This window comes from Canis lupus, chromosome 9 (assembly GCF_048164855.1).
Source record: "Canis lupus baileyi chromosome 9, mCanLup2.hap1, whole genome shotgun sequence".
Lineage (NCBI taxonomy): Eukaryota > Metazoa > Chordata > Mammalia > Carnivora > Canidae > Canis > Canis lupus.
The window spans coordinates 31,235,469-31,379,647 of record NC_132846.1 but is presented as its reverse complement, the minus strand read 5'-3'; the positions used below and the strand labels follow the sequence as shown (position 1 = coordinate 31,379,647).

The window sequence follows — 144,179 nt, the reverse complement described above, 5'->3', positions numbered from 1 at the left end:
CCATTAAATGTAGGGCCTGGAGAGTAGCCATGGAGCAGAGGCACTGGTGGCTTGCACATATATATTTTTTTGACTACATGGCATTGAACATGAGAAAAATCAGAATGCCTTTATATGGGGCCTGTCCTCCTCAGAATCTCCTTGCCTCTGAAGGCACTTGGTCCTCCACTCCCAGAGAGGGTCGCAGATTTAATATGCAATGGTCTATTGCTTCCTTGTTTTAAAATCATGAAATATGAACTTGTTCATAAAAGTTGGTCCTTAAGAGAATAAGCAGGCTTGTTTCAAAATCAAAATAAAGATTACCCTTATTTTCCTGACTTGCTAGAAGGCACCAACGAAAAAGTACCTAACAGAGTGAGTGCAGTGCATGCCTCAAGAAATAATTTTTGCATGAACAGAAGAGTAATGTGATACAGTTGATGATTTATTTTAGGGCTGTTTTCTCTGATTCCTCCCATCCCTGTCCCCTTCTAAATGGCAGCTTTCCCCTCCACAAAATGGCAGAGGTGGATTTCTACGATCTGGATCCTTCATTCACCTGTTTTGGGTGGAGACAGGTGCAGCCCAGATTTTTCACCATCTTTGTTTCAAATTCTCCATGGAATAAAGGCATAGCTCTTAGGTCAGTCTGAGAGGCCTTTCTATACCGTTCATTCTTGAGTGTTTTCACACAAGCATTTTAATTTGTGGCAAATCTGTTTGTTTGTTGTGTTTGTCAAGTGAATGTAAACTGTGGTCCATTAGGCCTTGAGATGAGTCTACTAAATATTTTCAGATGTTTTTTATTTCCTCAGCTAAGAGCTGGATTTGAACCAGAACTCAGAGGTGAAAGGGCAGCACGTAATATACTGACATGAAGTTCGACATATGAAATAAAATAATGTAATGTTTTTAATATTTAAGATGAAAAAAGCAGCAATAAAACATTGTGGAAGGAGGAAAACATGAATACCTGTATATTTTAATTTTAAATGCCTGCAGATGTTGAATTTTAATCAGAGCATGTCAGATTCTGACTCTGACAAAGGCAAAAATGTGAGATCTGTTTTCTTGAATTGCTTCCACATTTCATGCTTCAGATTTTTATTACATATAGCACTGCATCATCATATATTTATGTAAAATGCCAGCATCCATTGACTTAGCATGTGTGTGATGGTTAACATATAAAACAGTACGCGGTGAAGGAAAGACCCCTTCTCTCTCTCCCAGCATAGATTCTCCCTGTGACCTTGTGGTAAGGAAGGCATTTAACCCTTCTCTGCTTTGCTTTCCTAATCTCAAAATAGGAACCACCACTCTTGTTTCTTCTTAAGCCCCATGGATATAGTGAGGCTTATTTGAAATAGTAATTGATCTATACAGTTGTTATATAACATAGCAACATCGTATGTGTATGTAATGTGTGTATATATATTTACTTAGATTGAAAAAAAAGAAAATGAGTGGAAATTAGACCAATATGTATTCAAATCTAAAGTTAGAGTACTTTCTGTTTTTATGAACATTCGTAAGATAGTTTCTATTTCCCTGTATTTTTGCATATTTGCTAAAGCAGTATGAAAACCAATGGCCTTAAATTTCCACACTGTAATTCTATTACTGAAAACAATGGATCTATATATACGTAGCAAAGGCCAAAGAAATACCTGTAAGTGTCCATTATATATATTTTTTCTGAACAGTTTGAATGTTATAGGATAAGGAGAGGACAAGTTGTCCATATGGTTAAAGATCTTCAATATAATGTCTGTCCTAATTCTGCTTTCTACTTTAGGGTCTTTTAGGCTAACTTGACTTTACATTCTTGGTCCTTCTAAATCTTTCCCCTTCCAGTCTTTTTTCACTTCAGGGTCTTTCTGCCTTCCTGGGGGCTTTGTGTTGAGTTGTAGGAAATAGCCAGGGGACTTTTGAGAACAATGAAGAGGAGGAGTAAATGTTTAATTCTCTGTGATGTAGCTCCTTCTTGTCATTTGTCAATGTTCAGAGGAGTCTGCAGTACACTCGAATGTCTAGGAAGAAGGACAAAGGGTGGCATTTTCACACCCAGAATGGTGTGGTATAGGACACATAAAAACACATTCAGAATAAGACAATTTGGGATGCCTGGGTGGCTCAGTGGTTGAGCATCTGCCTTTGGCTCAGGGAGTGATCCTGGGATCATGGATCAAGTCCCACATCAGGCTCCCTTCAAGGAGCCTGCTTCTCCCTCTGCCTATGTCTCTGCCTCTCTCTGTGTGTCTCTCATGAATAAATAAATAAATTAAAAAAAAAAAGAATAAGACAATTCATCAGCTGAACTAAGTCGGTCGAAACAGGGCTCACAGCCAGGAGTGAAGGCAAAAATTACAGGGTCTCTATCCAACCATACCCTCTGCCAAATTATCAATAGATTGTGTATGTTTTTATATACAATATATATTTCATTTTAGTTTTAAGCAACTGCATTTATTTGACCCTTCAAAGGGCTTGTTTTATATTGCAACAGAGAGGGTGGGTTTTTTTTTTTTCCACTCTTCTCAAGAATATTTCAGGAGAAAAGTGGTCAGAGTGAGAAATGAATCCCATGTCCCAGAGTTCTGTGTGCAACCCCTGTGGGGGAAAGAGAGAACCAGGCAAGGTCTTTGGGCCTCTGTGGGTTCGTAGAGGGACCTGGGCAGCTGCAGGGTAGGGGCGAAGTCATGTTGGTCCTCTCTGCCAAGGACAGGGCTGGGGAGGGATGGCCTGTTGTGAGGAGTATACTGATGGCTGTAGCTGTTGGCAAGATGTAGTGCAAGATTTAGAAGAGAAAATTGCCTGTCTGAACAGGAGTTTCAGAAAGTTACCTGCAAAGAACGTGTGAAACCTCCAGCCACACCATCTAAGAAAACCTACACTAAAGACACATGCCACTCTTCAAGAGTTGGTTATCATGCTTCTGAGATTATTTTTTGATTGTCGATTGTGATACACACAATCAGACTAGAATGAGCATCGAGTGGCATATGCACATTGAAGCTCAGTTCCTATCTTCATCAAGCCTCCTTGGTTCTTCTGATGTAAATTAATTTTTTCTTTATCTCTGTTCCCTTAAGTCTTTGTACCTTCATTCTTGTGAAGGAAGATAGAATTTCTGGGTCAAAAGGTACTTTAGAGGTAATGAGTCCAAGCTGTCAACCCCCATCTAATGATCTCTTCTTCATTCATTTACCTAATATTGGCTCTCTGGTCCCTAAAACATAGTAGAGATGACATATAAGAAAAATATTTGCTGAGAGCTATTGCTTTCTCCATTGCAGAAAAACCACATTTTCCTGAAAGCAGGGACCAAAGAATCCTGCTCTCAGCCGACTCCTATGTAACCCAGGTAGGTCCTTTCACATATCCTTGGTCAACTCACTGTCCCTTTCTCTGCAAGGGCTAAATCTAGACTTCATCACTTTCTTTAAAATTTCTGTTCCCATCCCTGCTGCCATATTGCTCTTTCAGAAGTTTGAACAAATAACTTTTGATTTTATGAGTATCATTAATGTTATGTAGCCTCATCATTTACACGTGAAAAACTCTGAGGTTTAAAGGAGTTACATGGCTTGCAGGTCACATGCCTGGTTTAGGGGTAGACTCTGCAGCAGGTTCTACATGAGTAGAATCTCCTCCCAATCTTCTATGCGTTAAGCCGTCCTGATTGAATAAATGTGCCCCACTTTAAAACACTGACATAGAAAACATCAATTTTATGTTATAGATTAAAGCCTGTTACTGATTTAGAGTTCACACACTCACAAAGGACTGCTTCTGTTTATGTTGCCCTGCCTTTCCCAATGGAATTCATTATAAAGGCAAATTTCAAATGTTTAGGATGGTCTTAGGCTTAAAAGCAGAAAACAACGATACAGAAGTTAATCATAAAGAAAGACTCTTAAGAAATATATTTTCTTAAGAAAATATCTCTTACCTGAAGGACTGATTTTCATATCTTATTTCTGAATTTCATATCACAAGTCCTGATATTCTACTAAAGTTCCTATTACATGAATTAATATGTTTAAAAGCAAATATCTGGGGACATTCTCTTCCAGCCAAGATGGAATATCAGGGACTAGATTTACTGTCCTTCCTCAAGCAACCAAAAAAATGGACACAAATAAAGGATGAGAACACAGCATCATATGCCTGTGTTCCTTTCTAAATCACTCATAGCTTTCACCATATTTGTTCCATTGCCAGTGATAATTACAGGCTCTTCTTCTCAACTGATTATTTCAGTCTATAAATATTTCTTCAATCAGATTCACTAAGTTTGCTGTGTGACACCCAGAAATCTCTTGGCAGTCAAGCAGAGCAGAAGCAAAGTAGAGTTCATCATTAATCTCTGGGGCTGTCAAACTTAAAAGAGACTTCTGGTACTGTCTGCCTGTCCTAGAGCTGATGTACAAACATATACAGAAGCGTCACATTGAATAATATCACTAACCTTTTTGTGATCAGTGGAAGTATAGTACAGAACCCCTTTATCCTCAATAAATTGCTTTTCAGAAATAACCTTATTCCTTAGGATATATGACTTGGGCAAATCTCCACATTCTGTTACCTTCAACTATTAAAAAATGTCAGTAGAGCACAGAGCAGTTGTGTTATTCCTCAGAGGAACTTCTTGCTTTTGCTGCGTGGCTGCAGCTCTGCATCTGGCAGCAAAAAGTGGCCCAAGACTTTGGCAGCAGGTGAAAGAAATGGCCCGAGGTAAGCCAACTGCGTGAGAAAGTGCCCCGCAAAGAGCTGCCCCTTAACGCTGGGGTGGGGAGGAAGCGCTCTCTCTACTGGCAGGGTGGAAAAACCTCATCACTGCAGGCCAGGAATTGGAGCTTCCAAAGACATGTGGTTACTGGAAATCTGCAGATCTTCTGATCCATAAGCTGCCTTTCCAGAGTTTGGTGAGGAAGATAGCCCAGGATTTCAAAACTAGAGGTTTCAGAGGGTCGCCAGTGGTGTGCCTCAGGAGGATAGGGAAGTGTACCTGGCAGGTTTATACGAAAATCCGAATCTGTGTGCATCATGCTGAGTCACCACACCTACTCACACCCAGTTGGCTCACCCGATGTGAGGAGAGAGCTTAAGTGGAGGCCATTTTATGGTGTTTGTAGGAAATTCTGTAAAATACTTTGGTTTACTTTGTGACTTTTTTTGGTAAGAAAATGTTTATGTTTATTGCGTTTGTACTCGTCATTGCATCTTCCACTCAAGATGAATACAAAAAAGTGACCATTCACAGATCTCAGTGACGTGATCACTGTTGCTCAGGGGTTACAAGTCGCTAATGTGCAGAAGGAATGGGTGATATTTCTTGCTATTCATGATGCATGTGTCTGTATGTTAATGACCTGTTGGGTAGCTCTTAAGGTATTAGAATTGATAAATGTGCACAGGGTCCTTTTGCAATAAAACTGGTTATGAATTGAAAAAAAAATCAGAAAAAAATGGTAGTAGATATTTCAAAAGTATTTTACTTAAAAAGGTAGTATCCGTAAAGTTGAAAAATAAGTAATTACATTTTTAAGGCATTCTTTAAAAAAATTTGCCAGTGGAAAAAAATATGCATTTGGGTAACTCATTTCTCACTAACATATACTTCTTTGTTTCATATTGTCTAGACTCTTCTTAGATCTGGGATCTAAGCTGATTTACAATTTGTAGGGTTGTTATTTTAGAGTTTATCCTCATGAAAAATTTTAGAACTTTTTAAGTAATCATAGAGTCAAGAAATTGCAAAGATAGTACAGAGAAGTCTCATGTACCCTTCACCCAGTTTCCCTCAGAGGCCCCATTTAATGTAAGTAGAGCCCAATATAAAAACTGGGAATTTAGTATTGAGTGTGAGTGTAGTTCTGGGTATTTTATCATTTGTGTAACCACCACCACAATCAAGATACAAAACCATTGCATCATGATAATGATTTCCTCATGACATCCACTTTCCTCCTCTCCCTCTACCACCTTACTCTGGGCATCACTAATTTTTTTCCACCTCTATAATTCTATCATTGTAAATGTTATATAAATAGAAACATATAATAGGTAACCATTTTAAAATTGTCTTTTCTCCCACTCAGTGTACTGACCTTGAGCTCCATCAAGGTAATGTATGTTGTATGTATCAAGAGTTTGCGCCTTTTTATTGCTGAATAGTATTCCATGATATAGATGTATAACCTAAGTTTGCTGTGTGACAGCACAGTAACTAACACACACTGAGTGTTAAAAGCCACAGAGCTTTTAACCATCCCTCTACCGAAGAAGGGTATTTTGACCATTACAAATAAATATGCTATGAATAGTCATATGTAGACTTTTGTGCAGACATGCTTTTATTTCTTTGGGATAAATGCTCAGGAGTACAATATCAAGTTTATATGGTAAGCATATGTTCAGTTTTTAAAGAAAATTCCAAACTCTTTCTGACCAGAAATGTATGAGAGATCCACTTTCTCCACATCCTTGCCAGCATTTGGCATTGTCAATATTTTTAATTTTGGCTGTTCCAATAGATGTGTGGTGATATTTCATCACATTCTTAATTTACATTTCCCTAATGGCCAATAATAAACATCGTTTTATGTGTGTTTTCACCATTCATATATCCTCTTTAGTGAAATGTCTCTTTGTCTTTGCCCATTTTCTAATTGGATTGTTTGTCTTTATATTGTTGAGTTTAGGAGTTCTTTATATAATCCAGTCCTTTATCAGATGTTATTTCCAAATATTTTTTCCTAATCTGCAACTTGTCTCTTTAACCCCTTAATGGGGTCCTTTGCAGAACAAGAGACTTTAATTTTGATATAGTTCAATTTACTGATGTTTTTTTCTTTAATGGATCATGCTTTTGGTGATTTGTCTAAGAACTCTTCATCAAGTGCTCAGTCTGAATGATCTCCTATGTTATCTTTAAAAAGCTTTATAGTTTTATGACTTTATTTAAATGTACAGTCCATTTTGAGTTAATTTTCAGGTAATGTGTAAGGTTTAGGTTGGCAATATATGTGGAACTCTACCCTAGCAAACTGAGGATACTACTTGCCTTTAAACATGTAAAACTTTTACAAAGGTCTTAAACCATTGAAAAGCATCAATAAATCAATATCATGTAGACATATTCGTTAAATATACTGCAGTACAATTAGAAATTAGCAGCAAAAAACTAGCTTAAAACCCCTTCTAGTGGGATCCCTGGGTGGCGCAGCGGTTTGGCGCCTGCCTTTGGCCCAGGCCGCGATCCTGGAGACCCGGGATCGAATCCCACGTCGGGCTCCCGGTGCATGGAGCCTGCTTCTCCCTCTGCCTGTGTCTCTGCCTCTCTCTCTCTCACTGTGTGCCTATCATAAATAAAAAAATTAAAAAAAAAAAAACCCTTTTAGTTTCAAAACTAAGTAACAGACAGCTGAGTAACTCTTGGAAATGGGGAATATGGTCCTTTCCTTTCTTCTTTTTCATAGTTTATCCCTTTCTTCTAAGATTTCCGATCCCTTTGTGGTCTGGCCAATGGCGTATGGGCATGATCTTAAATAGTGAGAGCTGCTGTCGTTGGTAGGCTACCTGAGTGACAAAAAAAATTCAGATAACCATTCTTTGCAGTTTGTTTGGAACAGTGCTAGTTTATGTTTATTGTTCCAGAATAATTTTTAGTAGCTTCCATTTTCACGTGCAAAAATGCTCTAGTTAAAGCTAACTACTTCTTTTGATCCTCTCGCTAGTTATTCAGAGATTCCCATCACTGAGGACTATATACAATTCTATTTGGGATGGTTATTTGCAACTACCTGAGCAGCTTCTAGGAAAGGTCTTCCACCCAAGACCATCCTTTGTTAGCCTGCCTTCACGTGTGACTCACCTCTGGTCCATGAGAAATACACATCTTTTTCCCCCAACAAACTCTAGGACAATAGACTAATTCCAAGGCAGCTATCTCTACCTCACTGCTCTGTGGCTTTTAACACTCAGTGTGTGTTAGTTACTAGTTCTCTGTGTGCCTAAAGACAAAGAGTATACTCAGAGCTCTCTCAGTAATCCAATGGAAATCCATACTCACAAGACTGGAAGTGAAGAAGGTGGCACTCCCTAGCTCCTGCCTTGGGGGAGGGGAACTTGGAATACTGTGACAGTTCTCTACAGTTATTTTCCTGAAAACCCCCTTCACTGCCATGACCCCTTTATAGTCTCAATGTAAGTGAAAGGTCCTTTGGCAAGTGACCTAGAACTGTAAAACTCATACTTGACCATTTCATTTCTGAAGTCAGAAATTATGGAGGCCTGTCTCCTACTCATTCTGAATCTGTCCTATTGACATCTCAATCAAAACCAACACATCAAGACTATCACTTTAGCAGCCCATGACCTATGATACATTTTTCATGGAAAAAAAGGTTACTTATTTTAACAAAATGGGATTATCCTATGCACATTTCCTTATGATCTACTTTTTACAGTTAATATTTTCTCCAAATGTTATCTAGAGCTATACATACTTCTTTCATCCACAAACCAATCAATTGGTTCTAAACCATCAGTTTGAGTAACCCAATCAATTCAAAGGTAATAAAACCTCCCTTTTTTTTTCCCCCCTCTTTAGCCTCAATGAAGTCACACAGGGGAACTACAAATGGGTCTGTGTCTGTGGCACATTTCACACAGAGGGTGCTTTGAAAAATATCATCTCATTTCCATTACTGAAATGGTGGTGGTAGTGGTTGTTTTTTTCTTTAGCACCCAGAGGAGCCAGCTGCTATGCTCTGATTGCCCCAGCTGCTGGTTTGGTGCTATCTGAAATATTCAGAGGTGGGACAGGGAAGAGGTTTTTGGGAAAGAAAGAGCAATGAGAATCAACAAACAACAGTATATAACATTGTCACTGTTAGAAGATTATTTGACATTTTTACTTTGAATAAAACCACACCTGTTTCTATTAAGAAGAAAACTGAGACTTAATTAACAAAATTCTGACCTGATAAACAATGTATGGAATTTTGTATTATTTTCTTGCTGAATTGTTCTCTTTCACCACCATCATTCATCGTGTGGATACTGGGTTTTACAAGAATGTTATCAGGTTTCATATTCAAAAACCAAGTTAGAAAGGTGTGCTTTGGAAATTTCAAAATAAAGACTTAAAATTAATGCCAAATCAGCCACAGACAAGCAATGTATTTAGTTACATTTAGTTATGTTAGATCATCTTGCGCACCCCACCCTATCTTGCACACACCCCAAATATCACTTACACTCTGTCCTCATTCTGTCATATTTCCTAGCAACCATTTGCTCCAAAACCATGTGTAAAAGCTACCTCCATGATAAAAAGCCCAACTTTTAAACAGTCTGTTCGCTTATTTTATAGTACCAAATATGACTGCCACTCAGTAACAACTTGTGAAGTTCTCTTTCTCCTGGTTCATTAAGTCTAGAAATAAAATTTGTATATTCTTTTTTTTTTTTTTAAAGATTTTATTTATTTATTCATGAGAGACACAGAGAGAGAGAGAGAGGCAGAGACGCAGGAAGAGGGAGAAGCAGGCTCTATGCAGGGAGCCTGATGTGGGACTCGGTCCCGGGTCTCCAGGATCAGGCGCTGGGCTGAGGGTGGTGCTAAACTACTGAGCAACCCGGACTGCCCAAACTTGTATATTCTTAACTTGTTAGCTTTCCAATTCCCCTCATGAGAGATTTGTCTCTCATCCTGTGTTCCTTTTTTAAAATATATTTATTTATTTATTTTAGAGAGTGAAAGAGTGTGTGTGCACTAGTGGTGAGAGGGGCAGAGGGAGAGTATCCTCAAGCAGACTCCGCTGAGCCTGACTCGGGGTTTGCTCTCACCATCCATGAGATCATGACCTGAGCAAAACAAGAGCTAGATGCTTAACCAACTGAGCCACCCAGGCACTCCTTGTGTTCCTTTCTAAAACCAGATTTGCCCCACCTTCCAGGGATCTCTGAAGGCCTTTCCATCAAGCTAGCTTTGCTTATGTAACCTATGTGTATGAGCTGGTGAATTATAAAATTATGAATCAACCCAATGTTTTCACCAACAGCTGATTTAATCTACTTCCAGTCATCCTCCTTGTGTGCTGGCTCCACTAAGGATCTGAGACAGACTGCAAAGTGAAGGGACAGGGACCTTATAGGACCTGATTCCACCCTATACTTCAACCCAATGGGCAGCAGGGCATCCTGAGCACGAGAAGACGCTCATCCAAGTTAATCTTGTACCAGTGACTTTCTTTTCAGGGTGAGTTTAGCATTAAATTTGCTTCTGTAGGCCAGCCAGAAGTAATATTCCCTGTCTGATATGCCCATGAGCTGTGTTTAGCTCAAATTTCTCAGAAAGCAGGATTTTTTTTTAATGAATCAAAAATAATTTAGTTTGATCTTCATCTAAGGTAGTTTAGGAACATAGAGTATGGAAAATACTGAATGCCTGTTTGTGCTTTTAACATAGGCCTGTTTTGTTGCTGGGTTTTATAATTATAATTTTGCAAATCACTGGCTTTGCCTCTTTCTAAGAAATGTGAAGATGTGATTGATTGGTGACCAGTTATTTTCTTTATACAAAGTTTTAGTGCTTTTTAAAAGTGAGTTTCTTGTAATACTAGTTCCTCATTACACTCATAGGTGTTATACTAAAGATTGGCTCTGTGGTCACATAAATTTGGAAAATAATTTTAAAAATAGATTAAGTAGGTTTAAAAAAATGTCTTAAATACTGATATTTGTTGAATCATAGTGGTTGGTGTATGTGTGGGGATGCTGGGAAAAATGTGTAGCAGTCCTCAATCTCCTTTAACTTTTTTCCCAAAGAGCCCTCTGGAGGATTAGTATGCCATGGAGCATACTTTGGGAAACACCATCTTGCACTGTGGTCAAGTACCAAAAACATGGGAATAAATATGCTTGGGTACGCAAGAATCATTATACCTTAATGATAGTAGATTAGAGCATTTGTGAAAGTGCTTGATGTTAACTTGTTTATATTGTATACTGTTTTTCTAAGAATTCAAATGTCAAGATCTTTATCACTGGTTCCTTCTGCATGTTTGGGTGTGCGTTGGATATTTTCTCTTTAAAACACAGAACAGGCGAACAGTTTCATTTCCCAGAGACAGGCTCTACGTTCCTCTAAAGGGAATGCAAGACACTCCCAATGTCTCAGGAGCCCTTCAGTAGGAGTGGGCCTCAGTAGCCCCTATGATTTAGCCAGAAATTCTGCTACAGTAGGTCTGGGGTGCAGCCTGGGCACATGCACTTGGCAGAATGCCTCTAGGTTTTTTTTTTTTTTAATGTGAACTCCTATATGTCTAGATATTTGACAAATCATTAGGTTACATTAACTGAGTATTCTTTATCCCGTGAAAGGTATGGTTTACATTTTTTTTGATGTGGCAAATAAATTTTTATGAAAATGCAATAGGAGAGCATTTATTTAGAAGTAGACATTTTCCTTTAGATAATGGCAGGAGGGAGGTGATTTTCCTTGTATTAATATTTCTTTTTCCTTCCCAATGTGTCTCTGCCCTTTCCTGGATCAGTTTGCCTCTATTCATTTCCCCGTGTATGTGTGTGTGTATGTGTGTGCACACGCATGCATGCGCGCCTACCCTTGTCTCTGTGTGACTTTGCCTCCTACAGCCTGTGCATGTGGTGTCTCCATCAGCTCAGCTGGGCTCCTCTCAGCTTCCTGCAGTTTACACAGGTGTCTGGCTCTTGGGGCCAGCGTGGTCTGTTTCCTCCAATCCTCATGGGCTTCCCTGGCATGCATCGCCTCCTCCAGCCCATGCATTCTGTCTGTCTTTCCTCTGTCCCACAAGGACAGGAATACCAAAGGCTGGGGCCAGACAGAAGGTTTGAAGCCCTGATAATGGGTGTGTCCATGGGGAGCAATCTCCCTCAGAGAATCCATGGTACTTCCTACAGTATGGACAGGCAAAGGGTTTGCATTGCTTTAAAAAGTCTTCTCATCACTTGTCTTTTTCGATCACTCCCTTGCTTCCTTTCCTCATTCTTTCCTCATTTCCAAACAACTTCCTCCTTCATTTTGTTGCATTTGGGCTTTTTCTCTACTTCCTCCTCCTTCTTATTTATCCCTCTCTTCTTTTTAATCCAAGTGTTTTTCCTCTGCCCTGAAACCATCCAACTGGAAATGTATTACCGGGACAGACCCAATGATACAAAATTTACACTGGGATGATTTCTGTCACTTCCCCCCAAGGAGTCTAGAGGCAGCCAGATTTGTAGAGGTCTTTCCCATGTCAAATGCAACATTTGTATACAAATAACACAAATCTCAGCAAGGTTGTTTTTAAAAATTTACTCCAGACAAAGCACAAACATGAATTTTGCTGTGAAGGATTAAATTTCACACTAGGAAACTGAATGCCCAGGGAAGAGAAAAAAAAATCTCTAAAAATATTTCTAGGCAAGGATGTTATTGGAACTCCAAAAAGACTTTTATTTGGGGGGACTCGCTATGTAAAAGAGTTGACCTAACTTATGGAAGGATTGATCCTGGAATACTGAGCTGGGTTTGCTTTACACATACAAACTGTCTCCCAGACAAATTTAATGCACTGCCCTCTCATATCTCTACATGTTAAAAACCTGCCTATTCCTCAAAGATCAGCTTAGATAGCCCCTCTTCCTCAAAACCTTTTCTGACCCCCACACCCTTCACTTAGCTCTCCTTGAATATTACATCTGCCTTTCTTGCCACGATTATCCCTGTCACCTCTGTCTCATCAGAGTAAATGTAGGCAACCTCTTTGTTCAACCAGGACAAATATGAGACCCTTTGGGGCAAAATCTGTCAGGCACACCTTTCTCTTCCTCCAAGGAATTGAATATGGTATGTTATACCAAAAGGGCATAACAGTAACGGGCACATTACAGTCTCTTGTTGAATAAACTTGGATAAATTGAATGAACAAGGCAGGAGGGGCTTTGGAAGCCTTGTGAAGTTCTTGGTTTAAAAACAATGGAGACTTCTAGACCCTGAGCAAAGATAACTATAAAAAGAGAGGGTAAAATATCAGCATATCAATGCTGACACGTTCAGAGAAGCCTGACATTGTTTTGGGAAGGAAAATCTCTCACTGGAAATGCTAAATACCTAAGAAAGACACAAGAAAAATGGCTCTGTAACCACAGCCCATCTAAAGAAGTGTTTCAGGGTCCCCCCACCAAGGTCAATTCTCTTCTTTCCCTCTTTTCTACAGATTATTCCCCTGCCCTCCAGGATTTTGGCATGCATGACTTTCGTGCCTATTACCCTGAGTTAAAGAACTGTGCTTGAGATCTTTTTCCAGGTAAAATCTTCACCTTTGGGGGGTATTTCGTTGTCAAAATTGCAGTTTTGTGGAATTCCAACTCTTAGTTCAATAATATCTTCAAGGTTGCAAAATGTTGCTACTTGCCAATTCTAAAATTTAATGTTCCACTTTCCTCATTTGACTTCTATTTGCTTAGAATTTCAGATGAAGCCTTCCTTTGTGCGTGCTCATGTCTGGAGGGCGGCTCAAGGAGGACTTCCTAATTCTACCAGGATACTGTCAAGCACCCTATTAGGACCCCAGGCCCTCAAAGACTTCTCCACCTCATGGGATTCTATCTGGTGCAGTGCATGCCTCAGATTATCATGAAAGGCATATTCTCAGCAATTACAGATAATATTTTTATTTAAACACTTACCTCTTTTACTGACTAGAAACAGTATTGAGGGTGGCTCCCAGATATCTGCTTATGCTCCAAGGGTTTTCACCTGCATAATCTGCAATTCCAATGAATCATTTCAGAACTAAAACTTCCAACTTCAACTAACATGACCGATGATGCATGAACGTCTAGGAGGAACCTTTAATGTCAAATGTTTTGAAAGTTTTTTCCACGAGTATTTATCTGAGAACAGTGGACCCAACTAGTGAGTTTTCGAAGAGCAATGTAGAAGGACAAACCACAGGAAGTTGAAAAGTTTAGAGTAGGTCACACACTTGGTTTTACCATCTGAAGCCTAGCCAGTTGGACAGAGGTCAGAGCTTGGCTGGTCGACAGCCGAGAACAGTGATTCAAAATTGAGAACACTGAATCAGGATATCTGGAGTTGGGACCCAGCAATCGGTGTTTTAACAAGCCCTTCAGGTGATTCTGATGCAGACTCAAATTAGACAACCACGGTGTAGAAGACAAGAGCGCCTACTACCACATATTTTGAAGATTCTTGGAATAGCGCTGTGCAGGGACTATTTCAATGAACTTGGAAAGCCTGACCCAGAGCTGCAGGCCACCTCACTGTAGTCTTTCCCTATGATTTCCCACTTTGCTGGAGTTGCAAAAGTTAGGAGTTTACATTCCAAGCACATAATGGTGGAAAATGCCTATGTCCGCTCATGACAGAATGAGAGTAAAACACCATTAGGAAGATGGTTTTGATTTTGAGGACCTCCTGAAATGTGAGTCTCCAGGTTTTCCTGAAGCACACTTAGAGCATTGTCATTCTGTATGAAGGGCTATTTGTATCCAGCTCTAGTCACTGCTCATTCAAGCAGAATCATTTAGACAATTATTCCCAATGTAATTTCAATCATTTCATATGCATTAGTCTTCTACTTTAGATTATAAACTACTGTTATGTGTATGTATATTGTTCACACTGTCTGATTTTAGGGCACTTATAGATACAGAAGTGCAGAAACAGTATCTTAGTGATCATGGTTGGATTGATACTTCTTTTTTTTTTTCTTTAAATATTTTATTTATTTGTTCATGAGAGAGACAGAGAGAGAGAGGTAGAGACATAGGCAGAGGGAGAAGCAGGCTTCCCACTGGGAGCCCAATGTGGGACTCTATCCTAGGACCCTGGGATCACGCCCTGAGCCGAAGGCAGATGCTCAGCCGCTGAGCCACCCAGGCGCCCCTTGCTATTTCTGAAGTATTTAACTTTATAAGAATGAGGGAAGGAACGTTGGGTCATTTTCTGGTCGTGCTACAGAACAGAAGGCCAGTTAGTAGAAATTTTTGAAACAAAAATTTTTATTTTGTTTACAAAATAGAATTTTAAAAATAAATGTTTTTATACTATATTTATTCAGATTTTAAAAATATTTAATCATTTAATAGTCTGGATTTCACCAGATGATATTTCTTTAGCTTAGCAGTCAACACTTCTGCTTCTAGTACCAAGATACTTGGGTTTGAATCCCGACTCCCCTACTAATTGGCTGTGTGGATTTGGACAGGTTTTTATACTCTGTGTTTGGTTTCTTTATTCATAACATATGGAAAATAACAATACCTCTTTCATAGGATTGTTGAGATGTTGGAACAAAATAATGCTTCATAAGACTGTTGGGATGTTAGAACAAAATAACGCTCTAAAGGAACTCAGTACAGCCTCTGCTGGACACACAATTGTTGAAAGAACTCCCATTAAAACAGCATTCATCTTATTGATTGCTCTTTTTAAGTGTGATTAACACTGACTATATTACGAAATCAGGCTTGGAAGACTGGTTCTGTATCTTTTTTCTATTTAACCATCTACTGTTACATTTGCTTCAGTTACTTTTTTATACTTTCCTAAGTGTTTCACATCTGGGCCTCGGAATGTGTGTATGATGTGTTTTTCAGGTAAAAACATCAATTATCAGAGCAATGTGTGCACCACCCTATGCTCCCCGCACTTATATTCTATTCTGAGTCCCCAAATTAAGTAAACATATTGTGATATTATTACAGCTTCCTCTGACTTATTGCTTTCTTATATTAATAATAATCTTTTGGGGATTGTGACCCAGGCTTTTCACAAAGCACCCATTTTGGAGATGTTTTAGGTACTAAGTTTGCCTTAAAATTTTTCCAGTCTGTGTCTTCGCTTTAAAAATGAAAATTAGCTAACAGACTGTCATGAGACCTTTCCCTCTTCTACAACTGTTCTCACTCTCTCCACACCTGACGTTAGGCACATGTGCCTGAGAATGACCCTTGGTTTCTTCTATGACTCATTGTTAATCATTATAAGGAATAGCTCCATCAGTTCATAAATTTGAAGTAAACTCAATTTCCCACACAGTCTGTCAAATGATCATCAGCAAGCTGTTCAGGTTGATTCATAAGCTCTTAAACTACTATTATTTGGAAGAGGTTAGGGGTATATTGACAAACAAATTTGCACATCTAGGTTTGTTCAAACAACCTCTATCCTCCAGAATATATGTCACATTCTTCAGGCATCTAGTCCACAAATAAAATATTTAAAATCCAAGTCCATCAAGTAAATGCGGTTTATCTACATCTCATGTTGTAATGAGAGCGTGAAATAGGAAGACTCTCGCTCACTATAAAGTCAGTATAACCTCCTAGAAATCTATTGTAAACCAAGATCACTTTGCTAGGGATTGCTATAAAACATACACAAATCTACCAAACAAAGGCATGTTAAATCACAGGGAGTTGAATAATTTAAAAAATACATAGCCTCATTTCCCCGTGACGCAGAAACATTTACTCAGGCAACTCTTGCCTATTCCTATATATTTGTTTTTTCCAGAAGAACTGTTAAGATTATATTATAAATTTTTTTAACTGTGATTTTGTTGTAACTGCACATCTCGATATTTGTCCTGTCTTGCCTCATGGGTGCTCAGAAAGTTTTGCATATAGGTTGTTTTTGCCGATATGGATGGGACTTTTACATTATGCTTTTGTCGGGTGTTTAGTAATATCTTAAGTTTATTTACTTTATTCCTGAAACACAATCATATTGACCACATTAAGATGCAGTTCAAGTCAATCTGGTAAAAGTTCAATCTTCTTTCCCCTTAAAATTTTTTTTAAAATATTTATTTATTTATTTATTTGAGAGAGAAAGAGGGAGAGAGCATGAGGGTAGGGGCAGAGGGAGAGAAGTAGACTCTGCTGAGTGTGGAGCCCAACTCAGAGCTTGATCTCAGGACCGTGAGATCATGACCTGAGCCAAAATCAAGAATTGGACACTTAACCTACTGAGCCAACCAGCATCCCTCACCTAAATTTTTTTTAACCAACGTCATATATGCCCATGGAAATAAAAGTATAGAAGTTCAAGCAATAAGAAACAATGTTCTATGACTCTCAGGTTTGCTTCTGGAGACATTAACTTTTATTCTTTAGAATCTATTTTAAGGCATAGTTTACGTATAATAAAATTCACCAGTTTTAAGTATAATTTGATCAGTTTCAACAAATGCTCACAGTCATACAACTGTCAGTGCAATCAGGATATAGAACATTTCCATCACTCCAAACAGTTCCCTTGTGCCCTTTTGCAATCATTTCCCTCCTCCATATCCATCCCTGGCAATCACCCATCTGCTATCACTCCTCTTTGTTCTGTTCCAAAATTTCATATAAAAGGATCTATATAGTATGTATAGTATGTAGTCTTTTGTGTCTGGCTTCTTTTGCTCTGCATAAAGATTTCAAGAATTATTCATGCTGTGTGTAGCAGTAGTTACTGATTTTTATTGCTGAGTAGTATCCCAGCATGTAGATATGCCGTGATTTGTTTATCCACTCAGTGGTTGATGGACATTTACATTGTTTCTTGTGTTTATTATGAATAAACCTCCTATGAATATTTTTGTACAAATCTTTTTGTGGACGTGTTCTACATTCTCTTGGATAGACAACTACACATTGGATTTCTGGGTCAGTTGGTAAATGAATGTTGAATCTTAAAAGAAATTGCCAAAACTTTTCCAAAGCAGCTATACACTTGACACTCCAATCAGAAATATGTGGGAATGTCAGTTGTTTCCACATCTGCTAACACTTGGCCTGGTTGACATTAATTTTACACCTACTAGGGTATGTAATAGTACCTGATGGGTTTTAATTTGCATTTCTTAATGACCAGTGGTGTTGAATATCTTTTCATGTGCCTATTTGTCACTCATATATCCTTTTCAATGAAGTGTCTATTCACACTTTTTTATCAGGCCTTTTGTTATTGAGTTGTCTTCTTCTTATTGAATCATAGGAGCTATTCATATATTCTGGGTATAAATCTGATACACATTTTGCCAACATTTTTTCTTAGTCTATGATTTGTCTTTTCATTTCCTTGACATCTTCTTTCAAAAAAGAGAAATCTTTCATGTTGATTACTATTCCCGATTTTTTCTTTTATGGATTGCACTTTTCTCTGTTGTATCAAAAAAATCTTTGCCTGTTGTAGGATCACAAAAGTTTTTCTCCTTTTTTTCTTGAAAGTTGTTAATTTTAGCTCTTACCTTTAGTTTATGATTCATTTAAGTTACTTTTTGTGTATGCTGGTAGTAGGCATCAAAGTTTTTTTTCCATATATGGTTTCAGTACTATTTATGAAATGATTCTCTATTGCCCATTGAATAATCTGAAAATCTTTGTTGAAAATCAGTTGACTTGATATGTGAACATCTATGTATCTGGGCTCTCCTCTGCTTCATCTATCTATATGTTTATCTTTATGTCAAAACCACAATGTCTTCATTACTGTAATTTTTATTTCCAGAAGTTCTAATTTTACTTTTTTCTGTATTTCCTGTTTTCCTTCACAATAGCTCAAGCTTTCCTCTACCTTCTTGAACAAATGGAGCATATTCTTAACAGCTCCTCAAAGAAAATTTCTGTCCTTCCTGGGTCTTTTTTGATTAATTGCTTTTTCTCCTGGTTTTGAGTTACATTTAACTCATTTTTTTGCATGCATGGTAATTTTTTTATTGGATGCCCAACGTACTGAACTTTTCATTATTGGTTGCTGCATTTTGTGGTATTTCTTTAATTAATGCTTGATTTTGTTTATGCACATAGCTAAATTACTTAGAATTCATTGGATTATTATGAGCCTTCTGAGGATTTGCTATTTGGGTTCAGAGAAGGCTTTAGTGTAGGGCTCATTGAGCCCATTATGCCTTCTGAGGTTTCCACCTGATGATTGTGTATTACAAGGTCTATCTTTTCTAGCTGGTAGAACTGGAATCGTTCTCATTTCTGTGTGAACCCCAGGAATTGTGCTGCTTATTTCCTTTCTATAGTTCTTTCCTTTGTCTTAACACCTGGCAAATAAGCAGTCAGCCTGTACTTTTAAGTATTTCCATAAACCTAAATAATTATCATGCAACTTTTCCTTAATATATCAAGATAGAATATTATCTGTTGGTTTAAAAAAAAGTTTAAATGAGCCACAGTGCTCTGTAGAGCACTTTGTCCTGCTCTACAGAAGCAACTATTTTAATTATTTAAATTTATTTAGTGGTTCCTTCTATTCCTCTAAACAATATGTCTCTGTTTCTTGACTTATTAATGTTAGACATGCACTGTTGACTACCTGCTATGATAGATATGGATTTGGTTCTTTTATACCAACCCTGTCTTCCCCTTTTTCTCCTGATAATAGACTTACATCACAATATTTAATTCCTTTATTTTATTTCAGTTTGTGTTTTTATTTATTTATTTGAGAAAGAGAGAGAGATTGAGCTGGAGCAGGGGGAGAGAGAGAAAAAATCTGAAGCAGATTCCGTGCTGAGCATGGAGACCCATGGGGGCTTGATCCCACCACCGTGAGATCATGACCTGAACTGAGGCCAAGAGTTGGCCACATAACTGACTGAGCCACCCAGGTGCCCCTCACTCCATCTCTTACTGACAATGATGCTTGACTCCCTCATTTTTAGGAATGGGATGTTATCACCCTTACCCTTCCCACAAACCCTTCCATATTTCATCTCCAGTTTCTCTCCACCATACTTTGGAATTGTCAAGACTAATAATTACACTCTGCTTTGTAAGCCTGTTTCATTGAAATCCCAGAATTTCAGATAAGTTATTTATGTATAAGTTTTGTTCACCACGGAGCCACTATAATGGGATGATTGTATTTTTCTTTCTTGGATGTTTTTCAGTGTCATGGCCCCTGCTTCTTAAAGAAGAATATTCCTACCATCAGATATCTTGTTTCTTTTGTAGACAGTCTTTATTTCTCTTTGGAAGTTTCCTGGATATTGTCTTTGATGTTGGTATTTTGAAAATGCCAGGTGGTAAACCTAGGTGTAGATTTTTTTCTTCTTTTATCTTACTCAGAACTTGATGAATCATCTTACTTTGATGACATGCCTTTTAACTCTGAGAAATTTAGTAATATTATTCCTTTTATGAATTCCTCTTCTTTCAGTTTCTTGTTCTTTTTTTTTTTTTTTTTCTGGTTTCCTGTATGTCTGGATTGGACTTGAATGTTATCTCCCTGCTCTTTCCATATTTCTTTCTTTTTTATCCTTTAGTTCTGCTTTCTGGAGATATATTCAACTTTATCTTATAACTTGAAATTATTTTATTTCAGCATTCACCTTGTTAAACTTTAAAATATCTTCTGGTGCCTGGATGGCTCAGTCAGTTAAGCATTTGGCTCAAGTCATGATCTCAGGGTCCTGAGATCAAATCCTAAGTGAGCATCTGCACTCAAGCATGGAGTCTGCTTGAGTTTCTCTCCCTTTCTCTCTCCCTCCCTCACTGCCAATCTTCCTGCTCATATATCTGAGCCCATGTGCTCTTTGTCTCTAAAATAAATAAATAAAATCTTTAAAACTTTAAAAGGTCTTAATTTTTCTATGGTGTTACTTGCATACATTTTCAATTTTCTAAGAATGCTAATTAAAGTTAGATTATTCTAACTTATCTGCATTTCCCTATTTCTCCAGAGTTCATATCTATTTTTAACTCTTGGTCATTCTCTTTGATGTTACAGATTCTCCTCAAATGTCTGGTGATATTTGGTTATCCATGCTGGAAGCTCTGTGGCTATGGATGGTTATCAATCAGCAGGCTTTACTTTAATATCAGTGAGGGTCACTGGTCATCATGCTAGAGAACTTGTATGTGGGACTGAGGACTTTATGCTAATTTTTGATAGTTCTTTTTATCAGTTTGCATTACACCTTTAAACATTATACTTAAAAGTATGCTTCTTGGCTCCTATTTGGAATAGTAATAACCCTTCCTCTTCTTTCCTTTTTTTAAAAAAAAAGTTTAAGATTTTATTTATTTATTCATGAGAAACACAGAGAGGGAGAGAAAGAGAGAGAGGCAGAGACACAGGCAGAGGGAGAAGCATGCCCCATGCAGGGAGCCCAACGTAGGACTCCATCCCGGGTCTCCAGGATCAGGCCCTGGGCCGAAGGAGGCTCTAAACCACTGAGCCACCCGGGCTGCCCGCTTCCTCTTCTTTCCATTCCTTGTACTTATCAATGATTTTTAAAATTTTACATTGTAGAATTTTATCTGCAACTCCACTTAAAGAATTATTCCTTATCAGCTTATTCTATAATTTGAATCTAAAATTTATGTTGTTTATATATAATATTACAAGCACATAAATGTTTTCCATGTAGCCAGGGAGCATGCTAGTATTCAATTTCCCTTTCTGTGGGTCCAAAGTTATGTCCATTTCACAAAATTTTAAATATCCAAGTCCAAAGTGTAACCTTTTCTTGGCATTCCACTGAATGTTCACAATTAGTTCAATTATTTTAGTTTGTTTCATAATTGGACCAGGACTTTCTTTTACAGTTGTATTTTTCCCCTTGAATTTGTACTTGCCATTCTTTTTCTTTTGGGAGAAGAATCATATGTTTTCTTCACCATGTGCTAATATTAACCAGGCCCTTAGTTATTGTTTCTTTTGCTTGGAACCCATTTCTCCTTTCTTCTTGACAATAAGTTGTTTGGAACCGTGAAAGGTTTTGTTTTGTATTTTAAGAATGAATTTGCTATAAAATCTATCTTATTGGCAAAATGTCTTCTAAGAAAATCTTAAAAGGTGTTTCCTAATTTTCAAGAAATTCAGCAGTTTATATACTAGTTAGATGAATTAGAACAAGATCCATGAGGACACATATGGTGGGTAAATTATCACAAGGTTGGTAAAAAAAAAATTCAATTTTTAAGGACAATTATTCTAACAAGTGTTGTTTTCAATAACCAATATGTCCTAAGGTCATAGATTAGTCCATGAGAGAGGATTATTTGGAAATCATTGGAAATTCTTTTTCTCTCCTGGTAAACAGACTAAATAAAAACTAAATTCCTTGATGACAAGATACAATTAAGCATAAATTAAATTATATAGAAAGTTCACCCATTTAGATCTGGCTCTTTGTTCCTCTGTCAGTTTTTCAACCTCCTCCTTCATCTTTAAAACAGGGTTGTGTCAATAATCTTTTTTGCTTTCATGGTTCTAGTTTAAATACCATTTTGCCTTATGACATACGATTTTACCGGTAATTTTAAACAAGGCTGAATCAAAATATTTGGGGTTTATAATTTCCTGTTTATTTGGAGCCAACTGTTTTAATTTAGAATAATTGCTTTCAAGGCCTGTTGTCCAACGGTCATTTTGGATTTCTCTTTTTTGGTCTCCTTGGATTTCAAGCTATCTTTTTTCTTATTATTAACTCTCAGTTTACTGGACAGTGTTCTTAGGTAACCACTGCAATTATCCTTGTATCCTTAAACATCTGAAAATATCTTTATTTTGCCCTCATTCATGACTTATAGTCAGACCTGGTGTAGAATATTAGGTTAAAAATAAGAGTTTAGACATTTTTATTTTTTTATGCATTGTTAATAATTTTGGTTCCATTTCATTGTGGTCAGAGAATATAATATGTAATTTCTCCTTTTATGAATTAAGGTTTTCTTTTTTTACATACTGTAGGGTTGATTTTTTGTTAACTGGACACATGAAAAGGAAGCATATTTTCTGTTAAAAGGATATTGAGCGTGGTAAATATTTATTATAGAATCCTTTAAAATTATATAATTCAATTGTTTACATTCTTATTCATTTTGCCTATTTGGTCCATCAAGAAGTATTTTAATTAGACAGATGTATTATTTTTTTCTTATGTATTTTTTAGCATATTAATACTAATAACATAGTCTAATTGAGAACTGTATTCTTTGTTAATACAAAATGACCTAATTTGCCCTTTTAAAAATGTTTTGACTTGAATTGTGATTCATCTGATGTAAATATTGAGATCTGTTATATTTTAGTTTGCAGTAGCTGTGTATATCTTTACTCATCAAATTACCTTACAGATTTCTCAAACTGCCATGTATATTTGTCTTTAGACTTTATAAATTATAATTTGGCATTTTGTCCCATTCTGGGTGTGACTTTTTTAAAAGATAGTTTAACCATGTTATCACAACTGTATTTGTTCTTACTTCTGTTTCCTTATTTTATACTTCTGTTTGCTATATCTTGATTTTCCCTTGTCATCAGTATTTTCCATACCAACTTTATTTATTTTTAATGATATAAAGTTTTAGGTAGGTCCTATTTTGGTTCACCAGAATTGAACTTTAACAATAAAGAATCAAATGACATACACGATTGTATATATATATGTGTATATATATATATATATATATATATATATATATATATAATGGGGAAAGTATATACTTTTGTTTAAACCTCTTCTATCTCATCTAAGTTCAATTAAATTTATGATTGAAACCATTTGTTCATGCTAATTAGTTAAAATATTGCTTTTAGTATGACATATATCACTTATTTTAGTTTTATACATAAGTGCTTTCAATGTCACCAGAAGTCATTTAATATCTATTTTTATATTTTCTGATTCTTGGTTCATTTTTTGGTATAAATTTAAAAGGAAAATATACCATGTGAATGGTATTAAAATATAGCATGTAAATGAAAAGTATCTTTATGCTGCTAAATGATCTTGGGTCAGAACCCTTTTTTCCAAATGTTGCTACTCCATAGTCTTCTAGCATTTAATGTCAAGAAAAACATCTAATTTTTTTATAGATAAGTTTTTTTTTCTATCTTTGTGATGTTAGGATTATTTACTTTTCCTTAAAATATATAATTTTTACCAACATCTAAGTTTGTTTTCTTTTCATTAAATTTATCTCATGGTGAGATATTTTAATTTGGATGATTGGACCTTTCTCATTTCAGTAAAATTTTCTTCTTTTACATTTTTGATTACTGAATCTGTTCCATTTGTCTTATCATGCACTAATTAGATCTCCTTTGTCAGTTTTCTGTCCATAATCTTCAAACCTGTTGATTTAACTCCTTATCCTTTTCTTTCCATTCAGAGTTTCTTAATCCTGCCTTGTCTATCACAGATTTTACTTTTATAGGGTTAATTCTGATTTTTGCTGTTTCTGTGTTCATTTTAATGCTAATACTAAATTTATTTCTATTTATTTAAGTCATATTTCTCATGCAGCTTTAAAAGTATTTTTCATGCCTCCTAATGCCCTTCTTTTTCGTTTTGTTTTTTTAAATTTTTATTTATTTATGATAGTCACAGAGAGAGAGAGAGAGAGGCAGAGACACAGGCAGAGGGAGAAGCAGGCTCCATGCACCGGGAGCCGGACGTGGGATTCAATCCCGGGTCTCCAGGATCGCGCCCTGGGCCAAAGGCAGGCGCCAAACCGCCGGCCACCCAGGGATCCCTGCCCTTCTTTTTCATTTCAGTCTGTTGTCTTCTCATCTTTCTGTCATTTTAGAGATTTCACATGTTCCTGGATTTCCTTGAGAATTTAAAGCAGATTCTATTTAAAGCCTACTTGAGTTATTTGTAGTTATTTTCAAATATTAGTTCTTCAAAATATCTTATTTTTATATTATTGTCAATTGTTTTGAGGTTAATATTTCTAGGACTAGATGCTATCCAAAGTTGGAATTTGCCCCCCAAAAAGGATTGATGAGGTCATCTTGATTCCCTTGCTATTACTGGTATGCTTCTTGGGTTTTTCTCTTCTCTCTTAAGCTGAGGTTCTGGTAAATGTAAACTGGTATCATTAGTTCAGTGATTCAATAGACTTAAGGTTGTGAGAAGAAAGTCAGAAGCATAGATTAACCCAGAATGTGTGGTTTCTTCTCTGTATTTGGTGAAATCTGCTGTGCTGGGGATCAACTCTTTTTTTTTTTTTTTTAAACATTTTTATTTATTCATGACAGACACACAGAGAAGCAGAGACATAGGCAGGGGGAGAAGCAGGCTCCTTGTGGGGAACCTGATGCAGGACTCAATCCCAGGACCCAGGATCACACCCTGAGCCAAAGGCAGACGCTCAACCACTGAGCCACCCATGCATATCCTGGGGGTCAACTTTTGATATCGAAGTTTCCCTGTTCTCCATTTCAACTATGGGTGGAACTGTGTTTGCCTTCTTCTGGATACTAATGCTTCTTGGATTGGAGAGAAGTTGAGTTTAGGAGGAGAAACTCTGCTTCTAAGTATGTGTTCTAGACAATCTGCTTTTGCCCTTGGACTGTTTCACAGTGCTGCTTTGGGGAGACTATTGATTAGTAGTGATAAAGGTGGTCTAATTGGTGATTTCTTAATCTGTCCTATAACTAAGTTACCATGGTATTTATCATCCAAATCAGGATATTTATAAGAATGAAAGAGGCTCAATTATAATTAAGGTGGGAAAATGGATGTGAACCCAGACTTAGTCAACGTGGGCATGTGGTCATCCTACCTATAACCTACCACTATCTTTAGCAAGTACCCATTCAAATTAAGATTAATGGGGTTCTGTGAAGTTACTCTCTATAACTTCTATATATCAACCTAATCATTTCTAATAACAATAATAACAGTGGTAGTAATAAATATCCATTTATTCAGTACTTGCTACTATGATAACTATTCTAGGACTCAGGAAAATTCATATCTACATACAGATTTTGAACACTTCTTTTAAAATTCCCATGAAGTTTCCACTATCATTCCCCAGTTTTTGAGATTTATTGACATTCTTGGAGGAGAGAAGACAGAAGTCCCTGATTGTCTCTTCATGGACTCTTTTTTCCTCCCTCCACTTTACCTTCATTCTTCACAAATGTCCTCTGGTCATCTCACCTGTGTATCTTTCATTCTCAAATAGGTCATAAACTATTTGAGAGGAAGAATCTTTTCTAAGTCTTTGGCATTTCTCACAGCTTTCAACTTGATGCCCTCCCCCACACTGCCTCATGCTAGCTTTTTCCTGAATAGTGTCAATAATTCTGTAGGTGGGCATAGATTTTCTCAGAATATTTTTAACCTTCCTCATCTTAGTTGTCATTATAACTTAACTTTTCATCCAAACTTACTGTTATAGTTGGATTTTATTCAAATTTTAATTCCACATTTCATCTCAAGAGGTAGATTAAACAATTGACTTTTTATGTATTTTTCATTTCTTTAACCAAAGTGAAACTCTAAGTATCTTAAGACAAACTGTAAATCTGAACAGAGTATTTGTGATGACATAATTTTATATAATAGGAATTAATCTTGAATAGCTGAATTACAAGCTGAGAAGAGCTACTCAGTTACTATTAAGCCATCTAGACATACTTAGCAATCCATTAATTTGTTGAATGCCTAGGTCTGTCTTCCTTGCTTTCCTTTTTATGTTTGTGTAATTAAAATTTGATTGATGATTAAATTTCATTAAATTGATTAGTTTCTACTTGAAAAGGAAATTTAAAGTTTTTAGCTATTTCTTTATGTGAAGAAGGATGTTCTTATGTTATTTTTATCACCCTAAAGATGGAAATTGGAAAGCAGACTTTTAAAAGACTTAAAAAGTCTTGACCTTTGTAATTGATATTGATCTGGGAACTAGAGAAAGATCCAGTACTCCCAGTTCAGCACACCATTTATTTAGATTTTACCCAATAACATCTCCATTTGTGAACTGATCAGAATTGGTCTAATTATGTGTTATTATGCTTCTTCACTAGAAGGGAGAAGAGAAGCAAAGAGAAGGTGGTCACTTCTCTTACAGATTATAAATTCCTTGAGGACTATAAATGAATCTTAAACTTCTTTGCATTCTTTCTTCCATTTACTTAACACCTAGCACAATTTCCGGGGCATGGACATTACTTACAAAGAATTTATTAAGTTGAATTGAATTTTAATTATTTATTTTAGCAGATTTAGGACATAATGTTTGTAAGAATGCTGAAGCAGCTTCTCATCCCAAGAGCTTTCTTGTTTCAAGTTCAGCTCATGATTAACTTTTTCTTTTTCACAAAATCATCACATTTAATTTTAAGATTTCCTCTGATGGAAGCAGAAAAATGTCAAATTACCTGTTTACTTTCAAGAACATATCTTTTTTCATGTAAGTTATATAACTTTCTGAGTCTAGTTTTCTGAAAAGATATGTTGATAATGGAATATTTTTGTAGGGTTTTGTTCAGTTAGTAGTCCTGTCGGAAATTTCTTACCTAAAACCATTATCTTGCTTGGGCCTTCCTTTTCTCCTTGTGTAAAATGGACTTAATTGTCAATGAAAGAAATGGAAAGATATCACCTGCAAATCCTGCTGTTTGATAGGTTTCATGTTGCGAAGGTCTTAGAATTGCATTCCCATGCTAAGACAACAGCAACATCAATTTTGTTCCTTCTAACATCTGAGACTATAGTTACCACCTAAAAAGGAAAGTCTATGGAGTTTCTAGGGTAAAATTTAACATTTCCAGAGGGACAAAAAAGATACAGATGAGAAGTTTGGGCAGATCATCTGTAGTCTAAGTCTTGCATTGGATTAGGTTTTGGGACTCCAGGGAAGTAAGTTTTGTCTAAACCTGGTGTAGGTTGCACAGTCGCTCAGATATATTCATGTAGGATTCCCTCCTTGAGAAAACATCTTATAATAAAAGTGAAATACTATTTTTCAGATGTTTTAATGCTGTCCTTAGGCAATTTTCACTGTGTGTTTTAAAATTCCTATACAAATCAGGATTAGGAATAATGATGATGGTGATGGTGATGACGGTATTGTTATGGTTATGCAAAAACAATGTAAAAATATTGTTTCTGCATTGAATATCATATTCCTCTGAACTGACATAAGTATTTTACTTTGAAAGTCTCCAAAACCACCTTAAACAATGCACTATAAGGTAAGGACCACAGGTCCTAGAATCAGATACTTGACTTTAAGTGTGGGACCTGTAGAATTTTAGGCAAGATTTGATCTCTATCAGTCTCTTCCTATCTACCAGAAAGAATTAATAATGTCTAGCTCACAAGATTATTGTCAGAAAAAAATGAAATAGTGTATGGTAAAACAACAAAAAACTCTGCATACGGTAGGATGTTCTGCAGATATGAGCATTTATTGTTATGTTTTATTATTATACTCTTCCTTAGGTTCAAAGCCTCCACTTTTTTTCCCTTCTCTATTGTTTTGGACTATAACTATACTCATTGCTATTATGAGTATTCATAATTCAGGAAAAGGTGATCTATTAGACCGATTATAAGATCTTTGAGATTTGAGATTCTCTCATCCCCAAGGTACAAATAGTGACAATTGTATTAATAAAATGTACCCATGATTATACACTTGTCCCAGATCAAATCCATGCTTCTTTGCTTTTCTTGTGTTTTTTTGCAAAGCAAAAAAAATGATCCAAGAGCAAAATTCTCCTCCAAGTCCATCATAAATAGGACACAATGAACATAATTCAGTGTGCCCACTTTACTAGGTTCCCTGTCAACTGCACTAGAAGGAGGTTTTTAAATAAAAGATACAGGGATCTCCGCACATTTTCTGTATAGAACTGACTTCTGAGGGGAAAGCCATCATGTGTTTCAACAGTTGAAGTTGGAAAGAGCTGATTCTAGATGGTATTTCTAAGAGGCTCTGCCTAGGTGGTATCATCAGGATCCAACTTTTTGTCCTTTGTTTATATAATCAGTGCAGGCCCCTCCCATTTCCAGTATATCCAATATTTTAAACAAATATTCTTAGACCACCGCAGAGGCTCTATTGCTACACTGTTAAGTGATACTGACTTTGTTTGGCATGATTATTAAAAATGTGCGATTACTAATAAATTTCAGCTCAGAGTCTCTTGGTCATAAGTGATCCTCTCCCAAATGGTGTATGTATAGCTCATAGTAGGCACTCAATAAATGGCCATAAATGAATACATGGATGAGTAAGTTATGAGTGGAGCTGATTTTTATGTTTTGGGGAGTGACTGCTATTTCATATTTTCCCTCTGCAGAAGCATCTTCCAGCTAATCAGTCTCTGGGTTTTCTTTGCTTGTTTCTACTTCTACAGGAAATATCGTGTCCTGCTCACATACTCATTGCCCCAGTGCCCTATCATATGCAGTTGCCTCAGCAGAAGGGATTGCAGTCCAGCCTCCAGAAGCAATGTCCAAGGAGCACTGTTTGCGTGTGTTCCAAAGATGGAAATGATTATCATAAAAGACGTAAGAAGGATTATGTCAGGAATTCTCTCCAGATCTGCACATGTAGCAAGCCATCCTGTTTTGCATTACAGAATCACATTATGTTCTGCAACTCCTCTGTGGCTGTTTGGTGTTGGTCATGGATTTGTAAGAGATTGGGGTCAAAGTCAGTAATGTTTACAAACACAGGAGAAATGTCAGCAAGAGATGGCCAAATCCAAATATGATCTTTATGATTCTCTAAGTGGCTAGTCATTTGACCTATAAACAGAAAGCATGGTTTCTGGCTATGCAAGGTGTTCCCTACACTCAGAGCTTTAAATAATGTAACCAAATCAAATCATTCATCTGCACTTCAAGTGCTGGCAAGCTGGCCCCTTCCCGATGCCAGGGTTTCTGCCTAATACATGGTATACTTTTCTATGGACTAAATCTTGAAAGGAACCACAGGAGTCTGAAAACATCTATGAGTTCATGATGAATTAAGAGCCTGGAAGTAACTGCAGGCCGTTTGAACTGGGCTAGTGGATTTCATACAGCTTTAGCTTTGAGATACAGTGATCAGTGAAAAACAGACCACGTTATTCAGAAGCAGATAGCAGATCTTGATAATTCAGTTCCTTTGTGAGGGTGTTGTACTCAGGTATATTTCACTGTTGAGTTTCTCTTCCTGTCTTCAGACAAGACATCTCTTATGATTCTCATGTGGAAGTTTTGTGGCAATTACCACTTGCCAATTGGAGGAAGTTTAGAAGGCATGAGATAGAGTGGTGGTCTTGTTGGGAGTGGGGGATGGAGCTGAGTGTCTTCCATCTTACAATTGGCCAAAGAGTAGTTTGAGGATGAGTCTGTGGCTCTGTAGGGATTTATGGGCAGGCTATCAAGCCTCTTCTCAAAGAAGCAGGATGCCCTTTTTATTGAGACCACTTCTGCAGTTTCTGATCTGAGTTTTATTTTAGAATCTGGAAGGGGAGCCCGAGGAGGGATCTCGATTACATTGCCTGCTTCCTGTCTCTCTTCCAAAAAGAAATAAAGTGCAATAGTTTTGGCATTAAAGAATTGAATTTAGAGTAACATGACTGTAATTCAACCTCTGTAGCACCACTAAAAAGTTAAACTAAGATTCCCATTGGGCAGAAAACTGACATAGATGTGACCCTGGGCAAAAAGCTTCTGGAGCAATTCACATCTATAACAGGGTCCCAAGGCCTGTGTCCACCCTGGGGTCTAAGTTTTATGACTTGGGACTTGGGAGTGAATAACTTACAGCTGGATGCATGTGGTTGGATCAACTGGTGCCACCTCAAGATGATTCCTTAAATGTCCAGTTAGTGTCCTGTATTAGCCTTTAAGCCATTTCTGACAGCTTCTGACTACCGCTGCTAATGGGGGAGAGGGGCACAGGGAGAGGAGCAAAGTACGGAGAAGAAAGGACATAGCAGCCGTGTCCTGGATAAGGGTGGATTCAGTCTGAAGACTGTAGCAATTATGTTCCACTCTTTTCCATGTGGACTTCTGTATCATTTTGACTTAAGCCAAAGGGTGAGGGTGAGGGGGACCAACGAATGGAATAAAATTACCGCATGCAAAAGTTTCCGACTTGGGGAAGGAAGAGACCGGATCAACATGTACTTCAGAAAGTCATTCCTGGACAGGCAGAGATGTGATAAAAATCCAAGTCAAAGAGATCATGTAGAGTGCACCAGTGACTTAGGAAACATGATTTTATTTTATGGGGTCTTTGGGAAAGAACCCATAGAGAAATGACTAGTTGAGACCTCAGGAATGGAGAGAAGAGTTAACACAGTGTGATTTAACTCTTACAGTTCAAGTTTCTCTGCCTCTTTTCTCTTGAAAGGTTGCACAACTCCCAGCGATTTCTCTGTTGCAACAGTTTCTCAGCCTCTTGCGGTACAAACAGTAGAGACCCCTGCGGAGCAAGAGACCCGTATGCGGCCTCCCCCCCACTGCCCCCCCCCCCCTTCAGCAGCAAGTGAGGCTGCACACACTGGAGTAAGAAGTGCCTTTAATGTCAACCCCAAAGCCCTCAAGAGGCAACATTTAAATATAAAAATTAATGGAACTCCTAACAAAGTTTTCTCAGGAGACTTCTCGGTGTTGGCAGCAGAGTTTGGAAACTCCACCTAACCGGGGTCATGGCGATGGTCTTGCAGGAGAATCATACATATGCGGCAGGATTCTTGGAGAGAGGCACAAGTAAGAAATAGGAGATGGACAAAGTGGTGCTAAAACCACTGCTGAGTCATACGTTTAGGTTGACATTTCAGCTATTTTTAGTGGTTTGGGGGTTGGAAAAATGTTTGGTATTTGTAAATAATGTTTTTGAATTCTAGCAGTTTTCAAGTCATTTTTATTGTACTCTATACTAGCTCCTGAAAACGTCTATATTATATTTCACTAACTCAAGTACCTGGAAAAACTGCGGTGGGTGAAGCTCGTGCTCTGAAATCCCCAAGAAGCTATATTTGAGAATTCTTCTCTTCCTAGTTATTACAACTAATTTTCCCGTCAAATCCTACAGGACTGCTTTGAACCACTCCAACACTGACGGCAGAAATGTATTTTAACTCCTTCGCACTGGTGCTAATCTCCTCAGTGATTTATGAGGTCTTTAAAGCTTTCATTCTCTGTCTGTTAGAGTCTTCCTTGGTAGTAAGTTGACAGTTTAAATTAGTGTTTAGACATGGCTTTCATAATGTCAGTTTTGTTTTGTCTCAGCTGCGTCTTGGAATTCCTTCCATTGTACCTCAAGTGACTCATGGCAATAAATGACTCCCTTCTCTTTTGTTCTTAATCAAGGAAGAATGGAATGAACCACATAATGTTTGTAAGGGAGCAACTTTAATTAGTTCTCAGCTGTGGCCAGAGATGCTTGTCTTGTCTTTTTAGCATCGAAATGTAGGAGGACATGATGCGTTCAGGTGGATGAATACTGTTTTCCTAAAAAACCTCCTGCAGTTCCCTTCCAATAAATGCAGTTCCCTTTCACAAATGTTACAGTAGCAACATTTTAAAGCTTTCTCTTCACACTGGCAAGGGAGAGGCCCAAGTAGTTTCCAAGAGTTTGGGATAACTTTTTGTAATTGAATGAATAAACCACCAAATGAAAGAAGGTCTCCCGAAAGGGGTTTCCCTGCTTACCCTAAAGCCTTCCTAGCCTTTGGGGAATAGTGCCAAGGTATACCCAAGGCTAGGGATGCCTTTCCTGCCAAGCTGTCAAACTATCCTCCTGAGTTTTGAATATAAGGGTAAACCCCAGATCCTTGGGGGTCCGAGTTTGTTTATTCTCAACGGCGTTTGGCTTCCTAAGAAAAATGGTGAAAGAAAGTATAAAATTCCATTTAAAAAAAAAACCCTCAAGTATTCTTGGACATCAAACAACTCTTACAACACAGTCCTTTGATGAGTTCAGTGTAAATGAATCAGAAACATATGGATAATGTTTATGCTCAAATGCACATGCAGTTAAAAATTCTGAGGGAAATTAGTTTAGTGAGCTATGTTTGGGTTATTTCCAGCATCCAAGAATTTGGAAAATCACTTCTCATGAGTAAAGATGTGGAAGAAATGGTTGAGCACCCCTTGAACTGAAAAATGGGCACGTTCAGCAGCCCATGCTGTGCTGTGTATCATAAACACGGTAGCAAAGGGCACAAATCTTGGGAAAGCTCCAGGCCAGGAAGGATTGGTGCTACTGATGTGGTAACAGTTTCTGTATCTTATTACTGGCTGTCAGTACCTGTGCGAGAAAGTTCCACACTTAACAAACATGGCCTACCAACTTCTTTGGATTAGTACAGCCATTGAATACTGTTTGTAAATCATACTTTGTGCTTAGGCCATTGGAACCCATTGACTCTGTGCCTCCCACCCCCCACCTTGGTACAACCAGTGCTTTCCTTTCACTTTCATGAGAGTGGAAACTACCAATCATGTTATAGATGTGGGGAAATGGTCACATCTATGGTTTTAGGTTATGCCAAAGGAACATATATGAACTGTAAAAATATCTCCTTTTGGATATAATGTGGTCCTAAAGCCATCAACATTTCTCATTCCTAACAGGACCAAAAAAGTACTTAATTTTTGAATTATATTGCTTTAACCCAAATGAGTATCATTGTTTATTGAGCAAGAAGGAGCAAAGTGTAGAGACTACTGTATCTTGATACATGAGATTTCTTTATTTTTGGCGGCCTGTTGCATGAGCCGGGTCTGATTATTGCTTCAGTGGTTCTTATCGTGATAAAGATGCTGGCTATGAGAATTCTAGAAAACTCCTTGGTGTCTCTTAATGTACAACCACAGAGTAGCACTAATGATGTCATTTCATTTTAGTCCACTTGCTAAAGATCCTAAGTATCCTAACTCTACACAAGATGCGGAGGATAATGCAAAAAGTTAAATAACACAAGCCCAGTGACTTTGAAGAACCTAAAATTGGAGTTATCAGATACACTCAATAAAAGAAAAGCACTAGAGATGTCACAATGAAATGATATTTCATTGCTAAACTAGCAACATAAATCATTGTTGAGGGATTGAAGGTGGACTTAGACCACCTTTATAGGTGGTATGCCATAGGTATGGCATAGGGAAAGGTCATGAGATACTTGAACATTGCCGGAAATGTAACCAAACAGAGATCCTTATATTTGATGGATCTCTTCTAAGAAGAGTACTATATGTTGTTGAAATGCTCTGATAAGTCCGTTAGCTTGAGGACATTGGAGGAAAGTTAAAAATCCCAGCTCTACCATGAACTACTTGTGTGACTCTGTCCAAATTACTTGTTCTTTGCTGATATTCTCATCCTTCTAAGACAGGTATTAGTATCTTTCTGTATATCTATCTGTCTACCTATCATTTATTCATTCTGTAGCTCTTTGAGAGATACTGATGTGCCAGGCACTAGGAAAACAAGTGAACTATGGTGCCGGACCTGGTACATGGTAGGTCTGCTGGAGGCAGTGATGTCTCATAGGATTTAAATAGGGGAGAAAAAAAGGTAAGTTGATGTTAAACGGCATAATTTTTACTTTGGTTCATGTAATTATTTACGTAGTTATTGCCTAAAATGTTTTAAAACCAAATGTCAGACAAACACCTTTCTCTCCCATCATGCATTGTAAACTCTAACATTGTTTTTTTTCTCTCTCTCTCTCTGTCTCCTCTCTTCTCTCTCAGACGTTTGTCTGGAATAAGAGAAGGAGGTGGTGCTGCAGTTGTAATAGCTTTGTTTTCACTCACAAGCTTTGTTCTACTCTTCTTAAAACAGCTTTGGTATAAATATAGCTTTATAGGATGTCTGCTTACTCTTCTACATATTGCTCTGCCGTGGACTCAGCATATGACCTTGGGACTACACATCTCTCTATGTGTCAACATCTTCATCTGTAAAGTACACTAATAATACTGACTACTACATAAAGCACTTAGAGAGCCTCATGAAAGATACAAAATCATATTATTATATGCTCATGAAGCTGATTGCTCATGGTCCTATTGCCCTATAGATATTTATGTAATTTTCTTCTCTTAATAACCTTTTATATTTCATTGGTTTGATTGCTGTGAGACATCTTTTGCCTTGCATTATAGAAGGGATTGGGCACAGCCCAAGGAGCAATTACAGCTCTGGGAAGGAAGAGGGAAGTGTGGGAAGCTTGGGGAGGGTTAAAGAAATTGTGAATCTTCTGAAGATACCCTATTTCTAATACTGTAAAAAGAAAATGTCTATCATTTTGTGGGGCCAAAAATGATCTAAGCAGACCAGTCAGACCCTAGCATTTGAATGTCTAGAATGAGCCTGTAGATCAATCATATTCATTGTTTGAGCCAATCAAATAACTTGTCATAAGTGTATGCCAGGTTTCCTTGAGAATCAAAGACCTAGGCCATTTTTAGGTGGCTTCATGCCAGAAAGGTCAAAATCTCAAGACACTTAACTTCTAGAGACATAGAATTCTGTGTAACAGAACAAGAATGGAAATGAGAGAAGGGGAAAGACTAAAGAAGAGAACCCTGTTACAATGTCATCCATCACAGAATTAGACACACCACATGGTCATGACATAGCCTCAGAGAGAGAGCGTCCATCAAAGAAAAGGCCAGATAAAATACAGATGTTAGGTATGGCTCCACCCACACTCTCCTTCCAGCCTTCTCAGTGTAGGAAGTTTCCCCAAAGCTTTTAGCACCACAGAAGCAAGACTGAACAGGGATAGCAGTTTTATTTTTCTTCATTTCTCTTGTACTCAGCTGCTCTTCTAGGTCATGTCTAGAAACTATGGAAAGAGGATCACTTGGAGGGATGCCAAATTACTAACCTCACCTGAACACTCACATGTGGCAGGTGCAACCCCACAGGATTCATTGCTCTGCAGATTGAGACCCTCAGCACTGTGGGAACAAAAGTGTGAGGGGAGGAGGCAAATACTTGCTTCCCTAGCCACCTGATGGAGATCCTTCACGGTGGAGATGGGGTCCATTTATCCTGTAAATCCTTAGCATCTGGCACCAGTTAGGTGCTTAATAAATGGGAATCAAGTGAGTGGAGACTTGACTCAGAGGGAAGGTATAAAACCAGGGCAAATAGAAGAGCAGGTGTAGCCAATCAGCATGCACCTGAAGTGAGAAGCTCCAGGCTTCAAACAGTCAAGATGTAAATTTTCAAGAACTATCATGGTCTCCTACTAGAAAAAAATACCATCTTGATTTATTGTCCCCAGAGGTCATTGTCCCTTATTAAGAGGAAATACAAAGAGAGGAGAGGCATGCCAATGAACAAATGAACTATTTGATTCAATTTTATTTTAATGCCATTAAAAAATACCGATGTATCTGTATAGCTATCGATAGGTGGATATAGATAAAGGTAAATAGGTTTAGATATAGATGTGGACATATCTCCTGATGTGGTGGAAAGCCCAATTCATTGGGCTCCGCCCATAAGCCATACAGCCCTTGGGGTCATTTAGTTTCTCTGGGACTCTTCTCCTTCTTCCATAAAATGAGAGGCAGGATGAATTCCATTTCTCAAATTCTGTTTCTACATGGGTTTAGTTAAAATTTAATAACTTTTTTCCATCATAATATCTACAACTTATTTTCATTAGTAGGTAGAGGGTGGACATCACACTTGATGTGTTTTCTCCTCTTAAAATCCCATATATATTTTTCACATGCACAGGGCTATAATACCAATAGAAGGAACAAGTGTAAAGGATCCCTATTAATATCTGCATTTCTAATTTATACTCTTCTGGGATATGCTATTTCTACACATTTAAACATTAAATTACATGAAAATTACACATGTAAGCCAGGAAAATGCCAATTTTTCAACATCATGTTATGAACATTTTCAAGCATAGAGAGGAGCTGAAAAGAATTCAGATTTAAAAAAAAAAACATTTTCTTTTTGTTTCCAATGACTTATGTCAGCATCTTAAAGGATGAGACTTAAGTACTAAAAGTATGATTAATCTTTATCTTCAAAGGTTTAAAAGTATGTCTGTCTGAGGGCTGATTTAACTAGTTAGATTAAAAATGGTTCAATAAAATGTATATCTTTGTACTTGCAATTGTATGGTTAGCAGAACTAGTGACCACATATGGACAATTAACCTAACTGCTCTCCCTTGTGTATCTCCCTGAATCTTTCACTCTTGAGCTTCTGTGGAGGAACTGATGGAATTATATTGACTTAAAGTTCCAACCACGGGGTTTCTATGTTTCCAGTGAATTAAAAATGATTAGAAGCATATTTCTAAAATGGATGGATTTTTTGCCTACCCATTCTAGATTAAGGTATAAGACTGCCTAGAACAGTGGTTGCGAAATTTTATTCTTAGTTTCAGAATCTTTTCTTTAATTAAATACATGAGATCAAATTTTAGAGAAATATTTAATCATAGTTGCAGGTTAAGACTGCAGAGCATGCTGTGAAAAATGTTTGTGTACATTCCTGATTTGCAATTACATCAATGGTCTCTGAACTTTATTGATCCACCTGTATTAGGAGAACCTTTTCTCACATTTTTGTATGCACAATATAAAAGAGACACAAAGAAGGAATTGAACAAGTGATAAAGGTGAAAAAAGCAACTTTACTTCTGAAATTAATAACATAAAAATATGTCCTCTCACCAAGATTTATAGTAACATGCTCTAGTTTCTTAGTTTATAAATGATTAGCCTATAGTGGTGCTTCTAAACACTATTAGCTAATATTCTAAGTGATTTTATATTATTAGTGCAAGGTTCAACTTTAATAAGAATGACTGTGAATTATGGTCATTTGTCCATAATTCCAAACAACTTCTGGAAAGATTTTTTAAAAGATTTTCCTTGTTTTCAATTCATAACATAAGGAAAGTGGCCAAGCTCTAATTGTACATATTTGCGTTATTGAGAATACTTCAATTTGGGACTTCATTTTAAAAATATGTTTAATCCTCTTGTCAGTTTTGCGAATTAGACAATATAATCTATATATTCACTTAACTGGGACCAGTGGTAAGTCTCAACATACTGAAAACAAACTCACAAGTTCTACTCTGCTGGCAGCCTATCTATGTTTTGCAATTGCTATGTCATCTTCTGTTTATGGCACATGACCTCCTGACACATAGTATATGGGTACCAGTGTCAATCCATATATTTCAAATGATTGGGGATTATATAAATATGCTACAAATACAAATAGAAATTCTAATATATTCTTTTTTTGCCTTGGATCTCTCAGAACTATTCTAGGCTTTGCTTTTAAGACTGTTCACCAAATTTCTTTGTGGTAATTAAGTGTGATTTGTATAAAATACTTCATTTATTCCTTTCCCTTGTCTCCAGATCCTCATGTCCTTGATGATGGACATTCCTAGACTGGCCTAAGATTGGCAAAGATCTGATTTTCATGATCATTCTCTTCATGTCAGACCACATTGGTAGTGATTATAAGGCAATTGTGTGAGGCCTTCTTCACCATGCGTGATGCCCTTTAACCCATATTGGATCTCATGGATCAGACAAAACTGGCATGAAAGAGGGTGGGCAGGTTGTCAGCATGAACAAAACACAGGAGTCTACCTGCTTTGTGGAAGAGATGAAACCAAAGTCTGTGATTAGTGCTGCTATTTAATCAATAATTTACCAAATAAATACAAGATTTTTATTTAGAAACTGGTGCTTGTAACTGGGCCAGAGTCATGCCATAGGTTCTTTCTTTTCCTTGCAACACATGTTTCTTTTCTACAATTTACTCTACATTAGTTGTTGTTGTTTGGCATTAGCTGAAGATGGTTACCTCAGCAACTTTTTAGCATTTGATTTTGTAAACCTTTTTGTTTTAGCCTAGGAACAAAAATGGAGTCATTGGCAGTCATAGAATTTCTTTTGTTCCACACCCCCCAACGTAGTTGGCATGGATGTAATTCCACAATACTCTAACATGAGAAATGGCACATTCAACAAAAATTTTTCCAAATCAAATTAAATATGTTTATAGCTCCCATTCTGCCAGACTAGAATACATAAGCTATCACTGCTGGGGGCTCTATGGATCCTGGGGAAGTTTTAGCAGCTGTATGTAGTCCCAAATATTTGGGAAGGGCCTGCAGATATGCTCATTACCCAAGCCTGTGCAGTTCCATAAAACTGGATGGCTCTGCTGGGGCAACAGGCAAATGTTAGAGCCCCTGGCTTTCTTATGAAGACTGAGTGGGTCTCAAGCTCTTGATATTCTCAGAACTGCAACCACCGCTTCATTGCTTTTCAATGCAAAGTAGAATTAAAGTTCAATTAATGAGTATGCCACCACTGTGGCAGTGAGGCCATATTGAGAGGCTTGCAAAAGGCCTACCATCCCACTGTCCCTGCCAAACAGGTTCTTGGGGACTCCCAGTGCTGGTGCTGCCACCATCAAAAGTTCCCCGCTATGCCACCAAAACTTTAGAGCCACTGTGTGCTAAGCAAGAGTTTCCTACTTCCCAAAATATCACAGGGGCTTGCTTTCACCTTTTCTGGCAGCTTCCTCACAGCCAGTTCTTGAAGAGGACATTAAAGGACAAATCTGGGTGATAAATGTCTGGTTGTTCTTCCCATCCCCATCTCCTCCGATAGCTGAAGCACTATTATTAGAACTAACCTTCCCTCTCCTCAGAGTTCTTTCCCAGGAGCCTCCAGGGTTCCTTACAAAATTCAGGCCCTACCAGGCCTACCCCACAGCAGGCCAGGCCTGTATGGACTTGTTTGCATTCCTGTGGCAAATACAGCTGGTGAGGTACAGGGAGGGACACCTGATCCATACACCTTTAATAGCTAGAATTAATTACTCATGTATTCTTATGTTTGCTAGTATATCTTTACCATTTTCAGATATGTTGTTCCTCTTTCAGATATGTTGGTTTTGTTAGAGTCTGACAAAGAAAGGTAAAATGACAAAAAAAAAATTATAACTCTTATTTTAATTACTCCCAGACCCTTTTTTTGTACAACTGGCTGGCTGGCTGACCAATTCAATGTAAATGTCCAGAAGGGAGGGACCATTTATAACCATAGAAACATATACAGACTTTTACCCTAAGCGATGCTGGACAGATAAACAAACATCAAGACTAGACAATTGATACCTGGAGTCTTTGTATTTCTGTAGGATCCCCTAGACAGAGTTCTGAAGTCCTCACCCAGCTAGCATATTGGCTCCTTTGTCAGGCCATCATATTATTTAGAATTTTTTGAGCATTTTATAGACCATATTAAATAGATGGGTTAATGTCAAAATCAATTATTTTTATAACTCAAGTCTTGAGAAGTGAAACATTATTTATTATAGTAACTATGAAACAGATGTTGTAATATGTGTCCTAATTCAATAAAATATCAGCGCAAGCAGCCATTTTATAGTTTTCCCAAGAACACTAGGTTAAATTTGACATGTTAGGTTCAAAACAAAACTTCACACAAAGCATGTCAGTAAGTTTTGGTTAGCAAATATGAGAGCTAGAGATCCAAATGACAAATGGAAAAAGAAAACATCGGTTTTGGGGGAAATGCCCTTCTTTGTAAGCAGACGTTCCAGAAAGACAAGGAGCCTGGACCGTACGTTCTGGGGGCGGCCGGGAAACCAAACCAGCCATCGGGCAGGGTGAGGCAGTCTGGAGGTGACCGAGCACCAGTGAGTGGGCCTGGCAGGCTCTGGGCCCCTGGAACAGAGACGCGGAGATCTGGCATGAACAGGGAGTTGGTGAGAAACAAGGCCCACTAGGGGAGACTGTCAGCATTGCTTTTGACGTACGGGGAGATGTATTAGGTAGGAAGGTCACTCATTTCTTCTCAACATAGGGAACTCTGCTGTCTTCTCTTCAAATATCTTCATGTCCACTTCCACAAGGCTGACCTTTGGGGGTTGAGGCTGGTACACCATCCATTTGCATTTCAAAAAGTCATCACAATCTCCCTGCGATGTAAGAAACCTTACTTTGTCTCCACTCACATGGAAGAAAAACAGTAAGTATTGTTACAAACGAAATATGCCAGTATTTTAAGGCAGGCCTATTAAAAAAGAAGTTTACAGAAAAGGGGACAAATAGCCAAAAGCTTCTAAAGTCTTCTTTTTTTTGGTTATAACTGCAATCTCCTCGTTTAATTACAGGTGATTCCAGGCTGTTTCAGAAAATAGGTTTCTGAAGAGCTACATATGTATAGACTTATATGTGCTAAGGAGGAATCTATAAAATATCACAAATTCACAATTACACCTGAGCATTTATTTAGAGCTGGTCTTTGATGATGTACTTGCAACATTTCATGACTCTGATCTTTGAACATCTCGAGTCAAATACATTTCGAATTGGAGGTTAATGTGTTCTGGTTTGGATTATCTAATAACTATTTTCTTCGTTTCAATGTTAAGAAGTTTATCACAACTATGCTTCTCATTTCTAGTAGCAACATTATAAAACTATCATGGAAACATTATAAAAATATTTTTTTTTAATCATACCGACTGCTTTGGGGACAAATGAAGTAATGATGCCAATATTAAATTGTTGTCTGGCAGGCAGCTATACAGATGATGGCTTGAAATATTAGATCATTAGCTTCTGCTCTAAAGTCTAAATCTGGTGTGTAAAAATCAGTTGTGGAGTCAGCATATAGTTTTTTAAAGTGCTGATTTTGTGAAAGTAATATTGCCAAATTTGGGGAATGCCTATTCGTTTAGGAAACCTATCCCTTGCACTTTTATCTATCTTTAGAAATCACTGTTCACACAGATGAGAAAATTATAAGGTGACCTCCTCAACCCCCCATGCCTGCCCTCAGCAGCATAGCTGGAGAAATTCCATTTCATAAAGAAATTCTGCTATTTAAATACCAATATTAAGGCACCTAACCTTTAATGATGCCTCTGTTTTCTATTGTGGTTTAACAATGTTGTTCTTACTAATTAAATCCCTAGTTAGAAGATTGAATTGCCATATATGCCACATACCTTACCAACTCCCACCACACCCCCTTTTAAGTTCAACAAATATTTATCGAGTTCCTAATTCTCTAGGCATTGTGTCCATAGTTAATTAGACAGTAACCAAGAACACCCTAGCCTTCCCTCAAGGAGCTTTCCTGGGCTACCAGTTTCGAAGGCTTTGAATGCCACAAGTATGCTCAATATACAAATCACATGGAATCAATGTAGTCTTTGATGATTCAGAAGATACTTCTGGATCTTTCGGTAACCAAGGTCATTATGAGCACCACTCATAATGGCATAATCAAAGCCTTGACATTTTAGTAAAGAGCTTTTGACTTGGTAATCTGTAGCTAAGAGTATATTTGTTGGACACTGCATTTTATTAACTGAGAATATCAGAGCACAATGAGTACTTGAAGACAATGACGTTCATGAGCTGTTTAGGGAAAAAGAAAGATATTCTTCTTCTGGTATAAACAGGAAACAGTCTGTTACCATGAGTTCACTAGAATTTATTGAATGCTTGCTGTACCGAAGCTACCCTTTTTGTTAAGTACCCCCTTGCTTCCGCAGAAACAAATATAGTGTTTGTTTTACACCAGGGTGCCTTCTTCCTTATACTTGAGAAGCTGCTCTAAGGATACCAAATTACCATTAATCGAGCACCTCTTTGCCCAGGCAGCATTCCAGCATCTAACATCAGTTGTCCCTGATCCTTACAACAGCATTACAAAGTAGATTTAGAAATCAGTTCAGAAAGGGTATGTCAAGTTTCCTACAAGTCTCTTCCATATTAAGTGATATAGTGTCAGAACTTGAACCCGGGTTGGTCTGATTCTAAAATTGTTGTTTGCAGTTTAAAAGATAATAAACATATTGTCTCACATAGATTCCACTCTACGCTCAACAGTGCCTCTTTTTCTAGCAAGGTTGTAATGCAGAGAGAGAACATAAGGCTCAGAGGACTGAGGGCTTCCCTCAAAGGACCCTGTGGATATGGAAAGTGACTCTGTCCAGGAAATGTAATGTAACAGGGATGGTCGAAAAGAATACTTCATTCTGATACACAGTGGGTTCCTTTCCCCTTGGCAATAAGAGTATGCTAGAAGGGTGACTGTCTCAATCTTGTAGTTTTTTCAAAGTTAGAACTTGAAAAGATTGGCAGCCTACAGCATCAGAGGTGCAATTAGGACTGGTATAGAGTCCCATTTATGTAGTTAACTGGAAAGAGTAACTGTGAAGTTGCAACTATAGGTAGATGTTTTTGCTGGTTCATACCAAGTTTCTTTTCAAGAACATGGAATTTTCTTTTCTAAATATTATGTTTAAATGTTACAGGAAAGTTAGTTCTTTTAATATATAACATTTGGGATTACTTGAATTTTTAATATGACTTTATGGAAAAGATACTTGCCCCATTTCCCGATATTCCCAGGAGCACTAGGAAAGAGGCAAGACAAGCCACCTAGTGGCATTCCATGATCCAGGCCCATTACACATTACTAAGAAGCCTTTACTATGGATTACTAATTTACTACACATCACTAATTGTTTACTAAATACCAATTGACTATATTTTATTAATTCATATTTGCTAATTACTAAATCATCTCACATTGCTAATTAGATTTGTAAGATGTCATTGGAAGTCTCATGTTCCTTGGAGATTTTGGTACACTTGGACTAAACTGCTAATTTCAAGGCCTATGAAAATCAAGAGCATCACTGCCTTGAACTGCAGGTGCTAGCTATAAATTCCCTGAGAACTTGTTTTTTCATGATCCTCTCTACACTTGGGTCTGTGAAGTCTGTAATCTTGCACAGAAGATTAAAGGCTTGCATAATTTTTGTAGATTTGATAAAAATCAAGGAGACTATCTCTGGGAATATCTTTGATAACTAAATATCTAACAAGCTTATCCTTAACAATATATATCTAAAGTTACAACAATGAGCTGTGGCTAAGAAAGATTTAATGCTTAAGGTATATAAGTTAAGTAATGATAAATGGGAAGAAAATTGCAATACAGCCGGGATAAGAGAAGGAGAAGTTACAAAAAACTTCATTTAGGGTCTTTGTTGGATAGTTTGTATGCCAGTATGTAGAATTAGCAAAGCAGAACCACCTACAGAAATTTAAAGAAATCCAGAAAAAAAGGGTGGGAGGATAGGATATTTCAGGATAAATATATAGCTAGGAGGTAGAAAAAGCCTTTAGACAGAAAATATCTTTATTAATCTGCTCCCAAAAGAAACTTGAGAAAGCAAGGCAGGAAACAAATAGAGAACAACCAAGATAGGATATAATTCATAACTACATTATATGGGATCACACACAATCCAAAACATGTTTTAGAATCCATTGCAGATTATTTTATGGTAGACCATAAGGACCCAACAGGCAGATACTGTTCCACAGATGGTACTGGAAGGCAGAAAGGACAGTAAGCAACTTTTTGGAAAATAACCAGAAATATATGAAACTCAGGATTCTGAGCAAAGGAAGATTAAAAGTCAGTAAATCAGTGAGGTCACAGTTCATTATATATATTTGTTATCATATTCCATGTTCATATTTTCATTGATTTAATTGGAGTTCAGAGTTCTTGGTCAAGACATTTGTCAAAGACCCTTACTTTCCCAGTTGCATCGGAGAATAAGCAAGAGTGGATGGTTTGAAGTCCTGAAATGGGAAGAGAGGCTAAGAATTTTCTAACTTTGAGCGCCAACTTTATTATATATTAAAAGAAATTTAAATACAGTAAGGTTAAAAATCCTAAGCAACAGCCTGATAAATTTGTACATATATACTTAGAGCTAAAGAACTTTATTTATTGTAGTGCAGATATATTGGAAATGAGTTCCAGCTTTTGCTTTTAATTTGTTTTCATTTTTGAAAGATAATTTCTCTGGGTGCTGAATTGCAGGTTGGCAGATTTTTTTCCTTCAACTCTTCCAATATCTGCTCCACATCCATGGTTTTTGAAGTGATCTTTAATTCTTGTTGTTGTCCCTCTGAAGGTAAGGTGGCTCTTTCCTTCAACTACTTTTAAGATTTTTCTCTTTATTCTTTATTCTCAGCAGTTTGCCTACCCTGTGCCTGATTGTGATTTTCTTTGTATTTACCTGGTTGGTGTTCTCTGGATTCTTGAATTTCCATAGGCTGATTCTTGGCCATTGTCTCTTCAAATACTGCTTCTGCCTTGTTCTCTTTCTCCTCACTTATGAAGTTCAAATTACATGTATGCTAAATTGTTTTACTGTATCTCACATCTCTTTCACTCTTTTCTTGGCCATTGTCTCTTCAAATAATGCTTCTGCCTTGTTCTCTTTCTCCTCACTTATGAAGTTCAAATTACATGTATGCTAAATTGTTTTACTGTATCTCACATCTCTTTCACTCTTTTCCATAATTTTCTATCCTTTTTCTCTCTAACCTTAAGTTTGAATGTATAGCTATTGCCCTTTCTCTGCTGCATCCTGACTGCTCTAAACTTCATCCACTAAGTTTTTAACTTCACACGTTGTGTTTTTCAGTTCTGGAAGGTCCACCTGGTTTTATAGATTCCAATTCTCTGCTAAAATTAGTAATTTTCCCATATTTCTCTATATTTTACTTAACATATTTATTACAATTCTTTTAGGCCTTATCAGGTAACTCCAATATTTGAATCATCTATAAATCTATTCCTATTGATTATTTTTTATCTTGATTACCGTTCTTAGGCTTCTTTATACATCCTGTTTTTTGCTTTTTTAATTTTATGTCAGACTTTGTACAGAAACAAATTGTAGAGATTAAAGTTTATATTCTTTTCGCCTCAGAAAAGGCCTTTCCTTTCTAGATCCAATCAAAAAATGAGCTGGAATAGAGCTGGACTGTAGCTTTAATTAAACTCAATCTACTGCTGATTTTAAATGTCTCAAGAAAGAAACCTTCCCAAGTTGTGACTGAGAAGCTGGCAGATCTTTCTGTACCATCTCCTCACCCCAAAAAGCCGAGTGAGTCAATGTTTCTGTGGCAGCTTTGAACTGTTTTCTTCAACCTACTGGTCCATGATCTGGCAAATATTTCAAATGTATCAAGAAGACTAGCCCCATGTTTAATGAAGTCCCTCTTCTTCATGTAGTACTTTATCTACCAAATATTGCTACATGAAAAAGGATTATAATTTGCCTTTTAGACACTATCCAGCCTTCCTCACAGATTTGGATTCAGCAAATAAACTCTGGGGGACAACGGTCACCATGTTTTAGAGCTCCTGAAGTTTCCAGTTTGATACAATAATCTTGCACAAGCATCAAAGGCTTTGTTAGCTTCTCTTCTCCTCTCAAGTCTAATCTTCAGTCCTTACTCACAATTTGCAAATACTCCCAGGTAAGTAAGTAACTGGTAATAGCCTGCTTCCTTGGAAGGGCTTGCTAGTCTGATTTTGTTCATTGTACCTTGTACCACATTGCTCCAATGTCTTAAAATATATATACACATATGTACAAATTATATAAATATACATACAAATAAAAAATATATATGTAAAAATTATACACACACAGTTGATTCTTGTTATTTGAGGTAGTTATAGTCTATAAAATCATACAAACACTGAATTAGCAAAGACTGAATCATTGTCCCTAAAAGAAATGCAGGATTAGATTATTTAATATATGCTGTTATTTCATTAACATTGAATATGCAGCCAACAGTGTTATATAACTCATGCCTGAACAAAGGCAAGAGTGTTACCTAACCCATCTCTTTTCTTATTTAGGTACACCACAGTGTTCTTGAACTTAGCACTTCAGTACCACACTTGGAGGCCATTTTAAAAAAACAAAATCACTAACAAAAACCTAAAAATAGAAAAAAACATGGCACTAAATAGACCATGAAAAGGATGTACAGGATGAAAGCTGAAATAAGAAGCAGAGAGAGCATTGTTGCCTTGTGTGTTCTCAGCTGGGAATATTCTTGTGGGGCCACTGAAATTTTTTGCCATTCTGTGCATATGCATGTCACAGATGACCATAAAAGCACTGTGAACTTTGATTTAGCATTACAAATAAACTTTTGTACACAAGTGAATTCTCAAATAAGGAATCTGAATAATGAGGGTTGACTTATATTAGTATAAATATATATTATACTTTAAATTATATGTATATATAAATATATATGAATTTAAAATATATTAAACTCTGTGTGTAAATATTTATAAATATATATTTTTTTCAATTTTCTGGCCCTCATAGCTATAACAGAGGGAATGGTGTTCTATTGCTTCCTACTCTATCTTACTTAGAAACAGAAGCCCTCAATCACCATTTTAAAATATTTTTTAAAAATTCCTGATAGCATTATTTTCTGCTAAAAACATTTGTTGCTAAAGCCCTTAGGAACTAGCTGTAAGATTTAGGTTTGGTGACAGGCAGAGAACAATTTATGACACTCAGAATGATTTCTTCTGATTAAGAGCATCACCTCACCTGTCCAATTCCATTTTGACTCCGCTAAATTTTGTTTTCACTGGTCCTCTTTTAGCAAGGCTGGTGATCTCTCCGTATCTGTTGGTAGACAGTTATTAAAATGGATAATGTCAGCACGGATCTTCCTGTAATTTGTAGGAACATTCCATGGTGGCTGTTGGGGAGTTTCTTATAAAATACTGATCTCTAAACTAGATTATAAATCATTCTGTGGTGAGAGAGTCCCTCCCCGATGGGAGCAGGGTGAATGTCCTCACATCTGGTTCACTGAAGAGAATGGAGAGCAAGCTCCTGGCCAAATGGGAAACATATGGAAGAAAGAACAATCTGGGAATATGGGGGGACTTGGGGCAAAGAGGCAGGGAGCCAGAGAAGAAACTTTTCAAAGCTTTCTGAATTAGTCTTCATCTTGACTCTACCTCCTTCCTGTATTCCTGGATCTGCATTAGTTTTCAGAGAGCATGGGAATGGGGATGAAGCTAGGGAAACAGACATCCTACCACAAGAGTTGCAGATAAAGTGAATAAAAAAAATTCTCACTGAGAGAAGACACAGAAACAACTCTTGAGAACAGTGCTGTAAATGGGTGGGGGGGTGGGGGGGCACGCAGAGATCTTAGGAAAAAGTTTATTACAAGGCCAAGAGATCTTGGAGGCCTAAGGAGAGAGAGAGGACTTTTTTTCTTCCCTAGTGACATTATGAGTCGCCCTGGGAGAACACTCTTCCAGACACAGAGGCCTACAGAAATCAGGCACCACATACAAGATCTCATAGTAATGCTTTCTGAGCTAGTTTCTTATTAACAAATTCTCCTTATTCAGCTCTAGGGTAAAGTATGAAGGCTTAGCCCATGCAATTGGGTCTGTTTTTCCTTTCTCCTTTTCAGGATTGCTGAGTAGGGACTCATGAAAGTGAAGAGTTAACCATATTCCCTCCCCCTCCATAAAGTTAGTTAGCAGTGCTTTGACCAGGTATCTCTTCTAGCATGAAAAAGGAATCTGGTGCAGCAGTGTAAATGTGCCTTAAAAAAGGCCACATATTATATGATTCCATTTATATGAAATGTCCAGAATAGGCACAAGTATAGGTACAGAAGATAAATTAGTTATTGCCTAAAGCTAGAGTACAGTGGAGAGGGAATGGGGAGTGAATAATGAATATGAGGTCTCTTTTTGGGGTGATGAAAGTGTTCCAAAATTTACCAGGGTCATATTTAGAGAACCCTGTGAATATACTAAAAACTGTTGAATTATATAATTACACCTGGCAAATTGTGTGGTATATGCAAAAAAGTTGTTTCTTTGATCTTCTTTTATTTAAATTCAATTAATTATCAAAAAATTGTGTTTTCTTTTAAAGAAATATTTCATATGCCCAAGAGGAATTAATGACCAGGCATGGAATTGGGGAATCTTAAATTCAGAGAAGACTTTAGAGGCCAACTATTCTGACTGCCAACACATCTGAGGGCTCTGAAAAAGAAAATCACAGGCCCATGTGGACAGATGCTACAAGTTTCATTCTCATTTTGGGTCCTCAATGCTGTCTATCAATTATTTTATCTTTTTTTGACATTGCACACAATTATGCTAGCCCTCTGTGACACTCTCCACAACACACACACACAGCCTTCGTTCCTCTTACTCTGAGCCATTCATCTCTTACCTCACTGAAAAATATGTTGTCACCAACCACATTTATCTCACTGACCAGTTCTTACCCTCTCCACATCCCTATGCATTTCCTATCATCTCTGTGAGAGAAGTCCTTCTGTTTGAGATCAAAGGCCATTCTCTTTCTTGACCTCCCATCTCCTCTGGTCTCCTGCCACTCCCCATCTCCTCACTTCTCCCACCACCTCATGCTCTAGGCACTTCAAACCATTTGCTTCTCTGATAAGCCATGCTCTTCCTACCCCCATGCCTTTTGCATATCCAAGCCCTCTGCACGTCCTCTGTATGGACCATGACTTATTGAACAACAGGATCCACACAATACTCCTACTTATCCCTCAAATCTGCTCAAACATCACCTTCTCCCTAAAATCTTCTTTGGTTCCATTCTGTCTTCTCCTATTCCCAGCACAGCATCCATTTTTCTCTTATTACTAGTTAAACTTGGTGCATGTTCTTTTAATTGCACAGATTATACTAAATTGTCGTTATTGGTTTGTTTACATATCGATCTCCTTAAAAGTGAGCTCAGTGAGGGAGGAAGCCCTTCTTCCTCTCTGTGTCTCCCTGCATCTACATGACTGGTACACAGCAGACGCTTGTTGAAACAGTTGCAGGAATCTTCATGACATCACCCTAATTGATGGTTATTTAGTCCTGACCTGAATGTTTTCAGTTACAGGGCACTCACTCCTTTTTAAGGCAGCCCATTCCGTGTGTGGGACATTGTAATAATTAGGAAAGTCTTCCTTATACTGAGTGCAAATATTCTTCCCTTTGAAGTTCACTCATTGATCCTAGCTCTGTTTTGTAGAACATACAGATCAAGCACAGTTCCCTCTTTAACACAATAGCTCTATCAAATGGTTGCCTATCACTTTCATATGCCTTTCTTCTCCCTCCTCATTCTCTACATACACAAAGACATTTTTGTCTTCTTCAGGCTAAATGTCCCCATTTCCTTAAGGCATTCTTTGTGTAGATCGCCTCTGGTTCTCCCATAGTTGGTCAATGTCCATATTGCAGTGGCTCCCAGAACTGTTCCCTGGAAGTGGCCTGAACAGAGGCAAGGGAGCAGGACTAGAAATTCACTCCATCAGAAACTATGTCCCTTTTCATGTAGACTAGGTCTTTTTGTGAACATGCCACACCAACTGTAGTGGTCTAAGACTTTCAGGCGTCTCCAGATGATATGTGCCATGATCTAACTCTCCCTCCAAACCCAACTTAATTATTCAAGAATTCACCTGGAGTGGTGATAGGTGAGACAAAGGAAGATGCCACAGAACTTTGGATTCCTGACCTAGAGGTTGGAGAGGTACGACTCAGAGGACAAGGCAAAGGAGGAGAAAGAGGATGGGAATGGAAAGCTGATGTTTTTGCCCCATCTTATCATTTCATTAAAACCTCATATGTGGTACATTTCTCTGCGAGCAGTGATTCATGTGACTCATCCCCGTATCCCTGCTACCAGGATAGTGCCTGGCACACAATGGGCTCCTAGTAAATACTTATGAACAAGTGGATACAATCCATGGACTGTTTCATGTACAGGCCACAGGAACACTGAGGCCTGGTCATATATTACTCATAATGGAAAAAAGAGAATCCATTTGTAAGTACGTGTTGTGCTAGGTGTGTGTGGACTCAAAGGCACAGGTGTTTGATTATAGCAATGATTTTTATATGATGCTCTGAGGATAGGTTCTCACGGATTAGGAGGAAGTCAAAGGAGCTGGGTCTTGAGCCCCCATCCCATCGTGGACAAGAACAACTCTACTTTTAGCTGTTTTGTATATGGGGTTTTCACACAAACTGTCTCTTGAAAACATGGCTCTTTGGCTAAAAAAAAATGTTATATTGGTAGGTTTTGATGTTGATTCAAGAAAAGATTAAGATTTAGGTTAAAATTACAGTAAAAAAAAAATCACAGTGTGTACCTCTGCCACGTGTGAGCATAAAGGTTTCTGGCTGTTGACCATACACTTCTAGGGACAGGGGCTCAATGCTTTGCTAAACAGTTTGCTGATTCAGCTCCCCTTCCCAAGGAAGCTACAAGGGGACAGAAAGTAAAGCAGGTTGTTTTTTTTGTTTTTTGTTTTGTTTTGTTTTGTTTTTTTCCTGAGCTCTGCTGTAAGACTTTTGGGCAGAGCCGAGCTAGATGAGACCCTCTTCTGGAAAGATGAAATCTCATCTCCACAGGACATTCTCACTCCTCAGGCTCAGAACCACCTGCTCCCCACATAGATATTCCCAGACTCCTCCCCAACCTTGCTCTGCTTTGCTGACATCAGCGGGCTATCTTGCCTAAATCTTTGTCTTTCTCAAACCCACTTCTTCCCTAACTGCATCAAGAGTGGGAAATTCTAAGGTGCTGCAGTGATTGTGAACTCACAACCTTACCCAGGTGAAGAAACGTGGCGGTGAAGTAGAACCCTGACTCAGGAGGCTCCTGCCAGACTTGCTGATAAAGTCAATGGAAAAGGCGCTCGCCCACTCCCACAGAGAGAAGGCACAGGTATAGGCTGTGAGAGGACTGAGAGAGGGTCTGTTATATGGAAGCTGTCTTATGCCATGTATCATCCGGGGCCGCTTCTCTTGTAATATGAGTCCTGATTAGAGAAGACAGAGAACGAGAAGCTGGGGCTCTCCTGCTATCTCCATGCGCCGGTTTTCCTGAAACCCAGTGCCTCTGTCAGGACAAGAAAAAAAAATGCATCTTCCAGATGTACCAGAACCCCTTTCTTTAGGGGAAAGTCTTAAATTCCTGGACTCTCAGACCTCCCCCAAAGGATCACAAGCTTGAAAGAAGACGTTCTTAACGATACTGGTTCGTGGTTTGCGTTTTTTCTGCACAGCAGCAAGTCTGTGACAGATAGTGTTTTTTGCTCCAAGTCAAAGCTACATCTACTCAAATGAAAATTTGCTTGAGCACATCTAGGGCCCAAACTATCCAAACGTACAAAACATGAGCTTCAAATGGCACCAGAATAAATACTGAATGTTTTCATAGTCTTTGTCCAAAATAAACATTTGAAAAATCCCAGAGGTTTTAGTTTCCTGAAGTAAAGAAAAATCATATTTCCAGCTGTCATTGGAAAATATCACACAAAATCCCACGTTTTTATCTTCCCAAATATTTTCACAATTACTAAATACTTAAAGGACTATTTTCGTTTGTTTTTATGTTGGTGAGCTGTTCACACAGAAAGCAATTACGTCAGGAGTCCTAAGGTATTAACGCAGATCACATAAAGCTGCAGAAGAGGCTTCCTTACTTGACTCTCCTGGTTTTGGGGTGAAGTAAGAGTCTGATATAATTGCCCATGTGGTTAGTAAACGTGCCAAAGCACAGTCTTTTGTCCTCACTATTGAGACTGTTTTATAAACACATGGTGATCAGCATATGCTGACTTTCAGAAATATTAACTGCAAAATTGGCAGCAAGCTTCGGCATTTGCGAAAATCCATATGTTCATTAAATTATTTTATTTGTGTGCAGGCGTGTTTATGTGTATTTGAAAGCAGTTTCTGTATCTTCTCTTCTCCAGACCTTTGGGCTCCTTTAACTGAAAGAAAGTCATCCAATGTCCTTGCTAAAGTTCCTGTGTAGAAGTCACGATTTTAGAACATCTCCCGAAGTTTGTAAGAACTATACTGGTTGAACTTTAAAACTTTCTTTCATAGTTCAGCTTTGTTGCCCAATTTGTAAAACACCCAAGAACTATGGTATATTATTGTCTTTTAATGACTAGAATGATGTGTCCATTTTTGTAGATATAACCCAGACCATCTTTTAGGATTTGGCACACTGAAGTCATAGAAGGGGAAAAGATCCAAAGGGGTTATCTAGTACCGATATTTGCCTTCAGATCCTTTAGGACCACCACAGTGAAATGAAAATGTACGCTATTTTTAAAGCTCTCCTTCTTGACAACAATTTGTTTTATCATTTAGCAACCCTAATTGCCAGGAAATAGATGGACAGGCAGATTTTTTCTTTTGGATTTCTTGTTTTTAATTTTTTAAAGAAGATTTTATTTATTGATTTATTTGAGAAGGAGAAATAGCATGACAGATCATGAGCAGAGGGAGAGGCAGAGAGAGAAGCAGGCTCCCATTGAAGTAGGGAGCCTGATGCCGTGGCTCAATCCCAGGACCTCGGCATCATGACCTGAACTGAAGGCAGACGCTTAACCAACTCAGCCACCCAGGCACCCCTCTTTCAGATTTCTTTACACTGATTAGCTAATTTCAAAAACCCCTTGCACAGTATGTGGTGCAGCCATTTCCATTTTATGGATGGAGAGACTGAAACATAGGAGTTAGATGGCCTGCCACCAGCCTCATTAGAGATATGAGTCACAGTTGGGAGTGAGAACACAGAGCCACAGCCTTCATTCCTGAGCTGTTTCCTCAACTCTACATTTTTCTTTAATACATCAAAAAGCAAAAGCAAAAACAACCCCATCTGAGTGACCAAACAATGGTGATCGGATGTGCATGAGCCAATGGCTACTGTAGACTGATAATCTGCAGAGTAGTGTCCTCCTGTGCTTGTGTAGATGTCATGCTTCCACTTGGCTCATTTCTTAATTCCACCAAAGGAAAATGAAGGGCAATTATTGAGAAAAAAGGACACACTTTACATCACTTTAACTCTGAATATGAAGAAGTGAAATTCAGCTACTACTGAAAAGCAAATTCCTTAGGTGATTTGCAACAAGCAGAGCACATAAAGCTGGCTGGCTCTATCACTATTGTTCTCATATCGGTACCACTGGACGGCTTTAATTAATACCAGAAACAGCACAGGAAACATCCTTTAATTATTCCTCGTAGGTTTAGACAAAATGTAGCTTACTAAAAACAAAGTAAACTGCAAGTCTTTGAACTTAAACGTTATCTTTGTCCTTTGGCTTGCTAAGGTTTTGTGTTATCAGACATGATAATTTGTTTTCGGTGATACCCTTGATGAAATTAATTGAGTTTTAGACTAGCATACATTTCCTCTTGCTGATACTTTCACTCTTGGCAAGGTCTTATCTGGGCAGTTAGTGCTGTTCTCGTCTGGTTCTGTCTGCTGAGATTCAATTGCTGCAGGATTGTTGTTGTTTTAAACAAAGATGTTTACTTTTGTTATTAATGTAATATTCAATTCACTTCCCCTTTTTATCTTCCCATAACGCACAGACCAACTCCCTTTTTTTGATGGAGATGACGGTTTGGACTTCGCTGCTAAGTTTCCTTAGAAACACCCTAGCAGACCTTTCCAAATATATCATCATCAGAAAAGGGAAAGCCATTTCAGACACTCCTATCTGTACACTTGGCTTGAATTCAGTTGATATCTAACTTCTAGCTCCTAAACATTTCCTTTTATTTTTTTCAACTATATTAAATTTTTTCAAACATCAAAGATACAAATGCTTAATGGAAAAGAACTTAGGAATGAAAATAAGATCTTCCCAACTACACCCTAATGTCACCCAGTTTTGGGTCATGTTGTGCATTGAATACAACTGTTTGAAAATGTTTTGCACATATGAGCATACGACCATATACAGAATAGATGGATAGATTAATGTTAGATTTTATTCAAATGGAATCATTTGCTATTCATATTTACTATTCCTATTCTTTGATTAGCTTTTTTCCCATGTCAATTTGTCTTGGACATCTTCCTAAATATGTCTTTTATTTAAGTAGGGCCTTACTGATAGAGATTAAGTTTTTCCCAGTATTTTTGCTGTTATAAAACAATACAAGTTTATTTGGGAGTGAGGAGTAAGGTGGTATTCCATATCTAACATTTCAAAATAGTATGTTTATTAAATAACCCATTTTCCCATGATAATATGAAAGAGAATCTTGACCATGTAATAAGTGATATATATTTCTCATAAGACACTATTGTTTGAACCACCCATCATTGTTTACTGTTAAGCTGAGGCGGTCCCATGGCCTATGTGTGAGCTACTGTAATTACCATGATAACTGTAGTGGGAATCTGTTATTTTTAGTGCCCAGTACCTTACGAACAACATTTTGACTGTTTTCTATTTCCCACATTGTGAATCCTGCATGCCCAAGGCAGAGCTCTTATATTTCCCAGACTCCATTTCAGATGGGAGACAGACATCAAGTCCAGATTTCTTCAATCCAAAGCAACATAAGAGTTAGAGGCAGAACTGAGCAACATGAGGCAGAGGCCCCATGACCACGAGTTTGAAGGCCAGGCAAGTTTGTTGGCAGAAGCACCTGGCATTTTCACTAGGGACTGTGGAGAACTGTAGGCAGCAGCAGTTGTCCCAATTGCACTGTCCCTGACTACACTTTTCCTGTCTGTGTAACATCCTACCTGGTTCTCTGGTCCTCCTGGAGTGTCTGTGAGTTGCTTGATTGTTTCTACAAATCTTTCTTTGTTTAAATTATTCAGAGTGGACTCCATTCTGAATGAATTGTTTAGTGTTAGGGGAAATGATTGCATAATATGCCCTCAAGGAAATGAGGAGTTGGGATTGGTTAACTAAATTAATTATGGCATTTACATATTATATATATAATACATATATATATATACACATCTCTCTCTCTCTCTCTCTCTCTCTCTCTCTCTCTCTCACACACACACACACACACACACACACACACACACACACGGAAGTGCATGTGTATTCCCATGTAACCATTACCCAAATCAAAGAACAGAACTTTACTGGTATCCAGAAACACCTGTCTCTATGCTCCAATCTCTTCTCCAAAGATAGTCCCTCTTCTGACCTCTAATAACAAAGATAAGTTTGCCTTTTTCAACTTTAAATAAATGAACCCACACTGCATGCATTTCATTTTTATTAGCTTCTTTTCCTCAACATTATGTTAGTGAGATTTACTATATTGTATATGGCCACAGTCATTGTCATTGCTGTATGGCATTCTTTTGTATGAATACAGCATAATTTTTTTCTATCCATTTTGCTGTTGATGGACGTTTGGGTGGTTTTCAGTGTTTGGCTATTATGAAAAGTGTCACCATGAGCATTTTTATACTTGTCTTTGGCACACATTTATACTTCTTTCTTTTGAATATCTGTATATATGAAAGTGGTTGCTAATGCATAGAGTATGCTTATATTTAGCATTAGGAAATAAAACTAGAGAGTTTTCCAAAGTGTACCAACTTTTGCCAGAAGTGTATTAAAGTTCTAGTTATCCCACATTTTTTTGACATTTACCAAGCATAAGTCTTTTAAACTTGTCAATCTTTAAAATTTTAGTCATTCTAGTTGTCTTTTTTGTACTAATTAGTAAGATGTGATATGGTGCAAATATCCTCTCTCACTCTGGGTATTGCCTTTTCACTCCCTAATGGTGTTTTTTGATGAACAGAGTTTCTCAATTATAATGTAATCTGATTTGGGGTTGGGTTTGAAGAAAGCTAAGGATCATGTTAATAGGATAAGATGGGGCACTGGTAGTTCATGACAAGTAGAGGTGTAAAGTCATTCTACATTTTATCAGTGACCATATAGAAGAAGCCTGGACAAACTGAGTAGCTGCTGACATTGAAAATTCTGAAGGTAATGAGGAATACAAGAACTGTAGAGGTGGAGTAGCCATTTCCAACCATATTAGAGAGCATATAAAAAAGAAATAAACTCAAGATTTTAAATCTTTGGCTAAAATCTCTGTCAAAGAGTCAGAAGCATTCTATACTGCCCTAAGAGAATCTCTTTTACCTTGTGTTTACAGGATTGTTTTAGCCAAAGGATCTAAATGTCTGATCCTATAGACTAATGAATTACACTGAAAATTGAATTAAAAGAACTCACATGAATTTACGAATTCATAACCAGGAAAAGTTATGAAATTGTTTGGGAAAGATATGGGCCCTGAGAATTGGAATTGGGATGTTCAAGATTATTTAAAGGATTTAACGAAGTAGCCCAATCCCTAAACACCTAAATCACACAGAGCCTATCTTGCCAGCAGAGGCACCCCAAATATTATATCTAATGAGACTGATTTGCTTCAAAACCATAACAAAACTCCTCTAGGGTAATGACTTTGCAAAGGGTGGTAAGTCAGTTTTCCTCAGTCACTTCCTTCTTTCACTGACATCAAACCTACATCTAGAGTCAGATACCAGATAAACCCAGGAGAAGAAAGCTTATGCACCAAAATAATTGCAAATGTTCTTTTAATATAAATCTTATCATGTTAATCCATGGGGCATGGCTCCCCTCAGCCTGGAACCCCAGCTTGAAATGCCATCATAGTCTTCCATTAAAATAGCCCTATGAAACCTGGCATAGCCTAGCCTCTGCCTATAACTGCCTCCTCAATTTGTGCCACTCCCATCTTTGGTCTTTTAGCACTAGTCACATTGCCCTTTACCTATGCCACTCCCTCCACCTTCAGCTCCCCTTTAGCCCTACACATCACCTAGTAAATTTCATTCTTCTTTCAAATATTGGTATGTTCGGCAAAGCCTTTCTTCATTCCCTATTCTCCTCCTCATGTCTAAGTTGGGTTCCTTGGTGGTATGTTCTCATTGAACCAAGTGCATTGCCTTTATAGCATTTATTTCTGCATGCAATTGAACTCTAGGTGGGTTTTTTGGGTGACTAATGTTCATTTCCCATAAGACATTCTAAATTCATTAGAGGACACAGACCCTGTTTGTTGTTACTCATCATCATATCTTTAGCACTTAGCAAGCTGCCTGGGTACATAGTAGACACTCAGTAGATGTTTACTGATTGAATGAATAAAGAAAAAAATCTCTGCTTATTCTCAAAAATAGGGAAAATGACTACATCATCACAGGCACTTTGCAAGGACTGAGAGTATTAACAGCATATTGAAAATTAAGCAGAGAAGCCTGTGAGCCTGTGAAGAGCAGAGAAGGGCTAAGAGAAAGAAGAAAAGTGTGTGATGGGAGCCTTGGAAGAGAATGCATTAAAAAGTATAGTGTAGGCAATGGTGCAATAAAATATAGGTAACCAAAGGGGTCACTTGTAAAGGGGATCAATGAATTTGTAGAAGAGGTGCATGGAAATAAGGTGCATGTCTGCATAGAAATCGACAGTCTTGGTGACAGAATCTCTGTGCTGAGAATTTATTTGGATTTAAATAAAAAGAAAAAAATGACACAAATGATATTATTGTGAAAGTACATCCAAACTACCTAAGTAGATAGACAGTATTAATTGTTTTTTCACTAACCTCAAAACTATCACAGAGTTAGAATAAAATAGGATGAGAGCTTGAGCAGGCCACACACCTTGCCCTCCATTCTGTTTAGATACAGGTGTAGCAAATACATTCTTGGCCCATCTTGTAAACAATTTCATGTTTAGAAGGTAGAGCATAGAATAAGTGGAATTATCTGGTTTCTGACTATGGTCAGAATTTTTGAGTAAAGGACTAGAAGTGAATCCAATTGGAAGGGAAGAGTACTTAAAGGGTCTGATTCAACTACCTAAAGGGATCTTACAATTAGTTCATTTCAAAAGAACAAGTTTAATAGTATCTTATTAGGTTTAGGCCTTAGGGAAGACTAACATAATTCTCTTATTTTAACCCCATTATAATTCTGTGAGATAGAAATCAGATTTCCCATTTTAAAAGAAAAATTTCGAATCAGGGAGATGAAGTAAGTAACCATTGACAACAGAGGTTGTCAGAGGTAGAGTTTCCGAGAAGCAGCAAATGGAAAGACAGCATATAAGAATATCCTAGACCAGCAAGAACATGTGTACTCAAGGTCAAGATGAATATAGCGAATAGTTTTATTAATAATAATTAAATGATAGTTAATGCTAATTTTACAGCTTCATCAAGGACATTGTTTCAGGATAAATCCTGAAAGTCAAAAGAATTACTTGACACTGAATATTTCAGGACCATTCGTGTTTATCGTCAACTAGTCCCATAAAGGCGTATGTTTAACAATGAGCGGATGCTGACATCAGCTGAATATAAGCAAAACCACAAGATGAATCCCATCAGTAGGTTCACCCAAAAGTAAGGCAAAGTATAATTGTGCAGGTGGTGTATTAACCTAGTCTTTATGTTTTCAACTAAAGCTTCCATTTCACATGTTTCCGTATTGTTGAAAAGTGGCTGTGCAGTGCTTTCTTTCACTAACTCTTCATGCAGCAGCCATTCAGCAAGGTCAACTCTACAAAGCTTTACTAGTGCCTCAGCTATTGTATGCGCTTCCTTCTTCAGTCAACGCCACATGATAACTTAGCTTTTAAAATGCTTCAGTGGCTCTTTCATTTCTAGTTAGAAAAGTCACAAATGAAGTAAACAATGAATGTATATAAAAACTGGAAAGAGAGATTTTATCGTATTTTTATTTATTATGTGCAGTTGTACTCAGAGATGTGTCCCTTACATGAGTCAAGGGAACTTTACCATATGTCAGTTTCACCTTTTCCAACATCTTTGAGACATAGACGAGACAACCATGGCTAGAAGATAAGTCTTCTAATTTTCCTTATTTAATTAACAGTCTATCACTAAATATGCATTTATTTATAATATGCCTTTCATTTAAACATAAAATACAGGGCAGCCCGGTTAGCTCAGCAGTTTAGTGCTGCCTTCAGCCCAGGGCCTGATACTGAAGACCCAGGATAGAGTCCCACATCAGGCTCCCTACATGGAGCATGCTTCTCCCTCTGCCTGTGTCTCTGCCTCTCTCTCTGTGTCTCATGAATAAATAAATAAAATCTTTAAAAAAATAAAAAATAAATAAAATAAAAATAAAATACAGTTATCAAATAACAGTTTTGTAGGCGATATCTAGGAACACCTGGGTGGCTTAGAGGTTGAGCACTTGCCTTCAGCCCAGGGCGTGATCCTAGAGTCCTGGGATTGAGTTCCACATCGGGTTCCCTGCATGGAGCCTGCTTCTCCCTCTGCCTGTCTCTCTGCCTCTCTCTCTCTCTGTGTCTCTCATGAATAAATAAATAAAATCTTAAAAAAAAAAAGATATCTAAATTTAGAAAAATTTCACAAACAATTCAAAAGTATCATTACCAACCAAGATGACATACTTCTTTTTAATGTGTTTGCACATATGAGGAAAAACTTGAGGATTTCAAAATAATGATTTATTGGATGATAATGAGGTTCCAGAGATTATAGCAGGTAAAATAAAAGAAGCATCATAGAAATGCAGTAGAAATACTGAGCTAAAAATGAGCTAATCTCTGAAAATGAAACTACCACTTTAGAAAATTCTAGAAAACATAAGAATATAAAAGCATATATTCCATTGCTATTAGAGTGATGGCATCATCATGCCATGTAGCCTCTGAAAAACTGCTGTGCATAGTGAGAGAATAAGAGCAAAAAAAAAAAAAAAGCAAATAATATCTTAGTGATTTTAGGAAAATAGTTGACCTTGTGAAATCCTGAAAGGGTCTTGGGGACCCAGACTACACCTTGAGAACCAGTCCTTAAACTTTGGGAACCAAAGCTTCCCATTGAGTTGGAACAAAATTTTAGAATACCTTAGAGTCCCTAGCATTGTTCCTTCTGGCAACTTTCAATAAAGGTATGTACTCTCTGAAAGTGGTTTTGTGATGAAGTGAAGAAATAATCTGCCTTGTGTATCTTAGGAGATTTGGGATAGTCAGAATAGTGTGGTTCAAAAACAGCTATTAAATTATCTTCCAAAAATACCAGGCTTTGGATAGGAACTGATCATCAGTGGTTTCTGGGGGAGCATGTGGCATTCCAGGTATCACATGCTATTAGTTAAGGGTAGATATTGAAGTTTTAGAATTCTGATGACAGGTGTTACCCATGTTAAGACATCAGTAAGACAGGCTTTGCTTGGTGTCTGTCAGCTGCAGGAATCACTAAATACTCTACCTGGGCTATGGATACAGCAATGTAGGAAAAATGAAGATATAATAAATCAGTTAAAAAACATACTGGGAGATTACAAAGAATAATAAGCAAGCCTCAAGTATCAAAACATATAAAAATAGGAGCTAACTAGAGTAGAAGACCATGGGACAAAAATCAAGTAGATTAAAAGAAAAATTAAGTGGCTAACCAAGTCCTAAGTTCAACACCCTTCATGGAGGCACTCAAGATTCTTTTAAGTTAAAATTGTGGGCACTGCTATTTTCATAGGTATTTTCTGTTAACTACTAGATTTTCAAACTTGTATATGAATGTATTTAAAAAGGAACTGCTTCTCAAATTCATATTGAGTCCCACCATTCCTTCTCATTATCTTATATACTGTCCAGCTCCTGTATTTTCTTGCCTGCTTACTCCCCTCATTCCAGAGACACAGAAATCAGGAAAGCTCAGCAGACTTTCCCTAATGGTTCACCTAACCTAGTCTTTGGTATGCACAGAATTCACTTGGGAAGATTATTTAACATGTAAGTTCCTAGGGTAGAATCTGGGTGGATTTTTTTCTTTTAGCAAGGACCTTTGCCTGCCTGCCATTCTTCTGCAGGTGGCCAATGAAACACACTTTTGAGAAACAATGGTATCCTTCGTGTGCACCTCAGCCTTGAATTCTGTAGCCCCAAACTCCTGCCTATGGAAAATTTGATGGCCTTGAAAATCATATCCCTGTTGTTCAGTAATAAACCCACACAAGATTTGATGCCTAACTTTATACTGTCTCTTCTGAATGCTCCTTCTGAATAATGCTACCATTTTGTCTAGTTTCAAAATCAACCTCAAATCTTTGTGGTAGCTTTATCTTTATTGCAACATTTTTAGATTGTGATTTTATTTGACTTAGGTTAACAAAAATTAATTCTAAGACAAATATCTTACGCCTTCAACTTTCCCGAAGTCCTACATAAAACACATTGCTTTCAAAAACTAAAAAAAATAGTGATAGCAAATCTACATAGCAAATATTGACCTTGGATAAGCATGCTGGATTTTTTCCATTGGTTGTAATGGGCACAATTCAAGGTACACATCTTTCTAGAGATACTAGATAAAAATAAGAAATCTATATTTCTAAGAGGAACACAGACACATTTTCTATCCTCAGTTGCTGAATGGTTGTTTTCAAAAATAAAATATTCATAGTTTGTTTGTAGTTCTTGCTTATATATGCTAATCTGTAAATCTACAAGGTTGACTTTAGCTGAAAACTCCTGGAACTGTCAGTGACTCATTCTTCATATAAATAGTTTTCACAGCTATAATTTTATTCAGAAACTTCAAATGGTGTAGAGCATTAATCTCTCATTAGCATTGATTGTGTTTTCAGCTAAATTTAATTTTCAAGGGAGCTAATGAGCTGATATGCAACATCCAACTGAAAAAAAAACCACGCCCAAGTTTCTTGAATAGAATTTGTTTCAAGATTGTTTTAAAATACTTTTCCAATTATAGTTATATAAGCCATAAACTTTGTATTTCTACTTATTCAAAAACTCGTGGCTGTTAAAGTATTCCATATTTCATTAGATGATTGAATATATCAATCATCAAATTTTAAAATATCTAACAATTTCTCAGTGAGTATGTATGCTAGCACCTTATGAACACTAATCATGGGATTCTCATTTAGAAAGTAATGGTGTCTGAAAAAGAAGGACCACTTGTTACAAAGCCTGAAGCTGTTCTGAAGCCAAGCTAGAGAACAAAGGATAGAGTGGGGTTCTTTGGTTCTACCATAATGAATTCAGTTTTAAATTGAATTCTGTTGAAATAGCTCTGTAACACACAGGAGAAGAGGTCCAATAAGCCATAGAAAATAAGATCTGGAGCTCAGAAACAAGTCTGGACTGGGTATCTTTATTTGGGAATTGGGCTGGAGATGATTACTATGTATAGCCTGTTCACACCTACACCAACACCTCCCACAGCTCTGCCATGCCCCAGGGTGACGAATCTATAAACACACCTCTTACCTAATTTTCATGGCCTCATTCAGAAAGAACTATTTTTAACAAATTCTGTCTATGGAATTTGAATTAAGCAACAAGAAATCCAAAATGTTTTGCCCATTGAAAGAAAAAGTTTAAGAGAAAATGTCATGAGGGAGAGGTAAGGCTCACAAGTGTGGTAAGCCAAAGCAATATGTGAGCCGAAGTCATAGGGAGAAGGAACTAATCAAGTAGAGAAGGCCAGTGAGGGGCCCCTAGGTGGCTCAGTTGGTTAAGATGCTGCCTTCAGCTCAGGTCATGATCCCAGAGTCCTGGAATTGAGCCCCACGTTGAACTCCCTGCTTAGTGAGGAGTCTGCTTCTCCCCCTGTCTGCCTCCCTATGCTCAGGCTCTATCCCTCTCCCTCACTCTCTCTCTCAAATAAATAAATCTTAATAAAAAATCTTTTTAAAAAAATAAAGCCAATGGATGCAGGACAGAAACAAGGGACTACAAGACTGGCTGACTCGTACCAACAGAGGCATGACAGTGAAAATGATGTGTCCAACAACACAGTTTCCATGTGTCATTTGGTTCCAGAACCATAGTCCAGTTTCAATGACAATGGCTGGCTCTATAATGCCTCATGTTTTGAACTTTTGTAGGGCTTATCCTTCAAACCACTTCCAATTCATCTTTACAATAAATTCTTTTTACTCCTATAAATCAGGGGTCTCTTAACAATTATCAAATGTACTTGACTGAAAATGGCTATCAACATCTGGAATTCAGGAAAATTGGATTTAGTATTGGTCTCTCACTTATTTGCTTGTAAGCCTGGGCAAATAATGTAATCCCTTTGAGCCTCAGTTTTATCACCTATAAAGTATTGCTATTTTTGAAAATTATTCATGTAATATGTGTAATATTTGGCATAAGCCAGATCCTCAACAGATGTTAGCTTCTTCTTCCATCTCTCTTCTTTCTTTTTTTTTAGACTTGATTTATTTATTCATGAGAGACACAGAGAGAGGCAGAGACATAGGCAGAGGGAGAGGCAGGCTTCCTGCGGGGAGTCCAACGTGGGATTCAATCCCCTGATGCCAGGATCAAGACCTGACCAAAAGGCAGACAGACGTTCAACCACTGAGCCACCCAGGTGCCCCAATCTCCATCTCTTTTCTAAGCGAGAAGAGGAAAAGGTAAGGACAAACTCCACATCAGATGTCATCAAAGAAATGCAAGTTAAAGCAACAATGAGATAGCACTATGAATCTTTTAAAATGGGCAAAATACAGAGTCCTGACAATACCACATGCTAACAAAGACATGGAGGAATAGGAACTTCATTGCTGGTGGGAATACAAAACAGTGCAGCCACTTTGGAGGACAGTTTGGCAGTTTCTTACAAAACTTGAAACTCTTATCATATCACCCAGCAATCATACTCCTTGGTGTTTGCCCAAAGGAAGTGAAAATTTATGCTTACTCAAAAGCCTATTCATGGGTGTTTATAGCAGCTTTATTCATAATTGCCAGAACTTGGAAGCAACCAAGATATCCTTCACTAAATGAATGGACAAATAAATTGTGGTACATCCAGGCAGTGGAATATTAGGAAGAGAAACATTAAATGCATATTATTAAGTGAAAGAAGCCTATATTTTTAAAATATTTATTTATTTATTCGAGAGAGAGAGAGAGAGAGAGAGGCAGAGACAGAGGTAGAGGCAGAGGGAGAAGCAGGCTCCATGCAGGGAGCCCAAAGCAGGACTCAATGCCAGGAGCCTGAGATCATGCCCTGAGTCAAAGGCAGGCGCTCAACCTCTGAGCCACCCGGGCATCCCAGAAGCTACATACTATATGATTCCAGTTATATGACATTCTATAGGCAAAACTATGGAGACAGAAAAATATCAGTGGTTACTGGGACCTGGGAGTGGGGAAGGGATGAATAAATGAAACACACAATATTTAGGGCAGTGAAAATACTCTGTATGATACTAAAATGGAGGATGTATGTCATTATTTATTTGTCCAAACCCATCAAATGTACAACACCAAGAGTAAATCAGCATATAAACTATGAACTTTGGGAGATAGTGATATATAAATGTAGGTTCATTAGTTGTAACAAACAAACCACTCTCGTGAGGGATCTGGATAATAGGGGAGGCTGTAGGAGCTGGGAGCATATGAAAAATCTCTGTACCTTCCTCTCAATTTTGCTATGAACCTGAAACTGTCCTAGAAAAATTGTCTTTAAAAAAAGGTAAAGAAAGAACTCCAAAGATGATATTTCTAATATACTACATTTTAACTTCAAGCATTTCTGTTACAATGACATAAAATTTCCCCTGGCTATAATTTAGTCATTCACTCAACAAATGCTATTTAGCATTTACTATGTACAAGACACTTTAAGGATCAGACTGAAAAAGACCTAGTCATTGCCTTTCAGGGACTTTATCATCCAATAAGACATATGTAAGATAAAAGTGATAGGTGTCATATGAGCGTTAGGCAAAATGTATGGAAATGAGGAAGACAGCGGTTATTTCAAACTGATAGGACAAGAGGAAGTCTTCATGGATTAGAAGACTTTTGACTCAAGTATTGAAGGATTAGTAGGACAGTTAAGCTGTAAGAAAAAGCATGAAGAAATCTTCAGGCAAGTACCAGGATGACAGGTAGACTATTGACCAGTGCTTCAAATGTGTGGGAAATCTGCACAAGTATGTCAAGGGAACAAGACCAATAATTTTTCATGCCTCCTTGGAAGTAGTTTTTGTAGAATTGTTTTCAAAATTAGAAACCACCCATGAGCTTTATATATTTCCCAAAGGGTGGAAAGCAGAGACCGTTCTCTGAATTGTTCTACCATGGTGGGTATAAATGTGTGTGTGTGTGTGTGTGTGTTCTTCTTATAAGTAACCATAAAATTAGGCATCCAATTATTAGTTAGATTAATGAATGGCCACATGTGCCTGCACAAATGCAAACAAATTTAGTTATTTGATACTGGCCATTTTTGACTATGTGACATCAGCATGTGGTTTATATACTGAAGAAATGAGGGCCTTCTTTCTGGAAAACTCCACATCAGGCAGTCAAATCAGCAATTGCCACTGACCACTAGATATCTCCTACTGGAAATTGTATTGCTTGACCTCTGAGTAAATGCGTTATTTGGGAGTAAAAATTGAGTTAGACTCAGGGATTTTTAAAAAATACTCAACTATACTCTGCTAAGTAGTGCAGAGAGAAATTCAACAAATTTTCCGCAACCTTAGGAGTTTAGAAAGACAAAATACATATTAATATTCATATATATGCCAACTTACCCAAAGGGTGCAAATGATGGCCAGGGACCAAGAAATAACATGTGGATAAACTCTTACTAGTATGAAATTTCCCTACCAAGTCTCTGTAGTTTTTTTTTTTTTTTTTTTTGCCACAGGGAAGGGTTAGCCCAGGGTGTTTTGTGAGTCAGATTTACTCCTAATCTGTAATTACTGCTATTCACCAGAGAATCTTTTCTGATGAGAGATGGTGATGATGATGGTGGTGATGATAATGACGATGATAAATAAACTGGAAAAAAGGAATTTGACTGTTACTCCCAAAACTGCATAGAGCTTCAGGTTAATATGTTTTGAGGCACAGAGGAGTCCTTTTCAATCAAGGTGCCTTTAGGGACTCCTTAGCTGAGGTTCATTAGTTAAAACAGTCAAGGAGAGTACTCTGCACTGAAATGTATTATGCTTCAATCAGTTCTTCACATCCTCCCACCTCGCTTAAACCAGCACAGTCTTGCCTATTTCTTTTTAACTTTCTAAGTGTAGACTGTTACATCTGGAAGAATGTAAAATATACAAGTTCCGAAGGTCATGAGATCAGTCTCATAATATACAAGTTCCTCTTATGCTCCTTCCTCATCATGAAGCTCTTCTCTTCTTAGCTAGCCATTTATCTTCTGTGAGAGTATTTCCTCCTTTTTCTATATAGTTTGATCATTTACATATGTAAACCTTGTAAACAAGATTGCTGAGTCTCAAATGATTTGAACTTTATAGAAATGGCATCACACTTGAAGTCTTCCCATGTTTCTGGATTCTTGCACTCAATATTATGTTTTTGAATGCTCTCATTTTGTTATAAGCAGATGTGGTTCATTCATTTCCATTGTGTTCACAGACCAAAATAAATTATCTACCCTATTAGAGTTGGACATTGGATTGTTTCCATTTTGGGACTATTACCAGCAACTGCTGCTATGGAGATTCTTGTCTGGAGAGTCTGGCCTGTGCCTACATTTCTCTGGAGGATACACCTAGGTGTGGGATTGCTGAGGCACAGAGTATATACATTATATTCAACTCTATTAGATAATGCCAAGCTATATATCAAAGTGATTGTACCAATGGACACTCCTATGAGCAGTGAGTAAGAATTTTAGTTGCTCCATATTCTCACCAACACCTGGTCTTCTCAGACTTTTTCATTGCTGCAAATCTGATGGTTGTGTGGTGGTATTCCATTGGGGTGTTAACGTGCCTTTTCCTGACAAACAATGAAGTGGAGCACTTTTTACATGTTTATTTGTCATTTGAATTTTTCCTTTCTAATGTGCCCATTCAACTATTTCTTACTTTTCATTAGCTTGTCTCTATTTCTTGTGTCAGTTTTTAGCAGTTCTTTATATATTCGGAACACTAATCCTTTGGCAAGCATATGGGCTGCGTGTAGCTTCTTGTACTGATGACTCACTTTTTTATTCTTTTAGTGATGTCTTTTGGTGGACAGAAATCTTTTGTTTTAATGTAGTCAAATTTATTAATTTTTTCCTTTGTTAACAAAATTCTTAATACATTATTATTTTCTAATAAATTTTAAAATATTTATTTATTTATGATAGAGAGAGAGAGAGAGAGAGAGAGGCAGAGACACAGGCAGAGAGAGAAGCAGGCTCCATACCGGGAGCCCGACGTGGGACTCGATCCGGGATCGCACCCTGGGCCAAAGGCAGGCGCTAAACCACTGAGCCACCCAGGGATCCCCTCTTAATACATTATTACAGAAATCCTTCCCCAACTCTTCAATAGAGAAAATATTCTCTCATACTAGAGTATATTATAAAAGCTTTATGGTTTTGCTCTTCTAATTGGTCTTATCCTATTTCAGTTCTTTTTTTATGCTTTTTGTAGGTCTCATTTCAATCTTTTATTATCAATATCCAATGATCTTAGCACCGGTTATTGAAGTCTCTGCATTAAACAACGATGCTACTCCACCCATGTCACCTTACATAATTTTAAAAATTTTGGAGCACGTATGCTTTTGCTTCCAACTGCTAATACCTGCAGCTGTTCTATAGAAGACTATCTCTTAGACAACTAGAGACCATTCTCCCTATACACTTGGAAAGCCTTGGAATTTACATGGCCTAGGAATTTACATGGCCCCAGTGGAGCCCCTAGCCAGTGACTGAGGATACCAGAGTATGAAGGCCCAGATCCTTTGCCTTTTGGAGGATAACCCTAAGGCATCACTTATACTGCTGTGTTCCCTTGTGGAGTCAGGTTCATCTTTTTGGACATAAAACCCCATCTCGGTCTGCTTTGGGAAAATATACCGAAGATACTGTCCTCTTCTCACTGATCTATTGAATGACTCATTCTAATGTCAAATGCCCCCACAAGCATTAGTCTAATTGGAATTTCACTATTCTGCATGCATCGGTCATGTACCTCTAGGACAAAAATCACACTGTGTTAATTACAATAGATTTGTAAGAACTCCTAATTATCTGGTAGAAAAAACTCTGTAGAATATTTCTTCATATATTTTTTCTTTTCCAGTGTTTTAATTATTTTTAGCCCATATAAATCTTAGGATCATCTTGTCATGTTAAAAAACAAAACTAACGGGATCCCTGGGTGGCGCAGTGGTTTGGCGCCTGCCTTTGGCCCAGGGCGCGATCCTGGAGTCCCTGGATCGAATCCCACGTCGGGCTCCCGGTGAATGGAGCCTGCTTCTCCCTCTGCCTGTGTCTCTGCCTCCCCCTCTCTCTCTGTGACTAGCATAAATAAATTTTAAAAAAATTAAAAAAAAACCTAACATTTTCATTTTTATCTATAGGTCAATTTGGGAGAAACTGACATCTCTATAATATTGAGTCTTCTAATTCATAAACTTGGTGCATCTCTCCGTGTATTTAAATCTTAATGATGTTCAAAAAAATTTTATAGCTGTCTCCATGGAGGTCTTACTACCTTTTTTAGATTTGTTCCTAGCTACTGCATATTTTTATGTATTGCAAAAGTGGGGTTTTTGTTTCATTTATTGTTTCTTGTTTATATACATGAAAAAGTTGGGTTTTTATTAATCCCAAAAATGTATCCTCAGATTTTTGGGGACATTTTCCCTGTACATAGTCATATCATTTGTTAATCCTTTTTCGATCAGCCTTGTCCCATGAAATGATCAAAGTTACAGCTCAGTTCCACAGCTCCTTCCATCAAATTGACGGATTCTCTATTGACCAAATCAGCTTTGAATACCAGGTTAATCTCTCAGGGTTCTCATTTTCTGCAGATCTTGGCCTTAGAATTCATTACTCTCTTGCTGGCTCTGTGATTCTTTTTAAAACTTAAAAAATATATATTTTAAATAATTTTTTACATTGATTCAGATAACCTAGAAGAATTTTACTTTCATTTTCAAAGACCTGAATTTCACAAAAGCAATCAACTCTGGAGAAGACTGCAGGGTTATAACATCTGTTTCAGTACTGTGTGTAGGTCTCAGAGGGTAAGCAGTGGAGATGAGGGAATCTGGTCTGGAGATACTGTGAAGATTGAGCCAACAGGACTTGCTGATGGTTGGTGCAGAAAGTATGTGATAGAACAAGAGAAGTCAAGGAGGATGGCAAGCTTTGTGACTTAAGCAAGTGGAAACAGAAATGCCATTGACAGAGAGGGGAACACTGAAGGAGGAGCAGATTTTAGGGGGAAAATCGAGAATTTGATTTTGAATATGATAAATTTGGAATGTCTGTTAGACATGCAAGAAGATCTGTGGAGTGGGCAGTTGGTTCTATGGGTCAGGAGTGCAAGGGAGAGGGTGAGAATAGAATTTGTAAATCCACAAGACTGGGTGAGATTACCTAGACAGAAAAGGAGTTGTAGGACTGATTCTTAGAGCACTTCAACAGTTATAATTAAGGGGAGGTGGAGGAGAATTTCTCATATGAGAGAGGATACCTCACAGGAAGAGCCAGTGAGGGAAATGAACCTAGATGCCAAATAAAAACACACCCAACAACATCACCCTCCAGCACAGAGGCAGGCAGAGGCTAACAAAACAAGGATTTGGGAGGAGAATGGTCTATGAGACTTCCTAACTTGTTAATATGAAACAACAAGATCCACAGGGTACTGTAGTCTGAAGTTACATTTCATGATTTGCTTTCAGTGTATTTATACAGTTAAGTTGGATAATCACAAAAGCAATAAATTCTAGTTGGTGCTCTTTTTGATTCTTTGCTTCATTCTTATTTACTATGAAGATTTAACCTTTGCAGGGGAAGATGGAGCTAGATTAGGATGAGTTTCTAACAGTTGTTGAGGTCATGATATTAAAACAACATTCTAGGTCTAGACCAGATGGACCATTGTGTTTCCCCTCCCCCAGTGATTTAACAGCATCAGAATTGCTAAAAATATCTCCCAGAGGGCCATCAGTTGCAGATTTTTCAACTGCTTTCAGAAGACTTGCAGAGCACAAAGCAAAGGATTTATTGATTTTTGGTCACACTCTGAAGTACAACGATTTAGTGTTTTCCCCATCTCCCTTCTTAATATCCTCTTTTAACCAAAAAAAGAAAGAGAGACAGAGGGGACTTTTGATGAGCTTGGGTGGTATGCTCTAAATATGTAAAAAGAGTAACATAACTAAGGTGGAAAGTGGGAAAATTTTTATGCTTCTAGGCAACACCGTGAAACAATATCTGTATTTGTGTTCTTATGAGAGATTCCTGCAGTTACATACTGCAGCACTTTAAGCCAGGGTGGGCCTGGAGTGATTTAGCAGTAATCAACTTTCATCTTGTTGAGGGTTTACTTGTTCCCTGCTTACAATCCACAAAGCAGTGTGGTACAGTCTAAAGAAAAGCACCTGGGTGAGCACATTCAGACAAACACAGGGGCCAAGAGAAATTGCCACTTCACCTTCACTCAGTGGTGGGATTGGTTGGGAAATTTTAGAAGCTGTATGAAGGGGATCCCTAGGTGGCTCAGCGGTTTAGCGCCTGCCTTTGGCCCCGGTCATGGTCCTGGAATCCCTGGATCAAGTCCCATATTGGGCTCCCTGTGGGGCCTGCTTCTCCCTCTGCCTGTGTCTCTGCCTCTATGTGTGTGTGTGTGTGTGTGTCTCATGAATAAATAAGATCTCTTTTTAAAAATAGAAGCTGGATGAATACTAAAAAAGAGGGATGCTAGTGAAATGGAGTGCAGGGCTGGTGGTGAGAGGCACGGGTGGGTGCAGTAGTATGTGAGGTATGAGTGACGGCTACAAGATGGGAAGGGACAATAGGTCAAAGGAAACATGAGAAAAGATTGCTCTGCAAGTTGAAGGTGGCTTGGAGGACCAAAAGCACTTTTGAAAAATATGCAGGCCGATGATTAACGCTCACCGCATTTCACTAAAATTTTTACAGAGCTGTCCAAATGTTTCAACACCTGTTTCACATGAGGCAAAATCCTCTTGTAAACAACAGTGAGTCATTACCCAAGGCCTGTGAGAAAGGTGCTCTTGGGTATATGCACATTTTCTTCGGCTTCCCTTTGATGGACGGTCACTGAAAATATAGCATAACCTTTTTTGCCCCAGAAATGTCTGCTGAAAAAGGGGAAATTCTAAGGGAAAAAAAAGGACACGTATTATATACCTAAGCACATAAATAAATCCATCCCTTATGTATTTATGTAGGTGGAAAACATGATAATTACATTTCCAAATGGTTTTTGAAACCCCTGCAAATGTATACTTAAAAAGTCATAGCAATGAACAGAGACTGGATGGCTCATTAGTTGTGAGATAGTTATCCCCTTTGGATCGCCTGTTCCAAGAAGGATGAGGCCAGAAGCAATTTGATTGAATAGTGAACAGACATCCTTTGCGAATAAGTGAGATCACAAAACCCATATCGCTGAGTTTTAGAACCATTATTCATTTAATTCGCTTATTCAGTCTTGTTATGTGACAGGTATGTTTATATGATAAGAACTGGAAATACTAAAAAGATAAAACATTGCTTATCCTCAAAGATCCCATCATATAGGGAAAGAAAGGTAGATGAACCTAAATGAGAATGCAATGTCATAAGAGCTATGATGGAGAATTTGTAGATAACTATGGAATTACAGAGGAGAGAGAAAATATAAACTGGGATAATAATAATACCTAATGTTTTCATAGCTCTAAATGATTTAGACAAAAACCAGTTTGATTGAGAGCATGCTGGATGGCCCAACTTTTTAATCAAAATGACAACTTAGGAGTGCTTGAGTGGCTAAGGCAATTAAGCCATTCTTGGTTTAGGCTCCACAGTGAGGAGTCTGCTCAAGATTCTCTTTCCTTCTCCCTTCCCCTCTGCGCACAAGGGTGCATGCTCGTGTATTCTCTCTCTCTTTCAAAAAAATAAATAAAATCTTTTAAAAAATGACTACTTACTCAAAATATTTACTAGTTTTAAAAAATAGTGACAATGTTGTACTATTGAGTCATTTTGCAATCCTTTATGCATCTTTAATATTTTTGCCCATTATCAGGGATTTTTATTATGCCTTCTAAATTTCTTAATCAGTTAGCCAACTCCCCTAAAAAGTTAGCTTCCTGAGGGCAGGCCCTAAGTCACAGTTTCATTTCCTATGCCTATTGCTGTACACAGGTAGGTTTTTAATATATAGTAGTAAAGAAATGAATGAATGAATTCAGTATGCACAATTTATAACTTGTAAAATATGGGACTATCTTAATGTGCAGCAGTAGTGGAAGTTCACATCCTCCAACACAGCTGTCCCTGGCACACATTATTCACTTCCATCTGAGATATTTGTGATGCAGCACTTTTGGAATCTTTGTAGTATACCCCAGAAATTCAGTTCCAAACCCCAAACAACTCATTTTCAGGACATTGAAACATCTGATGTTTCCATTAATCCCATGACTATGACATGCCCTGCACAATACTATTTTTTAAATAGATCTCTTGAAATGGCATGATTATGATAATATCAACTGACTCCGTAGGTGTTTGGAGGACAGGACTGGGAGGGGAGATTTCTTTGTTTGTAAACAGTGGAGATGTGGTTTGGGTTTTTGCTTTTTTATTGTATACTCTTTTGGATAGTTTGAGTATTGTACCATGTGATTCTGTCCTGTTAAAAAATGTTTGTTTGTTTTTTTAAAAAAACATGTATGTAAGCCCTGTGAACTTTTGTTAAATTTGTCTTGTTTTTAGGGAAATCCATCACATAACCTATATATGCATTCAATACTAGATCTGACTAAGATCACTTTAAGCGAATGTATCTTTCTTAAACAGTATTCTTGTTTAAAATAATATAATCATATAAAGGGGTTTTGAAGAGATTTGAGTATGATACAATTTCCTCCTTTTGGTGTGATAATTTGGGGAGAAATTCACCTTGTATTTGACCACAATATAAAATCTGTATTTACCAATCTGTGGCCAATGCAGATTAATCATGCAAATAACCCTGATTTGGTCATCCTAAGAGTTGAACCAGACCATAAATTATATTTACCATTGTAATAGTAAAACCAGTCAAATAGTATGGCCAACTGATTGGTTTTAAGTCAATTCTCTAGTTCATTAGGACAAACTGATGAATATGCCAAAGAACACTATTTCAAATGTCACTTTTTATTGCCTTGATTGTACACCATAGTTCAGATATTCAAAATCAATATGGAACAGAGGCATTTAAAAGGCTATGAAAGGGGACAGCCTGGGTGGCTCAGCAGTTTAGCACTGCCTTTGGCCCAGGGTGTGATCCTGGAGACCTGGGATCGAGTCCCACGTCGGGCTCCCTGCATGGAGCCTGCTTCTTCCTCTGCCTGTGTCTCTGCCTCTCTCTCTGTCTCTATGTCTCTCATGAATAAATAAAATCTTAAAAATAAATAAATAAATAAATAAAATAGAAATAAATAAAAGGCTATGAATGTTTCATTAAGCTCTATTTTCTCTTTTAACAGTAATTACTCCTTCCTCCTTCCTAAAAAATATTTTAGGATCTAGCTAATGAATTAGATAGCTTATTGCAACTTTAAAATGTTAATTCCCATTTCATCAGGAAATAACAAAATACACGCTGACAACTGTGATCCTAGCTCAACAAGACATTCTCCTTTTAACTACATATTCTCTGTTATTTCCTTGGTTTTCCCTCCTTATAGTTCATATAAGGAGTGTGTTTGACAGTAGTGATGTACCAGCTTCTTAGCCAGATTTTGTTCTCAGAACTGGTCAAAGTATGTTGATGCCCTGTTTTGGTTTGAAAGTGAATGACATTCAGATACAGTTGCCTATTGATAGAGAAAGCCTTAGCTACAAAAGAATTACTGTGTCCAATTACTGACTTAAATAAAGAAAAATAGAGAGCAAATGAAAAGTCACCTTAAAATGTGATTCAGACAAAGAATAATAAACAGTGTCATTATCCTCCTTTTAAAGAAATATACAAATGTGTTCAATATGCCTCTATTAGCACAATATAGTTTCAGATTTCAGATATACTTTCTAGTGTTATGGGGCAGATGCCAAACTCTCAATGAATTTATCCCCACGAATTGTATTTTTGTGTGTTTTTACTCCACTGTGTCCTCAGAAAACATCAACAGATTTCAAACCCCACTAATCCAATGGAAAATTGCTCAGGGCAAAGCCATTACTGAAGCTCTCAAGGAGGCAAAGCTCACTAGCTCATTGCCAAAGCCCCCTCTTCTATGTTTATCTTAGAGTAGCAGCTGTCCCAACAGGCACGCCATTCTACACATGGGAAGGAAGTGGCAGCTGTGGTTCCAATATTTCCAAACTACCGCTGAGGGATTTGTAAACACCCTCACGCATATGGTACCATATACTGATTCTTAAAAATGCAACTTAAATCTGATGCCGTAGAGAATTTGAAATTTTATTTATTAGCAATTCTAGTTTACAAGGATGGTTTACTATCTACATGTGTAGGTTTGGCTGTGGGGGTGTTGAATTTGGAAAATTGTAAAAAGATAAGTAACCCCAGAGTGACTGGAGTGAAAGAGAGACAATAACCTTAGAAGAGCCTTGGACATCATGTTAAAGACTTTGAACTTTGTCTAAAGGCATTGGAGAGCCCAAGTGACAGATTTGGGTTTTAGGATTTCCCAGGATTCCATGAAGAGAGTTGATTAGAGTCACCCAGCAATGCTTCTGGGCATTGAATTGACTTGGTTAGTGTTGGCAGGTCCTCTGCCCTTAATACTGGTTAAGTTTGCATCTCACCTAAGCTGATCACAGATGAGCTGAGTGAAGAGTAAAAAGAGATATCCTTAGCATCTTTCCCACATTACAGATGTCCTATAGATGTCCTATAGATGCCAACACTAGATAAATCTGTTAGTACTTTGATTTCAATCATGTCATTTCATTTTATTTCATTCATTCACTCATTCATTCATTCATTCATTCATTCATTCATCTATATTTAAATTCTAGCCAGTTAACATACAGTGCAGTATTGGTTTCAGGAGCAGAATTGAGTGATTTATCACTTACATACAACACCCAGTGCTCATCATCACAAGTGCCCTCCTTAATATCTATCACCCATCTAGACCATCCCCCACCAACCTCCTTCCATCACCCCTCATTTGTCTCTATCATTAAGAGTCTGTTATGGTTTTATTTTAATCAATTATCTTTGTAGTTAATAAACCACATGATAAACTGTGCTGCAAATTGACTATAGAAAATCTCACTTGAAAAGAGTTCCTTGATTCAAAGAAAAAAGTTCCGTTTGGGCTGGAATTAAGTCTCAAGAAACTAGAGTTCTTTGAAATGCAATTTGTTGCCGTATAATATATATATTATAAATATAATAATATGATCATTGACATTATACATTATGTTTATAACTTTATATATGATGTAGCGATTCTCTAGTATAAAAATGGCCTTGATAAGAAGTTTAAAATAGTTTGAAATAATTCATTCTGAGGAAGCAGAATAGTTGGGCTTGCTTACTGAACAGCCAACACCCAACCATGAGGAAAATAAAATAAAGTCAAAATTCTAGTCACATAGCATGTGAGATTTAAAATATACCATAGAATTTAATTTTATCTTTAATTTTAATTTTAATTTATTTTTATTTTTTACATCTTCAATTTTTAATTTTTTAATCTTTACTGAGGTATAATTTACATATAAAATTGTAATATATTTAACGTGTACAAGATGATGATGTGATATACACAAACATTAGGAAAAGATTCTTACCACTAAGTTAACTAGCACATGTACCACCTCACATACTTTTTTTTTTCTTTTTGGTGAGAATACTTAAATTCTTCTCTCTTGGCAAATTTCAATCATATAATATAGTATCATCAACTAGAACTACAATGTTATACATTGGATCCTCTGATCTTATTCATTTTATAACTGAAAAGTCTATAGCCTTTAGCTTGCCTCTCTCTATGTCCCTCACTTCCCCGCCCCAGAGTAGCAACCACCATTCTACTCTGTTTTATGGATTCAACTTTTTCCTCTTTTTAGATTCCATGATATCATGCAGGATTTGTCTTTCTCTAGCTTACTTCACTTAGTACACTGTTACCTCCAGGTTCATCCATGTTGTCGTAATGGCAGGATTTTCTGCTTTTTGTATATATACCACATCTTCTTTCTCCATTTATCTGTTGATAGACACTAAGGATGTTTTCATACCTTGGCTATTGTGAAATATGCTGTAATGAACATGGGGGTGCAGATATCTCTTTCACATATGATTTCATTTCCTTTGGATATATACTCAGATGGGGGATTGCTGGATCATATGGTTGTTCTATTTTTAATTTCTTGAGGAATTGCCATACTGCTTTCCATAGTGAGTGCTGTACCAGTTACACCAACAGTGTATGAGTGTTCCCTTTCTCCACCTTCTCACCAACATTTATTAATCTCTTGTCATCTTGATAATAGACATCTTACTTAGTGTAATGTGATATCTCACTGCGGTTTTGATTTGCATTTCCCTGATGATTAGTGATGTTGAGCACCTTTCATGTACTTGTATGTCCTTTTTGGAAAAATAGCTCTTCAAGTCCTTTGCTTATTTTTTAATTGAACTATTTATTTATTTTTTTAAATAATAAATTTATTTTTTATTGGTGTTCAATTTGCCAACATACAGAATAACACCCAGTGCTCATCCCGTCAAGTGCCCTTCTCAATGTGAACTATTTATTTTTATTTTTTATTTCTTTGCCATTGCGTTACATAAATTCCTTGTATATTTTGGATATTGACCCCTTATCAAATATGTGTTTTGAAAATATTTTCTATCATTCCATAGGTTGTCTTTTCTTATTGTTGGTGGTTTCCTTTGCCGTGTGGAAGCTTTTTAGTTTGATGTAGTCCTTGTTTACTTTTGCTTTTGTTACCTCTGCTTTTGGTATCAAATCCAAAAAATCATTGCTAAGATCAATGTGAAGGAGCTTACCCCTACATTTTCTTCTAGAAGTTTTATAGTTCCAGGTCTTAGGCTCAAGGCTTTAATCCATTTGAGTTGACTTTTGTGTGTGGTGTAAGACAGTGTCTACTTTCACTCTTTTGCATGTGGATATCCAGTCTTCCCAACACCATTTATTGAGAAGACTAACCTTTCTCCATTATATATTCTTGGCTCCTTTATGAAAATTTAATTAACCATAATGTATGGGTTTATTTCTGATTTCTCTATTCTGTTCCATTGATCTATGTGTTTGTTTTTATGCCAATACCATACAATTTTGATTACTACAGTTTTGTAATACAGTTTGAAATCAAGAGTGTAACACTGTCAATTTTGTTCTTTCTCAGGATTGCTTTGACTATTTGGGGTATTTTATGATTCCATATAAATTTTAGTATTGTTATTTCTATTTCTGTGAAAACTGCCATTAGAATTTTGATAGGAATTGTATTGAATCTGTAGATCACTTTGGGTAGTATAGACATTTTAACAATAGTAATTGTCCGTGAGCATGAAATATACCATAGGGTTTTATTTTCTTGGTTTGCTTCTTTGATTTTCAACTATAAATAATCATCCACATAATTAGCATAGACAGGTCATCTTTTCTTTCCCACAAAAATCTCCCATTTTGCAATTTGCAACTGACTTACTGCTTTCCACTGTAAAAAGTTAGACTCAATAGTAGGATCAAAGATAAGGTTCTGAACTAGTTGGGGAAATTTCTATAGGCTAATACATTTTTGTTATTAAGGCATAACTTATATCATGTAAAAACTCATCCTTTCTAGTAGTGTACAGTTCATACAGTGATGTTCCCACCACAATAACAATATTGACAACTTGCCTCACCCCTCAAATTCCCTCAAGCACTGTTTAGTGAACTGTGCCTTCTATTCCAGACCCTACCAATTCTTACCTGTTTCCTTGCCTTAGTGAATGCCATATATGTGAAATTACAGAATATATAGTCTCTGAGCCTGGCTCCATTCATTGAGCATAATGCATTTAAGATTTACCAATAAAGTTGCATGCATCAATGGTTTGTCTATTTTTGTTACTAAGTAATGATCCATTGTATTAGATGCATCACAGGATGTTTATTATCTGTGTGAAAGATGTTTGTGTTGTTTACAGTTTAGGGCAATCACAAATAAAGTTTCTGTAGACAGTTGTGTATGAGTAAGGATGCTTTCGTGTTAGAGTCCATAAGATCCTTAGTCATCTATCCATGTAGATAGTCACCAAGGTATCCATTACCCATATGGCCTTTTGTCATTTGTCCATCCAGCCTGTCCATCCATTCTCTTTGTATCTTTAGTGCTGCTTTTGGGTCATATTGAACTCTATGCATGCATTAAGGTGCTGGTCAGTTCTTAGAGTTCTAAATGTCTACCTCTGCCTTCCTCCAGGAAATGAAATCCAAGCACCTCTCCTTTTGGATTTTATGAACCTCTTTGTGGACTTTTACCACCTCCCCAGGGCTTGATAGCAAGATACATTACACTGCAATATCAACACTTTCATTGCTTTCTCTCTATTGTTCTTCTCTCTAGCAAGCACATACACCTGTGTAGGTGTGCATGTGTCTGTATGTGTGTGTGTATGTGTGCATAAACTTCAGTCTATGTTTTCTCCCAAATCATCTATGTAGTGACTCATTTCAGTTTTTTTCTAAAAGCCTAAGCAATTGAAAGATAAAAGCTTGTTTTTCATATCCATTCTCTGCAGCAATAAGCACAGAAGAGTTTACTTTATAAGAGGGAAAGGCAAAGGTTGATATTAAAATATACCATGTCACCATAATATCTTGCTTTTCTTTTTTTCCAACCTTATCTGATTTCTTATCTCTACAACTCACTAGTCAAGTGGTCTTAGGAAAGTTACTTAACTTCTCTGTACCTGAGTTTCCACATCTGAAAAATGGGTATAGTAACAGTGAGTTATTACAGGAAATAAATGCAAAAAAAAAGTAAAAAGCTTAGGATGCTATTTGGCACCCAGTACTATTAACTATGGGTATAATTATTATCATTCATTAAAAAAATTGTGTAGCCAAAATGAAAGATGTATATTTCTACCTGTGGGACGACTCATAATTTGAGGTTTAGAAGTATTAGATATCTCCTAGCCCAGTTACATCATTAACAACATGTCAAGTAAAAGTCAGAGGAGTGACCAGCTAAAGAGAATCTTCTTGCCAAGGGAGGACTAGAATCCAGCTCTCTTGATTCCTGGAGAATGCCATATGTATATATATACATGTGTTCCTATGAGACAAAGCACACTTAAAAGCTACCCACACATTTTTTTCCATATAGGGGTGGAAGCTAATTCACATTGTTCCTAACTAAACCATTATCTATCTTGTAAGAAGCAGGCTATTCAATCAGAGGCAGTAGTGAGGGGCTGGTTTCCTACCATCTCAGGGTGTCAGATGATGTCTAAGCATTCTGTCCCAGATGAGCAGAGTGTGTCTGATAATATTTTCTGTGTGTCCTTGATCATGGCACTTATCCTCTCTGGTTCTCAACTTCTTTGACTACACACTACAGGAATTGCATTAAATAGTATCTCCCCAGTTACATTCTGCATAGCACCTGCATAGCACCTGCCTCAGAACCAAAGCAAATTCTCAAAGTTTGTATCATGGGATAAAGACTGGGAGCCTGCATTGTCACCAAATTTCCTGAATAATTTTTAAGAACTTAGAGGTTTGGGAATGACTGGCCCAGAGGGTTTCTAAATCTCCAACATGTTTCAACTCTAAATTAAATTCCCAGACCTCACATGCTGCTTGGAGCTTAGTCCAAATAGTGTCACTTTCATATCAAAAAGATGGTGGATACAATATAAAATAAACACTTATTTCTTTAATGTTGTACTCAAAATATCTTTTTTTAACTCTGAATATTTCTAATCTGCCAATGGTCATTTAATCCAAATTTTTCTATGTGAATGTGGATATATCCCCAGTTAGATAAGTCACTGCACTGCATCTCTAACTTTTGAGATTCACCAGGACATTTCTATATCATAATCTTTGGGGGCCACAAAAATATAGACTATGTTATAGGTGATAGGTGTTCTAATGAGGACTTTTTGATATTTCCAGTTGTGTATCCCTATGGACAGCCCTCTCAGACGTTCTTGGCTTTCCACATCCCCCATGAAGTTCCAATGGTGGAGAGACTCTAAGCTTGGGGCATTCTTGAATGTAAGAAGCCACCTTTGAACTTAGTTTTAGCTTGGAAATATGACTGATATTTTCTGACACCAGCTTTCCTCTCAGGAGGGCAAAGAGCGAGTTCATTTTTCTCCTTGTTTAAATGTTGAGCTGGAATCTGAAGACAGGGTACTGTGCACTGGAACACACCTGCACATCAGGAAAATGGCTAAGATTGTTCATCCCAATGCCAAGTGGTAGGGACCTTGGTTTCAGTCTCTAGAAAAACCTAGGACATAGCTGATTATATAATAATCTTGGGAAGTGGATATTTGACTTGAGATCATTGATTTTGACCTTAACATCATTCCTTTGAAAAAATAAAAATAAGGCATTTGCTGCAAATGAAGATCTGCTCCTTCATCAGAAGTGGCTGATGCTCTTCAGTGCAGACACGTGTTTTTAGAGAAGCTTTCTCAGAATAGGCATGAATTGGTTTGCTTTTAGAGTGTATACTGAAAATATTTTTAGGGTTCATCTTCATTCATACTCCCTTTTAAAATAGTGCATGAGGGCAGCTCCGGTGGCTCAGCGGTTTAGCGCTGCCTTCAGCCCAGGGTGTGATGCTGGAGACCAGGGATGGAGTCCCATGTCAGGCTCCCTGCCTGGAGCCTGCTTCTCCCTCTGCCTGTGTCTCTGACTCTCTCTCTCTCTTTCTCTCTCTCTCTCTCTCTCTGTCTCTCTCTGTCTCTCTCTCTCTCTCTCAGTCTCTCATGAATAAATAAATAAAATCTTAAAAAAAAATAGTGCATGACAACCTGTTAAATTGCTGTTGTATTACTTGTGCCTTGATGCTTATATTCTTCCTGTGATCTGAGACTGGAAATAATTTCTAATTTGTGGATCATTATTTAAGATTACAATTACAAACTCTTTACTTTAGAGTTATTAGTATAAGGTTCATTTGACTGAATATAGATTGTTATCCAGTTGCTGACTTTATAGAATGTTGTCCTTAAGAATAAACTTAAAGAAAAAAAGATTTTATTTATATTTGAAAGACACAGAAAGAATGAGAGAGAGAAAGAGCGAGCATGAATAGGGTGAGAAGCAGACTCCTGCTGAGCAGGGAGCCTGTTGGAGGACTCAATCCTGGAACTCTAGGATCATGACCTGAGTTGAAGGCAGGTACTTAACCGACTGAGCCACCTAGGCACCCACAAATAAGCTTTGATATGAATTGCTATCTACAAACTGTCTAAAGGAATAGACATTACACTTACCTACATTTAATTAATTGTGTAGATTATCTCCAGAGCCATGACGTCTTGGGCTATTTTAAAATTATCCATGATCTTTAAACTTAAAGAATCATCATCTATAATTAGAAAAGAATTTTCCCTTTGGCCTTTCCTTCTCTGTGTGCACTATTGTAAAATAGTACTATCTGGTCAGGAGGAGGGGACATATTGAGAAGAGAGTAGAGTGATATCTCAAAGCAAGTTCTATTAAGCTGGTCCCACTTAGAGCTGTTCTTGGCAAATAGCAGGTATTTTCCTCATATGTGTTGATATAAATTAAGAGTTGTAATTATTCATTTTTGGTTTTTAATAAGACTTAAAAAAAAAGTCTAGCCAAAAATATGGGTGAAGAGTGGCAAACGTAAGTAACATCTCAGGCCCTGTGATTTTTTTTCCCAAAGAACATGGGTTCCAAAGCTTTTCTTTGCATTTGTTAACAGCCTTAAGTTGGCTATTCATCTCCAAAGCCATTAATTACCTCAAGATACCCAATTTGCCTTTTTTTCTACTCTAATATTTATGATAATATAATTAATGAGCCTCTTAATTCTATGTTATGCATTGACTTATTCAGCAATGAAACATGACACTGTGTTGGGATTAGATTGTTGGGTTCTTTCCAATAACTGAAACACTAGATTTCTAGAAAATTTGTCGTAGCATGTCCAAGCTAATTCAAGATTAGATGGCTCAACATGCAAATTACCCATCTGTGTAATGTGCAACTATAGTTAAATCTTCTTATCACTTTCAACATCAGTAACTCCCCATTTCTTTTCTGTTTATCAGCCTATTCTAGGGGAGGTATCATGAACGAGGACTCTTAAAAAATTTCTGGAACAAATTTACCATGGAAACTGAGTTTCAGCAGCTTGCTGTTCATTTTCCTTTTAACAGAATTAATTCAGAAATGTCCACCTTACCTTATGTGTCTATGTGTCTGTTGAGCTGATTATCATTTTGGGCTCTAGACTTCAAAATGATTAGCTATGCAAGCTTCATCACATAAATACTCTAAAATTACCACTTGATGCAGACAATAGTAAACTATCATGGTGCCTATTAAATGCTTTGAAATACTTAGAATAAGGGATTAGAGATAGATAAATCATATCTTCTAAATCTTTTTTATTAATTAATTGTTTGCACTAGAATTCTGCAATTCATGTCTATAACTTCTTTGTAATTGCCAATGCTCTTTCAAAGAGTTTAGGAATGTTTATGTAAAGAAAGATTTTCGAAAAAAAAATAATAAAAGTAAAAAAAAAAAAGAAAGATTTTCGTGCCAAACTATATTGCACCAGAAAACTATATATTGAAGTTTATAAAAATGTATAAAAGGAAAATTGAAACTACTTTATATGTATCTCTTATACACTTATGTGTACATCTAATTTTAAGATACATTTCTGAAGGGTTCATGGATACTTTGAAGCTCTGCAATAGAATTCAGAATAAGAGTATAGCCAAAAATGAAAAGATTTACATATTTGTCTGCATAAAAATGAAAACCCTTATATGTCAAACACTATGTGAGCCAAATTAAGCAGCAAGTAAGAAAATATATTTGGATGCTTGGAAAAAATATTTGAATGCTATGTGTCAAACACAAGTATAATACCCTACAGATTTAAAGGGTTCTTAGAAATCAATTGGAGAAAGATAATACTCCCAATGAAAAACTACGGAAATGAAGACAATTTTCAGATTCCAGTAGACATAAAAAGTATGTTATATGAACATAGCAAAACTCTGGAAGCCTGAACTCTCGTAGGAAGATGGCTTATTTTGTGTTGTTGAGTCATAGTGAGGGCCAAGAAAAGGTGACTTAGAGCATTGGGAATGGAAATCTACAGAGAGAAGTAAGTCCTTTTCTTTTGGGTTTTTGTAAGTCTTTTATGGACCATGGCCCCATATTTTGTATTGGTTTTTAAAGTATAGATTTCAGCCCTATTAGTTGAAAATATCATCATATTTTCATTGACTTTTCTTTGCATCTTCATCAAAACTCAACTGACTTGGTGGCTATCTGTATGGACAAATACCTGAGGATTGAATGGACCCTCTCTAACACTTAAACATCCTTACCTGACTGTACCTTGAAGATAATCAGGTAAAACCCTGTACTGGTTGAAATTGGGTCTCTGTCATCTTGGCAGAATTTAGATTCAAAATAAAAAAAACGGGATCCCTGGGTGGCTCAGCGGTTGAGTGCCTGCCTTTGGCTCAGGGTGTGATCCTGGGGTCCCAGGATCAAGTCTCATGTCCAGTTCCCTGCATGGATCCTGCTTCTCCCTCTGCCTGTGTGTGTGTGTGTGTGTGTGTGTCTCTGTGTGTCTCTCATGAATAAATAAATAAAATCTTAAAAAAAAAAACAAAATAAAAAACAATAAAATTTTATTTTCTGCACTTAGGTTTATGAAATGATATTTGTACCGAATAATATAGCAATAATTCCAACTTTTGATAGACAGCAACTAGCTTTGGGATATGGTATGGTTTTTTTTCCCGTTGTATATTTCTATCATTCTGATGAAAGGAAAATATATTTATAAGTCTCTGTCATATATACATAGACTAATTAGAGATCTTTATATACTAACAGTGACATTGACCATTAAATAATAACAGGTGCATCTGTAGGAATTAAAAATAGCTGAGAAACTTCCATATGAGATCAAACAAGATGATGCTTCTGTTTTTAGTGCTGGCTACTTTGTCTACAGCACTAAACAATTTACTCAGAACTGAGCAATTCGTGAATTAGAAGGGGGTATTATACAGAGATGAGAGGTATACTCTGCCAACAGTTGATTTTGGACTTGTAGTCTCCAGAATTGTAAGACAATAAATTTCTGGTGTTTAAGCTGGCCAATCTGTGGTACGTAGTTACAATAGGTTCAGAAAGAGAATACAGAAATATAATTAAGAAGAAAATTAACAAAAGATTTGACTGAATCATCAGGGAGCCAGAAATATAAATGCATAAGCTCTTCAGTGTACCAGGTTATACCTCCTTAATGCTTAATGCAAGTAAAAAGACATTCCTGGTCCAGCCATATCCAACGTTACTAGAACCTCTGACCTCTTATGAAATAAGAACACTTTCAATACTCAAGGTTGATAAGGGAAGAGCTCAACTTGGAAAGATTTTGCTTTTTTTCTTTAATCCTTAAGGGAAGATGGTTTGATTCTTTATTCCCATTCACCTCTAAAGAACCCATAAAACCACTGTTGAAATTTTATACTCATGGTATCAATACAGACATTTACATATAATAAAAGTTCAAAGCTCTGTAGAAGTCTTTTATATCTCTTTAAAATTCCTCCTTTCCAGTCTAGAATAATAAAGTGGATCTCTTTTAAATGTAAGACAAAAGTAAATGCACATTGCACTTTATATTTTACCAAATAAACAACAAGTAGGAAACTTACTACTTAGTAATTTGAAGGCTATCAACAAACTGAAACTATCTGTGTAAGATTAAATAACTGGTTATATTTAAAAAATAACTTCTCATACTTCTTAAAATTACACTAATTTAAAAAGTTTTAAATTACACTAATATCACCCCAGTAAGACTCAGATACTTATTTTCTAGAAGCTGATTGGGGAGTTGCATTGTATGCCATACCTGAACCATCTGATGAAGAAATAACTTCCCATTTATATGTATTTTTTTCTTATTGTCTAAGAGTCTCACTAATAAAGTAAAAATTCAAAGGTCCTCAAACATTACATCTATTAAGGGAAAACGAATATATAGAAGTTCTTGGGAAAAGTCCAGATTGTACCAAAAAAAGAGAGAAGCCAGCATAAATTCTTTGCAATAGTGCAGTATTGCATAGTAGGCACTAATTTTTTAAATCTTTTATTATAAACTTTTTATGAAGGGAGTGTTTTATTTCCAACTAAATAAGTGAAATGAGAACAAAGGGCTTTCTTCTTTAAGAGTACTTCATATTTATTATTTGACACAATTCTTCCAATGCATTATATCATTTGGTTTTGCAACAAATCTTATAAGACTAAGTACAGGGTCTGCCAAATCTATAGAAAAAGAAACAGACTCAGAGATTGTGCCGTTGGTAAGATCACCTAGCTAGGAAGTAGCAAAGTCAGACTTCCACTCAGGTTTCTAATCCCACATCCTGTGCTTTCACTTTCCTTCCAGGACATACGGAAGCCTGTCTTTCACACCACATCTTTCAGGGTAGTTTGTCAACTGGGTTTATGTTACAATAAAATATAACTTTCCTGCATGATTCCTTGATCTTGAACTGTTGTAGCTGATCAAGGCCTATTTGTTGCCAGAGTATAAATGGAGGCAAATAATACACTTTGATCTCATTACACATGATCTATTTCCAAGCTCCAGTTCCTGTACTGTATACTTGTAATATTGAAGTGGCAGGAAAACAGTTTGCACCACTTATTTTCTTGCTCAGCTAAAATGGCCACAAAGAAGCAACTGAGTTACGGTTGAATTTATAGTTATAAATGTTATCATCAGGAAATTGTTGGATTTGATGTTATCATTTCTGTAATTACAAAAGAAATATCCATTACACTGGAAGTTACCACAATATAGGAGTAATTGCTATGCTATTACAGAATAGTTGCATGATATGATTCTTCTTTTCATACAAACTATAAATTATGTACTAAACATAATATAATTTATAATGAAAAACTTAACATGGCTTAAAGTAGCTACAAAATCTGAGTGGAGTTTTGTGGTCGTTGCAAAGTAATTACATAATTATTTAAGCCTCACAAACTTAGAAATTACAAAGTACTTATGAAAAGCATTACCACGAGAAGTTAAATGGAACTTAAAATAGTTACTAACCCAATTTGGGTAACGTTTTTTATTGTGCTAAATGGCAAGCCCATCATTATCTTTTTCTGAGATAGCATCTAATGTATTTTAACAAATGCTTCTCATTTGTCTTTATTCTTACAATCCTAGACTCTCAATGTTGGACGAAAATCAATTCTCTGCACAAACTATGAGCCTTTTTTACGGCATTCAAGACGAGTAGTTATCAGGTTTCTTCTTGAACCAACGCAACCCAGAACTCTCAGAATTAATAAACAAAGTCAATGAATCAGTTAAGATTCCTTTGTTGCATTTTAGCCCACCTTACATTGGGCTAAGGAAAATAACTCATCAGTTCAGGTAATTGAAAAGCCCAAGGTTATTGGTCTCAAGTTTGGTTTGATCTAGATGTTAAAATAATGCTGTAAGTATTCACTTTTAAATATCTGCCTGCGTATCTTTGTTGGCTCTGTTCTTAGATAGGCTCTCTCCTTTTCACAGCAAGATGTCTGTCAGAAGGTCCATACACAATCTACCAGCTCCAGAATTCCAGTAGAGAGAAATTTCATTCCCAGTAATTCCACGAAAGACCTGGAATGTTCTGATTGGGATGTTCTGTATCACATATTCTCTCCTGAATCAATCACCACGTACAGGTGTTCATGGGTCACATGAACACCCCCTAGAACCAGGAGGGAAGGGTCATTCCCAGAGGAATACTGTAATGCTGGTAATGAAAGAAGAAAGAATGAATGCTAAGCAGAGAAACATAACAGATGTCCATGACAGGCGAGATTTATTATCCTTCTCCTAATAGAGATATTTCTCTTCTTTCTTTTTTAGAGTCAAGGACCTCTGGGAGATGAGTTCTGGTGAAAAGAAAATGGATCCGGTCAACAAATTGGCCCAAGCTGGAAGCTGACATCCGTACTGTTGGCATTTACCACGAGCACACCAGAAGGGTAATTACAAGTTTACAGAAGCTCTTCTTTTATTTTTCATCCAAAATGCAGTTTCTCTGGACACAATGTTCTTTAGCCTCAATCCACAGAGCATTGATTCACCAGCACCAATCTTTCAAAACTACTTAAATTCTTCTTCTGTCTTCTTTTTAAATAGTAGCCATGCATGACTCAGGATCTCTGCTGACACCATTCATCGTCCACAGAATGCTCTGGCAAACCACAAAGCCCTGCTGTACGTATGGATGACCCTAGAATCATGGGGAGGTGGGGGGAGAAGGGGCATCTTACACTCATGTGGATGAAGGAGTAGCTGTGTGGTGCTGGTGAAACCTACTACTCTACTTCTTAGGTGGAGTGGGCATCTTTCATTCCTTCCAGCTGCCAAGATCTACACCACATTCCCAATGGGCAATTATCCACCTTATAGGTTTGGTGGGAGGCAAACACTTTCTGTCAGCACGGTAGCTAAAAATGCCCCCAAACTCACTTTTCCCAGTCCCCTTTGCAGCTCGCATGTGGGCTTGTGATCTAGGCTCCACCAATCAAATGCACCGATTCTAATCTTTGACGGGGGGGCGGGGGGGGGGGGCAGTAAAGATGCAAGGGACCAAGGTTTGGGATAGGTCTTCTCTGGCAGTGGAGGCCATTGCTGTGAGATCAAGTTCTCAAAGCAAAAGAGCATCAGGGCCAGCAGCTGTGCTCAGTGCCTGGGGTCATTTGCATTCATAGCTCAAGTGCATATCTAGGGCTCATCAGCAGCGGCTCCAGGGCCATCCTCCATGGACCTATTTTACAGTGTGACTTTGGTATTGCTCCTGATTTCAGCGCCTCTGAGCCTGGATTTCTCCAGCACTCCCAGTTTCTATGAGCTCCTCATTGTCTTTTTTTTTTTTTTTCAATAAGGCAGAATCAGTATCTATTGCTTGCCTCCAAAAGCTCGTGCTGATACAGAAGTTTTCATCTCACGCAGTCTAGATTTTCTGATAATAGTGGTTAAAGGGATGGGATGTGATCCTGCCTCTACCATAACTCCAGGATTGTGTGTAAGATATATAACTTCTATAATCTCACTTGTAGTTGTCTTCACCATAGTCACTTTGGCTGCACATATACTCAAGTTGTAGTTGTCTTAAGTGTGAAATGAAGAGAATGATATCCACTTTCTAAGATGGCTGCAAAGTGAAGCACCTTACAGCTTTACACTTTATTCTTAGAAAGTAAAACAAAATAAGCATATCTCTGGAACATATAAAGTGTCAATATGAGCTTTTAAACGAATGAAAGAATACTTAGTGGTGTGGAGGCATGGCTACGGAAAGATAAGACACATTTACTCTCAGAGACAGATAAAATGAGGGATTTATATTTAACAACTGAAATTCTGTGGTAAAGAAAATTTAAGGATTTTTAAAATTTTATAATTTTCTAACCTCTTTAAATAAGTTTATCAGCAATAGAGGCCTTGATAAAGGGTGGAAGAAAGCTCTGCTTGGTGGGGAAGTGACTTATAAGGGTTTCTGAGGTGGCTCTCTGAGCGTGTGTGTGGGGAAGATCGCCACACACATTGGGTTAGCTTACAGTTCCGATCTCTATAAAAATATAAAACGTAGGTTGGGATTCCCATCATTTACACTTTATAGTGCCTAACAGGTCTGATCAGAGGTTGGTGTAAAAGTAGGGAACAGAAGAGAATAGCTATGAATACTAAGAGACAGGGAGCTCTTCACAGCTGAATTAGAGAAACAAAACAAAACAAAACAAAACAAAACACCACAGAGATGCCTGGGCCACCCTAAGATGAGAAGAGTGAATTTTCCATCATATCTTCACCCTCCTGAAAATTGATGATTGACTCCCGGTTTGCTATGGAATTTTACTGCAAAACCAAAAACGCATGTGCTTATTTTCCTCTTGGACTATAATTATGACAGAAAATGCTCCCCTGACCCTTGCAGGCATACACACTCCCCAATACACACATGATTGTACCAGAAATTGGAGATGACAGCCATGGTAGAAGGATTGAGAAAGAAGAGAGAGTAAAAAAGGCCATGTTACTAAGTTAATAACCAGAAGAACATCTAACTAGGGGCAGTTCCCTTGCAATACCACATACTATTTCTTAAACAGAGTCATTCTGCGGTTTGTAATCAAGTGTCTGAATTCTGAATTTATAGGCCCCAGGATGGTAAGTGTGGTTATATGGTATTTAGCAATTTTGTGTGGTGTTGTGCTAAATATGGAAAAGTCAGAAAAGTATTTCGGTGCTTTTCATTTGAGTCTACTCTAAAAGTTGGGCTGGGCAATGCTAAAAAAACACCAGCCTGGCAAGGGGCGATCAGGTTTATCTGCTTTGGAACTTTAATTTTGTTTGACACACACCTTTTTAGAATATATCTAAATGAACTTATTCCTTTGGGCTCATGAAATCACAGCCATTTCTCAAAATCCTGAAATACCCATGACATGGAGATGAATTTTTGCTCAATATAACAAAAAGGATGTTTGCGTTCTACTCGAGTCAGAGATGAGGTCTCTGACCATCATTCTCAGAGGTTTTACGCACAGGATGAAGGCTTACTAGCCAGGGCCTTGGGCTCTAAAAGCACTTCCCAAAGTGTTTGAGGGCCAGAAGGTACAGTGGACAGAAATTGGAGCCTGACCGTCTAGGGTTCAAAGGTTTGCTCTGCCACTTGCTGATATAGAATTTGGGAGGGAAAAAAAGGCAGTGACCTAAAACAGCCCTCCCAATCCTAAAATTTGTCAATGGTGAGATTATAGATTTGAAATAAAATTAAAATATCCACACTTTCTACACCAAATCCCACTTTTCTTGGGTCTGTGATGTTTAGAAACTCCAAAGCCGGGCAGCCCCGGTGGCGCAGCGGTTTGGCGCCGCCTGCAGCCCGGGGTGTGATCCTGGAGACCCCGGATCGAGTCCCGCGTCGGGCTCCCTGCATGGAGCCTGCTTCTCCCTCTGCCTGTGTCTCTGCCTCTCTCTCTGTGTCTATGGATAAATAAATAAAATCTTAAAAAAAAAAAAAAAGAAAGAAACTCCAAAGCCAATGATATTTAAAATTTAAATCTTGGGATCCCTGGGTGGTGCAGTGGTTTGGCGCCTGCCTTTGACCCAGGGTGCGATCCTGGAGACCCAGGATCAAATCCCATGTTGGGGTCCCGGTGCATGGAGCCTGCTTCTCGCTCTGCCTGTGTCTCTGCCTCTCTCTCTCTCTCTCTGTGTGACTATCATAAATAAAAATTAAAAAAATAAAAATAAAAAATAAAAAATAAATAAAATTTAAATCTTTTATTTCATTTTAAAAATTATACAAAGTGTTCAACGTATTTCTTCCAGAGTCACACCTCATTTTTGGTCCCAAATTATATTGATATACCCACAATTTCCCATCATTTTCACCAACGTTGATTCCAAAAATCTTTTTATTGTTTTTAAAACTCACATTTATCTTGAAAGTAAGAATGTTTGTTACTATTGAGTATATCAAATGACTGTACCTTAGGTTCTAAAAGCATTTCTTCCCAAAATGTTTTAAGTCAAGATGGCGGAATCAGAAGAATATAAACTTAAGTCTCAGATTAGAGTTTGAGCAACCACAGGCTTTGCCCACAGCTCACGTCTGCTACCCATGCTGGGCAAATTACCTAGTTTTCTAATCTTTGAAATGAAGATAACAATGCTTTCCTCCTACAAATGCTGGTAGATTAGAAAGTATAAGCACTTATAACAGAGTCTAGCACAGGTAGGCCTTCAAAAAATTAGAACAGAAGAGAAATGACAATATTATTGTCCTAGGAGTGCAGCCACCTAATGTAACCTCTTTAAAGAAAAAAAGAAAAATATTTGTTTTGATGTGTAAATTGGGGTGTTTCAGGGCATCTGTTTTATGTCCCTATGGTGAAATCGATTCTCAACTATTGACACATTCTTAGATGGTTATTTCCAAAGAGACCCTTCCATTTCTAGTTCATATATTAATTCAATTATCCAACAACACTTAAGTATACTCATCATTGCAATTTATTTGGATTGTCCTCAAGTAATCAGCTTCCTTCAGTGTTGCCAAGTTGGCATACTCCCTCTTCTCCCAGCCAGAGCTCCTGAGAACAACTGCAAGGCTAGATAGGTGCTCTGACCATAAGAGATACAAATCGCTGTAGTGTAAAACTACATTTGAGCTGTGCTTGAGATGTGCTATGGATGGACAGTGTGGCCTTTTCCTTTCCTCTGAAGTTCTTGGCCTTGGCACTGCCCATCCCTAATTCTGAGGATAGTAATGAAGTTGGGGAGCTGCTGCCTGCCCTGCCCTTAGCCCTGTGCTTGCCTATCCTCCCTGGATGACAGACAGCCTTCCCCCTCCCCAGAGTGGGGTCTTCATGTGATTTTCGCTCTCACATTCACCATTATCTTCATGATCACCATGTTCCTTTGCTGATCAGATAGTCACACCTGGCCTCCCTTGGGCTCACTGTATGCCCATTGCCCCTCTCCCTGGCACATATCAATGTCCTGTTACCCATTGGTTGACTAGCTGCTACAGTTTATGACCTAACTTTCTAAGGGATGTGAGTGTGGTAGATGCAAAAGTTTTAAAGAGCAAAAATGTGATAAAATAATGAGTTTGGTCTAGAGAGAATGAAGCAGATTTCACAATGGAGCTAAGATTTGATGGATGAACAAGAATACCACAAAGAGGGAAGGAATGCAATTTCAGGCAGAAGGAATGAAAAAATCAAAGGCACAAAAAGCATGAAAATCCATAGGGTCAGGAAAGCATGTCCACTGTGAGCAACATGTAGAATGTGTAGTGGAGAATAACCAGAGATGAGACTGGGAAGGGAATTTGGAGCCAAACCATATAAGCCAGTCTATGAAGCTCACATTTAGAGTGTTGGCAATAAGAAGTCACCAAAAGTGTTAGTCACCAAAAATGTTAGTGACATGATAGAGTTGCACTGTAAAGATGAATGCTTTAGCACTGAGGGGGGCAGTGAAAAGGAAGAGAGTCCAGAGATAGGGAAATTAGTCAAGAATTATTTGAGAGATGCAAGCTCCAAGAAAGAGCTTGAAGTATGGGTGGCAAGGGAAAAAGAGGAGGCAATTGAATCAAGAGACATTTCAAAGGAGAAAGTAGTAAGTTATAGGATGAGAAGACTAATTGAGATTGAAAATAGATAGAAGCCAAAGATAATTCTGAGATGACATTTTTAATTTCTGTGTTCTCTCCTAACAGATAGATAATATATATTTGTAGATAGGTAGAAGATATATCTTTCTATATCTTATATATCTATATGTCTATGTCTATATAGATATAGAGATCTTCATCTTACCTTCACCAGTACCATTTTTAAAAACCTGAACACCTGCATATAATATATTACCATGATGATAAAGCGCACAGTACTTGCACAATAGACTAGAAGAGCTTCAGGGAACTCCTCATTTTCTCAGAAGAGCTTGGGCATCTGGAATAAGTTACAGGGAGGTTATGGAATTTTCTTCCCTGGAGGTCTTTTACAACAAGCTAGATACCCATCTGTCCATGATGGCTTAGGTGTGGTCCTCTCTGAAGCCTGGGAGGTGACCTATTGAGTTCTTGTGATCTCTTCCAGACCTACAATTCTATGCTTCTACATCATTTTATGGCTTAACCCCAAGGTATATTATTCATTTGATAAAATAAATAATAAGATGAAACTGGGAATTTTTTATGGACGCTGTCATGGAATATATTTTGGAAATTCTTACAATTAACTAGTGAGTTCACTAAATAAATTATGGATAATGTTATGGGTCGGCATTTCCCAAAGTGTGTTTGATGTTGTAGTTTCCCAAACTAGTGCTGCCGTACTCTTTCTCCAAAAAATGGGAAAAGATGGAAATTCACAGCGTTTATTAGTATGTCAAAGCCTTGAGATGTTCTATAGGAAAGAAGCTTTTCCAATTTTCACCTAGGGTGACTTCAAACTTTTAGAAGTAAAAAAAAAAAGGGAGAGAGATGTATCTATATCTATATATGGCTATCAATATCTATCTGTAATCTATCTACTTTTTAACTTCCTTTGAGAATGGAGTTTCATAAAACCCATGTTACTAAATATTATTTTGACTTATTCTTCCTACCATAAGAAAATTTGGGTGGGTATATGACCAGTAACATCTAAGCTTGTCCAAGGATGATCTTTGGTTATCTAGTAATTGAGTTATCTTAAAATTATAGTTTGCTTCCCTATAAAGTGGGGATAATAACACCAATCTCATAAGGTTGTTAAAAGGATTAAATAAAATAAAATGTGTAAAGCACCTGGCACAGGGCCTGGTACCTGGTAAATGCTCCATAAATGTTAGCTTTCTACCCTCTGTTTATCCATTAAGGTGTGGTATCTAGTACAGCTTACAAATAAATTAAATAGTTCTGGTGCAGTCAAGTGATCATCCCTCAGTAGTCACAACTATCCAGAGCTGGGTGTGTATGTGCACAAGGATCACTATACAAAAGTAAGAATATTTCTAAAAGTGGTGGGATTGTGGGAGCTTTGGTTTATTTTTTAAAACTTCATGAGCTTTATTTTTTAGAGCAGTTTTAGGTTCACAAAAAAAACAGTATAGATTTCCCAGTCACCCCTTTCCCCACCCATATACAGCCTCCCTTACCATCAACATTCTTCACCACGATGGTACATTTGTTACAATCAAAGGACCAATAGTGACACATTATTATCAATCAAAATCCATAGTTTACATTCAGATTCACTGGTTGTGTCATACATTCTATAGGTTTCGATAAGTGTATAATGACATACATCCACCCTTACAGTATCACACAGAGTAGTTCCACTGCCATAAAAATTACCTGTGTGGGATACCTGGGTGGTTCAGTGGTTAAGCGTCTGCCTTCAGCTCAAGGAGTGATCCCGGGGTCCTGGGACTGAGTCCAGTATCAGGCTCCCCGCAGGAAGCCTGCTTCTCCCTCTGCCAATGTCTCTTCCTTTCTCTGTATGTCTCTCATAAATAAATAAATAAATAAATAAATAAATAAATAAATAAATAAATAAATAAAAAAAATCTGGAAAAAAAAATTCCCAGTGCTCCACCTATTCATCCTTCCATTCTCCCAAGCCCCAGGCAACCACTGGTCTTTCTGCATAATGTAGTATGTAACCTTTTCAAATTGGCTTCCTTCATTTAGTAAGATCTTAACCCCTCTTTTAAAGGCCTTCTGGCTGATTAAATCAAACCCATCCAAGACAATCTCCTTTTTGATTAACATAAAGTCAACCAGTTAGGGACTTATACACATCTACCTTTAAATTTCTCCTATGTCTTTTTTTAAACAGACTTACTAGAATAGTGTCTTTTAAATGTAAGAAAACAAGTTGAAAATTGACAAGCAAATAGAAGAAATGAGCCAAGGAAAAATAAAAAATGGATATCGTGGGGCGCCTTGGGTGGCTCAGTCACTTAAGCATCTGCCTTCAGCTAAGGTCATGATCCCAGTGTCCTGGGATCAAGCCTGCATCAGGCTCCCTTCTCAGCAGGGAGTCTGCTTCTCCTGCTGCTTGCTACTCCCCCTGCTTGTGCTCTCTCTCTGTCAAATAAATAAATGAAATCTTTTAAAAAAAAATGGATATCATGAGTTAAAGATCCTGTGCTAGAGCAGCCCAGCCATACTTGCTTCAAATTTCCCCATATTGCTAAGTCCCATCTCCTGGCAGACAATTTCAAGTTGTTCTACTCTGTAGTTTCCTACCTGGCTGCTCTCCCTGGGCTTCTGCCTTTCTCTTCCATGATCTCAAACATCTCAAACACCTTTTTTCAAGGTTCCCTATGGTCCTAGGACAGAGTAATCCTAGAGAATGCAAAAAAAAGAAAAAAAAAAAAGAAAAAAGAAATAGCCCCTGTTTATTTAGCACTTACTATGTGTCAGGCACTGTAGTTCTAAGCATTCTACATATATTATTTCATTTAATCTTCGTATCAATGAGGTGAGGTAGGTATATGGCTCTGCAGTTTGAAGATATGCAAGCTGAACCTAACAGCACACACGTAAGAACTGTCAGAACCAGGATTCAAGTCCATGATGGGCTGTTTCAAATCCTTTATAAAATCACTACTTTATGCTCCAAATGGTAACCTCAGTGTCACAGATCAGTGATTCCCAAATGTTAATCCTACCCTTAATGATGAAGTTTTCACTATTATGAACTGTCCTGATTGTTTCTTGTTGGGTAATCACACTCCAGTATCCCAGGTGTGAGAGTCGCCAAAGGAGGGAACAGCTTCTATCTTCTCCCTGAAGCGCTCACCACTGTGTTCCTGACCTACCTCTGCCACAGGGTTTTCAAACCCTCAAGAGAAAAAAAAAATGGAGGAAGCTTGTGGGCTTCACAGTTGTACTTCTTAGGGCAAAAACTGGCTATCCTAAATTGAGCAAGATGGCAGTAAGTTGGCTTCCAATTTTTATGTGAAATTTGACTTATGATAAAAACTTTTAATTAAAAAAAGGAGCAAAGACAAGATTGTGATAATAAAACAAAGTACCACACCAAGATGGACATCAAGCTCTACCTATGGTATTCTGACAAACACAGGGCCTACAATACAATGTCACACAAATGTAACATAAAACAAAATTTTAGAGGTGCCTGAGTGGCTCAGTCGATTAGACAACTGACTTGATTTTGGATCAGGTCATGATCTCAAGGTCATCAGATTGAGCCCTGCATCAGGCTTCATGCTCAGTGGGGAGTCTCCTTGAGATTCTCTCTCTCCTTCTGCCTCCCCCCGTACATACCACATGTGCTATAAATAAAATCTTTAAAAAAGTTTAGGTTGTGATTTTCAAAATTTGGATTTTTAAATAAAGATCTTTTGAAAAATAAGCTTTCCAAGGTTTAATTTCAGTAAAATTCACTGACTTTAACTTAACAGTTCAGAATTTTGATGAATGTAAGCAGTCATACTTACACATGGTAGCCTGGTACCACAATCAAGATAAAGAACATTTCCATCAGACCAAAAGTCCCCTCTTTTTCTGCACCTTTCCACTTAAGCCCCTCTCTTTACCTTTGGCCCCAGGCAACCACTGATCAGCTTTTCATCACTATAGTTTTTCCCTTTGTATAATTTCATATAAACGAATTTGTATAGTATATACTACTTTGTGAAAGGCTTCTTTCACTGAGCATAATGCTTTTGAAATTCATGCATGCTGTTGCATGTATCAGTAGTTTGTTCCTTTTTACTACTATATGTTGTTTCGTTACATAGACCAACCACATGTATCTACTTACCTATTAATGAATATTGAGTAGTTTTCTATTTGAGGTTTTAATGAAAAAAGCTGCTATGAATATTTACACATAAGCCTATGTGTACCTATGTTTTCATTTTTCTTGGGTAAATGATTATAAGTGTAATTCCAAAGTCATATGGTTAATCTGAATTTAACTTTATAAGAAACTGTCTAAATGTTTTACAGAGTGGTTGCAAAGTTTTGCATTCTCACCATAATGTATGAGAGTTCCAGTCGCTCAGCATACTTGTCAATACTTGGTATTATCAGTCTTTTAATTGGAGCCATTCAATTGAGTAGGCAGTAGAAGCTCATGGTAATTTTAATGTAAAATTCCTTGATGACTCTTAATATTGAATATGTATTTATTTGTGTTCATATATCTTCATTGTGAAATGTCTTTTAAAATCTTTTGCTCATTTTTTGACTGGATTGTTTATGTTCTTGCTTATTGAGCTGTAAAGTTTCTTTATATATTGTGAGTACAAATTCTTTATCAAATATATATTCTGCAAAACTATCTTCCACTGCGTGGTGCCTCTTTTTATTTCCTTAACAATGTCTATTGAAGGAAAAATGATTCATTCTAATGTCCAATTTATGAAGTTTTCTTTCATGGTTCATGCTTTTTTGTGTCCTCTATATAGTTTTTGGGTTTTTTTTTACTAACTCAAAGTTACAAAAATTTTCTCCTATGTCTTCTTCTAGAAATTTTATGGTTTTATTTCTTATGTTTAGGTCTTTAATCCTTTGAGAGTTATATATATGTGATGTGAGGTAAAGTTTCTAAGTTAATATTTTCCATATAAATATCTGATTGTTTTGGCACCATTTGTTAAAAAAACTATCTGCATTGAATTATCTTAGCCCTTTCATTGAACATCAATTGACCATTTATATGCCATCTATTTCTGAGCTCCCTATTCTATTACATTGATCTATATGTCTATATCACACTATCTTAATCTCTGTAGCATCACAGTAAAACTTGAAATCAGATAATATAAATCCTTCAACTTTTTTCCTACCTTTTCAAGAGTGTTTAGATTGCTTTAGGTACCTTGAGTTCTCATACAACTTTTAGAATCAGCTTCTGCCAAAAACAAGACAGGGATGTCCACTCTCACCACTGTTATTTAACATAATGCTGGACGTCCAGCCACAGCAATCAGACAACAAAAAGAAATAAAAGGCATCCAAATCAGCAAGGAAGAAGTAAAACTTCCACTATTTGCAGATGACATGATACTCTTTATAGAAAAAAATGAGACCCTATCAAAAACCTACTAGAACTGTTAAATGAATTCAGTAAAGTGACAGGTTATAAAATCAACATAGAGAAGTCTGTTGCATTTCTATATACCAGTATTGAAGCAGCAGAAAGAGAAATTAAGGAATTGATCCATTTACAACTGCACCAAAAACAATAAGATACCTAGAAGTGAACCTAACCAAAGAGGTGAAAGACCTATTCTCTGAAAACTATAAAACACTGATGAAAGAAATTAAAGATGACATAAAGAAATGGAAAAGCATTCCATGCTCACAGATTGGAAGAACAAATATTGCTAAAGTGTCTGTACTACTCAAAGAAATCTACACATTTAGTGCAATCCCTATCAAAATACCAACAGCATTTTTCACGGAGCTAGAGCAAACAATCCCAAAATTTGTATGGAACCACAGAAGACCCCAAATAGCCAAAGCAACCTTGAAAACGCAAAGCAAAGCAGGAGGCTTCAAAGTTTCAGTCTTCAAGTAGTAGTTCAAAGCTGATATTATCAAAACGGTATGGTACTGGAACAAAAATAGCCATATAGATCAGTGGAACAGAATAGAAAACCCAGAAATGAACCCACAACAATATGGTGAATTAATATTCAACAAAGCAGGGAAGAATATCCAGTGGGAAAAAGTCTCTTCAACAAATGGTGCTAAAATCTGGACAGCAACTTGCAAAAGAATGAAACTGAACCACTTTCTTAACATCACACACAAAAATAAATTCAAAATGGATTAAGACCTAAACATGAGACCTGAAACTATAAAAATCTTAGAAGAGAACACAGGCAATAATTTCTTTTACAACAGCCATAGAGACATTTTTCTAGATACTTCAGAGGCAATGGAAACAAGCAAAAATGAACTGTTGGGACTTTATCTAAATAAAAAGCTAATGCACAGCAAAGGAAACAATCAACAAAAGTATAACGCAATCTATGGCATGGGAAAAGATATACACAAATGACATATCTGATAAAGGGTTAGTATCCAATCCAAAATATATAAAAAACTTATAAAACTCAAACACCCTCAAAATGAATAATCCAATTAAAAATGGGCAGAAGACATGGATAAACATTTTTCCAAAGAAGCCATACAGATAGCCAACAGGCACATGAAAAGATGCTCAACTTCACTGATCATCAGGTAAATAAAAATTAAAACTACAATGAGATATCACCTCACACCTGTCAGAATAGCAAAAATAAAAAACACAAGAATCAACTGGTTGTTGGTGAGGATGTGGATAAAGGGGACCCCTCTTGCACTGTTGGGGGGAATGAAAACTGTTGCAGCCACTCTGGAAAACAGTTCCTCAAAAAGTTGAAAAGAGAACTACCCTGATCCAGCAATTGCACTACTAGGTATTTACTCAAAGAATACAAAAATACTAATTGAAACGGATTCATGTACCCCGATGTTTATAGTAGCATTATCTACAATAGCCAAATTAGGAAACTGCCCAATTTTTCATTGAATGATGAATAGATAAAGAAGATGTGGTGTAAATATACAATGGAATATTACTCAGCCATCAAAAAATGAAATCTTGGCTTTTGCAATGACATGGATGGAAGTAGAGAATATTAAGTGAAATGAGTCAGTCAGAAAAACATAAATACCATATGATCTCACTCATGTGGAATTTAAGAAACAAAACAAATGAACAAAGAGAGAAAAAAGAGAGGGAGGCAAACCAAGAAACTCTCAAGAGTTTTCTTGAGAACAAACTAATGGTTACCAGAGAGAGGAAAGGCAGGTGGGGCATGGGGCATAGGCGAAGGGGATTGAAGAGTGCACTTGAGATGAGCACTGGATGAAGTGTTGAATCACTATATTGTACACCTGAAACTAATATTACATAGTATGTTAATTAAAAACTTAAAGAATCAGATTCTCAATGTTTTGCTGGGATTTTTGTTTGGGAATTCATTCACTCTATAGAAAAATTTGGGGAAAATTCACATCTTGGGGCACCTGGGTATCTCAATTAAGTGTCTGCCTTCAGCTGAGGTCATGATCTCAGGGTCCCAGGATCGAGTCCTGCCTGTATCAGGCTCCCAGCTCAGGGAGCAGTCTGCTTCTTTCTCTTCCTCTGCCCATTTCTCCCTCCTTTCCCCCTGCTCATGCTCTCTCTCTCTCAAATAAATAAATAAAAATATTTTTAAAATTTTACCAATCTATCACTACAGCAGATCTCTCCATTATTTGTCTTCTTTCATTACTTACAGTAATGTTTTGTAATTTTCAGTTTTACATATCTTCAGTTTTACATGTCTTACACAGCTTTTGTTAAATTTATCCATATTTAAGGTTTTTATGCTATTATAAACAATACTGCTTTTTTATTTTTTTAAAGATTTTATTTATTTATTTATTTATTTATTTATTTATTTAGAGAGGGAGGGAGCACAAGCAGGGGTAGGTAGGGGCAGAGAGAGAAGGAAAAACAGAGTCCCTACTGAGCAGGGAGCCTGATGAGGGGTTCAATCCCACGATCCTATGATCATGACCTGAAGACAGATGCTTAACCAATTGACCCATTCAGGCACTCCAATGATATTGCTTTTTAAATTTCAATTTCAAATTGTTAATTATTGGCATATGAAAATACAATTGATTTTTGTATGTCAATCTTTTGTTAACAATGTAACCTTGCTAAATACATTTATTAGCTCTAGTATGTTTTTTAAAGATATTTTAAGATTTTATTCAGAGAAGAGCATATCATATGTGTTTTATTGGTCTGGATATATTATCCTTTTTATATGTTGCTGGGTTCAAATTATTAATATTTTGGTAAAGATTTTTGCAACCATGTTCATGAAAGATAAGGATCTAATAGTTTTCAAGTAATGTCTTTCTATTATTTTGGTAATAGGTTAATGCTAACCTCCCAAAATGATTTGGGAAATATTCTTTCTTCTTTTGTTTCCTGGAAGAATTTATATAGTTGGTATTACTTCTTCCTTAAATGCCTGGTATAATTCATCAATGAAGTTATCCAGACCTCAAAAAGTTATCCAGACCTAAAAAAGAAAAGAATGTTTTCTTTTTTAAAAATAGATGTAGGATGATTTAGCTCATCTATTTTGAGTTAGCTTTGATACTTTGTGTTTCAAAAATTTCATCCATTCCATCAAACTGATGAATTTGTTGGCATTTGGTTGTTCATAATATTGCCTTATATTTCTTTTACATTTGCAGGCTCTGTAGTTCTATTCCTTTTTTTATTGTGGATAGTGATTCATATTTTGTTTTGCTTTTTCCTGATCATTCTTTCTGGTTTTTAATCAATATATGGACCTTCTCAAATAAGCTTTTGGGTTTATTGATTTTCTCTATTGCTTTGGTAGTTTCATTTTTCTTATATTTTATTAGTTTCTGTACTTTCTTAATTTTTACTTCTTTCCACTTAATTACTGATGCTTTCCTGTTTCTAATTTCCCCAGATGGAAGTTTGGATCATAGACTTTAACTTTTTCTCTATAATATTATACTTTTTAAATGCTATACATTTTTCTTTAAGTGTACTATTTTAGACCAGTCTTACAATTTAACACATGGTATTTTCTTTTTCATTTATATAAAACTCTTTTACAACTTCCTTTGTGATGTATTCCTTGAGCCACGAATTATTTAGATATGTGCTGTTTAATTTCTATTTATGATTTTTCCAGAAATATTTTCCATAGTTGATTTCTAGTTTAATGTTACTGTTTTCAGAAAAAAATACTCTGTAAATATTTAAATCCATTTAAAATTTTTGAAATTTATTTTATGACTCAGAATACTGTCTATTTTAGTTACTGCCCCATGTACACTTCATAAGATTATGTGGAATGCTGTTGTTGAGAGGAGTATTGCATAAATGATCATAGAAATGCATCTATCTTAGTCTGTTTGGGCTGCTGTAACAAAATACCACAGACTGGATGGTTTATAAATAGTAGAAACATATTTTTTACAGTTCTGGAATCTGGAAGTTCAAGATCGGGGTGCCAGCATGGTTGGGTGAAGACCTTCTTCTAGATTGCAGACTTCTTTTGTTAGTATGTGTGCTGCCCAAGTGAGCACTGGATTGCAGACTTCTTATGGTATTCCCACATGAAAGAGGAGACTAGGGAGTTCTGTGGAATTTCTCTTCTAAGGGCACTAATTCCATTCATGAGGGCTCTGCTTCATGGCCTTATGACCTCCCAAAGACCTCACCTCATAATACCATCACCTTTGGGGTAGATTTCAACATATGAATTTTGGGAAGGACACGAATATTCAGACCATAGCAATGTCCTAATGATGTCATCTTCCTGTTTCTCACCCTAGTCCCTAGTCTTCTAGAATGAGCACAGGTCCAGCACGGAACAATTGCAACTTCTGGTTTCTCGGCTGATGTTTTGAATTTGAATTCTTGTACCACTACATCCCAATTTCCTTACCCATAAAATGGAAATTAAAACAATATGGCCTCTTAGGCCAACCATAAATTGAAATAACATATTGAGGGTGGGGGTGGGCATGTGGAAGGAAAGGAAAGATATAATCTTCAGCTTTTTTTAGGCCAAGATATTTTATAGAAAATCTATATGTCTTCATCATTTATTTATTTTTTTATGTCTTCATCATTTAGTATGGTCTCCTCTTCCTCACCACATCCAATTTTTAAATGAACATTGAGATCTCATTTTTTTTCTAAAGTAAAGAAGTATAGAGCTACCTTTCTCTGTTATTAGAAACATCCTTGAGAAGTCTTTTCCTTTTCTCTCCCCCTCAACTAATTTGTTAGCATCATTACGTTAATTGGTACATTACATTGTAATGGAATCACTTAGGTTGCTTGTGGCCATTGTTGCAGCATCACTGAACTTCCTATTTATTATTGCTTCTCAATTTAAAATTTAACTATAAATCACTGACTTCTTTAGCACTTATAGCTTGCTTTCCTTCAAGTAAAAAATAGTTTCAGCATCTTTTCTGAAAAGTCATGAGTCATTGTTTGTTCAGACCCAATAGTCTAAATTTAAAAGCCGTAGCACAGGGTTCTGTAGGAGGGAGACAGACAGAGGACCCTAAAGTATTGACTCATAATAGAGCACCACTCTGATGAAGTCCTAAGACAATCCAAATTATGATCTGGTTCAAAATGAACTTATACCACAGAGAATGAAGTTACTGAAATAGGCAGAAATAGAGGCTGTGTGCCACGGCCATCCACAAATCTTTGAACTGGTAGCAGGATGACTTGAACTAAAATGCAGCTCTAACCAATCTAAAACCCAATCAAAACCACTGCAGATTCCTCTACGGTAGCTTGAGGAATGCCTTCTCAATTCTCTGACTTACAATCATACAGTCTTGCTAGGATCCATGGCTTAAGAGAATGTTAAAAATGTCATGATACGTCAGGAAGAATCACTCAAACGATGAAAGCATATCTCAGAAAAGAGTGGATTCAAAGATGTGAACATATAGACAGACATTTCCAAGGAAATAAATAAGACTTTTCACTGACCCAGGACCCACTGGATCAGTGGATCCAGTAGAACCACATCTAGGAAGGTGGGTAGGGGTCCAGACTTCACCTGCATTCACTATATTGCTGCCTTGCCCTTATCCAAGGGCTTCTATTGCTTTAGGAAATAAATTGAGGATAAAGCTAGGAAAGTGGCTATACCCTGGGCCTCCTTCCGTCAGTAGTGCTCCTGGAATACAGGCAAAGGAGCATTTCATTTTGTGGAAGTCAGAAGCAGTACACAGTTGGTAAAGGCTCAAGTGTGTAGCAAATACACTTAAGGACTGGGACAATTCAAAAAAGGCTTAGCTTCTGTGCTCAAATAGCTTATCTTCTGGCGAGAAATAAGGAAAACCCATTTGGAACAAGAGTGAACATAATCAGGTTATACATAATTTAGTGCTAACTCATCACTCCACTAATTACATTCCATTTCATTTAGTTTTCACACCTTGCCTCACATAAATACTTCTCTAGGGACTGAAATTCTCTTCATTCCTCTTGGTGCTTAAGGGAAGGCTACTTGAGGACAAAGGTCCACGTCTCTCACTTGCCTTTACCCTTATGCCCTGGGCCTGATATATGTAATATTCTATTTATTATTTTATTTTTTAAAGTGGTTAAGAATAATAAAAGAAAGATTAATAGAGATGAAGTAGTCACAAAATTCAACATAAAAAATCTTGATCTTGAACTCTAGGACTTGGCATATAGGAGGCTTGCAATATGTATGTTGTTTGAAGAGATAAAGTATTCCAGGAGAGAAAATAACATCAGCAGAGAGGCATGAGAATGGCATATTGATGAATCTGAGAGAGGTTAGCCAAACTAGAGCTAAAGCTGGATCACATGAAATAACAGGAAGTAAAGATTGTGAGGATAGACAAATTATGGGTCTGAGAAACTCAGAAGAGAAGCTTGGGTTTCTAGAAGACAGGGAGTCTTTGAAGGTTCAGGGACCACTGAACTGTGGAACAAGAGTGTCTGAGGAAGATGAATAGCTATACGATGAGCTAGGGAAGAAGAGGAGGCCTCACTGAGTCTAGCTACGAGCCCATGCCAGCCATCCAGGTGTGAAGTGATGACTGGGACGGGTAGGGGTGGGGGAGGTGATGGAAAGGAAGGGGTGTGGATAAGAGGCATTTCAAAGGAAGACTCAGCAGGATTTAATAAACACTTTTCAGTAGATCAAAATCACCGGGCTTACCACGTCTGCAACAGAAGAGATAAGAAAATGACTAACACTTGTAGAAGGAGCAAAAGATAGAAGACTTAGGGAATAGAAGCCAGGCCTGGGGGTCAGCAACCCATGACCTTGCTCAGTGCACTTGTTAATTCATTCCTTAAAATCAGGAGGTCGCTTCACCATTAAAACTTGCTAGTCTCTTGCCTTCTGGTGTTATACAAGTTCTAAAATGCAAAGAGAAAAGACACCCTGGTCCTTGCCAGTGGCAGGCTTTCTGAAATTTTCTGGAACTGCTAACCTCTCAAGGTAGAATTTTCCTGGACTTGCCCAACCCTTCCCACCTGGCCATCTCCTCTGAGGCCAAGGACACCCTAAGATAAGTACCCAAGAATGCCTTCACCTGCCGGAAGATTTGGGTCCCTGAAAAACAGGAGCAGGTGACAACAGCTCTCAGTTTATTTCAGCACACACTCAATGTGATGTGTGGAAAGTGTGAACTCACTGAGTTGCAGAAATCCACCTCAGCATACATACAAAAGAAAGTACAATAGAATTAAGTTAAAGCAGAAAGTGAAGTACAAAAGTATCATCCATTATGCATTTTCTTTACATTTCTGTTTGTGGAGATACTGCATTTGCTATAGATTCTGAGGGTCTCATTAGTGCTCCCAGCATTGCTATATCTGTTCAAGAGGAAATGGTCCCTGACGAGATAAACTCGTCACACAACATTCAGTGGAAATGATGTCATGGAACAATGTGCCTGATACAATTCATGATAAAATTTCATCTGCTACAAAAAAGAAATGATAATTGCATGACATGCCAGAGGTGTTAAGTTATGCTACAGTGGCAATTATATGTTGCAGGATATATATACCAACCAACATGTTATACACCTTGAACGTACACCATGTTATACGTAAATTATCTCAGTAAAAATAAACTAAAAAAAAAAACTTCATCCATGTGGACAAAGCTCAAAAACAAAACAGACAAGTTACAAAAGGATATATATGTCAGAATTCTATTATGTAGTCTAAAAACTTGAAAGGAACATTTTTTTTTTTTTTTTGGTTAGGGACCCAATAATGTATTTAAAAAAAAAAACAACTTGTATCTGGAGAAAGGGAGAAAGATAGGGTATGGGAAAACAGAATAGGGTATATACAGGGGCTTCAACCATACTTGTGATGATTCATTTCTTTAGCTGAGTAGTAGGCATATGGGTGTTCTTTACAGAATTCCTTTCACCTTTCTGTACTTTGAAATATTTAACAACCTATTTTCTTTATGCCTTCAATTCTTTCCTGGGAAGAAGAGTGGAAGCCCACGCTGGAGCTGGGTCTTCCCACCACCTGGAAGTCGTGGCACCGTCCTCCCTCTTCAGTGTGGGAGAGACCTGCATCCATGGCAGGGAGACAAAAAAGAGAGAGGAGACTCTGGCATTAGGCGTTGAGTTGCTAAAGGGACCAATACCTTTCATTCAACCCTTACTAATAGGGTTGGACTATTAGTAAATGTATGTACTTTTCAAAGTCCATACATTTTTATTTTTGCTGGACAAAAGTTCTATTCCAGGAGGAGGAGGGGCATCACTTCTTAGCATTCCTGAGCACAGGATGGGGTTTCTTCCCATTACAATGCTTAAGAGGGCAAACATGTGAGAGTCTCCAAAAATGCTCAAATGCCTGCTCCTTGCTGGCCCACAGAAAGGGGATTAGTAAAGCACCATTAACCCCACAATGAAAACACATCAGTTTAAGGTTTTCTTTCATCCTAAACCCAGTTTATAAACACAGCCTTATCACAGGGGAATGTTTATCTGCATGTGTTATAAGTAGATTCCCAAAAAAAGCCACAGTAGCTAATGAAATTAAATATGATGTTGGAAAATCTATCTGCTCCTTCCAGCAAAAATGACACAGGAGACAGGCCAGAATGTGGTTTAGTTCAAGCATCTTTACTCTAGTTTATTTAGAAGCTTTATTAAGAAGTTAAAGAAAGCCAGAAGTTTGAACCTAAGAATCTCCTATTTTTCCAATTACTTACACCAAATGTCTAAAGCAAGGCAAAATATTGAGCTTTTTAATGGCTTAGCAGCGCCAAGAGTTAAGACACATTCCAGTAATTTATGATCATTTATCTGAGAAGTGGTTGATGACAAAGGAAACTTAATTACAGCTTTCTTCTCCTCCCACTTCCAACCACCCAAGAGGTCCTTGAGCTTCTGATTGTTTTTATTTATTCTAAACTTCCAGAGGCTAATTTGACTAAAGACCTTAACTAAATTTGACTTTTCTAAAAGCTTTCCTTCAAGGGTTAATAATGTTTTTCTATCACTATCATCATTTCTCGCTGGAGGGTCACATTTGTTATGCATAATTACTAATGATATGATGAAACAAATGGAGAAACAGTGCAGATTTTCACTCCCAAAGGGCCAACTGCAAATTTAAATCTGTCTCAGTTCTCCAACATCATGCATATAAATCTGTACTCCGTGTGCCATACAACATTCCTGGCAATGCCAGGATCACAGCTAAAGAGACTTGAAAGCAAAACGTAACTTACCAACTATTCTTTTCCTCTGGTGCGTGGGTGGGCCTAGGGTCAAGTCAATAACGAAACTAAGTGGGGTACCTGGGTGGCTCAGTGGTTGAGCATCTGCCTTTGGCTCAGGTCTTGATCCCATTGTCCAGGGATCAAGCCCCACATGAGGCTCCCTGCAGGGAGCCTGCTTCTCCCTCTGCCTATGTCTCTGCCTCTCTCTCTCTGCCTCTCCTTAATAAATAAATAAAATCTTTTAAAAAAATAATGAAACTAAGTATGCAATATTTTCTAAACTGGAGGCTGTGGGCTCTGAACAATTGATGCAATCAGAAAGACAAGAATATTTGAAGTTTGAACTCTCCTGGAGTGTTTGGGATATGTGGTTTCCATGGATACCTGAAGGCCGAAGCAGGGAGACCCAAACATACACACTGGGACCCCAAGTACAGAAAGAGAACTTTTTGATTTTCTATAACTGACAACTGTTCTCTTGATCTCCTTTGCTTTCCTAGGACAGACAACTTACCCTACCTATTCCATTCAGGTTTATATAGTCTGATCTAATGATCTGTAGCCAAACCTGAGTATTACTATCTCAGCTACTATCAAATTGTCACATCTGGTTTATATATCAGCCATCCAGGGCTTCTACCCCTTCCTTTTTTCCTGTCTTTTTTCTTGGAGTTAACCTAATATCCCGGCTTTTACATTGTTCTGGTGTTGAGAAGGAGCACCCAGTCCTGAGCAGTCCCTGGTTTGGGTTTCTCACCTCACTTGGTCTTTGGCATCAAATTCTCTCTTTGCCATACCCACTGTGGTGTGACTTCTACCTAGGAGTGTCAGGCTAGAATTCACAGACTTCTCCATTCCTTCCAACTAGGTGTAGACCTCTTGCCTCCTATCCAGTCCAAGCCCTTTCTGATTCACTAGTTTGCCTGTCCTTCTGTGTCCCTGCCTTTATCCTGAGAATTCTCAGTTACTTTCTCTGTATCACTATATAGCATATGGAGTTCTGGAGCCTACCCAGCTCTACCTCCAGAGCACCTCCCTGAGACCTTACTGTTTTACTGCTCTAATCCCATGGGTTGAATTTCTCTGAGTGACTTGCCAGTTTACAAAGAAAACCTAGCACATTTCCTGATACTTATTTTCAGATTCCTTCCAAATCTATCTGGGAATTATCTTTCTGTCCCTAGTCCAGGGTGTTGATCTATGAAAGGAAGGAGAGAATTAGTAATACTTTAAGGATAATAGTTTGGAGAAGGATTATCCAGAACAAAGGATAATGAAGGTTTTATTCATTCACTTATTTATTTATCCATTCATTTATAAATTTTGGCTGTGCTAAACACTGTGCTGATTATGTAAGTGTAAGCAAGACATGGTCCATGCTTTTAAGGAATTCCTAGGCTAGCAGGGAGCAGGCATGTTAGCAGGTATTTTCAGGGCACACTGGAGACATACAAAATGTAAACAGATATCTGTACAGAATGGCAGGGTTGTATGGGAATTTAGACAAGTTCTCTTAGAAAAGCTGATGCTTCCCTTAAATCGTGAAGGATGATTGGGCTATTATCAACAGGAGGACAGAGATTTTTGTCAGTGAGAAGAATAGGAGTAAAAATGTGGGGGCATGAAACAGCATTAGAGAGCTACAATTATGATATAATTTATTAAAGCTGGAGAAAAGTTGGAGAAGTGGGGAAAAGTCAGGAGAAATATCAGGAAATTAAGGAGTTTTGGGGTGTTATCATAAGCACTGGAAAACCACTGAGTCTTTGAATAAAGGGAGAGATATGAGCTCTTACCTTGTAGAAAGATTATTCTTGCTATAGTGTAGAAAGTGGACTTGAGTAGGTCAAGATTGGAAGTAGGGAGGTTGGACAGGAAATGATGAGAATGTGAGTGAAGGGAGCAATTGTGAGAAAATAGGAGAAAATAGCAATGAGAAATACTTAGTAGGTAGAACTGAGAAGACCTGATTACTTGCTAACAGGAGAGAAATAATTTGGCAATGACTGGAAGTTTGGTGGGAGGGATAATGGTGAAATTTGCAGAGATAAAGAGTTTAATACAAGAAATAGACTTTATCGAGCTAGTTGTTTAGTTCAGTTTTGAGCATACTAAGTTTAGGGAGTTTTTGAGACCTAAGTTTAGGTCTGTGCTAATTGAATAGATTTGAAAGTCATAACACAGAGATTGTATTAATGACTGTGTCAACCTTTGCATGCTTGAACATGTCTTTATTTTGGACCAATAATTTGACTGAGCACAGGATTCTAGGTGGAAGTTCTTTTCTTTTATGGGTGTGAAATATTGATTGATGTTCTATCATATAGGCTTATTGATGAGATGTCCAATTTCCACTTTAGTTTTATTTCCTTTTATTTCTCTCCCATCTCTGGAAGAACACTACAAGTGGAAAACAACGAACAAAGATTAAAACTTAGTAATACCAGCATTTTAGGAGTTAAGAAGACATAGAATCTTATAAAACAATCTGAGGAAAAGGACTCAAAGAATCAGGAAAGTGCCAAGTATTTAAAGGAAACTTTTCAAGAAAGAAATAATCAACAATGTCAAATTCCAGAAAAATCAAGTAAAATAAGCCAAGAATGGGCAGGTTAGATCTGGTAACCTGTGAGTCATAGGTGACATTCAATAGAACAGTTTTAATGAGTATTGGGTTGGAAACTGAATGAGGGACCTCCAATTCAAAATGGCAGACTGAGTACACACATCTATCTCCCTTGTCACCCAACTGAGATGATTGGAAGAATTACAAAGGAGTCTAACTCCATAACTGCCCTGAGAATAAGAAAGAGAGGTCATCTGTGTACCAAAAATTATGACAAATTTCTGGAAAACAAAAAGTAAACAGGCTTTGTGACTAAGCAGAACCAAGTAAGCTAAATCCCAGAAGATGCATAGATGCATAGAAAGGCCAAAACAAAACAAAACACCATACTCTTCCCATGGGACCTGGAAAGTTCTGAGACTGGAGTTGGAAGGTCAATTACAACTCAAATCCAGAAGGAGACTTGAAAGATACTTTTAATGTATATGAGCAACAATGTAGAAAATGTGTGAGGGAATGGCTTTTGAGGTATTGGATTAAATTGGGTATAACACAATTTTCAAACAGGTCAAATTTATAGGTATGAAATTTCTAATCAGAGATGCAGTGTGCTGGTTAGAGCAACTTGGTATGGTATAATTGTTTGCATGGTTGGAGGAATGAAACCCAGAGTCAGCTACGACCCTTGACGAGAGGCTAGAATGCCATAGGTTCCCAGAATAATGTAGAAAATGGAAACCAAGAATGTAGAAAGGGGACTTACTATGGACTATGTACTCACCCTCCCCTTAAATATATCCTCCAAGAGGGCATAAGAAATTATTTTTTTCACCAAGACACTAAGAAATACATTGGTGAAGGGAGTGCCAGCATCTTTGAAATGTGTGATTATAGCTGTTCTCCACAGGCTAAAAGGCTGGTGGGAAATACAGCAGTATAAATGGGTTCCTGACTTCATTAGGCAGTCTGAAATTTTACTCTGCTTAACAATTAGCTTTCTAGTTTCATAGATTATGGTAGAAAACACAAGACCCCCAAGTTAAAGACAAGGGATTTGTTAATACGTGGTATGCCAAGCACCATGAGCATACGTACAGCAGTTCTCCTTGCCCCTAAGTTCCTCAGGGGTAATTCAGATGAACCCAAATCAATACATGAATATGAAATGGGTTACATTTCAAGAGAGGAATGGTGAGATGATGGAACTTGAATCTTTAATAATGAGCAGTAAGCATGCTTGCCCTTTGATGGAAGGGAGATTCTACCTCTGTCTTCCAAAACTGTAAGCATACATGTTCTTTGCTCCAAAGGAGACATTATTTTTATCATTTAAGGCCATTTGCCACACAAACAAAACAGATAATATAGAACAAAGACTATCAGTGTCTTGCTCATAAGACATGCGGAAATGCAAGAGACACATGGAGAATTATCACTCAATATCCATCTGTAGTTTCTACCATGTCCTAGCTTCTGGTAAAATTTCCCATTACTATGCCACTCTATTGGCCACTCGGATTAATCTGAATGACAGAGGCTAGGACCAAATATGTTCAGTTTGCCTCATACAGATTTAATTGAGGCTGTTGTCAGTAGGACTTCAAGCAGCAGATTGGGGCCAACCCACAATATTGACCTCAAGGACCCTGGCCCTACCAGCTGAACATATCCCCTCAACCATCAGAGTCTACCTTAGAAAGCCAGGTGGCTTTCTCCTTAAGTTTCTGTATTTACCTTTCCACTAGGCTTGAGGAATTGATCTAGGTACAGCAGGATATACTAGCAATTACACAGACTTTGCCTTGGCCCATATACAGGAAATCTAGGGCAATTCTATCATCTACAACAACACTGGCCATTAAATTGAAGCTTCCCAGAATACTTTCTATAGCCAAGGTAGTGTCATTAATCACTTCACTAAAGTCAGGGACAAATTTTTGTCACCTTTTATAATTGGGTAACTCCTGCTATCCAGATACCTTCCCACACAACATGTACATAAATAATGGATCAGTTATCCTCTGGGAAGCTCCCCTTGATTAACCAAGGGTAGCTTCATTTTGGAGAGATATTTACAGCCACCCAGGGTCTACATGATCCATTGATGGTGTTTCCTTAACATTTGAAGATTTCTTAAGATACCCCTAAGAAAGTTGCTAGTCATTTTGTTTTGGAGCAAGAAGCAAAGGAATGCCTAACTTCTTCATAAGAAGTATATTCCCAAAGACATATATGGTGCTCTCCGAAAGTACCATGTATGATGTGTGGGCCCTCACAAGAGGAACCTACATCAACTTTAGGTATAGGCTGACTTCCTTTATGATGAAGGCTCTTGGCATGTTTCTGAAAGACAGATTGCATTACTGTCCATCCCTCTCCTATAAATAACCAGGTCAAAAGTATGTCTTTTCCAAGTGCCAGAATTATTGCTCTCCCTCCACTGCCACAAGATTGCTGTGCCTCTTCTCAGTGGCCACAATTGCATTGTTTTGCCAGTCATCACTTACTTGTACCCAGGCTCTCCAACTAGGAAGAACATATTCAAGATGGACAAGAACATTTTTATAGAATTCACAGAGACTAGACAGACTACCTTAAGGGCATTCAATAAGTGGTATACTCAACCAAGTAATTATTATGCCATAGGATCAAGTTAGTCCAATAAGGGAACCCAGGTTGCTAACTTAGAAATAAGTTAAAATCTGGGGCACCTCGATGGATCAGTTAGTTAAGTGTCCAACTCTTGATTTTGGCTCAGGTCATGATTTTGGGGTCTAGAGATCAAGCCCCACATTGGTCTCTTCCCTGGGTTGGGAATCAGCTTGAGGTTCTCTCTCTTTGCCCTTCCAGCCCCTCTAAAATAAATAGATCCATCTTTCTTAAAAGAAAGAAAATAAGAATAAAAATATAAAGAAGAAACTTAAATCAACCAGGCCATCTTTTAATTGGGCTGCCACCTCAGGGTATACCAACTAGCTTGGCTTGGAGTTATCACTGGGGGACAGAAAGAGTTATTAGGCTCAGCAGTGAGCAGTGCAAAATACTCAATTTTCCAAAGGGATTGGTACAACCTGACAAACCCTTTGTCTCAGTCATTACCTAGAAAGAGGCCGAGAGAAGATGATCCCTTTCTGGGGAAGATGGAATTTGATGATGAAATTGTCATATTTCTAAGGTATGTCTCCAAGGAAAAAGTGAGGAAGACAGAAACAGAAATGTTTTTTAAGTAAAGTCTTTAAAAAGGTTGTTTTAATTTTGTCAATATTAGATGCATATAGATAGTAGGAAGCATGGAAAGACCCATCATATACCTTGACCAAAAGCCCATTGACTAGTAGTTTCTTTTATAAAATGTATACTATTTTTGTAGGGCTGAAAATGGTCTGGAAAGCTGAAAATGAACCGATTAGTTTCAAGAGTCACAATGGTGTGTTGGGAATTGGCTAATCAGGCTGGGCAGCAATACTGTGCCTTGAAAAGTTTTCAATAGTGGTAAGGCACCATCAGTAGGTCTAAGAATGGGTTGAAAGTCCATTGTGGTCAGTGTGCCAGGAGTCAGCACAGACAATTGCATAAACGTGTGGCAAGAGGCATAATTCCAACAATCTAGAGTCCTTTAGTTTTTCCTAGTCTAGAATGATAGATGAGTTGTTCTATTCAGTATAATTATGGATTGCCAATGGTGGCACTGTGGGCAGTACTGTTTCCATCAGCAGTCTCCTCAGAGAACAAACCCTTACCATGGGCATCTATATAAATGACACAGGTGGTTTGATGAGCAGTTGTGACTCTTTTCTCCCACAGTTCGCAATCTTAAAGAAGGGAGTCTCTGATATGCCAGTATGTTGTTTTCCAAATAGCAGGCCAAATAGCTAGGTCATTGGCAAGAACTCAAGAGTCAGTAAAAATATAACAAGCTTCATCAAGGAGAATATTGGCCAAAGCTATGAAAATGTCCTTGGGATTTCCCCATTGAGCAAAGTGACCACATCTATTTTCAGTTCTACAAACAGAGTTTGAAAAGCTACTGCAGCCCTGTGAACACAACCAAGTTTCAATTTAGCCAAATCATCCATGAATTAGGCTAAGGTATTTAGGGATATCTCTCTGAATCTAGGATCCAACAGATGCAGCATTAGCTACATTTGGGTGCTCCACTGGGGCAAGTTAATTACATTGGACTTTTTCCTTTTGGGAGAGATGATAATTTGTTCTCACTTGAATATACACTGAGTTTTTATTTGCTTTCTCTGGTCACCTTGTTAAAGGACGACTATTCCAAGATTCACTGAATGCTCTGTCCTCAGTGATTTTAACTTGCATTAGCACTGCTTCTGACCAAGGAAATCATTTTACAGTGAGAATTTTAAATTTTAGACAAGGTAACTATTTCAGAAGGCTTTCCTGTGCACTATTGTATGTTTATCATCATCCTTGCTCTTTACCCAGTAGATGCCAGTAATACCCCCATACATAAGTCATGACCATCCAGAATGTCTCCAGACATTGCCAAATGTCGCCTGGAGGGCAAATCACCCCTGCTTGAGAACCAATGATTTATGGCAATGTATTGTAAACCTCACACAAAGAAGAGCTGGCTTTATAGAACTGTTGGGTGGCCTATTTTAGAGTCAGTTACAGCATCATCTGGGAGACAATAACACAACCTTGGGAGGCTGGAATGGTATTTTTTAAGATGTGGTTTATTCTCTGAATCAGTGTCCTATAAAAATGATGATTCTCCCACAGCCAGAATACATTGGTCTGGGAACCAAGGTACAAAAGATGGCTGTCATCTCATTTTTATATCAAATGATTCACTTAAAAATTTTTGCTCTACCATCCCCACAACAATGGCTCTTTTATGTTAGAGACCTCGGTACCAAAGGAATTATTCCACAAGTATACAAAACAATTGTTTCAAAAGATTGAGAACTGAGATCATTGTCTCATGCTCATTTTGTTCAGGGGGTAAACATTCTGAAGAAAAAGTGGAGTTTGAATCTTATCTGAGGTGACTGAGCCTGCTCAGTGAGGATTGTTGTCACTCAAGAGTGGCAGAGGGAGGTGTAAAAGGAAAACATCCAGGTTATCTCTTAGCATTGCCATACCCAGGAAAGTTAATGGGAGAATTCCACATCTGGATATGAAGCCTATCTTTTAGAAAATTAATTATCTCTCCCCCACTGTGGGCAATTAGGAAATCTGGAACATTTTAAAAGCGGTTTTAAGGTATCAGAGAGCTACTAAGTCAGCCAGGCTATGAGAAGAAAACCCACTGAGATGAGCCAAGAAATTCTGTGCTATTTTTTCCATGCGTTTTCCATGCTAAAGCCTAAGCAATGAATGAGGAAGGGTTGAAAAACTGAGTAAAAAGTAGCTGTGAAGAGTCACGGAAGCTGAGTAGATCTTCCGCTGTCTCACAGGATGGAGAATCAAATATTGGAGATCAAGATTACTAAGGCAACCAGATTGTGAGGCTAGAAATTCTAGAGGGAAGGAAAACACATTAAAGTGAGCCAGGCCTTCTACTTCTTTTTTCCTGGAATCATTATAAGTTGCACAAGCCTAGAGTTGGAGATTATGAGCAGGAAGCGGAAGCTAAGAGACCCAGACATTAAGCAGAACTATCAGTAGTTTCACAATACTAAGGAGATTGAAATTAAAGGTCAGGGCCCACCAAGATAGAGCTCTGTGATAAACATCAACAGCTTTGAGATCTCCCCCAAAATACACCCTAGTGATAAGGACACACTAGAATACATCAAACCTTATAATGACTGAAACTTAGCCTTAAATCAGATCAGTCCCTGATTGGATTAAGTGATTTACTCCTATTGTAACTATCTGCCAAAAACTAAAGAAAGCCCTCTTTGGAGAAAAATAACATCATATAGATCATCTATACCATATTCTATACAATATCCAACATTCAATAAAAACTATCAAGAAGCAAAATTGAGGAGGAAAAAAATAGAAATCGATTCACAGGTGCTTTAGATAATAAAGTGATGGGATATAGATGTTAAAAGAACTAAAATTAACATATGCTAGAAAATAAAGGGCAAAATACAAACTTTGATCAGGGAATTGTTTCAAAGAAAAATCAAATGACATTGAGAGATACTACAAGAGAAATTAAGAATACAATAGAGGGGTACAAAAGCTGATTAAACACGGAAAAAAAAAAGAGAAGTAGTGATCTGTTGGATAGATTATTAAAATTATCCAGATTAAGATAGGGTAAAAAAAAAATGGAAAATATGGGCCATGACAAAAAGATCTAACACTTGTGCAACTGGACTCTTGGAAGGAAAAAGAGAAAGTATAGCAGAAAAAATATTTAATAAATAGGTGTTGAGAATTTTCCAAAATGGAGAAGAGCCACAGACTCAAGAATGCTTAAGAATCACAAGTATGACAAACACAAAGAAAGTCATAGCTAGGTAAATTACAGTAAAACTGCTAAAAAACAAAACAAAGACAAGAATATCTTGTGTGAACCCAAGAAAATCTACAAAGCAGCCAAAGGAGGGGGAAATGAGTGTGTGTGTGTGTGTGTATGTGTGTGTGTGTGGAACTGTAGTACTTTTTAAGGACCATAGTAATAGAAAATATAGAGACCAGAAGACAAAGGGATGGGGCAGCCCAGGTGGCTCAGCGGTTTAGTGCTGCCTTCAGCCCAGGACCTGATCCTGGAGACCCGGGATCGAGTCCCACATCAGGCTCCCTGCATGGAGCCTGCTTCTCCCTCTGCCTGTGTCTCTGCCTCTCTCTCTCTCTCTCTGTGTGTGTGTCTCTCATGAATAAATAAATAAAATCTTTAAAAAAACAAAGAAACAAAGGGATGACATCTTTTAAAGTGTTGAAGTAATAGCCACCATCCTAGAATTCTAAATATAATGAAAATATCCTTCAAAATTGAAGGTGAATGGGCAAAGACTTTCATAGATACCTCACTAAAGAAGATATCCAGATGGCAAATAAGCATATGAATAGATGCTCCACATCATATGTTATCAGGGAAATGCAAATTAAAATGAGATACCGTTACACACCTATTAGAGTGACCAAAATTCAGAACATTGACATCAAATGCCACTGATGATGTGGGGCAAAAGGGACTCTTATTCATTGCTGGCAGGAATGTAAAATGGTACAGACACTTAAAGAGAATTTGGCTGCTTCTTTTTTTTTTTTTTTTTTAATTTTTTTTTTTTTTATTTATGATAGGCACACAGTGAGAGAGAGAGAGAGAGGCAGAGACACAGGCAGAGGGAGAAGCAGGCTCCATGCACCGGGAGCCCGACGTGGGATTCGATCCCGGGTCTCCAGGATCGCGCCCTGGGCCAAAGGTAGGCGCTAAACCGCTGCGCCACCCAGGGATCCCGGGCTGCTTCTTAAAATACCAAACATACCCTAACCATACAAGTCAGCAATCACACTCCTTGATATTTATCCAAAAAAAGTGGAAAACATATGTTCACACAAAAACTGCACACAGATGTTTGTAGAAAATGTATTCATAATTGCCAAAAACCGAAAGCAACCAAGAGTCCTTCAGTAGGTGAGTGGACAAATGAATTGTGGTACACCTGGACAATGGATAATACAGCATCAAAAAGAAATGAGCTACCAAGCCAGGAAGCCATGAAGAAGAACCTTAAATGCACATACAAACTGCAAGAAGCCAGTCTGTAAAGGTTACATAACATTATAATTCCAACTATAGAACATTCTGGGAAAGGCAAAACTATGAAGACAATGAAAAGACCAGTGGTTGCCAGGGTTAGGGGGAGAGGAAGGAATAAATAAATAGAGGATGTAGGATTTTTAGGGTAGTAAATAGTCTATACTCTACCATAATGATGGAGACATGTCATTACACATTTTGCTGAATCCATAGAACACACACCAAGAGTTAATCACAGTGTAAACTATGGACGTTGGGTGATAATAATGTGTCAGTATAGGTTCACCAATTGTAACGAAGGTACTACTCTGGTTTGTTGATAATGGGGGAGACTATCTTGGTGTAAGGGCAGGAGATAAATGGGAAATCTCTGTATCCTTCCTTCTAAAGCTACTCTAAAGGACCCCTGGGTGGCTTAGCGGTTGAGCTCTGCCTTCGCCTCAGGGCCTGACCCCAGAGTTTTGGGATTGAGCCTCACATTGGGCTCCCTGTGAGGAGCCTGTTTTTCCCTCTGCCTATGTCTCTGCCTTCTCTCTGTCTCTCATGAATAAATAAATAAAATTTAAAAAAATAATAAAGCTACTCTAAAAATATGCCTAAAAAAATAAAAATGAATTAATTAAATTTTAAATTAAAAAAAATTAAAGGTGAAATAAAGGCAGCTCCAGAAACAAAACCTATGAGAATTCATTACCCACTAACCTGCACTCGAAGAAATAATTAAATGATTTCTTTTGAGTAAAAAATGTAATACCAGGAAAAAAGTGTGGAAATGTAGAAAAAAAATAAAGATCAAGGAACAGAGTAATTATGTTGATGAATCTAACTGAATATTCACTCTTGCAAACCATAACCAACAATAGAAGAGAAAATAAAATAATTATAAAAATGCTTCATTAACCATAAACCATGATGAAAAAAAGGCTATAGAATAAATAGGACAAATAGAAAATAAATAGTAACATGGTTATAAACCCAAATACATGATTAAATGTAAATAACTCAATAATCCAATTAAAATATGAAGATTTTATGACTGAATGAGAATAATAAAACCCAACTATAGGCTACTTAAATACATACCTTAAGTATAAAGAAAGACCAAAATTGGAAGAAAAGGAATGAGGAAAATATGGATACAATATGAACTTTAACCAAAAGAAAGCTGCTGTTCCAATACCTAAAGTCAACTTGGCCAAGAAGCATGACTGATTTATATAAAAGGGTCTATCTACAAGGAAGATAAAACAGTTCTCAATTTGTTTGTACCTAAAAGTGTAGCTTCAAAATACATAAAGTCAAATTTCATAAGACTAAATGGAGAAGTAGACACATCCACCATCAGAGTGGGATACTTCAATATATCTCTCTCAGTAACTGAGAAATTGAGAATAAAAATTAATAAAGATATGAAAGATCTGAACAAATTTGACCTGACATATACAGAACACTGCATCCAACAGATGCAGGGTACACATTCTTTTCTTTTCTCTCTTTTTTTTTTTTTTTTTTTTACACATTCTTTTCAAGCACACATGGGACATTTACCAACAGTAGCCAATTTGGACCATAAAACAAGTCTTCACCCATTTTGAAAATTGAAACAAATGGACTATATTCTCTGACCATCTTGGAATTAAGTTAGAAATCAGTAACAACAGGAGAATTAGAAATACCCAAATGTTTGGAAATTAAGCAGTATATTTACAAATAAACTGTGAATGAAAGAATTCTTGATGGAAATTAGAAAATAATTTGAACTAACTGGGAATGGAAATACGGCACATCATAACTTGTGGTATCATAACAACTAAATGTGATTCTTGTGATCTTTGTATGGGGTCATGCTATAGATCCTACAAACATTAAAAAGATAAAGCTCAAAAAAAAAAAAAAAGATAAAGCAATGCTAAAATGAACAACTGCATGGTAATCAGAAAATTCTGAATAAATGTATAATTTCCTAGGGGAAAAAAGTTACTAAAATAAACTCAAGAATAATAAAAAATAATCTGGATAGTTTTATGTGTATTCAAGAAATTGAATCTGTAATTTGAAACTTTTCAGAAGGAATATTCCAGGCCCAGATGGCATCCCTAGTGAATTCTTCTAACATTTAGGGGAGAAATATCATCAGTCTCCAAAGATTAGAAAACTTAATGGAGGTTCACAACCCTAGGTAAGCAAGATTATGAAGGCCTCAGAACTTTCAGGTATAAAGGTATGATTTAACCCACTAAGAAAAAACTGCCTGCAAGCAAGGAGAACATGGAATGAGTAATAGAATAAGGAAATCATAAACATGATCTATAGCTCTTTAACCAGCTGCAGATATGAAATTATAATATCTACCTGTATTTTTTTCCTTGTTATATGATATGTGTATGTTAAAATTTATATACATATTTTTTAAAATAATTTTTCTTTTCCTCTCTTTTCCCCTCATTAGTTATAAGAGTGTATTGGTGGTAGTTTATGGGATATATAGGCAGGATCATAATAGTACAGGAGTAAGGACATGATCCAGACATGTTAGACTTATTGCTGAACACAGTGACTAAGGAGCCATGGTGAAGGAGAGGCAGATAGAAAGCAGACAGTGGCCCAAACACTGGCTTTCCTACTGTTAGTCTTAGGTTTTCCCAATCCTGTGAAGTACCCATCGTGCTTATAACTGCCTCTCTCAAAGGCTCATGCAACCCCTGGAGGTGGAGGAAGTACAATATGATGATTTGTGCTAACATGATCATCATCGGTATAATGAAGGCATTTGAAAAATAAGAGTTGCAGGTGGCATATGTAGTAATGAGAGAATGAAACACAGAGTGAGCTCTCTTGGGTCGCTGAGGATCACACCCAGAGGCAACGTGTCTGAGTAATTCCTTCTGAACAAGCATAGCTCAGTGCTATTCCTGGACCTAGGCCTACTAAATATGTTGGGGTTTGATAGTGATCAAGATTACACATCAACAGATAGTTGAATGAACAAATGGATTAACATCATATGTTAAGAATGAGCCCAAGAATGTGTTTGAAAACAGCTGCTATGAGAAGTACTGGGACAGAGTCATGATAACAGACCAGCACATTCTGGCCCCCAGAACAGAGTCAGCTATTTGATAAAACTAAGGGTTGTGTTTTCTGATATTGCTGCTCCAACAAGCTCAAATCCCCCAAGAGCAGACTGAGAAGCTAAAGAATGAGTTCTAATCGAGCCCTCACTAAATCAAAAGGGAAGTCCAAGCCCAGAAAAGATGGGCCAATTATCGACTCAGAAACATGGGTGGTTCCCCCCATGCTGCTTTGAGTTCCATTAGTTTTTTGGCTCAGTTGGAAAAACAGTACTTCTGGTCACCTGTCATAAGCAGGAGATTCTTATCTTAACAAGAGATGATTTTCATGTACTTGGAAAATTCCCATCTTGTTACAAAATGTTATGAAATAACAATAGATAACACATTTTCTTTCTTCCTAAGAAGCTAAAGTACTTTGACATATATCTTATTTAATCTTAAACAACTCCTTGGATTTATGGGAAGGAGAGGGTTAAATATATTTTGCATATAGAATATTCGAAGCTTCCACAGAAATTGTATGTCGAAAATGGTCGAGAGTAGAATTCAGTATCTCTACCTTCCAGCCCAATGGCTTGTCTTAGACTTAGCCTTTCTTTGGTGGCTTTCGGTACCCAGTTCTACCCAAAAGAAGTTGACCTTAGAACCTATACTTCCATTCAGTCAACAAGGATTTGTTGGCATTCGCTGTGCAATTGACTGTCAGGGGGGTATGGTGGATATTGTGGTTGATAGGCAAGATTCATTCCATCCCTCCTCTGATGAATGGTATCAAAGCATTCTGTGGAATTGCTGGTAGCTTGAAGGGTAGATTTGATATGTCTGAAGGGTTATCCTATCCCTCATGACAGTGACTGGGTTAGAAGTAGGCATGTGACCAGAGATTTTCTGGACGCTTCTGAGTAAGTGCTTTCTCACTCTTAAGAAAGAGCAACAGGAAAGCAGACACTCCCCTGCTGATTGCTACTGGCAGGCATCCCACAGCCCCAAGAGAAACTGCTTTAGGATTAAATTGACACTGCAGACAGCAATGTGGAAGATGAAAAAACCCTAAGTCCTTGATGATATCACTGAACTTCTGGATCTACTAAAGCTGAAGTCCACCCCTACTTCTGATATTCCTCACATATGTAAGCTGAAGAATAACCTTATTGGATAAGCTAGTTTGAGTTGGTTTTCCTATTGCTTATAGATGAAAACCTTCTAATGCAAAAGGACTAAGACGAACTATGCTCACATGCAGGAAGAACCTACTTCTCCAGTTCCAGTGCCTCCTTTGTAGTCTTCATTCCTTCATCCAGGACCTGGTGTTCACAGGTCCAACAGCCCAGAACACAGCTTTATTTCTAACCCCACATTCTCCTCAGGCACCTTCTCACAATTTTTAATAGTCATGGTCCCAGCCACTAAATATCTTAGGTTTATGAAGGGATCCATCCTTATTTATAAAATCCTCTATGTGAGGTTGACCTGGGCATATCCATGGTCAGGGTCATGTTGAGATAGGTTAGCCTCAGCTATATATTTCTTATTGTACTTCAAGACTTCTTCCTGGTATTTTATCCTTAAGGGAAAAGATGAAGAAGGCATTGTGTTTCCTGTTGTCACTTTCCTGTCCCACATAGTGATTTTCACTCTCCTTGATCTCTCCAGTCTTTAGTATGCACAGAACTATTCCCTAAGCTCCCCTATGCACATGTTTCCCTCACTTGATGGTCTTCCAAGACCAACCTAAAAGAGGCTATAGGTATCCAAACTTGAGCTTTTGAAAGAAGACTTCCTACCCTACAACAAAGGATCCAGTGTAACTGAAACTGCTCGCTGAGCCTGGGTGCTAGTGCTGTACTGAGCTCCAGTCAGAGTCTGGGAACTGGGAGCTGGGACCAGACCAGAAGGCCAAAAAAGAGCAGACTCTTGGTAACTTTGAGAAACCTATTCAGGAATCAGCTAGGGGATAAAATCCTGGATAGCTTCACCATAGGGATGAGGGAGCATTGACTTTGAAGTTAGCATGACTGAATTCACTTGTCGTATACCAAATTTATCAGCTTTGTTGCCTGTGATAAGATCCTTAACTTCTCTGAGCTTCCTGTACAATGGGGCCAATGATTGCTGCCTCTTCGGGTTGTTTTGAAGACAACAGAGACAAAGTACCTAGTGCACACCTCCTTTCATGGCATCTTTCAGGATCCTTTACTCTCTTTTCCCTTGTGTGAAATCTGAAAGTAGGAGAGTGCTCTGCACAGGGGAGGAAGTTGGGGCTTGGAGCCAGGATACTATCTGATTTGGGAGCACATGTCCCAAGGGAAAAAGCATACGTGAGGAATCTAACAGTTCAATTCAATACCCAGCTCTATCACTGGGTGAGTGAGCACTGCACTCATCCCTTCTAGGACTCTCCTTCTCAGTACACAACAATGTTGGACTAAATAACCTCTGAGGTCCCTTCTGGGTCTCAGAGTTTTAGGAGGAGGAATTGACCATAGCAGGCAAGGCCCATAGGAGGATATGTTTATGTCCTCCCACAGCCCCTCTGCTGGCCCCTGTGAGTACTCCCTGCAGGTTCTCAGCCCTCTGCCTGTGGCCACACAATACCCTGCACTGTCTTCTACCCTCATAACCCACACTCCATCAAGGAGACACATGGTAGTGCCTTGACTACCCCTTTTAAATTAACCAAGCATCATGTTTGAGCCCATGTTTAAACAATTCTTTAAGGGCTCTTTTACTAATTATTTCTTCCCTTTCATTTTATCAGTTCCAAATTAGGAATCACTTATTGCTTTAGGACTTTTTGCTACAGGATTCTATGTGACTGCCCTTTCAACTCACTCCCAGTGACTTTCTCCCAAGGTCTGATCTTCATTGTCTTCATGGAAACTGCTTTTCTGTTTGGGCTCATCTGAATGCAGATGCCTTTCTCAGTTTCACCTTACATAGTTCAAATGATTTCTTGATAACCTTGTCATGGTCTCCATAATATCTCTTTTCAAGAAGATGTCTTTCTTACTGGTTGCCCAGCTTGAGGTAACCATGTTTTGCTTTTATAACAGACTCCAAAACCGGGCTTTCTCTTTCCAACAGAACTGCATGCTTGGAAGTTGAGTGAAAATGTGGAACTCAGGCCATGTGTGCTGAGAAATCCCAGGTGATGTGTTCTGAAAATGCAGATTTCTGACCTCAGGCATGATGCCAAAAAGAAGTTTTAATGTCCAAGTGTTTTATGCTTCAAAGATAGGCCCTTGTGGTTGTTGGTTTAAACTTGCATACTACACAGGAAGCAATCTGATATCCCACTGACTGGAACCCATAAGGTAATTCAAAATTGCTTAGATTGAGGCCAACAACTTTGCTGAAGATTTGATACTCTCTAGAGATCATTGCCCAAAATAGGTGAGTAGAGTAACAAGTTGCTCTACCAGTTCCACACATTACAGGCCAAATTTAAGAATTTAAGTATTAAGATAACTAAGGAATTTAAGTATTAGGATAACCAAGAATTAAGTGTTCGGATTAGTTTTATACTCAGTATTTTCTGGCATTCCATAGCTTTTTAAAAGTTTCTGAATCCTCATTTTTAAATGTTGGATATAGTCCTTTTCTCATTTTGTTAACTGCAAGCAGATAGGTTTCTTCACCAGAAGGGGTGCTCTCCTGTCCCGGTCAAATAAAGGTATAATATTGCCTTTATGGTCCCCTTTCTAGGAGATAACTTTAATTCCACATGGTTGCTTAACCCAATTAAGATATTTCTTTAAAATATCATTTAGTTCAATAAATATTTATTGACAATCTGTATATGTAGAGCACTAAAGATGACACTAAAATGGAAAGATATTATGTATCATCTCTCAGGCTTACAGCTTAAGAGACATATTATAGGCAAATATAAATAGATGATAGATAGATGATAGATAGATAGATAGATAGATAGATAGATAGATAGATAGATATAGAAGGAAAGAGATATTTAGATAGAGATAGAGATAGAAACATACAGTGAAAATTGGTCAAGGAGGAAATTAAAGACCCCAGGAGAATCTTGCAAAGTCTTATGGAGGAAGTGGTGTTCGAGCTGAACTAGATGGGAAGCACTGACACAATTAGAGGTGATGGGAGAGTGTTTCACATGAAGAGGACACCTGAGTCCCCATTCAGGAAGAAGAGGAATGTAGACACAGGTGAGAGACAGAGCATGGTCTGCACAGTGTCCATGGGACACAGCTTTAGTAGACTGAGATACCAGGTGAATATGAATATTTACCCAAGAGGCTCGTAGTTTTTCCCATTCTAGCTGGGTGCTCTGGGATTGCTCAAAGGAATCACTCACCAGCATTGTGTGTAAACCACAATGCTGTATAAACCCAGAATATGCTGTATCAAATTGCCCATGAAGAAGCAACTCCATGGAAAATCAATACCTATTGCAAGCCAGCATCTGCAATTCTGAGAACCTGCCCCTAGACATTCAACTTGGGCTCAGGTTGGGAGCCATTTTTTGTTTTCGTTGTCCCTGGCTTATTTTGTTAGCTTTGCCTCTTCCAAGCAGGAGTCACACAGGCTGGTTTCAGCAGTAGATTCCACTTGCTCTGAAGGTGAACAACCTATATCATTGAGATCCCCTCCTGAGTGCCTCCTGGGGAGTTCTGTGCAGGCCACATACCTCTACATCTTAAATCATCCCATCCCAAACGTGTCCTCCACATTTGATGAAAACCTTTCCATCTGTTTTTACATGATGCAATAAGGCTCTAACAAGAGAAACTTAATTTTATCTATCTAGGTGAATAGAAAGCACCAGCGGGATTGGTGGCATGCTTTAAAAGGCACACTCCAGTGGCAGTGAGGTTTATGGATAATAGAATGGGTCAGGGCTGTTAGGAGGATTTTACAATGCTCCAGGCAAGAGGGAACAAGACCTGAATTAAAGCATTGAGACTTAAAAGAAGGGGCAGATACTGGCGGCGTTTTGGAGATAGGATCAAAAGGGTTTGGCAACTGATTGAAGGTGCAAGGAGAGGGAGGGAGAAATGCTCAAGCAACTTCCAAAGGTGTGAGGTTGAGTTAATGGGAGGATGATAATACCATTACACCAGGAAAGGAAACCCAGGAAGAGTGGTAATTCTGGCACTAAGGGGGGTTACTTATGTTGAAAATAACAAGAATACGCTTGGCTTCTATTCACTGAATTAGTTATAATTAGGGCGACTATATAATTTTACCATCTAAACTGGGACAGTGTTGAGAGAGAAAGGAGATTCTTTCATAATTACACCAGGACAACAGGTCTAAACCAAGATTGTTCCAAGTACATCCAGATGTTTGGACTCCCTATTTATAATACCTCTCAGTGCTAGCCCAGTTGGGGATGAGTGTTAATGAAGCTGGCTCACAGTTCATTGGCCTTAGGATCTCAGAAATAGGGGGTAGCCTAGAAAAACCATATAATATAGCCTCCTGCCACTACTAGAAAGTCCTCCACATTCCATTCCTCAAGTCCAGCCTCTGCGGAAACAATTCCCAGGGACAAAAGAATTACTTTGACGGTCAGAAGCCCATTCTGGTTTTGGACAGTGCTAAGTGTTCTTTATTATCCTTAGGTGAAAGGGGCTTTCCCATATACTCCACATGTTGGTTCTAATACAGTTCTAATAAGGACATCACCAATATTAAAACAGCTAACATTTACTGAGCACCTACAAGGGCCAGCCTTATGTGTATTACTTTTTAAGCTCCCCAACACTTGTATGTATAAGGAAGCACCCCCATTTTACAAATGAGACAGCAAACACTGAGAGAATGTTACCTGCCAAAGACACATGGCTCATAAATGGTTGAGTTCCATCTCCATGACCCCAAAGCCCATAGTCTTTCCACAATAACCTGTATCTGATCTGTACCATGTGGACTAAGTACAATCACTCTTCCATATGTCATCTCTTATGATATTGGCAAATGATGATTTCTTCCCCTGCTGACCTTATTTCATATTCCATCCCCCCTACATCAGCCATGCCAGTAAAGCCCAGCTTTTTTGTTTCAAAATTTCTGGATCGTTCACTTCCAACAGGTTTCAATTTAGTAATGGGCCTTTAAAAATGTGATATTTGGGATCAAACCCAACATTTTAGGTATGTCCCAACCAGTCAAGACTACAGCAAGCCTCCTACTTACTCTGTTCTAGGCACAAGGCTTCAGGACAACGTGTAGCTTCTGAAAGTCATTCTTTTGATCCATCTCCATAAGTTCTTCATGATCAGTAGCATATCACATGCATGTCCAGGTGTCAGGTATCTACAGCAGGTCTGCATGTAGAGTGTGGCAGTGTGATGCAATTGGTTGCTAACTCTAAATGCCAGTTTTGCTGATAGTGGGGGCTGTAAAATGTTGTTCTTGCTTGTCAGCACCTCCTTCTGGCAACAGTGTCCATATTTCTTTGCCCTTTCCTCCTTTATGCTAATAAAGATGAGTCAGATGCCGTCAGTGGGTTCTAGCAGCAGAACTCATCACCTAGGCTTTCCCAATCACATTCCAACTCCTTGCCTTAGGGAATGACATCGTGATGGACACGGTGAACCATATCAGTCAGCTACTGCTCTGATAATGCCATGTAACAAATTATTCCAAAACTCAGTAGCTTATAAATACAGGCATTTGTGTTCTTGCCTGCATTTCTGCAGGTAGCTGAGATCTGGCTAATAAAGCCTCGGCTTGGATGGTGTTGGCTGCAAGTGGATGACTGTATGAGACCAAAAGAAGCTTGAGCATACTTACACAGTTGGCCTTTCTCCCTTACCACACTTCTCTCTTTTGCCATACCTTCAATGTAAGATTTGTTTGTGCAAGGAAGGCAAAAGACATATGGAGAAACCCTGGACATAATCACTCAGTTGGAGGCAACATCATTCAAGCCTCATCTTTATCAGTCAAATCTCAGCCACCTGCAGAAATGTAAATGAGAAACAAATGTATAAGCCACTGAATTTTGGATAATTTATTACATGGTTTTATTACAGCAATAGCTAATAGATCTAGTCCACGAGTCCAGGGTTTCTCCATGCATTTTTCATCTTCCTTGCACAAATTTTACATACAAGGAATGCTCTTCTCATAGCAAAAGACAGAACTGTAGCAAGAAGGCAAGCCCAGCTGAGTGAGTACACCCTATCTTTTTGTTAGCATCACAGTCACAGAACAGATCATGACCAAGGCCATGGCCAAGGGAAGAAGAGGTCTATACTTTGCCTACTTTGAGGTGTTGGCAAAAAGTTATATATATAATATTGCTATAAGACAGTGAAGAATTATGACCAAGAAATAACTCAACTGACCACAACAATGTAGTCAAGACCACTGAACTTTACTTCTTAGACTTTCATCTGAGTCCTTCAAGAGGCAAACTTTATTTCCAGTGGATTGCGTGCTATGATTAAATGAGCCTTAAGTTTGGGACTACCACTCAGAGCCAGAATTGAGCCACCTAGAGAAAGGAGAGCCCATAGGTGGAGCCTCTTGACAAGAGCTGAGCCTCCAATCAAGCTGCACCAGAAGTCAGAGCCACCTGTTGAACATTATTTAGTTATGGGAGCCAATATATTACTTGTTTTGCTTTAACCAATTGAGTTGGGCTTTCTGTTACTCACAAATAGAGGAGTCCTAACAACTATTGTGAATGAGTAAAATTGTCCTCACAAGTGAGCTATAGCACATGATTACTAAGCCTGTAACCACTCTAGCCCAGATTTTTATAGCACAGCCTTCTGGCCCATTCATCACTGCTGCAATCCTTCCTAGGTGGCGTGATGGTATGCAGTGTATGAAACTAGAAGACCATTTCTTCCTATTTCCTTCAAAGTCTTTTGAGACCTTTCTAGTCATTAGAAAACTAAACTGATTTTTAATGATATTTTACCCTATTAGAAAGCCCCTTTCCCCTTACTTAAAATATTTCTTCATGCTGGAGTGTCTGGGTGACTCAGTTGTTTGAGCACTCTTGATTTCAGCTCAGGTCATGGTCTCAAGGTCGTGGGATCAAGGCCTATGTCAAGCTCTGTTCTCATGGGGACATTTACTGAATTTTGTTATCAGTACTTAATAATCTGCTTGGGATTCTTTCCCTTTCTCTCTCCTCCTCCCTCTGTTCCTCCCCATGCTCTCACTCTCTCTCTGAAATAATAAATAAGTATATAAAAACTAAAACAACAAAAACCAAATATTTCTTCATGTAAGCACCTGGTTGGCTCAGTCAGTTAAGTGACTATCTCTTAATTTCTGCTCAGGTCATGATCTCTGGGTTGTGGGATCAAGCCCTGGGTCAGGCTCTGGGCTGGGTGTGGAGCCTGCTTAAGATTCTGTCTCTCCCCTACCTCTCTCTCTCTCTCCACCCCCCGCCTCACTCCCTTACTCTCTCTCTCTGTCTCCCACCATCCTCTCAAAAATTCCTCATGTAACAATTAGGTTTCAACTGAATTTAAAATGCCAGAATAAAAGTTCAAAGGAAGGCAGAGTTAGTATATTTTTCAGGCAAAAAAAACAAGAGGGAAAGAGAGGGAAATGTTTTACAATTATATCACATCCCTGGCCTGTACAACTGAGCTTTTTTACTCTATTTAAGATAGAAACAGCATAGTGTGGCAGGAAGCATCCTTACTTTCAGAAGCCAGCAGCTTTGTCCAGGCCCATCACCATAGTTTGTCTGAGATGCAGTTTCTCCATCTGTTACAAAAGGAACAGTTTCTGTCTCATGTGATTTACAAGATTGTTATAATAATCATTTGAGATAATGAGAGAGAATGGAATATTTTTATTATATTCCTTATAATAAAATCATCTCCTAAATGTAACTAGTTTAGAGAGAAACCATTTAGCTTGAGCTACTAGAACATAGTTCATGATGCCTTATGCCATGTAGCTAGATGATTCCTATGACGATATCAACAATTGAAGTGAAAGGGGCCAGATTTTCTAGTGCATTCTTAGGAGCCAGAAAGCCTTTCCCAGAAGCTCCCAATCAAACCTCCCTTCATGATGCATTGGCCAGAGGTGGCTCATATGTCCACAATTTGTAAACCAAAAACTAGGAAGGGGAATAAAACAACTAAGATTGGCTTAGAGCAGACCCACCTTGCACCCAGTACCTTGTGCAAGAGACGGCATCCATAAACAAGATCAAGGTTTATTTCGCAAGAAGGGGGTGTGGCACTGAGGTTGGAAGCCAACAGCATTTGCTACAATACTTACCGAACTCCATTATAAATTGCCTGTTTACAGGTCTGAACCCATTACTCTCTAACCTCCGGGTCGAGAGGAGCAAGAGTTTGGCTATACATCCCCAGCATCTCTTACAATTTCTGAGACCCAATGGGAACTACATAAACATTTACTGAATTCTGTTATCAGATTTCAAATCCATTGCGTCTCTAAGGCTCTGTGAACATGTTTTAGCAGTAGGCTGAACAGCTTCTGCACTTTTCTTGGTGCGGGGCAGAGACCTGGCATGAAGGAAGAAATATCCCCTGGTATGTATAAAACTCTTGTCGGCCTTCTGAGATTCTTTGACTTTTAGAATGATTTCATTTCCCTGCCCCCTTTACATTATTATCTAAAACCTTTAGAACTAATTAGAAGTGGGAGGATCAAAGATGATATATTTTAAATTTGCTTCCCGCCTCACCCACTTAAAGTAAAGAATCCTGCATAGCCCATTAAGCTGGAGGTACTTGCTGACAGGAAGGAAACCATCTGGTGAACAACTTCTGTTAATTATGTTGGAACATACTAACGAGAATAAAGAACAGCCTTTAATGACCTTCCCCTTGGTGGCAGAGTCCACTGCCGAGTAGACAGTCATGGCTCGGAGCCAAAAGTTAATGGTTAGTATTGGCACCAAACACTCAGGCTCGCTAGTACTTAATAATCTCCCCTCGGTGGAGAAAGTATTTCAGGCATTCACAGCATAAATCCTCCTAGCACCTGCATGTAACTGAGCTCCAAAATAGTCATTTAGGGCATTATTTGGAATCCCTTAGTAAATGTGAATCTGGGTGTTACCTTCTTGGTATCTTTCTTTGCATTTGAACACATTGGATGAGGCCCACAAGATTTGCATTTTGTTTTAACCAATAACAATATTTAAATGTACTTGGCAGAGGATTGATACAATTATTTCATATCCTAGAGGGATAAAGATACACAAAAATAATTATCCTCATTATGACCTAGATGAGTTAATCATTTATAGTAATATATTTCTAATTCCACTTTACCCTTGGAAATCTAGGCAGCCCTGTGTCATCCATGCGAAAAGGCAGAGTTAAAGTTTCCACATTTATATCACGAGTGAACTATAGGGGCTGAAACATCAGTATCTTTGTTTCGTTCAGTGTTTCAGTATATAGTTTGAGGATTGTTTAGGTGGCTCACATACTGTGATAAGATTAAGTAAGATTTAAAAGAATGTTATTTAAAGTTGAAAATTTTAATATTAACATTTTTTTAAAGAACCTTTAAAAAGAACACAGGAATAGGAAAATAACCTCAAACCGACATGAGACTAGTATTCAAGTATGCCTGTCCTGAAATTTTACTGTTACTAGAAGTGGACAAACATGGCTGTAATCTTCCTAGTATCCAACCAGAAGAGGGAAACAAATACTTCAATAGGCACTTGCAGGGCTCAGGAAGAAGTTTTAAAAACATCCCAAGTATAAGAGTTTTCTATTATTAAAAATACTTTCAGCTGACTGTATCATCTAGTGCATTTATAAATGCATATGCATAAAAAAAAGAAACAATCCTAGAAATTGTTCCTTCAAATCAGGTGGGAAATGTTATTCTAATAGAAATCTTAAATAAAAGTTCTGTAACTAGGAACTGTCAACATTTAACTCCTAAATTATAACAAATCTATAAAGAATATGGATCTGTAATATATTAAAGTTTAATAACCCCAGTTATTAGCCAAGAAACTGCTCTCCATATAATTTCTTGATGTATATTTAAGGCTTTTCATATGTATACCAAGAATATAATCTTTATAAAGGCAGGTATGTCCAAGAGTTTGCACAGAAGTAACAAAATAAAAGTTGTTTGTGCCTAAATCATCCCATCTGTGCCTCTTGGACAATACTCAATCCTCTTTGTAACCACATGCATCAAGCAATTGGCTAAATATCCTTGTAGACAGGATGTCTCCTATTTGCATTTGAAGTACTCTTCTGTTTAAAATATAAATGCAATTAATTTGCATTATTTATTTAATCTGTCTTTGTATACTAATGTCACAGTACTGAAAATAAATGTTAGGTCATTTTCAACATACCTCAAAATATTTTTGTGTTCAATGAATTTAAATGATTAAAAAAAAAAACAACCTCAATTTTCTTTGAAGCTTTGGCACTTCCCCACCTCCTACTATCCTCTGCACAGCCCACCACTATCTTTGAAGTTGGCTCATCTGGTAATAGACTTACTGCAAGCTCTAGTGCACACCTACCACTCAAAGAGTGTTGTCCATGTGACGGATTTAATCAGTCCCTTGGTCTCTCAGACACACAGCTGTTGGTGAATTCTTTTTTGCTAGTGTAATATTATAAGTGTCTTAAGTTAAAATTAAAGCTGCCATTAAATTTTCATCTTGTTCTTCAAGAAGACCATTTTCTGGAAGTAGTATATGTATACATTTTTAAGTGGCAGTGCCAAAGAGATATTTTATACTATGTCAAATCTTTAGTGTTTAGAAAGAATGGCTCGATTTAATAGAAGAGTCAGTAAATAATCCAAGTTGTTGGATCTGGGTAAAAGCAGGTCACCTAGAATTATTGGTAAAAAATAAAAATATGACCCTCTTTGGCAGTTTTATGCTACAGATGCTGCATTTAAGATGACAGCATTGAAATACAGAAAAACATGTGGGATTTATAGAAAGTCTGTCCATGTCCAGATTGGCCCCTGCAAGTCAAAATGTCACTTCTAAAACACATCATTTACCAGTCCTTCAGCAAAACAAACAAGTTTTAGAAAAGTCTCCCTCAGAACCAAAGAGGTAGAGAGTTATGGAGTTGGAATGTCATTAAGATCAGGAGAGAAGAGAGCTTCGGATATCGCCAACTTTTCATAGAGGAGACAAGGAGGAAAGGGAACTAAAATTGAATATCAGACAGAAAAAGGCTTTGAAACAACAAAATGAGCTTTTGTCAAGCACCCCAAGTATACATCCTGGAGGAGATACTGGGTGTGATTGAGAAGACAGAAGATACCTGTAAACAGTAGACTACTTAACCCATTCTGTGAAGAAAAATGAGAACTCCAGGGATCAGGGAAACAATCTAAAGATGAATGTTTTGCTTTAGTCATTTTTGGCTCTCCTACAAATTCTGTATCTGAGTTTATAGCAGGAACCACTTTACAAATTTCTCCTGCAGGTAAACAAAATATGTCACATTTTTTTTTAAATTTTTTATTTATTTATGATAGGCACACAGAGAGAGAGAGAGAGAGGCAGAGACAGAGGCAGAGGGAGAAGCAGGCTCCATGCACCAGGAGCCCGATGTGGGATTCGATCTCGGGTCTCCAGGATCCCGCCCTGGGCCAAAGGCAGGCGCTAAACCGCTGCACCACCCAGGGATCCCAATATGTCACATTTTTAACCTCATTTTAATGGAACCTAAAGCAAAGAAAAAGACATACATTAAACTTCTATTATTCCTTCCAAAAGAATTCTAGTGAGCTGGTGGTATTGCTTATGATCCAATGTTTAGAAGAGTTGGGTCTCAGGATCAGACAATTTTGGGAGATTCCACACTTTACCACCTCCTGGCTGTGTTCTCCTGACTGAGCAAGGCTCTTTGAAGCTTCGGATTTCTCATATGTCAAATGGGATGGTACCTCCCATTTTAGGGAATAAATGTGTTTAAGGAATAAATGTGAACTACGTTGAGCCTTTAGCAAAGAGTAAGTGCTCAATAAAGTGTATCTGTTTAGTATTAGTAGAAAAATTAGGTTAGTATTAGTAGAAAAAATACACTAGAACTTTACATCCTAATAAGTGGTATGAAATTATCTCATCTAAGGCAGCAAAGTACTATGTTAGGAACATCCTACAAGAAGACATAAATCTAAATGCAGGATAGATTTAGAAGGCAAAGATTATCCTACATAATAACAAATGCCATGCCTTCTTTGAAAAGACTGGAATTCAGTTACAAATTGTTTAGGAACAATCACTATAGTCATGAGGTTCTGTAAACCAATGAAGAAATGAATTCATACGTGTAAATACGAGCCTCTCTCTTTTTGAAAATGTATTACAACTTTTTTTTTTTTAAATTTTGGATGAACTCTAATAACTTGGGAGTGAAAAAGCCATGATTCAATTTTGTTCAATCATTTTAAAAGGATGAGTAAAGGCTTTTATCTTGGTTTAGCAATTATTGTGTTTTTCTCAGAGGGTGGAAATTTGACTCCCATATCTACAAACTTACCTTATTACAGGCAAATTGCTTAATCTCCTTATCAATCATCTTCCTCATTCATAAAATAGCACACTAATATTTACCTACCTCACAGGGTGTTGTGAATCTTTATTAAAGAATGTTTGGGAGATTAAGATCCTGAGATGAAAGGAACTGTCAAATAGAGTTATCATTTATTTTCAACATGATGTATCACGGGACAAGACTTTGAGATGCTATTTCTGTTGCAAAGGCCAATAAAGATATGCAGATCTATGCATCTGATTGCCAAAAAATAGCCTATAAAGTGATTCTCTTTGGGAATGATGAGAGGTTGCATCAGATTTTAATTCTGGCATGTTTCCTCTTTAAGGAAACATTTCCTTTCCTTCTCCAACCACGTAAGTTAGCTAGTGATGAAGGAAGAGAATTAAAATTCTCCTCCCCAATCATAGCACTCTACCCTTGATCTTTACCTGGGTAAAGTCCTTTACAAGGACTCCTGTGACATTCAGAGTTCATTCTTTTTAAGGTCAAGTTAAGGGGAAGTATCTCCAAGGATAAGAAATTAGAAGTTAACAATAGAAACAGGAGTAAGGCATTGCTTTGTATTCACCTTTATTTTTTTTTAATGTGAAATTTTAGTCCAGGGATTAGAAAATACCCAGTTACACAATGACTGACTCCCCCTTACCTTTTTCATGGCTAGGAGAGTTTTGAAAGACCATTGCAGTGTTTGATGAAGCTTGGGAAGCAGTCTAAACTCCTGAAAAAATCAGAGAGCAGGCCAAAGGATTTCTAACCAAGTTGTACACCCCACAGACTTAAAGACACATCTAATCACATGCCTGGTCTGCTCAAAACCACCTTCCCATGGCCCCCCACCATCCACAGATAAAAGCTATGATTTAGCGGCTCTTTACAAACTAGCACCAAACTTTATAGCAGCATTATTGCCTGCTGCCCTCTTTACCCCAAACCCTCAGCCCAAAATGCTTTCTCCCAACCTCAAACTAATCCTTCTGAACTGAGCTCAGAAGTTATTTCTCCCATCATCCCAGAAAGCTAGTTACCATCTTCTGTGTTCCCATAGTATTCAAAAGCACTTGTGCATTAGCAACTGTTGTGTGTATATATATATATATATATATATATATATATATACACACACACATATATAACATATATAAAATAATATATACTTACTCTATTACTTAAATTTAAATTATTTAAATTACACTACATTTTTATGATATCTTCATTTTGTTTAAACTTTATATCCTTATATATTATTTCTTAATTTATATTTTGTCCACATATTTATATATTTTTGTGTAAATACTTTAAACACATTAGATACTACCTAAATATATCTAAATGTTTACATAGGTATATATTCATTCTTTATTTCTATCTTTATGATTTACTTAGCATTTTATTCAGATATTTATATTATTTGTATTTAAACTATGTTCAATTACATATTAAATTTTAAATAAATATAATTATTTGATATCCTGTCTGCCTCAAGCACTAGGTTTGTGTGAGCTCCTCTAGAAGAAGTCAGAATAAGATTCTCAGCTAACCACAATAACAGCTACTTTTATAATGCACTCACTCCATGCCAGACACTGAGTTAGTGATTTCTGTACATTATCTCATTTAATCTACGTAAGTGTCTAATGAGATTGGTGCTATTTACTATCTATATTTATACACGAAGAAATAGAAACACCAACACATGAGGTAACTGAACCTTAGTACTAAGTGCTTAGTTAGGCTTCAGATCCAGGTTTGGTCTTGACTCCAAGGACCTGGACTGTGACCACTAGGTGAGGGGGGACACGGCAGGGGCTACATATCATAGCAGTTAAGAGAAGAGGCTTGGGAGTCAGATGATTTTAGTGCAAATTCCTATTCCATTATCTCATAGTGGCATGGTTCTAGAATATTCTTCTTGCCTTTCATGGGCATATTGAACAAGACAGATTTAGATGTAGAGCAAGTGCTGAGAAGGAAAAGGAAGCTATGTCAGCAGTTAGTGATGGAAAATTTAGACGAGGGATGCCTGGGTGGCTCAGCAGTGGAGCATCTGCCTTCAGCTCAGGGCATGATTCGAGGTCCTGGGATTGAGTCTCACATGGGCTCCCTGCATGGAGCCTGCTTCTCCCTCTGCCTCTGCCTCTTTCTCCCTTTCTCTCTCTCTCTCTCTCTCTCTCTCCCTCTCTCTCTCTCTCTCATAAATATATAAAATTAAAAAAAAAAAAAAGAAAACTAACACTTGGCAAAAAACTGACATCTATATTTCCCTGACAACAAAGCTAGTTAGATCACTGGCTACGGATTAAACTTGAGTTTCTCCCGTACTTGAACAGTTTCTATCCTTCAGGTTCCTGCTACTCAAGAATAGAAACTATTAGCGTCACCTGAGGCCTTATGAGAAATGCAGAATCTCAAGTCCCATTCCAGACTACAGAATCAAAATCTGCATTTAGATAAGACTCTTGGGTAATTCCCACATACTATAAAGCTTGATCATCCTCATTTTCTGTCCAATATCCTTAAGTCATGGTTCTAAAGACTTTTGCTGATTTTCCATTGTTCCAACAATGTATTTCTAAGAGAGGGGTGAGGATTATAAGAGGAATGTGGGGGTAAGGTGGCAGGTAAACCAAGAATCAGAATCTAATAGCAGACTTGTTACAAAAAGCTGTGAGACCTCAGGCAAATCATCGTCTCTGTTAACTTAAATTTTCCCTCTACAACAAGTGTTTTTGGAGGAACGAGATGAAAGAAATTAGCATAGAGTATTCTAAATTATCTAATTTTTAGATCCAATTATTCATTAAATAAATATTAAATAAAGTAAAACACAGGCCTGATTAATAATTGTGAGGATTATGTCTCTGTCTTAACCACTGCTGTATTTGAATAATTATATAGTAGTTATTCAATAAATACATGAACCAAGAATAAATGAATGTCCACTCTTATACTCTCTTACCCAAAGCTAGCAGCACCTTCTGTTCTCCTATCATAATTTTTACATATATTAATTGATGCAAAACAAAGTAACAAATTTTTCTTCACTGTAACAAATTTTCTTTCTGCAAAGACACTTATAAAGTATTTATTACTTTGCCAACTAATAACATTTCTGCAAATTTTCTTCTGTAGTTGTAGTAGGTATGTGTCTTTCAAGTCTCTAAGGTCATAGGCAACATAGATTTGAAATCTGCATATTTCATATGCAGATATAATATCAGAGCACTGGTACATAGTAGGCCTTCAAAAAACATTTGTGAATGTATGCAGCTTTCATAATTATTTTAGGACTACATAATATTCCCTCAAGTTAATGTATCCTGCCTTTCAAAACAAGGTCCATAATGTTGAACATCTTGGCAGTTTCTCCTTTTCTTACTAAAAAAAAGAAAAAAATAGAGTGAATATCTTTGAGAATGTATATTGGTGGTTCTGGTGATTGACATTTCCTTAAAATTCATTAGAGTGGATTGGCTGGAACAAAGAGTAGGAGCATCTTTACGGTTCTTACTACAAACTGCTAACTTTTCTTTCTAGTTCCAAAATTCTAGGATTTGTAGAGAATCTCACATTCTCAAGTGGCAGTGGCAAAGACTAGAAGCCAGCAGCCAGCTACTGGTGCCACCACAGTCCTTGAAAATGGCAAAAGAGACATTCCCACATTCTTTTCTTTCATGGATGATTAAAACAAAATGGAAACCTTGTGCTAGAAATTGGCTTACAGCATCCAATGGAAGAAATATCATGTTACACAAATGACCAGAGACTAGTTGGATAAACAAGATAAACTCAGAGTTGCATTCTTTCCCAGAATCAGAGAGTACTGCTTTGGAGCATGGATTCACAATTCCACTTCTGGCCTATTTTTAAAATATCAAAGAGAAGGACCAGATGTCACAATGAATTAATATCCTAGACTTTTAAATCTGTAGAAATAGGTTCAAATTCTCCCTGGTCGAAAGTAAATATGAGTTTTCTGGCTTCTTGGAGATCCCTTGTGGATATTTCATTCACCCACAAATTTGACAGTTTGACAGGATGATCCCTGCATCTTCTTTTTCATTGTGACCCGAGGGCTGGATGCTCAGATGAGGTGAGGCAGGTGCCATAACGAAGCTGAAGAATGAGTCAGCTTCAACTTCCATCTTCTCACCACACATCCCTCCTGGAATTCCTATCTACTCTTCAGCATTTCCCCTTTAAGAGGCACTGAATTACACAGCTGTTGTTTAAGAAAAGCAGGAAATAAAGGAGGAGGAGCTCTGGCTTCTCGAATGACTTAGTGATGGAAAGCTGAAGGCCATCAAAGTGCAGCTGCAGAATCGATCGGCATGGTCACAGTACCACTGCAGTCCATCCAAGTAGATCTACGGGAAGTACTCCCCCAACACATTTCCCCTCAGTGACATACACCTCCCTGTTCTTTATTCAGGCCAGTTTCTGAGATCTCATCACAGAGACTGTGGCAATGTCATTAACAGTCTTATGCACCATTGCCATTTCTTCTGGAAGGTCTTGCCGCCAGGTCCAGGTTACATAACCTTTCTTTGTGTCCTCACGACCTCCTTGTTCCCATCACAGTGCTTTTCTCACTTGCCAATCATACTATACTTGTTTGTTTCCCCCTCTGCTGGTCTCTAGATGCTATGGGAACAGAGCATGTGCCTACCCAAGTCTCCGGTGTATGCCCCTCATGCCCATATCTAGATATATCCTCGGACTTGTATCTCTGAGCATCTCAGTAGGATGTTCTGAATCACCCTGGAAATCCTCTGAGACATCCTTCTGAAAAGAAGAGTGGTGGCTGAAGAGGCTTTCTGATGGGATCTGAGATGAGGGGGTGGTCTCGGGCTCCCTGCCAGCTAAGTGTCTCAGTGCAAGTGAATTCGATTTCCCCCAGAAACTCCACACAGATCCTCACAGGAGAAGTGTGACTGGTGTGCTGATAGGAAATGACAGGTGATCTCTCTCAAAAAGACAAGGGAACAAAAGGAAGGGATCATCCTTTATTTGACTGATGTCATTATGCAGCCCCAGATAATTCCACTTCAGGAAAACCTGGACTGAGGAAACTTTTGGTCAAAAAACAAACAAACAAACAAACAACAACAACAACAACAAAAAACAAAAAAAAAACCAACACCATGTACAACCTTACTTTATATCTGCTTTTCTTTCTAGTAAAGTCGGGCTTTCAATTTAAGGTGTGCTTAAAAAGACTTACAAAAAGGCAGAAGGAGCACATTCTTTCACGTCTCCTCCTGACAGTGTTCCAGTGGAATCCCTGAGTGAAGAAAGCCTGGCTGATCCTAAACTTTCTAAATAGGTGGGCTGTCCACTTCTCTTTGACACAGATTCCCTACTTTTATTTGCATTCAGCTGTATCAAAGTATGAGCATATTTCAAAACAAAACAAAACAAAACAAAACAAAACAAAACATATCATTTAAGGCAGAGTAAAGACAACTGAAACATTCCTTCTCCCCCTCCAGAAACCTAGGAATGAATTCTTCACCATTGAGGAAGAGTCTAGGAGAGAAGAGAGTAGCCACTCAGGGAAAAAAAAGTGAACCCAGAGAGCTGGTCAAGTCAAATGTGGAAAAGACCAACCTCCCAGTCTTCAACCTGCAGTCACGGGTTAGTCCCAGAGAATCTGTCTCTTTTTCTTACTTTTTTTTTTTCCTGAAAACTATAATTCAGAGTTCCTTCTCTGAGCCTCATAACACCCTGATCTCTAGGATAATTTGCATCCCACCTCTCTTGAGCTTGGGTGCTAAACTTTTCTTCCCACAGTTGGGTTTTTAAAGAAAAGAGGTTTAAAATTGTCAGCAAGAGAGGAAAGAAGGCCAAATCGCTCTCATGCTTGAACCCGTGGGCCAATTTGTTTGTAATTGGATTGGTATGCAGCAAAGATAGAGCTGTCTGGGGGAAATGCTCCACGGCCCCCTTCTGGAGGGGATATTTCTCCTGATGCCAATCCTCAGTCCAGTGCCAGCCCCTAGTGTGGGAGAGGCAGAGAGACCCCAGACCACAGAAGAGAAGGGCCGATCATGTGCACCCATAAAACGGGGACTGCCCTGTAAAAGGAGGCAGGACCTTCACCAAAATAAACCCAGAAAGTAGAGCACACATTGCAGGCTCTGTGTCCAAACTCAGGGATTATGGGCCAAGGAGGAAGCCTGGTTGAGAGAAGGGGAGGAGGAGACAGAGATAGAGAGGGCTCCAACAAAAGATGAAGCCAGGCCTCACCAGAAACCTGAGGAAAACTTTTTTTTTTTTTTTTAATAGAATGAAGTTGCTACCACTTCCACTGCCACCTCAGCTGAGCCTCCATGGTGGTCCATCTGTCAGCCAGTTATACAAGTTCCACCTCATGCTCCGCATCAGTGACAGAGGCAGAACACATGTGGACTTGGGGAGAAACAGATCTGGATTCTAATCTTGATTTTGCTACTTCCTATTTATGAGATTTTAGACAAGGTATTTAACCCAGTTGAACCTCAGTTTTCTCATCTGTAAAATGAAAATAATTCCTACCAGAAGGCTGACCTAAAGGGGTCTTGAAGGTTTGAAGAGCCATATTGGATACTACTCATTGTCAATCAGCATTATCCTCATCACCCCTTGTAGTGGTTCCCCTTTATCTCGGGGGCTAGATGCCTGGGAACCACATGTCCTAGAACTTCCACCAATGTTCTGAGTATGACATGTTTCATACTAAAACTCATTCATGCGATGTTTGTAAGGCAGAAGAGAGCAAAAGGCCCCCTCCTTCTCTCAGCACTGGTGGGGATGAAAGTGTAAGCTTCAGCAGATGTGACCAGTGTGGCAGCTGGCTGGTGTCTCTCACTGCTAAGTGGCAGCTTCAGGGTTATGGACCAGTTCTAATTTCCCACAGCTCCCTGGCTGCCTGTGGTGATGTAACCTGAAAGCTGGGAGTAGCCCACCTAACTTTCTTGATTCCGGCTTTCCCATAATCTAATAAGCACTTATATTAGTTTTCTACTGCCATGTAGCAAATTACCACAAATTTAGCAGCTTGGAATAACACCTATCTATTACTTCACCACTCTACAGGTCAGAGGTCAGGTGGGATCAATAGGGTTCCAGGTTAAAGTCTCTCCATACTGAAATCAAGGTGTCAGCTGTTGACAGGGATCTTATCTGGAAGCTCTGGGAAGTATATACTCCTAAGCTCGTTCAGGATATTGGCAGAATTCATCTCCTTGTAGTTTTAGGACTTAGGTCCTCAATTCCTTGCTGGCTGTCAGACAGAAGCTTCTCTCAACTCCTTAGGACCACATCCCTCCCCATGTGGCCTCCTCCATCGTCATTCCAGCGATGGTACATCGAGTCCTTCTCCCAACATGGCAGCCAGAGTAGGACCCATCACACCCAATCCCCTCATGCTTGGACTCTCACTCTCTTTTCTCTTCTCAGCCAGAGAAAGCTCCCTGACTTTAAGGGCTTGTGTGATTAGATCAGGCCCACTGTGGTAATCTCTTTATGGACCAGGATAAGCACCCAAGAGTGCTAAGGAAGGATGGACCATGATCAGATTTGTATTTTCACACAACAAATGTTTATTGAGAACTTACAATGAAGGTAGAAAATCCACTTTGGTACTGGGAGTATTTCCATATAACATAACATAATCACAGGAGTGATCACCAGCATATTCATAGCTTCTGGGATAAAAGTGGAACATCTTTGGGGGTAGAATTTTAGAATGCTACCTACTGTAGCACCAAAATCCCTCTATTAAATCACATTCTTCTTGAAAAACCTAAAGGGGTTTTCGTTTTTCTGTATTGAACCATAAGTGATCTAAGATCACAGTCTGCAAACTCAGAAGTGAAGAAAACAACACTTTGGATTATAATACTGTTACCCATGGAAATTTCAGGACTCTTACTCAACAAACCTAAGTTCAACAAACAATTATCTAGCAGCTGCCATGTGCTGGGTTGTGCTATGTTTAGGGGAATCAAAAAAGAGAAGAAGCCCTACCCTTACGGTCTAATGGGCAAAATAGACACACGAATAGAGCTTTTCAGTGTAACATTGGAGATGATAAGAGAGATTGGGCTTAAAGTTGAGTATCTCTCATTTACTCAAGAAATATTGATCTGACATCTACTCAGGATCAGGCATTAGCTTAAATGCTGTGACTTAAAGACCAATGAGGCATAATGCAGCTAGAACAATATCAAAGCCAGTGGAAATCAGGTATGCAGTATCGCATTATTGCCAGAGAGCACTTATTGTCATACATCACAACAAACTGCTGTGTTTTAATAATAGCTGCCTTTTTTTTTTTTTACTTTTTACTCATTAACCCCAACTACACAACTTATACATGCTATCATATTTAAATGTCACCTAAGGGGATCCCTGGGTGGCTCAGCGGCTCAGCGGTTTAGCGCCTGCCTTTGGCCCAGGGCACGATCCTGGAGTCCCGGGATCGAGTCCTGTGACGGGCTTTTGGCATGGAGCCTGCTTCCCCTTCTGCCTGTGTCTCTGCCTCTCTCTCTCTCTCTCTCTCTCTCCCTGTGTGTGTCTCCCATGAATGAATGAATGAATGAATGAATGAATGAATGAATGAATAAATAAATAAATAAATAAATAGAAAAAAGTCAACTTCCTAACTTTTTAAAAATAAAGGCAGCCTGGGTGGCTCAGCGGTTTAGCACCTCCTTCAGTCCAGGGCGTGATCCTGGAGACCCAGGATCGGGTCCCACTTTGGGCTCCCTGCATGGAGCCTGCTTTTCCCTCTGTCTGTGTCTCTACCTCTCTCTCTCTCTCTCTGTGTCTCTCATGAATAAATAAACAATTTTAAAATCTAAAATCTTTAAATGTCACCTAAGTGAGAAGAATTATTTTCTGAATTTTACAGAGGGAATCGAAAATAAGTCACTTTTCTAGATTAAGAGTGATCTGGTTTGCCACCCACACAGACACCATTCTAACATCCCTCATACAGGATAACATCCAATGTCTAATGTTTGTGTTCTGCCCAGATCCTACTTCTTTGCTGCCTTCCCCATCGCATCCTACTCCCTGGGAGTTCTCTTCCCACAATCAGAACCTGCCCCCTTTCTTGGGGAGCTATTTGTGGGGTCTCCTCACCGGCACAGACGGAGGAGAGCATCTGGGAGTGCACATTCCTTGGGTGGTCCTTCACCAGTAACTGCTGGAAGTCAGAGTGTGAAAACACCAGCTCCTTTACCTTGTTCAGGAAGACTCGATTTATAGAGTTCCCGAGTTTACCTGAAGATAGGGCAAATTCGACCCTTGGTGGGACTTCATGACTGCACGATTCCCCCACTTCCTCCTTTCCCTGCCCTCTGCCCCCCACCCACACTTTTCCTAGTTTCCCTTGGGAATTTCCTTACAAACATTTACACACAGGTCTGAGAGTCCTCCCTAAGACATCTGTGTTCTGACATTTACCCTGCACTACCATGGAAATGAAGGGAAGACAGTGCTTAACTCCATTTGCGCCAGTTGGTGAAGACTTTCCAGTTATGAAAGATAAGCAGAGGCCTATCTACGTGGTAAGTGGGAAGAAGAGCATTCCAGGCAGAGAAAATTGCACACACAAAAACCACAGAG

At 37.8% G+C, this 144,179-nt stretch overlaps 1 long non-coding RNA gene across 2 annotated transcripts; it reads right to left on the bottom strand.

The window, feature by feature from the left end:
* Positions 1-86,068: 86,068 nt before the first annotated feature.
* LOC140639397 (uncharacterized) lies at positions 86,069-136,425 on the bottom strand. Of its 2 annotated transcripts, XR_012036131.1 has the most exons (7): positions 136,276-136,425; positions 135,214-135,285; positions 129,719-129,783; positions 127,243-128,009; positions 95,644-95,742; positions 94,747-94,897; positions 86,069-88,119 (listed from the first exon to the last, which is right to left on the bottom strand). It is a non-coding gene; the product is annotated as an uncharacterized lncRNA (long non-coding RNA). The 2 variants fall into 2 exon arrangements; XR_012036130.1 differs by lacking the exons at positions 86,069-88,119; positions 94,747-94,897; positions 95,644-95,742; positions 127,243-128,009; positions 129,719-129,783 and adding an exon at positions 133,518-133,732.
* Positions 136,426-144,179: the final 7,754 nt, after the last annotated feature.